The 114,553-nt window shown below is 38.0% G+C and overlaps 7 protein-coding genes across 14 annotated transcripts; 2 read left to right on the top strand and 5 right to left on the bottom strand.

The window, feature by feature from the left end:
- Nucleotides 1–544: 544 nt before the first annotated feature.
- LOC122401281 (ubiquitin carboxyl-terminal hydrolase Usp2-like) lies at nucleotides 545–19,915 on the bottom strand. Of its 4 annotated transcripts, none has more exons than XM_043403331.1 (8): nucleotides 19,732–19,915; nucleotides 13,727–14,074; nucleotides 12,460–12,543; nucleotides 8,203–9,568; nucleotides 3,236–3,331; nucleotides 2,690–3,036; nucleotides 2,117–2,442; nucleotides 545–2,047 (listed from the first exon to the last, which is right to left on the bottom strand). In XM_043403331.1, the coding sequence occupies exons 2-8, from the start codon at nucleotides 14,002–14,004 to the stop codon at nucleotides 1,731–1,733; spliced, it is 2,814 nt and encodes a 937-aa protein (XP_043259266.1). In that variant the 5' UTR covers nucleotides 14,005–14,074; nucleotides 19,732–19,915; the 3' UTR covers nucleotides 545–1,730. The 4 variants fall into 4 exon arrangements, with proteins under 4 accessions (XP_043259266.1, XP_043259265.1, XP_043259267.1 ...); XM_043403330.1 differs by having other exon boundaries at nucleotides 546–2,047; nucleotides 2,684–3,036; XM_043403334.1 differs by having other exon boundaries at nucleotides 549–2,047; nucleotides 2,684–3,036; nucleotides 8,737–9,568.
- A 333-nt stretch (nucleotides 19,916–20,248) lies between these two features.
- On the bottom strand, nucleotides 20,249–25,432 carry LOC122401279 (protein RRP5 homolog). 2 transcript variants are annotated; one of them, XM_043403329.1, is made up of 6 exons: nucleotides 25,311–25,432; nucleotides 25,086–25,145; nucleotides 24,452–25,010; nucleotides 21,226–24,384; nucleotides 20,982–21,147; nucleotides 20,249–20,900 (listed from the first exon to the last, which is right to left on the bottom strand). In XM_043403329.1, exons 2-6 carry the CDS (start codon nucleotides 25,143–25,145, stop codon nucleotides 20,732–20,734), a joined length of 4,113 nt encoding a protein of 1,370 aa, XP_043259264.1. In that variant the 5' UTR covers nucleotides 25,311–25,432; the 3' UTR covers nucleotides 20,249–20,731. The 2 variants fall into 2 exon arrangements, with proteins under 2 accessions (XP_043259264.1, XP_043259263.1); XM_043403328.1 differs by having other exon boundaries at nucleotides 25,379–25,422.
- A 6,535-nt stretch (nucleotides 25,433–31,967) lies between these two features.
- LOC122401249 (NADH dehydrogenase [ubiquinone] 1 alpha subcomplex assembly factor 3) lies at nucleotides 31,968–32,946 on the bottom strand. Its single transcript, XM_043403271.1, has 3 exons — nucleotides 32,822–32,946; nucleotides 32,632–32,746; nucleotides 31,968–32,557 (listed from the first exon to the last, which is right to left on the bottom strand). The coding sequence occupies exons 1-3, from the start codon at nucleotides 32,872–32,874 to the stop codon at nucleotides 32,189–32,191; spliced, it is 537 nt and encodes a 178-aa protein (XP_043259206.1). The 5' UTR covers nucleotides 32,875–32,946; the 3' UTR covers nucleotides 31,968–32,188.
- Nucleotides 32,947–33,405: 459 nt separating this feature from the next.
- On the bottom strand, nucleotides 33,406–83,054 carry LOC122401236 (midasin). The gene is made up of 22 exons (XM_043403236.1): nucleotides 82,935–83,054; nucleotides 82,449–82,675; nucleotides 81,648–81,887; nucleotides 77,825–81,558; nucleotides 77,167–77,608; nucleotides 76,719–77,082; nucleotides 76,262–76,579; nucleotides 75,790–76,089; nucleotides 75,466–75,690; nucleotides 74,585–74,713; nucleotides 45,715–45,862; nucleotides 45,301–45,530; nucleotides 44,777–44,988; nucleotides 43,813–44,280; nucleotides 43,179–43,588; nucleotides 41,907–43,033; nucleotides 37,367–41,667; nucleotides 35,851–37,109; nucleotides 35,263–35,616; nucleotides 34,102–34,894; nucleotides 33,690–33,927; nucleotides 33,406–33,588 (listed from the first exon to the last, which is right to left on the bottom strand). Exons 1-22 carry the CDS (start codon nucleotides 83,013–83,015, stop codon nucleotides 33,406–33,408), a joined length of 15,783 nt encoding a protein of 5,260 aa, XP_043259171.1. The 5' UTR covers nucleotides 83,016–83,054.
- LOC122401237 lies at nucleotides 59,652–68,499 on the top strand. Its single transcript, XM_043403237.1, has 7 exons — nucleotides 59,652–59,839; nucleotides 60,135–60,387; nucleotides 62,929–63,183; nucleotides 63,447–63,548; nucleotides 66,793–66,975; nucleotides 67,252–67,557; nucleotides 68,320–68,499. The coding sequence occupies exons 1-7, from the start codon at nucleotides 59,652–59,654 to the stop codon at nucleotides 68,497–68,499; spliced, it is 1,467 nt and encodes a 488-aa protein (XP_043259172.1).
- Nucleotides 83,055–88,287: 5,233 nt separating the features above from the next.
- LOC122401241 (5'-3' exoribonuclease 1) lies at nucleotides 88,288–96,599 on the top strand. Of its 2 annotated transcripts, XM_043403242.1 has the most exons (20): nucleotides 88,288–88,306; nucleotides 88,383–88,478; nucleotides 88,717–89,157; nucleotides 89,460–89,907; nucleotides 90,108–90,361; nucleotides 90,559–90,680; nucleotides 90,771–91,153; nucleotides 91,221–91,513; nucleotides 91,586–91,872; nucleotides 91,942–92,218; nucleotides 92,288–92,566; nucleotides 92,637–92,797; nucleotides 92,970–93,352; nucleotides 93,430–93,887; nucleotides 94,156–94,242; nucleotides 94,313–94,474; nucleotides 94,836–95,072; nucleotides 95,181–95,600; nucleotides 95,848–96,004; nucleotides 96,122–96,599. In XM_043403242.1, exons 2-20 carry the CDS (start codon nucleotides 88,404–88,406, stop codon nucleotides 96,172–96,174), a joined length of 4,977 nt encoding a protein of 1,658 aa, XP_043259177.1. In that variant the 5' UTR covers nucleotides 88,288–88,306; nucleotides 88,383–88,403; the 3' UTR covers nucleotides 96,175–96,599. The 2 variants fall into 2 exon arrangements, with proteins under 2 accessions (XP_043259177.1, XP_043259178.1); XM_043403243.1 differs by lacking the exons at nucleotides 88,288–88,306; nucleotides 88,383–88,478; nucleotides 88,717–89,157 and having other exon boundaries at nucleotides 89,581–89,634; nucleotides 89,739–89,907; nucleotides 96,122–96,585.
- A 140-nt stretch (nucleotides 96,600–96,739) lies between these two features.
- LOC122401242 (importin-13-like) lies at nucleotides 96,740–101,531 on the bottom strand. Of its 3 annotated transcripts, none has more exons than XM_043403246.1 (9): nucleotides 101,265–101,531; nucleotides 100,853–101,021; nucleotides 100,618–100,782; nucleotides 100,395–100,535; nucleotides 100,062–100,312; nucleotides 98,945–99,704; nucleotides 97,883–98,792; nucleotides 97,541–97,687; nucleotides 96,740–97,161 (listed from the first exon to the last, which is right to left on the bottom strand). In XM_043403246.1, exons 2-9 carry the CDS (start codon nucleotides 100,991–100,993, stop codon nucleotides 96,911–96,913), a joined length of 2,766 nt encoding a protein of 921 aa, XP_043259181.1. In that variant the 5' UTR covers nucleotides 100,994–101,021; nucleotides 101,265–101,531; the 3' UTR covers nucleotides 96,740–96,910. The 3 variants fall into 3 exon arrangements, with proteins under 3 accessions (XP_043259181.1, XP_043259180.1, XP_043259182.1); XM_043403245.1 differs by having other exon boundaries at nucleotides 96,741–97,161; nucleotides 100,853–101,193; XM_043403247.1 differs by lacking the exon at nucleotides 96,740–97,161 and having other exon boundaries at nucleotides 97,657–97,806; nucleotides 100,853–101,531.
- Between the last annotated feature and the right edge of the window lie 13,022 nt (nucleotides 101,532–114,553).

Below are 114,553 nucleotides of genomic sequence, written 5' to 3'. Positions count from 1 at the left end.
GTGACAGCCAATCAGCGGACTGCAGCAAGAGTGGGGATGTAAACACGCTGTGCCTTCTTTTCGTGGAAGGACGATATGTATCCCCTTAATATCACCTGAACCAGCCTTGAACTATCATATATTTGTAGTATTCGTGAACTTGCGTACGAAATAAATAATTATTACCATGCACTTTTTGCAAAATTTAACACATACCTTAACGTTGGTCTTTTGTTAGATGCTCGTTTTCCAATTCGTGAATAAGATTAGATTCGAAACCGTTTCAAAACTTGTATAGAACCTAAAAAATAATGATTGTAGGGTCTATATGACAGTTGATAACCTATATTATAACATTTTTGTGTGAGATATGTGTAATTATGAGATTTAAAGTTACCGATGCATTATGGAATCAATGGAACGGGAAGGATTAATGTATACAAGGTGTCCGGGCGTCAGATTGGCTCATTAGTGTTGCCTTTGGATTGTTGTAGCATCTGTTAATCCATGAACTAAATATATTTCCAATGTCCCAAGAAATTTTGTATTTTATAACACACGCTTCGTCAATACCAATAGGTCTATGGAATTTTTACAGACTTTTATTTAAAAGCAATGTTTAATTTTTAAAATAGGGGACACATTCAAACGATAATTTCACCGGATACGATACCGCGTTTAAAGCGTATACATAGTACGTTTGAATGGACGATAAAAAAAAAAAAGTACAATTTTTTATAAATGTTGCACCAATTCTTCTTTTCTTTCTCGTAATTATCCGATGCAATTAATTTATATCAACGATTAATATTTGTAGGCAAGGGAAAGAAGAGAAAGTAACGTAGGAATTTTGTTGAATTCATGAAAAATAAAGACATTTAGTTCGTTCGTTATTTTTCCCTTAATCTGTGTTACTTTTATTGGTATGTAATACGTATAATAATATATTTATATATTTATATATATTATATTCGTCAATATCGAATATATTAATATTTTATCAGTTTTCTCTTTCCATAAATTAAATAAATAACTCTTGACTGTGATATATTATTAAACAAAATATTTTACAAAAGTAAATAGCTGTAGATTGCCAGGTGAAGAGTGTGAGGATAGATGTTACTATATCGTCTATTCAAAAGTAACTAGACATCCGAAGCGCATTATGTCGTATGTGATCTTTGGCGAAGTCATGATTACTCTTCGTTTTTCTTCAAATACAGAAGTATCTGTATGTACGTATATATACTTTTGTCTGGCAAAACTCGTCCGTGAAACATACGACAGACACATATTCTATAAAAAAAAGAAACGATAAAAACAAATCGAAAAAAGAACGCACAATGATTACAATCCTTGTTAGCGATATTTCGGCCGAGAATGTAATTCGAAAGTATCGCCTCGCGTGAAAGCATCTCTTACGTATGCTGAAGGCTACTCGTATTCCATAGTTCCTTCAAAAATACATAAAAGCGTCCGGTCACTAAAGAAGCCGTAGGGAAGGGGATCTTTGGGGCCAATCGAAGATTCTGCGGCCCGAAGAAAAAAAGAAATCTACTCGAGAAGACATGATTATCGCCAATGTCACATCGTACACGCGCTCCGTATTTCTCGACTCGAAAACGACCCGGTTGGTCGTTCAGTGTTTAGTCGCTTTTCAATACCAAACGATAAAGTAGTATTTATTACACTATGCTGGACTGAGGTATCGAGAGGCAAGATGGTCGTTTAACTCTAAGCATGGCGTAAGGTTACAAGTGAGAGCTGTGAGGCTGCTGTTCGTAAAACAACACGTAGGCTTCGCTGGAAACGACCGATCGCGCTGAAACGACGGACACACGGCTATCGTTGTACTCGTGCCATTCCCCCGAGTACGGATGCTTGCAATACGCGGTGTAATGGCCGGAGTACGTGGTACCCGAATGATTCGCGACTCCGTACAAATTGTATGTACAGCCCGGAACTCTGGGGGCGGCAAAGGCACTGAGATCCAATCCCGTCAACGGAAAGTCCACCATTACGTTTAGCTTGCCGCGAAATCGTTCCATGGGGGAGAAACGTTTCAAGTCTGGAAACGATACGTTAAGGAAGATACGTCTCGCAGAGTCCGAGAAAACTGTCGTTTGAAAAAGGATACGAATAACGAGGATCTTCGGGAACTTTTGTATGCTGAAGCTTTTGGTACACTTTCTCCTCATCTGACACTTGGAACAGGTGGGCTTCTCGTCGCCATCGAGAACCTCTTCTCTGGTAAAATGTTCCAGACACTGACTCAACTTCACCGTGCCACTTCTCGTTGGTATCGGCAGACTCAAGTCCCAGAAAGGATCCAACGTTACGGACACATGGTCACAGGAGGTGCAGCGCAACGAGGAGCGTAATTGACCAACGAACACATCCACTATCATACTATCCTCGCTGCGGAGATAACGTTTCCAGCTCTCTACGGCCTTCTGGCTGTCCCTATTTCCAAAAAGATCATGCCTCGCTTTAGACAAAGTTTCTAACGACTCGTCGGTACGCGGTACCTGTTACTCGGTACCCCGGTTATAGAACAAGCGTACAAATATACTTCAAGTTCTTGTATTCGTTAGAATTGTCTTGTTTATACTTAAAAATCTGTACTTCTCTCGCAAATATTAAATATAAGCACATAATTAAAATTATACGTTGATATTCCAACGATCAAGGAAGAGTTTCTTACGTGTACATTTCAGGTATATCTGTGTGTATCGGCTGTGGCTTCACCGTGACCCTGTTCACGTCCTCGTGTAATCCCTCGAGCAAGTATCTGAGAAACTCTTGAGCATCTTGTTGGCTATACCCCATGAAACGCGGGGCGAATCTTTGTATCTGAGACTTGAGCGCCGTTGTGTTCACCACGTGATCACCACCAACCTCCCACAATTCGTGGATCACCTGGCTGAACGCTTTTATGAGGGCACCCTTCATACTGGACGTGGTGGTATTTATGTCCGCCAGATATTGCTCGTTTAATAGATACTCTAGCAATGGTCTCGTGTTACTCAAGCATTGAATCACGCTGTTCATGAAACACTGCAAAAAGAAAGAGGGAAAGATTTATAGGACTTGCTTACTCAACAAAAAAAATTAGAGAAGATTCGTTGCTCGATTCAGTGTCTAGGTTTTTTGTTGTTATATTTTTAGTTAAAATTTTGACGGTACGTTCGTCACTTAAAATACTGAAACGTATAAAATGACCGCAGAATGATTGTTGTACGACGCTGATACTCACTGTGTTCCCAATATTTCGCAACCCATTTAACCCGCATCGCTCGTCACGATGCGCTTGTAGCCGATTACGTGTCGATTTATTTGTCGGGCTTCCGTCCTGTAACGCAAAGCAACATCAATCTTCGTTCGATACGGCTCAGAATACGTTGTTTCTTTCGTGTTTAGGATTCTACGTCTCTACAGGGATTGGAAACTGTCAAAAACTGTCGCGTTTCTTTGTAGAAAGCATGGCAAGTTAATTCTTTAGTGGTTCTGCGGTCTAGCTTGCGCGACACTGCAACGACACTCCTTACGACAGAAATCTATAAACATTCAACGAACGTTGACAATAAGAGGTATATAATAGATAGGTCTGGGTTAATCGACGACAGGGATGAGCACATTCGAACAAAGTTCTAATTGAAATGTATCTGAACCAACGAATACAGCTCTCGAGTTACAGGGTCTCGAGTTGAACAAGTTTTGAATTCTCGTTTGAATACTGGTTTTACAAAGTTATTAATAGATTTTTATTTGTAAACTCTTAACGAATGCACAATTATGCATCGTCTTATAAAAAGAGCGTTATTATTATGAAGTTATTTATATACAATTTGAAGAGCAAACGACACAATTATACCATATACGCATAATTACATCACACGTTCGGCCATTTCGATGAAAATTTATTCGTGTCTCGCGTATTACCTAAGATCGAAACGCACTGAATACCGAACCGAATGAAGTGTTCTGCTAATATATTCGGCATTGACTGACCAGGCAATTATACCTGTGCACACATTCTGTATTCGACGACGAGGTGGAATAAAAATATTCCGTGCTCTTCTACAATCGAACCCGAATACAAATTACTAGCGTTATTGTCGTTCGAATTCTGTTCATCCCTGGTCGTCGGGGTTGCAAAGACGTTGTATTAGCGTCGATGGTAAAGACAAACCCTCACGCGGCAAAATCATTGCAAAATCACGATTTTTATACATTGCACAAAAAAAAAGCGGGGATCGAGAAACAGTTATATCGATTTCGGTTCCAGAAACAGTTAAATAGAACTTTTATTCCGAGTAACTGTTACGCGGAATCGATAAAAAAGAAAACACTTGGTTTTTCTTAGATTCCATCAACGCAGCAAAATCATTAGTTAGCCATGGTTAGGTCAGGATCGAAAGAAACTCCACACACGGTACGTACGTTTCTTGTTGCGTTCGACCTCGGCGTGTGGACAATTCCGAACAGAAAGCACGCCGTACATAATACATTGAGAAAAGGGAAGACGGTGTAAATGTAAAAGGCGATAGACAGTCGCGAAAAATAAGCGGTACATAATGGCAACGTCATTGCGCGCTCGCGACGCGGTCTCTCTTTCTCTCCTGTGACGCTCTCGTAAATAGCGATAGAACATACGAAGCACTTCGAAAATCTTTAATGCCTCGAGTCTCGAAGGTCTCGATAGATTTGGGAGCGTTACGAGTTTCCGGTAGTTGATCGAAACATAGAAAAGGCAGTAAAAGAGAGATATTCATCTAATTTCTGGTAAAGAGATTCTCTTTTTCTTTCTCTTTTCACCGATTCTATTATACAACTGCTATCGAAACTCTGAACGCTCCCATATATCTATCAAGAACACCGAGACTCAAGATATTCAAAACATTTGAGGCTCATCGAGAGTCGAAAGCTTCGAAACGATTCGAACGGTCCTCATTGCTACTGGTAAATCTCTCTTTGGAACACTCACCTTCGTGCGACTGGCTGGAGGCTGTTGAGGAGCGCGAGCGGATAATACGGATTTACCAAACTGTATGGAACAAACACCGGCGTGGACGCGATGTTTATCGGACGTCAGAGGCGCCGCGATACCCAGCAGGAACGCGTAAACGAACATTAAGGTGATCACCACCCACACGCACCACAACCCCCAGCCTATTATTTGGGTGTAAGCCAGTTTACGCGGCGTTAGTTTTCGGGAATCAGTTCCGGCGGCACCGTCGAATTGCACTCAACTTCCGTCGAACTTTCGTTTGTTCGACGACACGAACGAACGGAGGAAACAACAAGCATCGTTGGACGCATCGATGGGAAAGGAACGAACGACGATGTCCGCGCTCAGTGATGTTTCGTTCGTATGTTTGTTTCTCCCCAGCCCCCGTCACACACCCGTAACACAACACTATGCTAAACGGACAACGGTGTCCGGCTGTGGTCTCGACGGCGACGGTCCGCACGAGCGATCAATCTCAAGAGAGTTTCCGTCGCGAAAAAGATCGTCGATCGATGGACTAAAAACAGTCGCACGGACGCGTCCCCCACGGTCGCTTATGCGCACGGCGTATAAACGCGTACTCGACACACGAGTTGCCACGAGGTACCGTTATGTTATGAGAGATCCGTTGACCGCGCTTCTCTGCGCTCCCCCGGTGAGAGGAGCTCTGGTCTATTAATAAAAACCAGCAACGTGGACCCGACCGTCGACGAGACTCTTGGTCGAAGAAAACCTTCAAGGGGCCGACCGGGCTTGTTTCGTAACGGACGAATCCGCGATCGCGCGCGTTAAATGGAACACGTTTCCGACGTACGTCGCCCTCGTATCTCTGCCCTCATGACTTCGTACCGTGCCACTGAACTTTCCGTAGACCCGAGGGAGAAAAGGGCGGTCGGTCATAGCCGCGCGCGCACGTGGCCCACGAACGGGACAAAAATGCGAAAAACCTGGACAAATTTCCATTTTTTTGATAATGGAGTAATTTCTGATCGCTGTTAAAGAAGAAATATTTTAGAAAGTAGACAAGATTCTGCTCTACGAGGAAGAAGTGTCCGAACGAAGGTTTGAATTTCAACATTAATCGAACATTCTTTTAGCGTTTTTAAACGATTGGACAGTTTTTGTTTCGAGCTTTATTACTCGCGACCCTGCTTTCGTACTGCGTGCTTTTTTTGGTGCTGTACCGTGCTACGAAGCTGCTACATAATCGAGAACGCATAGCATTCGATCAACACGAATGATCAAATACGTTTATTAATAATTAAAGTATCGATATAGGGGCGTCCGTGTGAAGAACTAAACGAATTCAACGTTTTTAACCCTCTATAACTTCGTGACTCTCGAAGGCAGAGGTGCGTCGTTTATAACAGACTAAACTATTTATCCGCTACTCGATAAATAAAAAATACAAGTGTTGAACGGATAAGAATTTAACCGATCAAATAAATTTCGCAAATAGGTTCCTATACTCTGGTATCATCAGTTATCTGTTATTCGAATAAAATTGCGGATACAGTCGATACTATGAAACATTATAATATAAAATAAAGGAAGCAAAGTATAATAAAAAATACAAGTATGTTAATACGATGATACAATCCCAATATTTAGTTAACTCTCTATTACATAAATTTCATTTCATGGTTCGAAAAAGAAATTATTCTCTGATTATTTATACATTCATTTGCGAATAAATTAGGTTTAGAAACACAACCTCGGATGCATCTTGCCTCTTTGCAATCTTGATAGTTACCGATGAATATTTATCTTACGCGTATAATGCTGATCTCCGTGTACCAAAGATATGAAATGAAATTAATTCATTCATTTATGCTCGAGGTAAACAATCGGTGTGACTGAATCTGCGGAACTACTAAATGTTCTCATACAAACAAATATGAAATCTGTGGAAATTTTGCTAAATTTTCTCACGAAACTTTGCACATATTGCTTTTGTTAAGTTTTCGATAAGACACATTATGCAATAAAGAGTTAAGAATCGGAAAGGAGAAAGCGAAAGACTATTAGCGATAATGAAATGTGGGCGAATCTGTAACAGGAAAGTAGACACTGGTTAAGAAAAAAAACCAGAAAGTGCGAGTTTTGTGAATTAGAAGTAAAGCTTCTGCCAGAAAATATTGGAAAGATATTGATTAATTCAAATATTATACGACTCGCATGGAAAATGTTTTCTACGCACTACACTTTAAGTATTTTTATATTAATTAATATATATATCTACATTATCGAATAAATATTATTTCCAGGAAGACACCTTTTAAAATCGTAGTAGAAATAGTGTTAAAGCAACAGTATGACTATATTTGCATTGGATACAATTTCTCGCACAGGAATGAATTTAACCGAAAGGTTGCAAGTGTTAAACTTTGCTTCGTTTTGTATCTTATTATCATCGTTTATCTACCTTCCATTGAATAATTATTTTCAAAAGTTAAAAATAATCTGGGTTATAGAGGGTTAATTGAATGTGGCAACGTCGAAACGAATAACTTTACACCATTCACGTGGACCTACGAATCGCTATTAATAATCAACCAGATTTCCCAAAGCCATATTTTGCCAGACCCGTGCTACTTGTTTTAACAAACACTATAGAGGATAGGCAGCTAGAGAGAAAGATAAAGCGAGCGATATTTGCGCAGACGTTTCGCGAAACGGTCGACCAAAGGAAAACAACGACAACGTTGACACGATAAATATCTGGATGAAATAGTGGAAATAACGAAAGCCGATGCTCGTTTAAACATCCATTACCACCCCAATTACCACGCGAGAAGTTGCACACAATTACCTCGATACCGGGGCCTCATGGAGTACGTACGATCGTAGCGAGCAAAATTTCTAGTAATTATTTACCATGTTAACGACCGCGCCTATTTCGATAACGTACGTACTTCAAATACGTTAAAGACGTTCGTAGAGAGATTCGTGCAAGAAAAGTCTTATCGCGCATCTGATGGGAAGAGTTTATCACGAGTTGCTGAATCCTGGTCAGATTACCGATACAATAACGAGAAACTTATCAGTCTGCATAATCAGATGCATAGAAGAATAAAAACGCAAGTTTTGTGGATGATTGCATAAATCGTCGAGGTCGTTAGGATGGTAAAATAATGACTAGATACTCGTGATATCGCGGGAGGGACGGTCCACTGATACGTAAGAAATTCACATAATCGTTAGACACTCACAAACTGTTCGACGACCCCGCGATAGACACTCTGGTGTGCCGTGGACGATGCAGTGGGCGAGGAGGTCAAATTACTACCAGCAGCGTTCGTGCTTCCTGAGAAATGACTGTCCGGTCTTCTGGACGTGGATGGCACGGCCGAATCGTCCCCGTAGCTACCAGAGGGTCTTCCGGCTACGCCGTTTTGCAGAATAGGCGGCGTGGCGCCTCCGCCGAACCTTGTATGATCGATAACATACGAGGTGGACGCATTTCGTTGCTCCTCGGGGTCGCGACGTATATCCGGATCGTCCGCGTGACCGCCTTGAAGGAACGCGATTGTATCGTCGATGCCGCGCATTACCTCGCTGTTCTCCTCGATCTCGACGTCCTCGGGCCGCGTGACTTTGTCCTGGCCGTTATTGATCATCAGATCCATGTTACTCGTGTTAGTGTCAAGGTTAGTGAGCAGCTCGAGCTTAACACCGATAAAACCAGCACCGCCAACACCACCGGGAATGGGCGACAGTAGGTTATTATGCTTAGCGGGCGAGACCTCGTCGGTTCGATGAGCGGCGCGTTGTTGGTGGTGATGGCGGTTGTTCAGATTGTCGTCGTCTATGTCGTCGTCGTCGTCGTCGAGCGCGTCGTCGTTGTTGTTAACTCCGTAACCGCAAGCATCCTCAGCGCCGCTGTTATTCCCATTGCTGTTGTTGTTATGCTGATCGTCGTCGGTATTATCGTTCTCGTCGTTGTCGTCGTCGTCGTCGTCGTCGTCGTCGTCGTCGTCGTCGTCGTCATCGTCGACGTCGTTGTCGTCCTCGTCTAGGTCGCGGGCGGTGCCGCGCTCGTCGTTCGTTACCTCGCCAGGCGACGCGGCACTCTCCGCGCGTACATGCCCGCTGGTAAGCACCGTGCTGCTGGACAGTGGTCCTCCTCCTCTCTTCGACCTGGACCAGAGTGCACCGCCAGCAGCGGCGGAGGACGACGAGGAAGACGACGAGAGCGAGGACTCGGGACGGTCTCTGGTCCGTTCGACGTCGCGTTCGTCCCCGCCGAACAGCTCCGTCAACGAGGAACCCGTCGAATGGTGTTTCCAATGGTGCGATCCGCCGCTGGTGTTGCTCGTCTGGCGGATGTTTGGCACGTAACCGGACGGCGAGTACTTGCTGATTATGTCCGCAGCGCTGCTCACTGCTGTATCGTGCCTTGATGACGACGATTCTTGCGCTCCTCTGTCCCTCGACGATAGGGAGATGCTCGACGAGGACGACGACGTGGACAGGCCGTATCTACCACCGCTGCTGGTCCCGTTCGCTGTCACGTTCGTGGTGGACGTGCTGCCGCCCCCGGTGCCCGTATTGCTGTACGCCGACGACGAAACTGACCTGCAAAGTTCGTCCAATGTGAATATTGCGAACGTCGTTTCATTCGGCTGGGCCCGCGGCCAAGGGCTAACACTCCTTCTCTCTCGTATTTCGTGTTATGCAATCATCGCGAGCATACACGCAACCGCTTATAAACACACGCACACGCAAACTCTTGTGCACTCGAATAAGTATAAGCGGCTTGTGTTAGTAATGGCCCGTTTGCTCGAACCGCGAGAGCCGGAGACTTTTTAAACGCGACCAAGCAGACGCGAGACGAAGCAATTTTTGGCGGCTAAGAGAAACGGGATGCAAGCATTGGGGGATCGTGGATACGTCGATAAGGACTACGGATGCAAAATTACCAACACGCTACTCGTCGACAGTGATTGCGTTACGATCACGATCACGGTTGCGACTCAACTTCGTTCCCGGCCGTGATCATGATTCTTTCGTTCTGAGTCACAGCGTGCTCGAGTGAATTTTAAATATTAAAAATAAATCCAAAGGGCCCATATCCTGGCGTTCGTACATACATCGTACATCGATCGAAAATTCCCGCCTGTTCGGTGATTTTTCTGGCGGTTCGTTTATAATTAGAAGCGACGGCGCAGTTCGTCTGTCGCGTTCTGTTGTAACGCGAGATCTGCCAATTGTTTTCTTTTTTCGTGTCGAAAGGGTGTTTTGGACGCCGTTCGCGGAAACGGAACACGCGACGGGTGAACCGACCGATTAGCTAGAATTTTTAGACTAGTTAAAAAAAGACTCCCGATGGCCTTGGAGCTTAGGTGATTCCAGGACAAACAAAGCTTGACGGGTTAAAACTATTTCAGTTGAGAGAAACGAACGCTTCTGGCCCCGAGTTAACTGGGACGATCCGGACTCGTAAGGGATCAAACCGCGGAAAGAATTGAACTCTAGAGGCGTCACGACGAAAATAATCATCGGGACAACCACTTCACCGACCGTCGATCGGAAGAGGCGGAAAGCATCGTCGAGGAATTTCTTGCGCGGTCAAGTCGATGTCGCTGGCCTACATGCCGACCAGAACGATCCTCTTCGGGGTTTGGAGGTTACTAAATCAGACGCGTAACACCGTTTACGTACGGTGGATTTGTAAACGGTATCTGATACTTGAATGTACAAGTCGAGGAGGAAGATCTTTGGGGGATCTTCAGCGATCGTGACACGGTTCCAGGAGAAAGTAATTTCTCGCTGAGCAGAAGGGAATTCACCGAGGTCAAGGACTTCGATCCAATGATCTAAATCGATCGATCGTAGGCGTGGCTTCAAACTTCTCATAGTCGCGGATCATTTTTTGAAACAAAGAATAAAAATATTAGATTTTTTCCTAAAAAGAATTTTTGAACCAATGTCTAGGATAAAAGTTATTCCAGGAGCAAATCTAACATTTTTATTCGTTATTCGAGAATAACATTTGCCCGACGATTCGACGTTTAAATGGGACCCACCCGCACACCTCTAGTTACCATGCTCGGCGTGGCCCATTTTACCACTGTTCGCCTCGACCATTGTCATTAGGGTTGTCAGAGGCCACGGAAACAGAAACTTTCGCGTCCAAGAAATTGGATTATCGAGAAACGAACAGAAGCAATCGGCGCTTTGCCGAGGACATCGTTGGGCACAGGTACCTGTTGCCCACGGTGAATATTTATAACGCAGTATACCAGGGAATAGCGTGAAAGTGTCTCGTGCCCATTACGTAGTCATGTTGTTCTCTGGAGAGTGCTATTGGCACGAAAATAATTGGTGAAAGGGAAAGGAAATCGATGACAATTGTCCCGACTCGTGTCACGTGGATCACTCGCTAAATAAGCATTTTCTTTTTTTATCTCTAACCGTTTTAGGGATAGTTTTTTCACAGTACGTGGGGCACCCTGTATATCGACGATGGCGTGAAGAGAAAGAAAAAAAGGCAACAAAATTAGTACAGGATGCAAAAAATTATACACAAACGGTAGCATGTCTGGACCCATAATTTTGTTAGGGAGTGCATAAATACTCTAAGTAATATATTTACGAAAATATTGTTTCGTTGAAATAATTATTTCCTTTTTTGTTTCTGTTAATTAACACGTTCACTGCCATGGTGGTCGCTCGTCGTTTGTACAGTTTTCAATAATATCGTCATTGGGAATGCTATAAAGTAACAAACACGTAATAGAAATAACGAATATTTATAATTTTTCGCGCTGTAGGTTGAAAAAGTTTCGAGGACATTCTCGAACATGGAGAACCGGCAGTCAACGCGTTAATCGAGTACACTTTGAATCAATCCTCTTGAAAACGACGTTCTCGTGTGACAGACGGTAATGGAGCGATGGCGTTATAGAAATGCGATCTCGTTGTTAAGCGTAATCGCGAGTGGAAGTAATCGAAAAGAGGAAACAGTGCGACGAGAGCCAGTGATACTTATCAGGACGTCGCGCAGCGAGGTATTTGTCCTGGAAAGCCGGACAAAACTATTTTAATATTTGCTCGATCTTCGGACTACTATAACTTTGCTAAGATTCTTTTTTTAGAATGCATGAATCTTTCACTCGTCCGTTCATTCGTATACGCTGAACCTCTGCAACAAGAGATATTTTATATTTATATTTATATTTTAGAGAGATTGTATATTCTGATAAAAATTAATAAAAATATAGATTTTCCTATTAAAAAGGACATTCTCGTCGCAATTAAATAATATCTCCGTTATGTGGTATACGCGCAAATGTACTGCGTGTAACTTTTCATAATGAATATACTCTACGGAAATTTTTTAAATCGACCATCGTCTGGATTTTCAGGACAAATATCCCATTGTGCGTCGTGCGACAACGAAGACAGCGTTGATCTCGTAATCGGCGACCTCGTTACGTTAACACCCCTTGTCAGGGATTGCTCACCTTGCGGGTGAGCAGCGAGACCGGCTGTACTCCGGCACGTAGTTCTTGCGGATGCTCGTGCCCGTCGTCGTTAACGAGTAGAAACTGTAGGGCCGATCGAGTATGAGCAATTTTAATATACTAACGCATTTATCGCGTAGCCTGGGATCGGCAGCACGCTAAACGACCCACAGAGATACGAATACTGATTAGATCTGACAGAAATAAGAATTTTTTTCGTAGACCAACTTGAGAAATTCTATTATTCGTACTGTTAATAAAGTTTTTGTGAGGTCGATACACGTCTGTGGCGCGCTTTTGCTGGCGGAGGAAGTGAGAAAGATCGTAGGAAGGTAGAAAAGGAAGAAAGAGGGGAGTAGTATTTGGTCCCGGGTCTGCTAGTGGACCAGTAAGGTTTCCCAGTAGGCCCTGCCTTAGACGACGGGGCATTGGGTAGTTGGTCGAGGAGTGTATACATAGGAACGGAGAGGTCGGTCAAGCGCTTGCGAGAGAGCGACTCCTCTGGTGGCGAGTACGGGAGGTGACGCCACGCGTCTATACTATCCCGCGCTTGTATGCTATCTTTAAGTTCTGTTACTGTAGCTAACATGTCTCAGAGGTTCTCGATCGGATTCAGATTCGCGATAAGGGCGAACCACTGCATCGCATATATCGAAACATGCGGTCCTCGCAATCTATTTACTCCATTAATAGGATTAAAATATCTTCTAGGAGACCCATATTACGCATCCATTCTCGTTGGTATCCAAATATTTCGGGTGCTCTATCTGTGTAGCTAAAAGCAATCTAAATCGTGACGCTCTTCCACCACCAAAATTTCTACCGTTAGAAAGATCCTGGCTTCTTACTTAAATCGTGACAATAAAGCTTGAAACAGTTTTGGTCCATCGAGTTTAAACTTTTTCTCGTACCTCTGCTCATTCGCTCCGTGTTGTGATTTCTAGCGAGAGGCGAGTCTTGCTTCTTTACGCTGAGCCAATAATCGAAACGATTCAAAATTATGAACAAATTTCAATGGACCTATGGAAATTTCGGTGTTGTTGAAATAAATGCTAAAAAAAAAAAAGAAAATGTACAATGGCTTTCGATGCAACCTCCTAATAAATATTTCCTTGAACGCGAGGCATCTTCTTGACTTATGGCGAAAGTCAAGCATAAAGGAAACGAACACCGGCTACCGTAGGCGTTTCTGGCAGTCTGAGCGTAATTGCCGATCCCTGGAATCCAATAGAATCCCCCGTACGATGGGGAAGAAAGAGAAACTCACCTTCTTGACGGGCAGTAGGATCGCCTGTACTCGGACGTGTAGCTCGAACAAAAGCCCGAGCTGCTCGACGCAGTGTAGAAGTTCGTCGGTCGATCTAGGATCGACGAAGTGCCAGGAGATCGATAGGTATTCAGCTTGGAGGTGGAGGTGCCGATGGCGGAGCTGCTGGTGCCGCTGCTACCGCTGGAGCATCGTCTGCTGGGGGAATGTGGTGCCATTGGGCTGGTGCTGTATGACACTGCTACGGCGCCCGCCTGGCCACCACGGTGATATGACATTGCACCCGGGTCACCAGTCTCTCAATCTCACTCGCACTCTCTTGCGCTCTTGTTCTTCTTTAGAAACTTCCTGAATCCCAACAATACCGAAGAACTTGATGATTATATGGTTAGGGCTTCGACGTTTCGATTATTTTCTATCTCTAGGCACGGGGACGAGGAACGTTTTGGAATCGAAAGGCCACGCTTCACGGATTAATGACACTGCTGAAAAATGGAACTGTTACCCCCACAAATGTCATAAATAAATATATAAAACTACCATCAGCTGCACAACAGTTTCCCTATTATACTCGTACGTAGTTATGAATTGTATATGCAATGAATTGGTGGTTGCCATTGAATAAATAATTCGTATACATCTTTGTATTGGATACGGTAAAACTGGAATATTATAACGATAAATTTACATTTGTACTATACAGTGTGGTAACGTGTCAAGACACCCTCCCCCCGTAACTTTGGTAGACACTGCTCTTGGTGGTTGGTGCGAAGCTGAAGATCTTGAAAACCAGATTCCGAACTACTGGGGGAGACTAAATAGCAAGAATAAGATTCCGACAAAGCCAGATCGCATTACCGAGCGATTAAGCCACTCGACCATGTAATACCCTTATTATTTTGACTAGCTCATGTTACTCGTACGCTCGGTTAGTAACCGGTTAAATCAATATCTCTGCACGAAACGATTTTCTCGTAAGTTTAGGAGAATAACAAGAGAAAGCAACCGTGCCGCCAGTTAAAGCTCCATTCCAGCTTTAGTTCTGACCTGACGCTGACCTTGCAACTCGAGCGTGCTACTTCACCTTGTCCCCCTTTTTCCACTAACCAGCTGGCCACGGAAGACTCTAGCCACGCTGCGCCCGCGAAACTGGGGAAAAAGTGAATATCTCTGTCACGCTGAAGCTGGAACTGCATTGCGTTATGCGATCAACCGGATATCGATTCGTTTTCTCAACCGAATTAAGGCCAATTCGCCTATGAACAAAACCAGTCAAAAATGTATATTCGGACCAATTTTTTGAGAACAACGATCAAAAGATAAATAAATGTTTATCTGTTAATCGTTGAAACAAAACTACAAAATGTAATGTCACGCAACTAATCTCAATATTGCAGAGATTTTCTATTCGTTAGAAATTTTTATCCAAACCAAAATTTCGACAATTTCTGATCGACGATGACTCGAACGCTATATTACCTATAATGCTGATCAACTGTTGCGTTACCGATTGCTGCGTAAAGAGAACAATTCTTACGCTACCGTCGGACGCATCGGTTACTGTTTCACTACCGTCAACTTCTGTGCCCACCGAGAATATGTATAAAACGAAGAAACGCCAAAGGTCACCAGGTCGAGTTAAAAAAAGGACCGAGGTGACCTTGAGCCGAGAAAAATGTGGTTCGTCGGGAGCCACTCGTGCGGTGGTTAATACCCGACACGCGTGCTACGGGTTTTAACTGTGTCGTGTACAAAAGATTTTTAAATGTTCTGTCAGCGCGGGCTCTAACCGAGACAGAATGAAAGGACGATTCATTTATCAACCCTTTTCGTTCTCGAGTCACCCCTGACCGCGACTAGTAGGTACACTTTTCTCTAAAACCCCCAAGTCACGTGTGACTAGCAACGGACTGTTCAAATCTTAGCTTTGAAATTGATAAAAGTTAGCTATGAAATGCTCCAACGTGTCCGCAGAAAATACGGAATGCAACGAAACGGTTGCTAGAAACAAATCTTTTACTAGCGAAGCAAATCAACAAAAACGTTTGCAAATTGCAAACGAGTGCACCAAACGGATGACGTTGCTTAATAAAGTTTCTTATATTTAGGAAAGAATTAATAATGTTTTTTACTGGAAATTCCAATACTACCTTTTGGCCAACCTAATAATTCTGTTTTCAGAATAAACGACGACGTAAAAGAACTGTGTGACCGTGCATGCAACGTTGAACAGGAAAATGCACGATCTTGCCAAATACCTGGCGTCAAGAAAGATTTTTCCCCAGGTTTGGCAGACATCCCAGTTTTCACCGGAATCGGACGCGCAAAACCAATATGAAAACGTGACGTCTTGGATTTCACCAAAGATAGTATAAACAAGTAATGCTGTTTAATACCCATACAGACGTACTCGAGGGATTTTTTCAAGTTGCCAATAATAGCGCCAATAATATAATCACAACTGAAAGTTTTGCACCATTTATGGAAGCGACTTGGTTATACACTGACTTGTAATTATTTTTTCGGATATTTCTCTGGTTATATCTGGAAGATGAAACATGAAAACGTTAAGTATAATAAACGGTTGAGATTATGCGCTATGTATAGCAAAGCTTCGGGACTAATTACGACAAGACATTACGGGTCATCTCCTACGTTTCGCAGACGAAGTCGATAACGTGGTTATGTAATAACATAAAGAGCACAATTGAAATTATGTAACTAATTCTACAATACGAACCAACCGACTGAGAGTCGACTGTGCGCTTTGATCACATTTTCAACTGTTGCAACCAGCATTGTTACGATGACCACATCCGGTACACGGGGTTTAAGGAAATTATTATGTCACAACCGTTAAAACGGGATTCTACACCTTTGGATCGAACAAGGTCTGTTAAAAAATTGCCACAAAATTAGCCTTGACCTACAAAATTATATTAAAGTTGCAATAATTCTTAAATAAACTAAGTATTTATTTACATTTAGAGCGTTTTCACCGATTTCAATAATTTTTAATTTTATCATCCTGTCTCTGGGGATTTAATCATAAACAAAGTTTCCATACGCATTACACGCGATATTTTCAAGAAGTAAGTTTACAGGTGGAAATATAGCTTTACTCAAGCGGAGGATCGTACAGATTGCATCACGAGGATCTATACACATGGATTCCGAGGGAGTAGATTATTTGTTTACGCAACGAAAGCAAGAAATCTTTACTCTTTTCCATTTTCTTACTGTCACGAGCTTTATAACCTTTCTCAGCAATTCAAATGAACATCCGTAGTTGATCGATGGTGATACAACGCGTATCAGAAACGGTTATGCCAATGCCGTTTGTTTTTTCCTGCTACATTTTCTCCCACTCAAAAGAGCAATGTCATTTATCATCGAGTAGCTGCTACTTCTTGCAAAGCTAAGCCTATCCTATAAAACAATGGTTTACAAATTTTTACTCCCCCCCCCCTCGTAGCTAAAAACGATGAAAATTTCTGTATCCCAAATGTATTCGCAAAAAATTGTTATTTTAATTAACACGTGATTGTACATTAATCAGAATCTACAATCATCGATCAGATTACGTTTTGCCCAACTATCAGTTGATCAAATACCTTCTCATGTTAGTACTTATTTTTGTAACCTCATCTCAACTTGGGAATTAATTTTGTTAGTTCCATAGCGAAAAGTTCTATACATAGGTGACGTGGCAGTCAAAGTGTCGAACAACGTTTCCAAGACCCTCCAGTATGCTCAGCGACGCTCGTTGCACACGTTGCTTAACAAGTACACGTGTAAGTACGAGGAATAGTATTGAAGTTTTCAGTAGTAACGGGTTCCGTTTCACGTGCAACTGCACTCGTAACGCGATTAATAAAATCGATTCGAATTCACCTATAAGTATGCTAGTCACATTCGAAGTCACCTCTCGCGCGTGTGTTGTATTGCATAAGATAACGTCGCTCGTGTTGGCCAATTTTAAGGCGACGCTTCTTTCCTTCCTGGAAAGAAGTGATTCTCCAATGTACAAAAAACCGTAATTTGATCCGGCTACACGAGGCCAGATACACGATGGTCGAATATTTCATGTTTTCCAGCGGCAACTGTAACAATAACAAAACGACAGAAAAGAAAAAAAAGACATAATAAAATATCACGCGGTTTCTTCACTATTTACAAGCATAAACGCACTTAAGGGTTGATATTACAATAACGTGAAAATTCTTCTTAGCTTCATGATATACAAAGTCTGATACTTTTCACAAGAATGAAAAATAAATAATTATGATGAAACTGGAGTTTGGTGACTGTGCTCTATATGTTATTCATTTTATCTCTCTTCTCCAAAAGGCTATTTGCTATCTCGGTTTTAATAACTGTATTTTAACACGACCATCCCGCTGGTTTTCCATGACTGGAGTTATCTTTGTCATTTGATCAAATTATACTTCCTATTTTATAGCACTCTTTTTGTTATTCAATATTCTATGAATATTAGGATTCCTTTGTTGTGAACGGTTTTAAAAATCACTGTAAATCAACGTATTAATATCATATATGTATAATATCCAACATATGTATCTAATAATTACTTTATTCAATGTATAAATATTTTTTTTTAATTTCATGAATCGTTACATATCAACTAGACAATCAATTATCGTTGACATTTGTAGATGAGTAATTAACCGCAATTAAAATTATGTATGGTCGTTAATATCTCCACAAGCATTCGCAGTGTTAAAATATCTTATTGTTTCGACGATAAAACTTATTAAAGTTTAAATTAACTCTAAATCTTCAATTAACATTCGTATCGATGCGAAACTTTCGGTCACGTGATCGAAGTGCCTCGGTAAATCTTTCATCTCTACATATAGTAATTCCCATCTTTGTTTCTCTCAAGGTATGTGTACGTAATTCAACGTGTCAGAGCATCGATTCGCGGACGAGGGAACCGTGTCTAACTTTCAATAAAAAATAAATAAATTTCAGACACGAAAGAAACAATCACAAAGTATTATTTTCTGCAGACATTCGAACCAAAGAACAAGGAAAGAAAATATATTTCGTCGCAGTCTCAAACAAACCGCGAAATTACAAAGCTATCGTAATCACTCAACTATCGACTCGATCGAAGGAAGCGTACGGTATTTAAAAATCATTATTCCACGAAACAATTTTATTATCAAACATTTTGATAGTGTATCACTACAAGTTTTGTCGTTTTCTTTTCGATTCTCGGTCTACGTGCAATACCATTCCAATTGATGAATAACGCTTCGTTTCTAAAATAAAACTACGAACGCGACAAGCATTTCCCGATACTTTGAATATTTTTACCGAGCTGCTCCGATTCGTAACCTAACCCCGTGCTCACGAGGCCAGAAAGAAGATGGACACAGCCGAATGGTAGTGGGAGTAAAAGAGACAGAAAGACGCTTTGATTCGGACGGCCTTTGGCATTTCTCGCGTTCCAAAGTTAAAAACTTTCGAGAACCGGGTTCAGGGGAATCGTAACTCACTCACGCGCCGAGTCATTCACAGAAAATGTGTAAGGGAAATACTCACGGCCCGATGCTTCCAAAAGAGGAAGTAACTTGGTTTCACTCAATATATTATCGCAGGGGGGAGGGGAATCTGCTACCACGACGATTTCACGAAAACGTCGCTGTTACGAACTGGTTCGCAGCGTAACCATGGTCATGCCGTGTACGCGAGAAATTTACGGTGGTTCATTGCAGGAAGGAAAAAGGGAGGAGAGGCACGAGCCATCCCTCGGAACTGTCGGTGACGTCACCTTGACGAATACTCAGGACTTCCGACGTGCCTGAGGTGAGTAGATAGTCGCGCGATGCAGTACGAGAACATCGAGGGACACGATCGATTTACTGCACGTTTACGTCGATCACGTTATACCGCGTACGAAACTGAAAAAATGATCCGGTGCCACCGTGTGTATGATATGCTTCTCGAACTCGATACATTAAGGTCGAGTTATTTACCTTTCTCCGGACACTTCCTTTCTCTTCCGTGGCCTACACCGCGCAAACACTTGTAACACCACGATATTATCACCACTCTGACGACTTTGCTAACGCAACGTGCGTGCAAACAATATGGCGATTACAAGGTTGCCGATTTCCGCGTTGACAGTCATCGCTTCGGCGACTACCGTATTCTGCGCTAGCGCAGACGAAAATGCTATCTCGTTTGCCTAGGGTGGAACGACGGCCTACCAGTGCTGCCACCTTATCGTGACGTCCATTATTTCAACTACCAATGATGGCGTCAACACCGCGTTAATTTTTTCGATTTAAATTTCGTTCATCGATCTATCGAAGTAACCAACGTTCCATAACCTTTTGAACATCAAATACTTTATTCTTGAATTCAATTAATTACAATACGTAGAAATTTTAATTTCGGTCTTAACATTAGTTTTAAAACTGAAATTTACTACGTTTTATACTTACCATTTCACGAATTCTCATTTATCTCGAAGAAAAATGGTTACCGCATAGTGAATGAAAACATGTATGAAAAATAATTTAGTTTTAGTTTGTGTTACTTAAGCTTCTCAAGACTCCTTGTTATGTTGTTTTTTTACGTATTCAATAGCAACTTAATAAACACAAGCAACATACTTTTGAGTACCATACTGTTCTTCAAATCTAATGAACTGTTTAAATATACTCCATTTTTCTTGGTGTCCAACCAGTGCTGCCACTGCATCGTGACAACCAGTATTTAAACTACCAATGACCGCGCTAACACTAAGAAAATCTTTTCGACTTAAATTTCGTTAATCGATCTATCGAAATGTCTACTTTCGCAGAAATGTTAATGTTTCGTCTCAGCGTTCATTTTATAATCAAATTTTCCTACACTTTATGCTTATTATTTCATGAGTTCATCTATCCTGAGGAAAGTTAGCTATCGCATCGTAAATGTAAACGTGCATGAAAAAGGTAACTTATATTTAATTCGTGCTATTCAAGCTTCTCAAGATTCCTTGTTACATTGTTTTTCTACGTATTCAACAGCTATTTGCTGAACACGAGCGACATTTTCTCCAGTACCATGCTGCTCTTCAAAACTAATGAACTTTTTGAATATACTCTTCATTTTCCTTGGCGGCAACGTTTGAACAACTGCTCGTTCCAGTACTTTCCTGTAAATAAAATGCAGTCTTATATAAATATTGTAAATACTCTTATTACGTTAGAAGAAAAATCGTTGATAAAATATTAACCTCGCAATATCAATGTCGTTAGATTTGATTAACGAATCTACGTAGCACGACCATATATCCACGCGCTTAGGATACGAACATAAAATTTGCTCAAATAGGGTCTGCGCTCTTTCTTTATCTCCAATCTTGTTCTCCAAAATTGCAAACTTCGCCATCAAGTTTACATCTGCATAAAACAATTTATGTTAGTATTATCATATCTTTTTATTTTTTTTTAGTATATTTATCTTTAATGTATACGTACGCTCAGATGCTGGCAAAGATTGCAATGCTCTCTGCATAATATGTCTAGATTTATCTTTTAAACCCATTTTTAACAATGCTGTGCCACATTCGATCCATACTTCAGGATTCTGCTTGAACTTTCCCACCATAGTAGTAACTATTTTTTCTAATTTGATCTGTCTACCAGCCTCAATATGTACCGTTAACATGTGAATGTAAACTTTCAAAGAATCGTTGGTTCTTACTGCTTCTTGAAATACATCGTTCAAAGATTCGGGAGTTCCGAATTTCGATTCTAAATTCAACCATGCGTTCCACACGTTTAGCCTCTCGTTTTCTTCTCTGAAATTAATAGTTTTAGTGGCTCTTCTTGCAACTGCTCTTGCTTTGTCAATTTCCGTTGCCTGCAAATGATAAGCCATATACTGTAACCAAATTATGGAACTATCCGGGCTTGCCAAAACCAATCTATCGAATTGATCGACCGAATTCGGCAATTGATTGCTAGCCAATGCTTCTTCTCTTTGGCGAATTTCACGTTCCTTTTGCCTCTCTTGCTCCCGACGTTCAGCAGCACTTAATTTCTTTTTCTTCTGCTTTGGTTGTTCCATCTCATCCTCGCTATCACTAGACGACTCTTTATTTTGAAGCAGATCTAAATTGGGTTTGTCGTCCCAGAAAAATCCACACTCTGGTATTCTAGACTTTTCCTCTTTGATATTATCATCTATACTTTTCATATCGATTTCAGTCGACTGTATGTCCTCCTCTTGTTTAACCGTATCGATGTTCATTTCTTCTTCCCTTTTAGCACGTGTTTCGTTTAAAATTTCGTCGGAATTCTCAACGTTCTCTTTTTTTACCTTTTTAGTAGATATCTTTTCATACTCCTGAAGTGTCTTCTTTCTCTTTAATATGTTACTTGGTTTTATCACTGGGTTATACTTTGCTTCAAAAGCAGATTTCACCATACAGATAGGCATAATATCCGATTCATTAGAATTCAACATAATATAACACCGAATTTTCGAATGAACAACATACGGTGATAAATCCGGTTCTACATCGTTCATATGACGTCGAACGGGCATTGCTGCCAAACAACCTTTACCGTGGCCTTTCAAAACAATTAAAACAAACCAGTTGGTCGCCATTAAAATTTTTCCTCGTATTACTTTTCCTTCAGGAACCTTTAATTGCTTCTTCTGCTTCTTACTTATACTTTTCATTACCAAAGGTAACATGGTCATTTCGACGACTTCGTGTATATAATTTTTCCACATAATTGTTCCAATAATTGTATCCCCAACTTTTAAACTTCCAGAATAATGGTTCTTGTTCACTATACCCAACAAGTTATTTTGCAATTGAACTACAAGCCCATCGGATGTAATTTTCTCAATTTTCCCGGTAACATTTTGTCCTAATGTAACCGCCGAAATTGGCCTATTTTTGTAAAAGGAATTCCCCGCTAGTTCTGCTAATTTATTAAAGTACAAGCTCAGAGTGTCAATCGCTGCCGTCATCCTACTTTTAGCATCAGGCAGTCCATCGTAAATTTCCTTTAGTGCGAGCGTTAAACCTAGTTGCTTCTCTTTTTTGTTAACGGAGATAATTTTTGCAAATAAAATTTGATTTATATGCAACAGATTAAAATGACTGACGTTACTGTAGGAAATATATCCGAATGGCGTACAATCTGTAATGGGTATAATAACTCTCAAGCCGTTTGGTTCAATGTCTCTAACCGAACAAGGTATACAATTGCCTACTTTTAGTTGGCTGAAATTTCTATACTCTTCTTCGGGCAAAAACGTTCTGGTAAGAATCAAATTAGGTACTGTAGCAAACACCAAAGCAACGAGAGTATCTCCAGGTATGCATTTTGATGCTAGTAGAACAGCAGTTTCCATACAAAGCGACATGTGTCCAGCTGGTAGAAATCCTGTGCTAACGGCTTGCCCATCGTTCTTACTGATTCTCAAGTACACCCCTTGAGTAGAGGATTCTGTAATAGTTCCTTCTACACGCTCCCCGATGACAAATACATTTTCTTCTACTTTTATCTCCTTAGTACCTAAACTTAGTATTATTTTCCCTAATTGTTCATTAACTGATTCGATCCTTACCAAAACTGTTTGGCCGATGGAATAGTTCCAATTAACAGCCAATGAATCTTTATCTAACATAGTACGCGGAATCCAGCCTTTGACATCGCCAAAAAATTTTACCAATAACCCGTTCTTTTTTATTTGAATAACAGTACCATGATGTATCGATCCGCATTTTGCTTGACGTATGTCATTTAAAACAGGCAAATCGCTTGTCAGTAGTGACTGCTTTAAAGTAAAATATACTTTATTTCGTGTACCGTTAATATCTAAAACTTTTGCTTCAACTTCTTTATCAACTTTTAATTTTTTTAGAGCGCTTACACCCGCGTCGGAAACATGTTCTGCTGTAACATGTCCGGTAATCTTCCCAGCTCGTACATTTAAGAAACCATTTTCCGTGTTGATACTTGTAATTCTTACATTTACTTTATCACCCGGTTTGAAATCAGAAAGCGAGAAATATCTCTGTTCCATTAACGAACACTGCATTGTACAGATATAAGCAGCGTCCATCCAACAATACCGTAATACCCTACATTTATGTTTGGTACCGGGTACGAATTTTTCGATAATTTTATCAAAATTAACATCTGTTCTTTTTAAGGGAACAAACCCTCGTATTCCATTCTTAGTTAATTTCAACACAACTCCGCCAGATTCTCTAAATAAAGCAGTAGCTCCTTCTATAATATCTCCTGGTTCAACGGTATTATCTTTAGGCTTATCTATTATTAAACTGAAATATCCAAATTTCACTGTTGGTAAAATATACAGCAATGTACCAGTAACTACCATTCCCTTTGAATATTTGGTTAAAGGATCATTCAAGTAAAGTTGATTTATATAGCCTACATTGTTTTCGCCAAACGAAATGTTCAAACCATTGGAGAGAACTTTTTTTACAGACAGTTCAAATTTTGTTCCTGGCATTAAGTTGTCCAATGATTTGATTTCAGTACCATGTACTGTTTCAACTAATCTTTCTTTCATAGATAATTTAATAGTCCATGTATTCTCACTTGTCTTAATTTCCTTTACATGGCATAAGAGCTGCTTACCTGGAGCTAAATAATGTTTACGCATTAATAACCAATTTAAATCAATATTTACAAACTTCTAAACTTTACTTACCTAAGCACTTATTATTGTTGTTGTCTTTGGTGGATATGAATGCCCTTACATTTGCTAACCCTGTATCTACAACATAGCCATGATCCTCTACACTGTTAATAGTACACACTATTTTTGAGCCACTTTCCAAGAAACTAATGTTCAAATTTTGATTTATCAATCGAGGTTCAAGGGATAATACAATTTGCCACTTTTCTTGTGACTGTATGCTCTTTACATAACATACAACATAATCCCCACAAGAATAAAGTTCAGGCAATGATCTAAATTCATTTGACTGATCGTTTACAGATTCAATTAAATTTTGTAAAAGATTTGTGTATGATTCGCTAATATTTGTAACTTGAACGTGACCCATTACACCACCAGGTAAAGATATAAGCATATCATATTCTGTTACTTTGAAAACACATCCCAATACTACCAATCCTTCGCAAACGGTTGTGTATGACAATCGTTCTGCAGTGTTAGCAACAAAATTAGCTTCACTCTCATTGTTTGCTGTTGTCTTTTTCTTCTCACGGTTCTTCTTATTTACTTTCCCACGTTTTTTAAATAGCTGTTGGAACAAAAATGTCGCATCACTGAAATAATCAATGAATATGATAGTTATTTTAACAAATTATATATTTACCGTATCCAAAGATTTCTCTTCATGCTTTTTTCCACCCCTTGGGAAATTTTTCAACGTCATCTACAAAAATATGCATTATTAGCATAATGTAAGTTCGCCAAGTTTATTAAACGAAAAAATACAGTTATCAAAAATACCGGTCGTTTATCGCACACGACGTGGTATTATATTTTTTAGAAGAATTATAACATATTTAATCACGTTTTTAGTCTACACGAAATTTACCTTGAAGTCTTTTTAAAACGATTATCTATCCGTGGAAAACGTATCGCATTCACACATGGTCGTCTTACCATCAGCTTTGTTGTATTCAGGTTATGTTACACCAACGAGCAGTGTGGCCAGATCGGGCATAATTGAGTGCATCGAAATCGACAACAGTGACGACGAACTTCCTTAGCGTCTAACGGAATGGTGGGGATAGCAGGCATACCCTACCGCACGAGCCACGTGTACGTGAGCTCGGCACTTCGCACAACTTCGGCAAATCGATAAAGAACGCTAGTGTGAGCCTTTCCTTCTTGCTCTTGTAAAAGACAAAACAACTGAAATACGACCTCGCGATAAGTGGCATACGATTCCAAGTCTCGACTGCCCCAGCATTTTTACTTTCCGACCTACATGTAAGGTATAAGGAAATTTATAAAGTATCATAATGAAAAAAAATTTCGAAATTTTTTTTTAGCGGAAATACACGTTTTGGGGCCCCCTGATCATATTGTGACTATTGAAAAAACGATATTTTTTTTTGTTCCTATGCTATTAACATGAATGCATTAAACGACTAAGTGAATTTCAATAACGAAAAAAATATTTCGAAATTTTTTTTTAGCGGAAATACACGTTTTAGGACCCCCTCATCATATTGTGACTACTACAAAAAAACATATTTTTTTTTTGTTCCTATGCTATTGACATGATTGCGTCTAAACGGCTGAATGAATTTCAATGAAACTTAACATTTAAGTTTTATGTTCTTGTTTTAAGGTCTCATTATATTTTAAGCGTGATCAGTTCCCATATAATGATGATTATACGTTTTTAGTTTTATAATTATTTCGATACATATACATCATTTGTAACAAATTTTTAAAGCGATTTATATAAATCTTAAGAAGGATTAAGATCAAATATACTTTTCTCCTATCTTTCCTAGACAGGAAAAATTAAACGAAATCTTATGCCTTGCATACCTACCTAAACCACATAAAAAACGTATTCCACAAATATTTTAGAATAATGTTGTTCAAAGCAGTCTTACTCGTAAAGGGTTAATTAAGGGTTAATTAAAATGAAAAACCACTCTTAGCCAGTACCGTGCACGCTACAGAAATAGATTACTACTGACTTTTCCCACTATGTTTTTTAATAACCGTATCAAATTGTTACACACAATCAAATGTTATATATTTGACTTAACTTTACATAACAAAATAATTGTAACGATAGGTAAAACAATAACGTGCACGCTACCGTTCAATGGAAACCACGGGAAGGTGGTGGTCACTTCCATCAGGAAGGAAATGTAAAAAATTGTTATTTCTTTGTAACATTATCACATGCCGTATATTAAAATGTTTTTATTAATGTAATGAAATTACAATATAATGAAAAACTAACTCGTGAATGCATTAATTTTTATTAATATACACACGAGCCATAAAAATGGAAAAATGATATAATTGTTTACATTTCCAAAGGATGGGATGTCGGGATAGGACGTTTGCGATTAAGCTGGCACGTTATGTCGTGCATTGTTGCTCTTACGGTACCGTGACGTAAGTGTAACAAGGCGCGACATTCTACGTCATAGCCACACTATCTACAGCAAGCAATTTCACTAACTAAAAATATACGGCAAAATATAAGCAAATAAATGAAGAAAAAAAATGATAGTTAGAGCAAGCAGAATAGTATTTACAGCAAGCGAAATACGTAAAAAAAGTAACAACGCGAGACAAATTGAACGACTATTTACATATTAGCGATGTCCAAAAAAAAATATTTTGGACATCACTAACAAGACTGCGGTTGCAGTGTAAGCGCTTTCGCGTGACGTTATGGCACATACATGCATCACACCTTGTTGCGCCTACGTCGCGGTACCGTTGACGTAACAAGACCAGTCTACCGCGACGTCGCATGAAAACGTTTATACTGTCATTGCAGCCTAATAGTACGAATTTACTAAAGAGCTTTTCTCTGGAGAGAAAAATCTCTCTAGAGAAAAGCTCTGTAGTAAATCGGTACCTTAATTTTCGTCATATGACGTAGCGGGAAAATTCTCAAAGTTATTGTCATATGTTGCGTTTAATCTTAAATTACACTTTTGCTTCTTAGCAAATCTATGATATAAATTTTTGGAATACAATAGAGCTAGATGATCGTCATCTACCTCCATGGGTTGAGAGTTTTCCCTCTGCGCCTTTAACGAAGATTTCACAACGCAAATAGAGTTGACGCTGGCCGAAGAAAGTTTATTCCGTTTCTTTGTTTTTATGTCAGGTAACATGGAAAACAATCTTTCTGCATCGGCATTGGAATTTGGAAGTGATCTAATTGTATTTACTAATTTCATCAATTCAGGAAATTTAATTTTATAGTCCAAATTTCGCGTTAATAAAATTGTTTTCCAGAAACCATCGAATTTCATCTCGATAAGCGTCTGTCTACCTTTCGTTGTAAATTCCAAAGGCAATACTGACCATTCTGTTTGCAGTCCTTCTTCGTCGAAACCGCCGAATTTCTTAGCGATTAAGAGAACATTTCTGAAGGAAATGTCTCTATTTGTATCATTTAATATAAAAGTGGGTTCAAAAACATACAACTTGCTAAGAAATTCGTCATCGATTGGCAATCGATGACGAATTTCATTTGCAGCTGTAATATAAAACATTAAACAATTTTTCCTTACGGTTTCTACGATGTCGGACTTGCCTTCTGCATTCAGTTGATGCAGAAAATTAAGACACTCTGTTCCTAAATTTATACTATTAAATGGGAGTTGATTTTCGACTACAGAAAAATTCATCATTCTTACTAAATCCATGTGTTTCAAAAGCTGCGGTTTCAGAAAATTGCGTAATATATCGCATAAAAGTTCTGCCGCAGTCTTTTGAAGCAAATGAATTCTTGTCTCTTGAGTTTGAAAGAAAATGCTAAATTTATAAAAAAACTCAAGAGCGTAATTTAGAAAATAAAGATATGCTTTGGCCTCTGGATTTTGCATCGAGATTAACAGACGTTCCCCGGACTCTGATTTCTCGCTTATTGTCAATTCTTGCAAAAAAAGCAATACAGAGTCCCAATTCTCTAAAAGTGTAACTACGGATGTATAATGCGATAACCATCGCGTAGAACACAATTTTAAAATTTTTCTGTCGGTTGTTTGAAAACATTGCTGAAATTCGCGGAATATAGCCGAACGTTTGGGACTACTGTATATGAAAGTTGCTACTTTTCGTAACAACTCCTCGCATATGTCTGGAATGGTATTGCACGCTTCGCGCACTACCATTGCAGACAGATGACACGGACAGCGGACAGTCAAAAATTTGTCCCTGCATTTTGTTGCAAGCTTTGTCATAAAGGACGAGTGTCGCCCTGTCATGACAGCAGCAGCGTTGTCACATGACAACGCGACAATATTTTCGAACGGAATTTCTCTTTCTATCATGGCAATTTCAAATGTTTTAAATAAATTATCTGCGCCACAATTTCTGGCATCAAGATGTAATAATTCTACCAATTCCGTTCGAACATCCAAAGTCTCGGGTGCAACATAACGAACAAGAAACGTCATCCATTTCTCGTTGGTCGAGTCGGATGTTTCGTCAATATAAATAGAAAATTTAGTGTTTTGTAAAACACTAGAAATACGTTTTGTTTCTAAAGGATACAAAACGTTTGATATAATATTTGAACACTTTGTTCGACCGAACGACATATGTTTCAAGACATCAGGATCTTGCCCAATGTCTTTGAAAACTTCAAGAATCGTCTCTGCGGTTCGATACGGAATATTTTTTTCGGCTATTAATTTGGCAAATTTGATTTCCGCGGATTTTATCCTTTCATCCAACGACAGAGGCGATTCTTCGGATTGCGTCGTAAAATTATTATTCAAATTGTCTGCGTTATCGTTACTCTTTTTATAATTCTCAATGTGACACTGAGAATCTGCATGATTATAAATCGTCGATAATCGACATGAAAATTGTTTGTTGCAAACCGAACAGAACCATGAATAAGGGTCGCCGTCGACTTTATGCAACCATGGCTTGAAATAATCATTCTCAAGCCATTGAGGCATAAAAGTCCTTTTAGAAGTACTATTTTTTTTATGACACCCAGATTCTCCGTGTCTATACACGTTTGAGGAACCGCAAGAATAAGACTTATTGCATAAAGTACAATAAAAACGACTTCTATCATGGGGTACTGCACGTATCCATGATTTAAATCTATGATCATTTATCCATGAAGATAAAAAACCGCGCTTACACTTATTCTTCGATTTCACAACCGTTTCCATGATATAAAAGCAGAAAAGCGAAAGAACAGAAAATTACAGAATACCTACGCGAAAGCTTTTTTTCAATTTAAATGTCTCAGAATGACCTACGGCACGTACCGTTAAATTTCTCCTGATGTTCGTCCTCGTCGACCGAATTCAACTGACTCAAGAGAAACAGCAGTGGCTCGAGCACGTGGCGATAGTGTTTTGTTTATATTGCTCGCGCATCGATGGGCCGTTGAAATGCCAGGACGAAGAAAGGACGTAGATATATATAGCCCAGTTCCCATAGGTTTTTAAAAGGCAATAATTAGAAATAAAGTTCTATTGAATGAATAGCAGTATATAGACGTCAATTTAATATATTTCATTTTGCAGAAATGAATTTAGAGGGGAATCAAAAAAAAAGGAAAGAAGAATATAGACGTTCTAATATATGGCATGTGATAATGTTACAAAGAAATAACAATTTTTTACATTTCCCTTCCTGATGGAAGTGACCACCACCTTCCCGTGGTTTCCATTGAACGGTAGCGTGCACGTTATTGTTTTACCTATCGTTACAATTATTTTGTTATGTAAAGTTAAGTCAAATATATAACATTTGATTGTGTGTAACAATTTGATACGGTTATTAAAAAACATAGTGGGAAAAGTCAGTAGTAATCTATTTCTGTAGCGTGCACGGTACTGGCTAAGAGTGGTTTTTCATTTTAATTAACCCTTAATTAACCCTTTACGAGTAAGACTGCTTTGAACAACATTATTCTAAAATATTTGTGGAATACGTTTTTTATGTGGTTTAGGTAGGTATGCAAGGCATAAGATTTCGTTTAATTTTTCCTGTCTAGGAAAGATAGGAGAAAAGTATATTTGATCTTAATCCTTCTTAAGATTTATATAAATCGCTTTAAAAATTTGTTACAAATGATGTATATGTATCGAAATAATTATAAAACTACAGACGTATAATCATCATTATATGGGAACTGATCACGCTTAAAATATAATGAGACCTTAAAACGAGAACATAAAACTTAAATGTTAAGTTTCATTGAAATTCATTCAGCCGTTTAGACGCAATCATGTCAATAGCACAGGAACAAAAAAAAAATATGCTTTTTTGTAGTAGTCACAATATGATGAGGGGGTCCTAAAACGTGTATTTACGCTAAAAAAAAATTTCGAAATATTTTTTTCGTTATTGAAATTCACTTAGTCGTTTAATGCATTCGTGTTAATAGCATAGGAACAAAAAAAAATATCGTTTTTTTCAATAGTCACAATATGATCAGGGGGCCCCAAAACGTGTATTTCCGCTAAAAAAAAATTTCGAAATTTTTTTTCATTATGATACTTTATAAATTTCCTTATACCTTACATATAGGTCGGAAAGTAAAAATGCTGGGGCAGTCGAGACTTGGAATCGTATGCCACTTATCGCGAGGTCGTATTTCAGCTGTTTCTCTTTTACAAGAGCAAGAAGGAAAGGCTCACACTAGCGTTCTTTATCGATTTGCCGAAGTTGTGCAAAGTGCCGAGCTCACGTACACGTGGCTCGTGCGGTAGTGTATGCCTGCTATCCCCACCATTCCGTTAGACGCTAAGGAAGTTCGTCGTCACTGTTGTCGATTTCGATGCACTCAATTATGCCAGATCTGGCCACACTGTTCCCAATATCCCAGTCGTCTAAGGCAGGGCCTGCTAGAAAGCCTTACTGATGAGTCCACTGGCAGGCCCGGACGAAACGCGCCCCCTCCTTTCCTTTTCTGTCCTCCTACGAATTCTCACGAGATCCCCTACCCGCAGCGAAGCAGCGCCACAAAATTTTACAAAATTTTTTTTTCATTATGGGTACTTTGCTTATGTGCGCCTACATAGGTCGGAAAGTAAAAATGCCTGGGCAGTCGAGAATCTCGGCTCGAGAATCCAAATCGTATGCCGTTGACGGGAGGTCGGATTTCAGTTGTTTAGAGCGAGAAGGCAAATGTGAGCCTTTTTCTCTCGACTCCCACGAGGCGATCCGAAATTACTTCGGGCAGCTTCGGAGAATCGAGAAAGAGGGCATGCGTCAGTTTGCCTTTGTCGACTTTCCGAAACTCCACGAGCTCACGTACGTGTATCTGGCATGTGTGCGTGTGCACCCGGCGGTGCTTTTCTGGCATCTCTGCATATACACATACAACCATTTACAATTTACATTAATTCTTCAACTACTTTAAATCTCGACTCGTTATGATTTAATTTTTGGTAAATAATTAAACAGCACTTTCTTTTATAAAATTGCATTTTATTTTATATTCTACACTTCTATATACACAAATTTTGACAGTATTTCTATACTCTTGTGCATCAGTGTTGGGCAAAATTGAATTACAGTATGATTAACGATTTAAATTCAAATGAATAATTGTAAATCAGACTAATCTAATTTTTGATCAATAAAAAGAATCATTGATTGTCAATCGTCAATCGCTACAAACTAACAATTAAATTATTAATCATACGACAAATTAATCAATTAATGCTAAACTCTGTTACACATTAGAGTTTAGTTTCCATACTCTTAATATTATAACATTTACGTTTAATCAGAGACTTGAAGGCCTATTCGCATAAACTTTTCTGTTCCAAGGGGAGGTATCAAACCTGCTATTACATATCTGTCTTCGTTAGACAGAAGATTGTAAATACCACATGCTGTTCGTACAGGATGTATTTCAACTCTGATATCATGTTCAGTAAATATGCTCTTTATGTCTAAAATTTTACTATATTTGTATTGAGTTTCAAGCCCTATGACTATCACGTCTGGTTTTGGATCAAGAACAAGAAATAGTGACAATGTTTTCTTATTTATATTCTCTCCATTCTTGACATTCCAACACAGAATAGTTTTTGGAAAAAGTGCAACCGGACCTATTATCGCTTTTGCAATGTTAAACTTAAATCCAATCTACAAAAATAACTTAGTCAGTGGCATATGTTCCTGTTATAGTATTTACACAAGTTTAATAAAAAATAATATACCGGTGAGCATATGGTTACCAAATTATTAGGATGCCCTCGTAAGTCAAGACCGTCGGCTAATATTTTGTCTGGATCCTCAGATACTTGTTTACTTGAATAGGAGTAACGGAATTGCCTTAAAATAATTAAATACGTTATTCGTTTATTTGAAAACAATGAAAAACCAAAATATTCATTAAGCTTTCTCTACCTGACATTCTGTAGTAATTGCTTAGTAACAAATAAATTTCTATTTAGAACCATTGTTTCGCCAATTTGTTTTTGTCAGACACAAACAAAATTTTTTTAACTGTAAGCTAGTGCCACCACGGTCAACCTCACGAACCAATACATATGATTTCTAATCGCGAATGGTATGCAGGGAAATATCCAGATTTGCGCAAAATGTATACTTTTGTATAAACATTTTTAATACTTGGTACGAATATTATATATATAGTTATAATTATAGTTATAATTCTTTCGTTGCTTTTGTTTATGAAATACATCGCCCGTCGCCGACTTAGAATGGAATAAGATTACGATGTTTTAGGCGTCATAAATTGAAACTAAGTTTGCCAAGAGTTATTAATTTGAAAATAATCGGAATCTCGAATTATTATATTAGTCTAATCACTTTTAGTTTTATAATAATTAAATGTATGTACGTAGTTGGGTATAATATTGAAAAACAAATTACTTAAAGTATCTTTTTTATTTACACAAGTACAATGTAACAAAAGCATATATTAATCGATACAAAACATATAAGAACAAAAAATAAATACACTGGATTTATGTCTCAATTCTACCAACAATTTCGAACCATTGTTGTAACGCGTCGCTTAAGACGATAGGCAGGGTATCCAAATCTCGAAGAATAATGTAAAACGGGAATGGGAAATTGTCCATGTACGAACGAATCTCCAATAATTTTCCATTTTCAAAAACTGGCATCCTTATATCAAGTATTGAATCCTGAAAAAGAATGTAATCAGCAACTAAAAATGTTAACGAACGTAGGTTATATCTCCAAACATATGAAATGCTGTAAGCACAATATCCTATTAATATCCTACTTTGTTAAGGGGATTATCAACAATTACGAAAACGAGGAAAATGTTCAATAATTTGGCCCTTCTCACGACTGCATTCACTTTCTCTATTCCTTCAGAAAATATTCCTCTGCCATCTGATAAAATGGTCACTAATTTTGCATTATCAGAATTATTTTGAGTTGTGAACATTTCTATTATGAAATCAAGCAACTGGCCGATCATTGTTTTCTTCTGTTCAAATTTCATCTCTTGAATTAATCTGTAAGTTTAATGTTTTTAACTATTATTTACAATTAACCTTTCAAGAGCATTTGGAGAATTTCTTTAACTAAACTATTACTGTATTGTGATGACTTTTAAAACATAAAACATGTATTATCATTTCTCAACGTGAAACTTGTACGCTTTAATGAATACTTTCTGATATTCTCACCTCGCACCACATTCTTCTGTAAAGTTTTCATTGAAAGGATGAAGGATATTCACTCGTTCTCCAAAATTAAGAACGGCAAGTTGCCCAACTTCTAAATAAGTCATAGCCTTGCCAATTAGCGAAAGAGATTCAAAAGCTAATTCCTTTGAATGGCTATCAGCCATACTACTGGAATCATCAATCGCTAGAACGATTTGATAGTCTCTCTTCGATGGTTTCGTACGCCTCAACCAAATCTTATCTTTTCGAAACTCACTGGCAATGTACGGAATCACTTTCCTCATGTTTATACGTCTACCAGTTCTGTAGTCGCCTTTCAAACGGGACGTTAACGTTGGTTCTAATACTAACCGCAATTTTTCGGACAATTCTCTGGCAGCTGATTCTGTTAACGCACTTATCGAACTCCAAGCATTTGCTGCTTCAACTGACGTTGATTGATGAGACCATAGAGTAAGCAAATTTTCAATTTCAGATCTCTTTTCTACGATATTGTGTACCGATACGTCGTGAATCTCTGTCTCTGATAATTTTGTGTGAATAGTAGACTCGTTTCCACGTAAAATGCGAGTTGTTTCTACCGTTTCACCTTCAACTTCACCACCTACTTTAATCTTTTCAATATCAGTCGATCTTTCGCCTTTAGCATCTGTCGACTTCTCTTTCTTACTTTCTGGTACTTTTACAGAATGTTCTTTCTCCACTTCGCTCTTTTCTTCCTCTACTATTGGTTCATCATCCTGCATTTCTATGTCATTGTCCTCTGGTTCATCGTCCATTTGATCGTTTTCATCTAAATTCAATTCAATTAATTGGTTAATTAGTCCACAAGAAAATACTTACCGTAAAAATATAATTCTAGTTTCACAAATGCTTCTATAAAGAATCAACATTTTTCAGTATACTTTACGTTATTTTTTTCTACTTAAGTTTTCTGTCCACAAATTTAAAAAAGTTCTACAATGTGAGCCTCTGTAGCTGAAATATCTCAGATTTGTTCAAAATTAATCATAGAATGGAATATGAGAAATTGGGCAAGAACGTGATTTTCAATTTTTGCACACGACTGTCATCCAAGTTGCGACAGAGTTGAAAGTTGGCATAAAATAAGTTGTTTTGATAAGTTGTCGAATTGTTTTTCACAAATAAAATTTAATATACCTTGTAAATTCGAGGCTTGTTTCTTAACTTGTTCTTCGGTTGCACCATCAAACACAAAATCATCAAATTGCTCTGTGTTCTTAATATGCTCGTAAGTTTCAGTTTCGCCGCCACGATCAGTATTACTTTCTTCCTCGTTGTGATCGTCTAATTCCTGTTGCATTGAAATTGTTTTTAATTTTTTCGCAGACGGTTGAACTTCGTCGAGCAAACTACGATTTTCGTCACTTTGGCCTGGTTTTCTTCGTCTTTCCCTTTGTTTCGTAGAGTTTTCTTCGCCCGAAATAGGTACATTTTTTTCATTTTTAGATCCTGAATGCCCTTCGCGTTCTTCTGTTTGCGACTGGCCAGTGCCTTTAATGATATGTTAAAATATTACCTTTAAAAATTGACTGAACTACGATAAAGTGAAAAAAAAAATAATATTTCTTTTTTTTATTGAAATTGAATTAAATGATTTGAAATACTCTAATACAAACGTTATTCATGACTGAATAAATAAACTAAACGATTTACCAAAGTTAATTACATTCTTACGATTGTTTTATTTGTAATTTAAAAATAATAGAATCATTTAGATTTTTGTACCTTTATCTTTCTTCTCATCTGTGTTCATTTCTGTAGGATTAGTTTCTGAATTCTCTTCATGTGATTGACTTTCTACTGCATCTTGAGAACCATCTTTCCTAATTTCAATTTCTTGTGCAGCATCGACTTCTTTGCTACTTTTATCAAAGCTAGGTGACACTTTTTCTTCTTCCTTCTCTTTCTCCTCCTCCACATTCTGTTGTTCTGAATCACTCTGTTTGTCTTCCTCATTATCTGTATTTTTGTTCTCTTTTCTTTTGTCACTATCCTTTTTTAAACCTTCCTCTTCTTCTTCGTCTTCACTATCAGTTGAATCCTGTTGTTCCGTTTTCTCTTGAGTTTCTTCTTCTTTGGATTCCTCGGTTTCTGTTTCTTCTGGAATTTTTGACTCTTTCATTTGATCAATGTCAAAAGGATTTTCTTCGTCTCCGTTTTCCTTGTCATCTTGCATTTCATCGTCCAAATTAACATCTTCTGGAAGATCAAATGGTTCTGGTTCAATTTCTGGTTGATCTTTTCCATGATAAGGATTTATATGATTCTCATCTACTTCAGGTTCTTCGAATTCATTGATCTCTTTTTTCTCTTCTTCTTTTCTTCGACCTTCCTGTTCTGGCTCTTCATCTTTGGTTTCATTTTTATCCTCGTTGTCATATTTGATACTCAACTCTTCCTCACCAGTTTCTTGTCCACTTCCTCTCTTTTCTTTTTCATCTTCTTTGCCTTTATTGTCTGCCTCATCGTCTTCATTTTCTTCGTCATCTTTCCAAATCTCCTCGTCGAGCTCATCGGCATTTTCGTCAGTTTCGCCCATTTCTTTATCAAGATCCTTGTCTTTGTCGTTGTCTTTGTCTTCTTCGTTTTGCTCGAGGTCTTGTAAGTGGCTATCGAAATTCTCTGACATTTCAATACCACTTTCTTCTTCCTTTACGTCCTTCTCCTCGTTATTTTCTTTCTCCTCGTTTGGACATTTCGTTTCTTCCAGTTGGTCTTCTGATTCGATATTTTCGGAGACGTCTTTTTGACCCTCACCATCAGCTAATCCCACGCCTCCCTCAGATGTATCGCCCTGTTGATCGTTTTCAGAAGTATTTGTATTTTCTGGCTGACAAAAGCCATTCGTTGCTAAGTCGAGGAAGACACTTAATTGCAGGTATAAAAACTTGCAAGTTAGACGGAATGAAGCCACTTGTTCGTGTAAATAATATTGTAGGAAAAGAATGTATTGTTTCAGCAGAGGCAGATACTCTAGGAGCGACCTAAAAAAATAATACAAATTATTAAAACTATTACTTATTTAATCTATCAACTCCAGAAACTACGCAAATATTTTAAAGGGAGCCTACATTCTGTATTTTATTACTGGTTATTTTTATTTTTATTTGCCTCATTGTATTTTATAGGTAAAACTTCATTATAGGTACATATGTATACATATGTAGATACAATTACAAATAGGGTTCACTTATAGTGATCTTGAGTAATTTATTAATATAATATAATTGATAACATTTACCTGATGCAATAATTCGTAGATTTAATATCTAGTTGATAAATAGTTTGCAGTAGTTCTCCAAAGACCCGTGATATCCTGATCAGTCGTAAATCTGGAATGGTTTTTTTCAAGGATTCTATCAATCTTTCTGTCATGAGATTTTCCTCGAAATTTTCTTCAGCAGATTCTTCTTCAGGGTTAATTGTTTCTTCGTACGATTTCTGGCTGTCTTGAAGCTTCTTTTGAATGACAAGAAGAACTTGCGTGATCAAGGTGTCTAAATTTCTTCGATATCCTTCCAAGTTCCCAGATCTCTCTGATTCCTCGACCGATATATTCACTATTGCTTCGAAAGAACCGATGCTTTCATTAATCTTTTCTACCATGAAATTAAGGTTTTCAATGATGGGATGATTCACTGTAAATGTAAGACCAAGATCAATTAATTTCTGTTTCATTTCATTGATTTTCTGGTAACTTGTTCGAAGGAAGTCGACGTGTCTTTGATGAAAGATGAAAATTTGTCCTGATGTTTCAACTCTTTTTGAAATTATCATCCACGAGTTCAGCTCATCCGACAAATTTTGAATTATGTTCAGAGAGTCTTTCATCGAGGTAATCGAAGCTGCAACAACATTATCTTCATTTAAAATAGAAACTGCAGTTTCATTTAAATCGAGAAGCTTTTCTGCTTCGAGAGCCTCTGCTGGATAACTTTCCAAGAAGACAACAATTTGCTTCGTAGATATTTGTAATATTATTAACAATTCTTGGAAATTTTGCATGAGAACATGCAAATCTTTTTGTTTAGGAACGTTCAACCTCTCAAGTACTTTAGAAATGCTACATTCTGTCGTTTCTAACTTGTCACTTTCTTTTGAAACGTTTGAAGCATTCTTTGTCTTCATCGCGTCATCCATTATTAGAGTGAGATTTAACAGTTGAATTTTAAACGGAAGAAAATATTTAACGAAATTGGCGATTCTCTCCTTCTGCCGATGAGCCAGTAAAATAAGATGGGCTGAAAATCCACGGCAACGTTCAGCATTTTGGATCCCGAGGTCGCTTTTTCCAGAATTTAAGATACCATTTAAGAAATTCAATTTAATCAAAGATTCATAATAATACTTGTTACAATCAGACCATTGTTCGATCAATCCATGGTCAACTTTATCGCTAAAGCTTTTCCTAAATTCGAATCTCTGAATTTCCTGCAAATCTAACGGCGTCGATGCGAAGTTCGTGATCTCATATTCTCTATTTTTCCAAGTCAAGATTCCAATTCGGTACGAAAGTCCGAATTGACTTAATGTTTTGAAGTAATTAGCCAATGCCATTTTTTTCTGCTGGAGCATGCTCTTCAATTGCGCCTGTTGCTTGCCTTTTGTCAAAGTTTTATCGACTTCCAAATTCTTTAACCTTCCGCTCTCTTCAAGCGTGTCTTCTATAAAAATCTCGATCTCCTTTCGAATTTCAGAGTAATTGCTTTTATGAACAATGTTTTGACAAAACTCACGAGCTTTGCGAACTATCCTTTCAATTTTGTTTAACTTTCTAGATGGAAGGTCAACTAGAAAATCAGATGACACAAAATCTCTTTTATAGCTTGTCCCCAACTTTTCTGTTCTTGTTTTCAGAGTTAAATAAGCAGCAACATTTTCTTGCAATCCTTTTCGAAATTCTTTCACAAATTTGTGCAAAGTTCTACGTGCCTTCTCGGCGGTGTTCTTCACAGACCAATAGCTAATATCATTCCATCTTGTAATCTTGATCGTGTCCTTCAGTTTTCTAGCAATAGGCTCTTTCAAAGCTTTTATTTTATTTTTCACGTCGTTCAAGAATTGAGCGTAGTAGTGGTGAACGTTCCAGAATATGGCAGCCAATTCCTTTTGCTTTTTAGTCTCTCTAAAGTGACCAATATGTTGATAGAAAAGATAGATTAACTGAAGTCTTGGCTCGAATTCAATCAAAGACGATTCTGCTAAGAAGCGTTCCAAGCTTTCTGTAATTTTCCCCTTTGGAATATTATTGCTTTTATTCGAATTTCTCTGTATTTCTACGTCTCCTGTTTGTTCAGTTGCTCCTTCTTTCGAGAGTTCAGCGTTTTCCATTTCTTCAGAGTTTTCGTCAAGATGCTGATCAACCAAATCGAACAAAAAGAACCACCATCGTGAAGCCTCGGTTCTCAAATCGTCTTCAAGAATCTCCAACGAGTCCTTCCATCTTGAGATCTCGAGCTTCCTCCAATTCAGTATCTTTTTGCCAAAGAATTCAATGAACTCTGCAAGACTAACATCGTGCCGTGCATTTTCTTCCCATTGTTGAATCTTTGTCAAGAGCAATTCGACGCCCACTAAAAATTTTAACAACGACGTATCAACTTCAAAACTAAGCAGTCTATCTATAATCAATTTAATCGATTTCAAAATCGGGTTTTCCGACCATTCCATCAGAAAGCTGTCGATTCTTTCGGAAAGTCTTTCAACGAATGGTTGACATTCCTCGACTTCTACAATGTTTGGGTCTCTATAAAAATCATAAACGTCTCGTTTAACTGCCCTATTCTGAAAATTGGTTTTCTGTGCGATCAACACGTTCAAACTGCACACTAATTTCGATGACATGTTCTCTGGTAACGTTTCCATTGCGAACCCAAGCATTTCAAACCTCTGAGCCAATGGTTCGATGAAGTTAACTTCCTGGTAGATGTCAGAATTTTCCAAATTATTGTTAGAGTTTCGGCACCTATTTTTCGAACAGTCTGAAGCGCTTAAGTTCCACTGACCGCGGTCAGAATTCTTTAAAATATTCCAATGAATGTCTCGAATTTTTCTAGCATCTTTCAAAGATATTAATTCGACGAAGCGTTCCTTCTCGCTCGAAACGCTTTTTGGGACTTTTTGGAGTTCCAAAGACTTCTGCTGGAAGTTCGGAAGTATTTCTGCCAGATCTAGGAAATCCTGCTGGAAGTCTGGAAACGCTTCCTTGAAATTCGATTCGTCCTCTTCTTTTTCTGACTTAGTCCGAAAGAGACTTTGTTTTTCTTGCATTTCCTCTTCTCTCTCCACCTCTTGATCCCTCCAAAGAGCTCGAACCTTCAGGAAGATTTTGTTCAGTTCGTTCCAGAACGATTGCAAACTTGTTCCAGCGAAGGCGGTAAAATTTTCAAGCTCTTCCAGCGCTACTTTGGTCATTGCCAATACGTTCTCTCGAACGGGCATCGATTTAGACTGTGACCCCAGGAAGAAAATTATATTTTCGGAAGCACACAGTTTCACCAGGTTTAGATAATTCTCCTGGCATGAACCGATCGCTGGAAAACGCAGCAAGTTATAGCAAACGTCCGCGTTCGAACTCTGATACTGCATAGTTGATATTTGTTGCATTAAAATCGATACTCCGTGATGCAGATTCCAGATCGCGGAAATCATCGGGGTCACCAGATCAGGGAAACCGATCAGAAAGTTCTTCTCTAATTTTCCTGAAAACCTTTGCAACGATTTCTTCCAGATCGTCGCCTCGTGCAACTTTTCCCGGTTTAAATGCGGCGTTCCTGTTCTCTGCATTTCTTCGAGCACGTCGTTTAAGTGATTGGTATGTCGGAAGATTAATTCGGACGAGCCTATGTTGTCGGTGAAATTTTCAATTTCCTTTCTCAAATTCTGATAATTAGACGACGGTCTGACCGCTTGGAAATTTTCGAAATTTTTCGCTTCCGTCGACGATCTCCTCAGATGATCTTCGTTCGACAAAATTTGATTTTGAGACGCAGAAGCGTCGAGAATTCTAGTTTGCAAACTTTTAACGCGCATTAAACATTTTAATTCCGAAACGTTTTCGCCTATGTATTTTGATTTCAGAGCGACCTTTCGAACGGGATCGATAAACCCTATATCGTGGAACAGAAAGATTTGTAGGTAGCCGAGGATCAACCATCCTTTCCCCCTTTCCACAGCGTTGTCTTCGGTTTTTAATTTCTCTTCGATTTCTTGCAACGATTTCATCGGTTTCAAGAGACGGTTTTCCAAATCGTCTTGTTCCTTTTTGTTTAATTTTAACGCATAGGTGTCTACTGCTTTCGCGACAGTAGATGTGTAATAATTTATACAAAACTGCAGGAGAATCGAATCGTTTGTGGATAAATTGAATTCTTTTAAATTAAAAACCAAAGAATTTCTCCACAGTAAAGTTTGTACTGTTTTTAATAGTTTATTTTTATTTTTGTAATTACCAAAGTTTATTGTTTGTCTTTGGCTTCCAGATTTTGTTAAGAACAATTCGAAAATACGTTTACAGAGACTCGACTTATTAACAAAATTTATCTGAAAATTAAATAAACAAAAAATTAAAGAATTAGATGCCTTTCAGTTTTATAGACTTTCTTATAACTGTAAAGTTTATTTGTCTTTCTATTTATTTATTACAAATTTTTTCGCGATAAATTTGTTGGGAAACACTGGGTTAGAGTATGTGTTGTGTTTTCAGTGACTAAAGAGAACGAGTATACGGAGTGCGGAGCCAAATATCAATTAATATTTATACAATACAATCGTGTGCGTACCTCTGAATTATTAGAATCGCCTTCCATTTCATCGTCTTCGTGATATTTCACAGCAAGAGATCGGTTCGAGAATTCTTCTACCAAGGAAAGCAATTCGGGAAATAAGAGAATTCTTCTCTTGAGTGAAGTATCATCGGAGTTCAACGTCTTCATTAAACCTATTAAATGCACTGGAATGCTCGGAATCTTTTCAAATTTTTGGAAAACCCTTTCTTCGAAAATCTTCTCAAATTTCTTATTCATTGAGGAATCTTCAGGTAAGTTTTCATTGAAGTTCTCATCAATTTCTCGGAAAAAATCGTTAGAAAATTGCTCGCAAAGTTTTCTTTGGAAGCGGTACGTAAACAGTAAGAAGAAGAACTCGTAAATGGGCCATACTTCGATTTCAGATAAATTGTTATTAAATTTTACGTAACTCTCGTCCAATTCTTTGAACACTACGATCTTCGTAGATAAATCCTCCAGTTCCAGCAAATTGTCGGCCATGTTTGCATTTACACGACTATCTATAAAGTTTTGGGCACAGATGCCTATCAATTTTTCTCTTATTATTAAATTTTCCGCTAGTCCGAGCGAAACGATTTTCAATCTCGTCTTTGAACGTTCGGCCAAGTCCTCGTCGGTGATTTCACATTTTCTCAAAATCGATCTTAGTTTTTCGTGGAAAGTGATCGAATCCTCGGAGAAATGGGGCGACGGAATCGGCAAAAAATTTTTAACCTTCTTTCTAATCTTTCTGAATTTATCCGCGTTGATCGTTATGTTTAAATATTTCAGAGTAAAATATGCTAACTCGGAGTGCATTTTTACATTGCAGGAATTTATGTCCAAAAGCGCAAACAACGTCTTGAATAGCTTCACCAGCCATTTGTAGTGAACTTTCAAAGACGAAGAAATTTCTCGTATGTCGAAAAATGTCCCTCGTGACTTGTCGATCAATTCGATCGTTCCTAATTCGTAGAATCTTCGGAACCACTTTAATCCATCTCGTAACTCGACATACTCTTTGTCATTCATCGACAAATGTTCGCTGTGAAGTATATAGTCAATAGTCTTTGCAGACTGTTCGATTAATTCTACAAATTTGACTATTAGTGGTTCGTTTTTTAAGTTGCTGGAAAGTCTTCCTGAAACGAAGACTTTCGTTGTTACAAATCGTATACGTGCAAAAGATGGGGTGAAAAGTCGTGAACAGGGTATATCAAAATAACGAGAAATGTTTATACACATAACACCCTGTATAAACACGTATTCCATTACTTTGATTCTTACCTGAGCAAACAGCAGTCGAATAGTCTTTCAGACACATAACATTTTCGTTTTTCTTGATATCTTTCTGCAACTGACAATCGAGAATCACTGATTGAAAATATAAAGCAATCGCTAAATTATTGAATACTGTGGGGGGTTCAACGAAGCTGAGTGGAACATCTAAAGCAGAGCTGTTCTTAAATAAGTATTCTAAATTTCCAATTTCTTTACACAAAAATTCACCAAATTCCCTGAAATGGTCAAATCCATTCTTCGATAAAATATATGAACTCCAAGCTCGTCGAGTTTCGAGGTCGTCTATGGAAGATCGTTCGTAAAAATCAAGCAACAGAAGTTTTAAAAATTCCGTAGTATCTATTATGGGAGATTCCAAGAAAAAATCTTGCAGATCAATTTTCTCAGAATGGTTTCTGTAAATAACGATTAAAACGAATGTTCAAAAATCCACAATGGAACAAAATATCGGATTATCGTTCGTTTAACTCAAAGTCGAAATGCAGATAAACTAGATCGAGACTGCTTGAAATACTTTATGTGGATCAGTCTGTATAAATATAACACACTGAAGTTGTTCAAAGATATCGACAGTTTCATTTTAAGGCGACAATCTAGTAAATTTAGTCATTTTTCTCACCTCAACATTTCCACGGTAGTCTTCAGAAGAAATCCTTGTTGTTCGATCATTGCTAGTCGCGAATTTGTTCGTAAATCGGAACTTCTTAGAGTTATGGCGTCCAGATCGTAAGAAAACGTTTCTTTATTTTCAGAATTCTCCGATAAAATTTCATCCACCTTTCTCAACACCTCTTTTTTCGATCTCGCGTCGAACACACCACATATTTCGTGATAGGAATTTCGCAAGGACTTGTCGAAGGTAAATCCTTTCACTATTTGTTGACTGGTGAACGACGCGACTTGCAAGACTTCGCTCATTCTGGACTGATTATCGTACAAACTCTTATAAATTTTCAATAATAAATTCTGTTGATGGAGTTTCTTTATGCCGCATTTATTCAATAGCGACACCACGTCTAGAGTATTACAGTAAAGACCGTTCGGTGGTGTGGGAATACTGATTTCTACGCCTCTATTTCGCATAGCTCTGCAATCACCAACACAGGAAAATATCTACTAAAATTACTACTTACATAATCATATTCTATCATTCTAAATAAAACCCTTTTTTTAGGAAGGTAACGAACGACGAGTGGATCTCTTCCCTCAAGATCGTCTTAAGGACAATGCAGAGTATTATCAAAAAAACCTTCGTTCAAAATAAGATCTTTATGCCAATATAAATTAACAAATAAATAAATATTTTATCATTTGTAATCATTTTTGATCAGGAAATCCTCGGAAACCAGAAATCATGTCACTGAAAGCTGTTCTCCAAAAGTGCAGTTTTCAAGAGGACTTAAAGATGTTTCAAAGAATCGTCAACTTATGGCTCTCAAGGTAACGTATCTCTTGTTTAAATATTTTTTCAACAACAGCCATTTGTATCTTTACTTAATAAATCAGTATTTGTGTTGTCCGAGTTCACCCTTCATAAATCAAAACAGAATTCCGCGAAGTTCTGAAAACGTTTTTTACATTACCTGGAAATCTCCCCGTAACGAGGGTTCATGGTAAGAAATAGCCGGAAGTTCTTATGTGCTCTGATAGTGAATACGTTTCCCTCTTCGTCGACGCCTTTCTCACCTATCGTCAAAGCACCGTTCGGTTCTAACAGTCCATTCAATCTGTCCAATATTGCAGCACTGCAAAGATTTACTTGGTCCAATAGTAACCAAGTACCATTTTGTAGACACTGGAAAGAGATGTACAGGGTAGGTCAACATCAATTGTCGTCTGAAATAACTCGTAATTTATTGATTCGAGCTGTATCGCTAATGCTGATCGAAACCGACGATGAATCCGTTCAAGCAAACAATGAAACGTTGACGGTCGTTCATTTTCCTCGCACCCTGTGCTCCACCTTTAAATGTAGGTCTTCGAATCTAGGAGTGATCAAACTAATTTCGTTCGTTCAACGTCGCGAATAACAAATATCGTATAAATACGTCGTAAAAAATCGAGCGAATAGTCGCAGCGTCGTTAAGTGAAATAAAAAGACGTTTACCTTCACGAGAACACTGTCAACCCACTCGAACTTTCCACCAGCGTTCAAACATTTGTCTTTTTCCACAGCCATCGACAGGGCGGTCAGTTCTTTCTCGATTTCTTGCAATTCTGATTCGCAGGCACTCTCCAATGTTTTCATGGCCGACATCAATTGCGACAATTTCTCAGTTTTACGTAGAAACAGTTTCGTTTCCGTCACCATTGTCGTTTTCATTGATTTCTCGTTACCTGCATTCGAATGGAAAACCACGCGACTGACTATACAGATCCTCGAAGCTCAAACTTACATATTATCGCGTACAAAGACTTCACCGAACAATATTTCTTCAACGTTATTTTTTTACGCGGCATTATTAACGATTTACTTCGTGCAAATTTTTGGTGAATTTATTTAACTAACACTGGTTTGTACCTTTGGATAAATGTCGAACATTTTCTAGAAGACCGTGGAAATGAGCCACCTGATCTAAATTCTCTTTATTCAGTTTCTCCCTCAGGATTTTGATTAACAATGTTTCCGTGCGTTCCAGCAATTCTTCGAAATGACGATCGTAATCTGTCTGTAACACAAAGGCGGAGGAAACTTTCATTCGGCATTTCCTCTCGCAGAATAATTCAATTCGCGATCGAGAAATTTGTACTGCCGGTACTGAAAGTACATTTATTAAATTGTATTGTGTACGTTATAATATAAATCAAGCTTTCTTTTAAACTTTTGCCTTTATTCTACGTTGTATTATTACTATAGACAGAATCGTAGAAACCGTTTCTCCGCGGTATAGCTTTCTTTCGATATCATATTCCCCGACTAAAACTGTTTCGGAAATAACTACTACGCTGGAGAAATCGCAAAACAAAAACAAGAGGAAAAAGGCGACGAGTTCTTTTCCGAGGCGTCAGGATTATTCTTGGGAGGTCGAATCAAAGTGATTGATGTGTCTTCGTTGACCCTATCCTCCGAAGTATGGATTTTTCGGCGTCCATCTTTGCTATTGAGATTCCCTACTAGCCCACTAACATAACAGTCGTATTGCAACGATTTATGTATTAAATTAAATTCGGTTCCAAATCGTTTTCTTGCAATTTTGTAGCGCCATTAGCGCACAGCTAGCGATCGAACGAGCATGCGAAAGAAGTATCGTCGTATGGGAACTGGGTATAATTAGAATCCACGAGTCGTAAAACAGTACAAGCCCTAACTTAACCGTTCCCAAATAATCTCAAAACTATATCTAGTGAAAACTATCCCTGGCGAAACAGTTCAAACGGAACTTTTCTAAATAAAATACTGGGTATAAAAGTTCTGATGAGGACAGATAACTAAAAGTTCTTTGAAGTAAATGTTCCGAAGAGAACGGATAAATAGAAATTCTTCGAAATAATAGTTCCGATAATAACAGATAAATAGAAGTGTTAGTTCAAATAAAGTTTAGAAGATTTTCACAAATATTGATATTAGATTAAGAGCATGCGTACCTTCCACAATTTCAGTACAATTTTCGAGTATAAGAACACGTGCATGCCCCGCGGGCACATTTGTCGAGAGGGCGGTTAGATGTTAATATAATAGAAGTTTTGATTAACCAATGCAGCAAGTTTGGATATTACTCCCCTTGGAGCAATTTCAACCATATGCAAATTTCTATTAGACGTTATAATATACCGTTCGTAAGTATTAGAACACTTGACCAAAACGTTGTTAATAATATTTAGACTATCGTAACTTCCTGCAAAGAAGTTTCACAATGATCTTCCTGGGGCCATTTAAAAGGTTAAACCCTATACTTTTACATCCCTAAAGCGAACTTCCCCGAGGATATTTCTACACCGAGCAATGATTTTACTACTGTCTGGTGAATCACGGATGTTTGAGAATTACTGGCCTAGATCGTAGATTAATAATCTTTAGAGAATACGTATACTCTCGAAGGTACAATGAAAAAGCGACCAACTTATGGACATCCCGCGGCCAAGAAGAAATTGCATTCAGCTCGGTATTTCATTCTTTTTAATTTGTCTCTTCGCACCAGTAAAGTTGAAAGGCATTTTCTGTCCCCGTTCAATCTTGAAGGTCTTTTTGAATGCCGCGTCGGAAAAACGAAATAAAGAATTTGTCATTAAAAAAAAATTTAAAGGAACAGAGTTAATGTCGTTTCCATTCGAACGAACGAAAAGGTTCTCGTTAACGTTTTTACAGTTCGAATTTCATAACCATCGTGAGCGTTTCGTTTACGATTACATTCAACGTCATTAATGTTAATTTTAATTACGAAGGCATCAACATTCCCAAGGAACTAATAATAAAGTGACGATAAAATATGACTCAATTTTCAGTCTTTGAATGACTAGCGTTTAGTGATTGTCCTTCTTATTGTTATTGTTATTTTTCCTTCTTTTTGTTATCATTGCTACTATGGTATCTCGAGAAACTCTTTTAAGTAAAAATGCGTAAAACATGTCACGACGTCCACGGGCCATGAATTTATGCAACAAGAAAACATTCGTCCATTTTGGACCACGAGTTTGAAAAATATTTGACCCTTAAGGGGTTAAAACGTAACGGGTGGTCCTAAACACCTACGATTTATCAGAAACGGGGTATAAAATAGACCGAGCAAGCAATGCATTTTTCTGTCCGCGGTTTGCGGAATCCCAGGATCCCATTACCATTTTAGTGTCGCATCAATTTAAAACACAAAACCAGTGATTTACAAACACCCGTGTCAGAGCGATGATTTGAAGACCGTCTCTCGTGAACGTATTGCAAGATGGATTACGGTAACATGACAGGTCATTCGTGCTTAAATCTTGCTGTCGGTTCGAGTCTATTTAACGCAACACAGACATCAATCGATCGTAAATAAGATTATAAAAGGAATGCTTTAATGGTTTTTAAGAACACTTGTTGCTGAAACTCGCCCATTCGTCATACATGTATGCACATGCATTAGCGATGGCGTGCACGATTTAATAAAGGCACATAATATAATAATAACAACGTGTTCTATATTACCGAAAGAATTTTATTCTATACTCGAGCATAGAACGCACAAATATAAAATACGTATAATATAAAATTCCTTGGCCTCTCTACGAGAGATATTAAATTCGTATCGCTTCTATTTTGCAGAATACAAATTTTCATCGCGGAGTCAGTTTTGCACTGGTTTTCAATCAACTGTTGAGTGTTTGCAGACTCTTTGGTCGACGAGAGCCTTCGACTTCAATAACGATTCGAACGTGCACCGGACATTCGAGATACTAAATTTTTAATATTTTTACGTTCTACTACGTCACCGTTGCTGCAATTTATAACAATTTAGTAGACAAACGACGGAACGGTTTCGCATACGAGTGTACAAAATGCGGTAGATTACGTCTTTGTAGTGTTCATTTTATTTCAATTCGAGGTTCCATGACTCTTATTGGGAAACCCAATATTATTAGAGAGTCAGACCACTAAGGATAATCCGAGGCGTCAGAATTTATCCCGTAGGATGAGTCTGATGGTTCGAGCCCCTGAGTGCCACTAGACGGACCTTGCGAAACAACACCGAGAACACGCTCGAAATACGCGCGCGCGCGCCGATCCAGTTGAAGGGAGAGAGAATCCTTGGGTATCAGGGGCTCCATCCACTTGGAACTCAGTGCTCTCTCGTATCCCGTGCCGAGAGAATCGAAAAATCTTGAAATCGCGACCGTACCCCGCTTCTACCAGCCCTATCAATCCCCGTCCTCATCACTTTTCCGTTTTTCGTCCTTTGCTATCCCCTGCAACAGAGACGCCTTCGAGCGACAGAGAAACGTGGCGTCGGCTGCGTCGGCGGTGGCGGTGGACAGAGGGTGGTGACAGTTCTTATTGTAAATATGGTGAATTTTGACGGAGACACACCCCCGAGGAAGACGTGACACACGGGGATGAAAGGACGGCCAATTATTAGCTCGGCTGGATTTAAGTCCCGGAGGAAGGGACGCGCTTTCAGGGAGGACAGGGTGAGGACACCTTACGAGGTAGTTGATCTTCCAACGGAATATCTGGGTTAATGCTTTATTAGGTATTATTACGCCGCGGCGCCGTTTGATCAAGTGGAACAATCAAATTTTTCTATTTAGGATAACGCTGTATTCCGGAACAAGCGTTTCTTTAATTATCTTTATTAAATTAGAATTAGCGAAATGTGACGATGCTTAGGGATTACTTGAAAAATACCTCGAAAGATATTTCTAATATTTTCTCGATAGGGAATGTTTAATGAAGATAATTAAAACACATGCTCGCGTGAGACCGTTTTTCCAAATTGGATCTACTTCAAAAGCAGACATCTACAAAATAAAACTGTCCGGTATGAATGAAAGTTAGTGGCTTCGTTAACGATTTTTTATCGATAAAGCGTTTAGTGTCGGTCCCTTTTTACGGGACTTCGTTTGACGATTTGTAGGAGTATAGGAGTTCGTGTCTAAATGAATTGTACTCCAAAAATATGAAATATTTTGTCGAATGCGATTTATTTATAACAGATAGTTAATTTAACTTTAAACTATATTTGATTTCTGGCGAAAGAGGTAATGTCGGTAAATTTCATTTACATTGGTACGATTACGGCAACGACGACGGATAAAATTTTCCATTCGTTAATAGAATTATCGACATCTTCGTACTTTAGATCGGCGTTCTGAGTGACGCAGCACGTCGACGAAGTCTTCCCTATTTCTAATTTCGTTCGTACATCGCGTTCAACTTTAGAATTGTAATAAACAAAGACTTGTCGAAAAAAAACGAATCGAAGTGTAATTTTACATCAGACTAAAAAAGCTGAGGTCACAGTGGTAAAAACATTTTCAGAATTTTCGACACGCCCGAGTAAATTAGATGACTTTTAATTTCCGTTTTCACGTTGCATGGAAATCGTTATCGAGAGAAACTACCGTGAAAGAAAATGGGACATTCAATAGCAATTAATTAAAAGAAATCGTATTATACGGCCATTTTGAAATAGCCGCGGAATTAATTAATCGAAATTAGGAAACCCTGTTACACACAATTAAATTATTTCCTCGAAATTATCCATATAATTTTCAATTTCCTCTCTATGCAAAAGTGTGTCATGAACTCTACCATCAATTGAATCAACAGACCACTTCAGAGTAATTAACCTTTAAGTAGAACTTAAAAGACCACGTAAATCTCTGCCATAATTAACCTCCAATTAATAAGCATGTGCTTTCGAAGCTATCGCAACTTCGTTTCGATACTATTTTAACGATACCCCTTTCTTGCCCTCTTTTGGTCAGTCCCCGCGACTTTTACTCTTCCACTTAACGATAATCGTTATATCCAATTAATTAATTACTTTTAATTTTTTTTTAAAGCTACTACGTCCGCACTGTAACCAATCGGCCCCGAATTTCTGGTGCCTGAATAGTTTAGGACGATTACGACTCCCAGGATTTGCGCCGTCTACTTTGAAAAATATTTCTTCCGTCTAACTCCGCTCAACGTGTTCGTTTCCGATTTCGGATGGTTCGAACAGTCTCGCAATTTTAAACGTCTCGCAGTCACCGAACGTAAAACGCAATTTTGGTACAAACTCTGAGCCGTTGCTCTCAAAGCGAAACAGACTCTTTTGTCGCAAAACGCACAGAATCTGCGCGAAGCGCAACGAGAGGCAGGCATAGAACATAAAGGCGCGAAAGGGAAGCGCTTCTTTTTTTTTTCTCCCGCGAAGAATAATTTCAACTCGGAAGTGGAGCTTTCGTCGGCAACGATGCACCCAGTCGCAACGGAGGCTCTTCGCTCTGGCTTTTCCGGTTTCCGGCTGTACGGGGGACGGTTTACTATAGTCGTTTTCAACTATTTCGACCCGACTAAGGCACTCCTATTGTATCTACTCCTGTTAGGCCACAAGCACGGTGGAAGCAGGTTACCCGCTTTCCGGTAACCAGCGTCGACCCGATCGAGCCACGGTTAACGGCGCAAGAATAATCCTGCTTACCGGTAACCAACGCCAACCGGCGACGATAAGCTTCGTTTGTTTTCAAATGTACTACGAGCCAGCTGTGCTCTATAATATACGAGAGTTGATCGACAACTACAGCCTCCGATACCACAAAATATGCTTCAGATTAGAGGGATTAACCATCGACGTTTGACGTATACGTATTAGATGAAAAAATTAATTCTCGACCTTTCTATGATAATTTCGATCTATTTATTTGAAGCATCGAAATAATAACTAGCATCTATGGAAAGTTCATGCGAAAAACCGCGACCGTTTAAAGTCATTGTTTGCCGATCCCAACGAATCTGTCTTTCGAATCCAACTAATTTCGTTACGGCGAGCCGGCAGCAATTTGATCTCCGTTCCGGATTTCGCGGAGCGAAGATTGCCGCGACTGCGCGTTCACCGATACTGTTTCATAAGATTCGGATTTACTGGGATCCACCGGGACGTAAATTGCGCGCGAATAACGCGATAAATCACAGTCGTCGCGGAGGAGGGGGCGGAATCGCAACCGTTACACGGTAATTCTCGTTTTCAAACGACAATCTTAACGTTGTATCGAACCCACCGTGTTACTTTCCCCGCCAGCTTATGTTTATTCGTCGCGAAGCGGGCCCGATTACTGTAATTTCCCGCTTAAACCCTCTTGGAAAGCCGAAACATCGACTCCGCGGCCCTTGCCAAAAACACCTCGAGCCGATTATAATCCAGGCTATCCTTTATCAGTCTTAATCTAACGAAATAAAATTTTCTTTTTATATAGAACGCGTAAAAAGTGGAGATTTTTATTACGATGGCTCGCGAAACGAAATTTGTAGAGAAACTTGATTCATGGAAGGGTTAATTCGGGTTGCGAAACCCGGTGTTTCGCATCTCTCGTCGAAGACCGCAAACGCGGTAAGTGTATACAAGTATAATAACTTTTGATAAGACTATATAAGCTCCTTCGATTGCTTCTACTCCAATTCCCCCCTATTATCGTACATAGTTTGCGCTCTACTCTAATTCCCAAACAATTTAGAGCGTAACAATAACAGGTGTGACAATCGCCTCTAGATATGAATGTGTAATGCGCACGAAATTGCGCGGAATTACTATTTGCATCTGTTATCGGATTACAGTTGGGATTAATTCAAGCATTAATATAATTGCTCGTGGTAATTATGTCTTGAATATTCTCTGAGCCGCGCGATTGAAGCGAACAAGAGCGCCGTGATTCAAGGCTGGTCCAATATCCGTAACTATTAATCCCGTAAAAAATTATATCGACGCTGTTCCCGCCAAAGAATTATTCAACAGACACCTTTTGGTCGAAATAGTGTCGAAACGAGGACACTTGATTCTTAAACAAAATTCTTAATGACTGCTAGATTTCTACGGCTTGTACAAAGTTATAAATATTTGCAGATAAGGGGAAGCACGAGGAAGACTGTTAAATTAGACTAAGTTTCACTGCGCCGGAGGAATTAACCGTGGGTAAATTAAAACGAGCGTCGTCAGATTAAATGAGAAAAATGAAGTTCCAACCGCGTCGCATACAAAATGGACGAGACGAGTTTCAATCCGGGAACACCCCGATTTTCCACGGGTCGCGTATAAAACGATAAACCGTGAATCATTTCGCACGAAAGTATTTATTGGCGGAACGTTTGTAAAATTTATTTCAATCAACGACAGCTACGATCCGGAACGATGAAAAATTGCGTACGTTCGCGACACGTTGCTTAATTGTGCAATTTATTGGGCGGGCAGAGAAGGTTGCAGATGATATAATATTTAGGGAATCGGGGACACACTGTTTTTCCCAGGAGTGAAATAAAGAAAAACGACAACGAATGCACGATGAACGCTCGTTCCTCGTTCCCCCGGCTGTTACAACGGCGTTGTTAGTTAATAAAAGAACCGCAGTCACCGCCTTGCAGGAACTCAAAGCGCACGCGATATAAATATTTCTATTTGCGTTTTCACTCCCTCTCGTTGTTTAGCGGGAAAGTTAAATACCGCTTGGTTCCGCGTTAAATATTCCTTTACTAACGGAAGTAGCTTGTTTAACCTTCTGCGCTCCATGAACTTTTATTAATACAAATAACAAGCATTATAAATGCAATTCTGTTTCTTTTGTAAATTCAATTACGGTAAATTAATTTAGTTATAGTACGTGTTATGTCTTTCAAAAGCTTGCAAAAAATATGACGAATTTTTAGAATGTCAAGTTGTAATTGTATTTCGAGTACTTTCTATACAGAAATGCTTTGTAAATATGTACATTTTAATATAAACTCTGACGTCTAGGAAAATAAGTCTTTAATCTTCGGCTAATTGCGACATTGTTTCGGCAGAACTGCTTGTAAACGAAATGTTTTCCCGATAGAGGTTCAGCGACTACGAAAACATTCGCAAGAATAAACAAACGCCTGAGGGCACACCGGTGCATTTCGAAAAGTTACTTCTATCGGTGCGAGACCTAGAACCGCTATGTCTGTAGATTGGGAGGAGCAGGTCAGACGTTCTAAAAGCTTGTATTGAAGCCCGAGGCGGTCCGTTGCCACATTTTCTTTGAGGAACAGTTTCGCAAGGCTCTAAGTCTAGCTCAGTTTATGGCGAGAATTATGGAAATAGAGAAATTCCTTCATCCTCGAAACCAGATCGAATAGAAACAACGATTGTATAGCCTCTTGCCATTCTTTTGTGCCTTTGAAGTTGCGCTTACACGTTTCGATAAGCTTTGTGTATTAAAATATGGTCCCTTTACGGTCCTGCAAAGGTAAAACACACTCATACACTAATTTATAGTAAAAGTTTCCACAAAATTAAGTGTTAGGGGGAAGGTACGCTTGTTTCGCTGGCTGCCTCATTCTTTGACAGACTCTATTCTTGTGCCCTCGAAAGAGCAATTGCGGAAAGTGGAAGAAACTCGCGAAGACTAGTGTTTTTAGTGGAGTTACAAAATGATACCGACAAGTTCTCGTTTATCTTCCGTGGGAACGAACAGTTTCGAATTCTTGTTGAACCTCCCTTACTCTGCCTCAGTCATTCTCTTCTCACCCTCTCGCGTCTTGCCATAGGAATGATCTTTTCTGCTACAGGGTATGTATAAGCCGGACGGAAAACTTTTCGTTCCGCGAAAGTAAACTATGAATTTAAGAGCAAGTTAAAAATGGAAATGGAAAATAAATTTTCGTACGCTTCATTCATTTAAAGTTGGTGCAATTATATGTAAAGTAGTTTTGGCCTTTAAATTCCATATTTACGGACACAGAACACGTAAATTTTATTTCTTAGCAATTTATGTTGAATTTGATTAACGTAACTGTGAAATTATCTATAAACAATTCCGCCTAATTGAGAGCATAGAATGTCGTAGTAAAATTGTTTGGACGATTTGACTATGGCGTGTATTGCCACAATAACTCATAATTTCTATTACTACATAATTTCACGACCGACAGAATATATCAATCTTTGAAAGTTCCACGGTCCCTCGAGTCTTGATAGCTTTCAGAAATCGAATTTCGCTTCCGGTTTACTTTCGAGACAAGTATCCCCTGCCACCAAACTTTTCGTCGGGTCAGAATGTTCTATTACCATACAAAGCGACGATTGCAAAAAACATTTGTCGACGTCTGGAACATTTGCGTTCCCATCTCTCAATTTATGTATCGAGCAAAATATTGTTTAATCGTTTCACCAAGCGACAATTTTAGCTAATATAGTTCACGGGCGTTAAAAGAAATTAAAATTCAGTAGATAGGCGCCAATAATTAAATAATTCGGATACTATTGCAACTGAGAAAAGCACGGAAATTATAAAGTGTTATATGCAACGGAGTGAAAAGAACGAGAGAAAATCGATTATATTCTTTTGAAAGGCTTTGAAAGGACCTTAAAAGCAGGAAGATATCGGATCCCCTTGGAAAGCGCTAACAGAGGAATTCAAGACGGTCGCTTACAGACCAATTTTTTCTGTTCTTTGTGAAAAAAAGTCATGAACAAAGTGTTACTTGTCCTTTTCCCATCGCGGCGAGTTGTTCACGAAGAAGGAAAACACGAAATAGCGGTTCGCTGTGCGATACTGACTTTGGTTACGAGATAATTGCGAATAAAAAGGTACTTTATCCTCGATTCGAACTTTCAATTTTATATTTAGATTCCGATCGTTTCGATGACGAAGTACACGCATGATGAATTGGAATGTGGGGAAATATTTTCCCAAGAAATGTACCGACCCCTCCAAACGAACCGCGAGTAGCTCGAGAAAAAGAGTTACGGTTCCCCCGTAAATTAAACCGCCCGTAATTCGTAACTTTCGAAGTGTCCACTACTTTGTTACCGCATTTTTATCTTCCGTCAGTACATACGTACGCTCTAAATGTCAACATTTACGATATACGAATGAAAAAGAAAATTTTCGATAATCGTCGCTTATCGTATCGGAATAACGAGACTGCTGGATCGAGTGTTATTATTATTGTACGCGGAAAGATCACTCTCGGAATACGCGTATAAATAAATTAAGCATCATTAACTATTTCATCGGTTTCATCGACGCGTCAGCGTGTTATCATTTCAACCAAATTATTTACGGCGACACTGTTGTCCCGTTTCGATAAGCTCATCATTATCGACATCGTCAATCGATTAACGCTCGATTGGCTCCTCTTTAATTGAAAACCGTCGTTCTTTGTTCGGATACGTGTATACTTCTATTCAACATGAGCACTCTTGTTTCGTGCATGGTAAACATGTTCTCAATCTACATGTAGTATCGCTAAATAATTCATGAACCACGCCAATTTACTTTAATACAGTTTCCCTTGAAAAGGGAGTTCTGTTGACGCGTCAAGTTACAGCCAATTTTGATTCGATACCGTATAGAATCTGTAGTAGTAATAATAATACCAATATACAGTAGTATAGTTCGGGACAGAAAAAAATTTTAACAAACATACGGAACATACGAGCAGATGAAAATTGAAAAGGAAGCCTGTATTAACAAATCAGCATAAAAATATTCTCGTATCTACTTAATAGGGTGTCCAATCTTTTCATCTCTGAGCGTAGCTGTGTTTTAATTAATTTAGCGAGAAACTGAAAGGAAAGGCTACATCCGAATACACGGTTTCCTCGAAATTCTAAAGCGTGTATTTGATGACGTTGGCACAATTTGTATAATTAGCAGAGAATGTAGTTTTCCGCGCGGAGCAAGGTATTTTGCAGACACCCGATGAGGAAAGCGGTTTATGGATCCTTGGGGGAGGTGAGGAAGTTGTCCAATCTTGGTTTTGATGTTTTGTTTCCTGAGAGTTCCGCTGATGCGGTGGTCCGTAGTACCTTCGATGCAGAGAAAAACAAGGGGTTTTCTACCCTCGGCCGTGTTTCTGTCCTTCCGTTCAAATTTTTTCGCAAATAAAACTTTCCTCGATTACTCTAGAAACGTGCAGTTTTCCTTGCAAAGATTGCGTCTAATATGTATTAAATTATTTTTAACTTTTTACTCTTTTTTTCCCCAGACAAATTTCTAAATGCTCGTCAAATTTGTTCGTTTCTTTCGTCGATTAAGTTTCTCTTTTAAATATTGAATCTATTCGGGATAGACGTTATGTTAAATTCTTGATCGTCGAAACGCGAACGGTTTGCTGTGCAACGAGCGCACAGGAGATGATTGAAATCTTCCTCCGTTTGTTCTTCCTATTCGATGCAAATCCGACTGTACCATCGAACACGATGCTTTGCCCGCCTGTAGTTAATTCTTCAATAGTTTGATTTAATCTTCGTTCTTTAAGTTATCCGCGTTGAGTCCAACGGGCTATCCGCTTCATCCGGCAATAAAAGAATAAAATCTCTTTTCCTACGGTTCTTAAGCCCCCTCCAGAGTGGATACTTGTGTTTACGTCTTCGACCATTGCTTTCATACAATTTCTCCTACTTAGCCTCGTTGAAGCGTTGTTTATAAGTCGCTGGGAACATTGATACCTTCCTTTCGTGTTCCTTTTATCCGATTCGGCCACTCTAAAAATTTATTTCCATCGTTTTCGATGGAATAATATATACGTTCGCGATGCGATGAAGAAATTCGTGTCGGGTTAAAGGAACTCACGATTAAATTATAAACAATTACGCGGCTTGGTGCCTTCTGAACTTAAATGCCGAGCGACCGTTAAAAGGAGGGCGTGGCGAGTTGAGGAAAGTTCATTGTCTATTTCGGTGTGCTAATTCGCGGGGCTTGAGCCGTTTTTAAAATTTTAAAGAGTGCCCGAATTTCGCCGGACAAGTACCATTTTAAACCTTCGCTTCGCTCGCCGCGGAGTTCCTTCTTCCTTTCCGCCCCTATCTCATAATTTTCACGATAAAAACCACCCATTGAATTTCTTCTCCGCGGCACACTCGAAACGACCGCGATGGGGGGAAAAGCTTTCTCGTTTTTGCAACTCGATTGCCTGGGTTTCTTGTTTCAAGTAATTTCGTACGCCCGCGATTTAGGCGTGCAACGCTTTAACTAATCGACGTTACCTTTGTTAAAAGAATCCGGATTATCCATCGATCGATTTTGTCCAAAATCTAATTAGATTCTTAGGGGACGTACCCAGGTACGAACGTGAAAAGAAAATACCTCTTTATTAGCGAAAATGTGACGAGGTCGAAGCACGAGTATAAAAAGGAAATTCTCGACATGTTTGGAATTTCCGCGAGCATACATCGTCATTTAGTAGCTATGCAAAAGTGACCTGGTATGCGACAGTGTATAAAAACAACTACTATGAGACCGCTAGGTATACATTTCGACGAGAATTCTGTTGGATGACCTGGTTAGTGTCGCCCCTAAACCGCTCTTTAAAAAACTTTTCGCTTTTCAAAGTTTCTTCTGAAATTGCAAGACAGCTGTGGAGCACGTGTTGCCCGGATAGAAGCAAAGCTAGCAACGAAAACGAGGTTTCGCCCTCTTCATAATCAGCACGCGTCTCCGACACTCCGGTTTTATAAAGCCACCCTGACGTTAACGAACGAAAACTATAACAGAACCACACTGCGATCAGCAATCATCGTTTTCTTAAAACACGGAATAGAGTGGATTTAGTCGTATATAAATGCCCGAAGCGTGATCGCGTTTTTAACTCTTTCCCGTAATAGTTTTAGGCATGGCTATGCCATTGATCGGAATTATTTTAGTTCGCACATCGGATGACGCACGCTCGATGAATTATTGCTCGGAAAATCCATAAATTCTTGCTTAAACGTGTTTATTTCGTCCACGTAGTTTATCCTGTATTTTTTATGGCGCCCGTGTCTCTTATTTCCTCTTGGATATTTTTCGAAACAGTTCCCGATATAAAGTTCTGATTCTCGGGAATCAAACATCCTGTGTCTCGCCTTTCATCTGTTTTTCTACTAGAACACACACCGGGGCGCACTTTACTTTGCACAGACACGAGGTAAAATTCTCCGGGCAAAAAGGTAAAAGATAAACCGTTTAATCGTGGCTCGTTAGAGAAAACGACAAACTTCAATTACGGAATGAAGTGTTTCGCAACAGATAAAACTGTAGCCGATCGAACGAACGTCAGTAAAGAATCGTTTCGCGTTCGATATTATTGATTATCTATTATTCGAATAAAATTTTGTCCGTCTCTGATCGGGGCGGGAATATCCCGGTAAAGCGAGCGTAACGGCGAAAGTGGCTTGCCGGGAATATCCCCGGATTTGGACGGGGCAGAATTAAAGTGTGTTAGCGGAGTGTTAAAAATGAAAAATCTTAACGAGTTCGCCATGGGCGTCGTACGTACATTGCCGGCAAAAAATTTGTAATCGATCGTTTCTACCAATATTCGACGACTATAAAAATTAATATTTTTAAACCGTACTTCAATATCCTCACCAATGTTTACGCCAAATAAACAGACTCGATACGCTTTTATTCCGCTAAAAGCAACGTTTCTCTGCACCGCTATCTATCTCTCGAAGGAAAAAAAAGGAACCGGATCGCTGTTATCCGCGTAAGACACGCGGAAGCGCAGTCCGGGAGGACCTAGGGAATTTTCGCGTCTTCGCCTGGGTTGTAAAAGATGTAGCCGGTGCATCGGAAAATAGGCCCGTAGAGGAAGGATCGAAGGTGGAAAATTCGCGATAGGTATGTACAGTCTGTGTACGAGAGGCGTTTCTTTTATGCATGAGCGCGCGAGCGTTCCAAAGCTCCTTCGGCCCGAATGTACTTGCGAATGAATAAAAAAAGTTGATGAGATTGTTCTTCCTGCACGTGATCGAACTCGATGTTTCCGCGTCGAAGAATTTCACGTCGTTTCCAGTTAAGGAATGCGCGAATATAATTGTTGAAACAGGTGAATCGGCGGCGATGATAGGTGCCAACCTGAGGTTCGGGATCGGCGCTTCGGGTAACGTGTCGTCGAACGCAACGAAGGTTTTTCAGTGTCACCCGGGTGGTGCCACCGAAGCCACGCTCATATTCAGCCTTGGAGCCCTCGGTATGGGGGCGAACTTTATGCTTATGGCTCTCATCCTGGCTAAACGACAGTTGCGCAGGTAATTCCATCAAGACTGACCTACTCCGTTATCATCGAACGTCAACGTGTAGCGACGATTGCAAGACCGTGTAAACTCTTTCGTTTTGATACTCAAACGCGTATACAGTAACGAGTCTTAAAATGAAACGCTTATATTTCCCTCGAGGGGATCCTCCTTGGAGCCAGTGAATTTAAAAAAACTGCTGGTGTAGAAGTTCATCTTACTTGAATGCTTAATAAAAAAAATTGATTTTTTGGAAGATGTAGAATAGCTCCTTAATAATGCAATTCGATAGTAAATCGTGTGTGTTCAGATGGTCGCAGGGATTACTGTTCCACCAAGCAATGGTGGATTGCGCGAGGGCTGCGATTTTATTGCCCCTCGGATCGAGCATACTAAACTGTCAGCCGATGACCAAGTGTTCCCTGGTCGAGACAGCGTTTCTCCTGTTGGTGACAGTTTCCACGGTGAATATGTTGACGACAGTACTAAACGACAGCCCGATTTTTCCAGAAACTGACGAGGAAGCCGATCTCACAGCACCCCTGCTCATGGACTCACCGCAGGCAAGTGTTTTATCTTCTCTTTATTTACGGTTTGTTTTCTTGCCGCATCGATTTCACTTAACCTATTTATTCTCAACGATCTACATGCGATGAACGCACACAGGGGCTGGGCAATGTAAAGCGTAATCAATTATTAGCACAGAAACTAAAGCAAGGATAACGACGCCATTATTTTTCCGTATTTCAGTGTTTGCTGGCATCCCGTCTATAATATATCGATAAAGTGACCAGAACTTACGACTTCGAAGGCTTTACGTTTGATTTAATATAGTTCGAATAGCGTATTAAATGTAAACGCGCGAAGAAATATGACGTTGCTTAAAGGGGCTTTCTCCTTCGGGTGATCGATGTAAAAAGGTTCCTTGACTATTCTTTTTTCGAGAAAAAGAACGCCCATCGACTCGAATCTTCTAACGATACGCGGACAAAAATTATAAAAGAATGTAGATACCTGTTCGGTTATTCCAGGAACATGTAATAAACTCTTAGCTACTTGGAAAAAGTCACGGTAAGCGATTCTTGCCTCTTTTGAAGCGTTCGAGGGCCTCCGATCTTTATACCGAGAGAAATTTGTTGCTTCTGACCCAATAATAACTCGTGATATTCCGCGAGAACTTTCAGAATTGGGCAAAAACTTTGGCAGAAACTTAAAAGATTACAATAAATCTAAAGATATCTCGTACAACTTTAATTTGATTTTCTTCCTTCGTTAACGTTCGATCTAATTTCCCAGTGAAACGGTACAACGATTGCAAAGGAATTCTGATAAAATGGAGTACGAAAACTCCAACGACGAAGCAATTTATTTAACAATAAAATTTTACCTCGGGACACTCCGTATAGAAATTTCGAAGACTAAGGAACTTTGATAATAGGAAAACTTTCGACGCAAAAGAGGGAATAATTTCTCAGCGAGTAAAATGCACAATGAAACGATTACCCGTAGTAATCGAACGACAATTTTCATTTGATCGAGAACTGTATCGACAGACAAGTCCTACTGTGGACTTCGAAATTATCGTTTAATATAAATTTTCACGTATTTGCGTGCCCGTTCGTTGTACTATAAAGTACAAATCGCGGAAACGGGGCCTGTATAATATTACAAGAACCGCGAAATGGATTTATAAATTTACATACACGAGCACGCGAAACACGAAATCCGTTAAGCCGATCGCCAAGTAAATATCGTTATTAAATTTAAATCGAACGAATAAATTTATTAAGTCGACACGGCGCGTATAAATCGATAAAGGCACGGGAACGTGTATCGGACGTTTGAGTAATTGAAAGTTTGATTGCTAAGTGTTTGGTTAATCGACGCGACGCCATAGGCGAGTATTGGTAACAGGGAGCATCAAATAAACGGTATGTCACAATTAATTTCGTTGTGAAAGCACGGGTATTCCACTGCGGACAGTTTACACCGCAATCGGTCGCCATGGACTTCGTTCTAACAATGCACGTGACGCTTCCATTATATTCTCTCGTTCCCTTCCTGCACTCCTCCCTGTTAAACCTCTTCCTATTTTCACTTCCGCTTCAGACAGAGAGAAACAGAGAAATCCCTGTATCAAATTCAGAGAGTACACGAGCCAATTTATACGTTTCCGCGACTGGGTTAATGTTCAAATTTCAAAAAATACGCAATATCAGACTTACATAGTATGTAGCAAAAGTAAATTAATAAATTCTATTTTTCTTAAATTTTATTCGACGCTGATACAAAATGGAACAACTAATTTTGTAGACTAAATCCACGGAATTTTCTATTTTGTTAATTGGAGGAAACGTCGATTGTTCAATTGAACATTGTAACAAAGTTCCGGATGTTGATCGGTCGTTTCGAGTTGTTCAAGCTTTTCCCGTACCGCGTACGTTTCTGTCATTTTACCGCATCATCCTCTGTAACGTATCATAAACCCAAATGTTCTACGGCCCTCCGCATCGTCGACCTGCGCGTCGCATGCGGTGAGGTGGGCGAAAGTCATAACGCGGAAAAGCTGCTGAATGGTGGACATTTCGGTCACTGATTTGACACTCGTGTCACCACCTCCGTACGACAATTTTACATCGAGTGTTCCGACAGTTTTCCGCCGAACAAAGGAACGAAAAGGTTTCTTTGTTTCCTGAAACTATCGGGCTAGAAAAAAAAACTGACAACACTCTGTGATCGAACGATCGAACGATCCTGTACTAATGAAAATTGTACACTAGTTTTCAGCGACAGTCTGCTAAAATGTAAAATTCGTCGAAGACGACCTTCTTCTAGATATCGCGAGATTTTAGTTTGCGTTTCGGGTATAGCCAATATTTTCACTTTCATTTTCGTAATTAGAGTCGAGGCAGGAACTAGAGAATCGATTGCTTAGACAAAGAACAAATATTTGCTGTTGACCGAGTTATCGCGCCTTCCTTCGCCTCAACTGTCGCGTTTCCCGCCGTGATACTCGGATCATCTGGAAAAACGACACTTCGCGGGCATCGATTTCGCATAATCTGTAATAACTAAAGCAACTAAGGCGGCATAATTGTTTTCAGTGCGTTTTATTTGGGACGTTCATGATATGGTTCGCGAGCATCACGATAAATCTGGGCCCAACGTTTCTAAGCGGTGCTCTGGCAGCGAATACGGAAACGGGACACAACGCTCCGAGTTGTCCACTGGTACACGGTCCGTTTCGTCATTACATACTGAACGTTCTTTGGATCGCTATCAACATGATTTGTGTTACCCTTACCCTCATACATCTTAGGAAACTGCACAAAGATCTCACTAAGGCCAACGACGAAGCGGTACGTACGCGTTTCGATACCCAGTTCATTATTAACGAACACTCCAGTTCGACGCATGCATTACTCTCTACCACGTGAAACTACTGCACAGTAAAATATTTTTATAAAATATTCGATATCGAGGACCGTAGGGCAAATGAAAAAAAAAGAGAAACGCGATCCCTAGTAATTATTGAGGACGTAGTCCGTTACGTTTCGCGTGGCCCATCCTCGCACTAATTTTAATTATGATCTATTCAATCGTAATCGAAATTTTTTATTAGGTAAAAGTAGCACTGCTAACAATTCTCGTGAACACAACGGGTAACCAGCAAACAAACGCGGTTCCTGAAAATTCTGCTGCATCTACGAATGGCACGCCCAAGGTAATGATAAAAAAACACAAAAGCACTTTATTCCAATAATCATGCACTCCTTTTTCGACGTCGACCTTGGCACAATTTTTAGAATCTTTCAGGTGAAACGTCAAACGGATATTGAGCATTTCGATAGATGGGAAACCGGTATCGATTAAAGTATCAATTAAGGGGCAATTCTACCTTGTAGGCACGAAAAATACATGTTTCTTTGTGATTTTTTTTGCGGACTATTAAAGGGCGATTAATTCCGGGATTTGTAGATACATGTATTATATATTTAGCTGTATTTACGAATTTTTGCAACGCATAATATCTATTGATTACGCTGTTTTTGTTGATCAACAAACAACAGTTTTTACGAACGCCGCCCGACTGCGTATGTGATATTTTGCGAACAAGTTATCCGAAATCCAAAAACCAACGATATTCTTAATATAAATGAGTGTAGTTATAGCATGAACTAGAATCTTTTCAAAAAAACAAGAAATGGCAAAATGGCAGCTATTTTACGAAAAAATACTGACTATTTTCATAGTTTCGGTTGCTTTTTTATTAATAACAGAAAAAGTATTGCATATATCGCAATTATCCTAGTTCATGCTATAGGGAGACCAGTTTTAAAGATACTGTATAAATTTCATGTTGATATCTTGAATAGTTTTTTGTTATTACATACGCAGTGTCGAAAAATGCAGTTTCGAGAAAAACAACTTTAAAGTTTCACGTCCAGTTGTTATACCTGCGCACGATACATTCAGCAGGCTATAACTTCGTTAGTTTTTCAAATTTCAATTTAATATTTGGTAGATATATTTTCGAGACTATATACTAAAAGAAAATGCAAAAAAAATTCGATTTTTTAAATCCCACAAAGTAGAAAGTCCCCTTAAGATAACAGTTACAGAGATCTATCGCGAAGTTATCGGCGTGCGTTGTATTGGTCTAAGAAGGGACCATCCCGAGATGTAAATCTCCAATCTTGATGAAACTTTGCAATTTTGTAGTTCTCATGAATCTATTAGACACGTATTTTTTGTAGCTGCTAATATTCACTTTAAGGGGTTGAAATTAGCCCTCAAAGTTCGGGTTCAAAACATACTTTGTTGAATATCTCGGAAACTATTAGAGATAGGGGTGTGCTTCAAATGGATGAAATTTATGTTTTTAAACGGCGAATTTGATGGTGTAAAGAGATTTGCAAAACTTTTATTTGTTTAAACAATATGTTAAAAAATAGCACATTTTTTTATTTTTCTCGTTGGATACTCCATTTGTAATAGAGAAACTACACATCCATGTACAAAATACGGATAAATTGGAATTTTGATTTTTTCAAAATAAAGAAAGATTTTATATTTGCAATTTTTTTCGTATTTCGTGTTGTACGAAGTACCAGATCGCATATAATACGACAAATGTTATTGTCTAATGACTTTTGTTTAATTATATTATAGTATGCTTTGCTGGCTGATCTCAAAATGGTAAAAATTTCGGTCTAATGACAGGTATTACGTTTACCTGCGCTGCGCTGCGTACTAAAGGGCAGCGTGTAAGCGTAAGTAAGGTTTCGGTTTAACGATTACAGGACCTGTTTATGAGTGTGATACTTTTATTAAGGAGTCTTTACTGAACAAGGGTCGTTTTAAATATTAGTTGGTTGTATCTTATGTTCTGATTTTTTAACGTCAGGTAGCTCTGAAAAGAACTGTTTCATTTTCGACCTTTGCTGATTTCCAAGTGATCGTAATTTGGTTGCAGTTGCTACATTCGTCGTTATAAATACTACTCTTATGTCATTATCATGGATTGCTGTGTTTCGATTACGTGTTCCTATGAATTTCCTCAAAGTTTCCTTTGCAATAATTTCCAATTTATTAACGCGGGTACCGCCTTTATTTACCTGTTTCTCCCATCTATATAAATGCCCTACAGACTTCACCTTTCTGTATCTATTTCTTACTGTTTGAAATGATAAACGTTTCCGTTTCCTACTTTTCCAAAAATTCACAACTTCTTCTTTATATTGGATATCTATGTCTTGCTCACCTTCGATTCCTCTTCATTGTCAGGCGAAGTTCCTGACTCTTGATCAGTTAATTCCGATGTTGAAGGAGTAATAGTTTCCTCTTCATCTTCTTGCGTCAAATTTTCAAACACTAACTCCTGCTCTGTTTCAATGAGTGCATGTTCCGACAATTTCTATTTATCTATTAATTCTATGATGATTTTAGATAACTCAACCTCTTTAACATTTGCAGGAGTTTTGTTCCTATCACTAGAATATTATAACGACGAATGTAACAACTGCAACCGAATTACGATCACTTGGAAATCAGCAAAGGTCGAAAATGAAACAGTTCTTTTCAGAGCTACCTGACGTTAAAAAATCAGAACATATGATACAACCAACTAATATTTAAAACGACCCTTGTTCAGTAAAGACTCCTTAATAAAAGTATCACACTCATAAACAGGTCCTGTAATCGTTAAACCGAAACCTTACTTACGCTTACACGCTGCCCTTTAGTACGCAGCGCAGCGCAGGTAAACGTAATACCTGTCATTAGACCGAAATTTTTACCATTTTGAGATCAGCCAGCAAAGCATACTATAATATAATTAAACAAAAGTCATTAGACAATAACATTTGTCGTATTATATGCGATCTGGTACTTCGTACAACACGAAATACGAAAAAAATTGCAAATATAAAATCTTTCTTTATTTTGAAAAAATCAAAATTCCAATTTATCCGTATTTTGTACATGGATGTGTAGTTTCTCTATTACAAATGGAGTATCCAACGAGAAAAATAAAAAAATGTGCTATTTTTTAACATATTGTTTAAACAAATAAAAGTTTTGCAAATCTCTTTACACCATCAAATTCGCCGTTTAAAAACATAAATTTCATCCATTTGAAGCACACCCCTATCTCTAATAGTTTCCGAGATATTCAACAAAGTATGTTTTGAACCCGAACTTTGAGGGCTAATTTCAACCCCTTAAAGTGAATATTAGCAGCTACAAAAAATACGTGTCTAATAGATTCATGAGAACTACAAAATTGCAAAGTTTCATCAAGATTGGAGATTTACATCTCGGGATGGTCCCTTGTAAGTGGCAGAGACGCGTGAAATTCGTTAAGAATTCGCGGCGACGGAACGATACACCGCGCAAGAGAAATATATTGAGACACCCTGAAACAAGGCGTCGTATCGTTCTACTATAAAGAACATGTGTCGCTTCAGAGGGGCGGAGCGGCAGAAGAACACCGTAAATTAAGGAACTACTTAAAGCGGATGGACAGCGAAGGCGTGCAGAGGGTGAAAATGTTTCTAATAATCACGGCCGCGTACGGTATCTTTTGGGGACCATTGTTCTTTGTCACCTTGGTGGATCATCCCAGCATAGGGAATCCCACCGGCTACGAGGTAACTAGACAGATCGTTTTCGAAAAACCACAGTCATTTTAGTCATTTTTAAGTATCGTTCGTTTAGTTTCCCTATAATGTTTCGATTCTGCAAGATCGTTAGGTTGATTTCAGTATGAGAGATTGCAAGTATTATAGATGCAACAACGACGAAAAAAGTAGTATCGTTTTTTGGTCTCTGTTTAAAAAGAAAGAAAAGAACCGGTTTGCATAATATTCGGCTTAAAAGGATGGGACGCAAGCCCGTATTTCACGTTTCCATTAATTGACTTGCAGGTGACATTACATATCGCATACATTCACGCATTCGTGAACCCGGCACTGTTTTTGAGCCTCCATCGAGGATTGCGACAAGGATTGTCAGAGTTTTTCTGTGGGTGCTGCGAAAGCATCGCGAGTTGGATTCTGGGTCCAAGCATTCCTGTAGAAAGCGTCCAACCCCCACGATACCAGGAACCTATTGAAGCTGTGGCTGTGCCCTCACCCCCGGAACCGCCAATGGCACCACCCAACACGTGTCCGGATCTCACTGACATCGCCCTCCTCAAACCACCGCTGCCACCGACAGGAAAACATTTACTGGTATTGAAAATATTTTTGCATAAGTTCGAGAAACTTTCCCCCGCCTCGCCATGGAACGAGCACGGACTGCTTTATAATCTTTTCGCTTTGAATGCCTGACCCAGTTGTTTAACGCGAAATGATTTAAGGCTTTTACAGCACGTGCTTCGATTAATTTACTACCGGGAAGATTAAACGCGACCGATACTTCGTTTAACGATGTTCGAAAACATAACGAATCTTCTATCAGAGCGTTCCAAACGAAATTACGTACAGCCGCTGTTGCTTCGCGTTGGTTTATCCGATTAACCCAAATAAATATTTTCTTTTCTTTTTTTTTTACCAAGTATCGAGTTAAGTAACGAATTCTCGAGCTTTTTATCGGAGGACTCGTAAAGATCACCGCAATGCTTTACGCGGTCTGTGTACTTTTCGCCATTTTATGTAATCGCACAAGCAACCCCTACAACACGACCCTAAACGTAGAATAGAAATTTGTTAGTTTTTATCTTTCTCAGCGAACTGTGATTCCAAACTATGAATTAAATAGAGTTTCTTTCAGAATGCTTGTAGCTTTCGCTTCGATTCTTTTATTGTCAGCGCGATGGGAAGGAACATAGTGCACCTTGATTGTTATTCAGAAAAGTTTGCCAGCGTAAATTGCATGGTAAATAATCTCAGCAAGTTACTCGATATTGTGTGTCACAAATAAAAGTGTTGGTTTCTACGGTTTCTGTTTAAGATTAACTAAAGTCGTAATTAATCGCGGAATTAAACGTGCAGGACGACTCTATGATCATACCGCCGGATCCATGGGCCCTGGTTTCGAGGTCGAAAAGCACACCGACCACTTACGAAGCAGACACTAGTAGAAGATCGAGCATTTTGTTACCTCCGCTACCGATCTTAAACGATTTGGTCGTAAATGTTACTCCAACCAGCAGCGATTCTCCTAGCGAATAAGTTATCGGTTCTAATTGTAAGGTAAGGAAATTCTGAAAGAAAAAACTATTCGTAAAATTATTCGAGAAAATTTTTTATGTTTCTGAAGGGGCATTGATTTCCCTCCGAAATAATGAAAAGCAGAGGAGAAGTCCTAATTATAATTTCCAAATTGTATACCTTGTAAAACACTGGTACAAACATTTTTTAGAAATTAAAAAATTATTTACGGAAAAACGTTTTCAAAGTTCGTCACGGAAATTCCGCTATTAAAATGCTTCCATAAATCTGCTACGCTCGAAAGTTTGAAAACCGTGGCAAACATTCCTCTAAAAACAATAGGCGGCGAACAGAAAAAAATTCTTTAAAAACGGATTATCGAAAAGAGGCAGAAATATTTCCGAAAGTTGCCAAAGTATACGTAAAAAGGGTTACATAGGTCCATCATTCGCCAACTTTATGCACGTTTTCATGCAAAACTTCGCTTTTAGATGATTATATTTAGGTAACGGCAATAAATGTGAAACAGAGAGCCTAGCGAAACAGTAGAAAACCAGAAAGTCATCGGCAACGATAGTTCCTTAATGTGAATCGAAACAATATTAGACGCACCAATTAGGTATTAACTCATTAATTAGGGGATACGTTAGCTAGTTTGCACCTTTAAATGAGCTTTCCACTCAACTGGGGACTCAAGTGATCGAGAGCTTTTGTCTCGATTATTAGTATATTGTATTATTTACTACTGTCATTATTATATACTTATTATACAAATATATACATAAATACCGACACATATGTACATACACGGGGCGTCCAATAAACTATAATAAGCGTATGTAAGTCCTTTATCAATGATCTTATACTGTGATCTAACACTGTCGAACCTCGATAATTGCAGAGAGGAAGGAGACTAAAAATTCCTGGAATTATTGAGATTCATGCAATTATCGGGGCAACCTTTCCAGTTCGAACAAAACCCACTTACACGGATCAGAATTAGCCGGATATAAGAAACAGATTAAGGTATGCGTTAGTTTTTATACATATATTCGAGAACGGAAGCGTTTCTGTCTCGGTTTTTATCGCTCGCTGGATGGGTCCATCAGCTAATGGAAATTTTAACTTGCACAGTTTTCATTGTACCTTTATGAAAGTATCGCTAATGGATTGGAGAGGTTTATCTGATGAAAATAAGCTCAAACACGACCTCGTTCAAACTATTTTTGATCGTGCGTTCCTCGAAATTTTTCGAACGATTTAAACGACGTGTGAGTAATGCCGTGTTTGAACTCGTTTAATGAGAAATATCTGGCCAATCCGATTATTATACTTTCACGAAGATATAAATTGTAATTTTCGATAACGAATGAAATTCGATCCGGCGCGCAATTAGGGTTGTTTGGTCACGCAAATCGGAGGATCTAATTAACGCTAGATTTATTTCAAATTACAGAACACATAACTATTATTTCTCAACAATTCACGTTGTATCTCAATCTTAAAAAAATTAAAAGATGCAAACAATATCTGCAAATCTAGTATTAAAGGTCAATCATGGTCGTGATTCCGTTTCGTATATCCGGGCAATACTCTGCACCTCCGCTATCTACGGTCGCAACTACCTATCGCTTCCACCACTAACTACACTCGTTGCAAACTGACCCCACCCTCCTTCCCCCATCTACTTGTCAACACAATGCAGCTAACGAGATTCTCGTGTAAACATCGAGGTTGCATTCTATCGATATTCCATTGTACTTTTGAATTACACAATATTCCCCACCGCGCTTAGAAAGTATTTCTTACTATGTACCATCGAGAAAGTGAAGGGACTCGAGGGCGAGAAAATTTGTATCGGTTTTTTGTAAACGTCTCACCAGTGTTTTATATTTTTGTAAGGCCACATTCTTGTGCAAAAGTAACCACAAGACCGAATTATTTTCGTTGCATGTACCAGTTTTACGATTCTTCGAATAAATGTTACTTTTTACGTAGATTTATGATTACGGAATTCGATTTGAACGATTACTAGAAAAGAATCCAGTAATTGGAAAACGACGAGACATATTATATTATAGTTACTTTATTCGACGGAGATAAAAAAAAAAAAACAAACTAAACAGCTTTACGAATTAATGCATTAAGAGCATTTTGAATTTAAATGTGGATCTCTATCTTTTAGTGTTATTACTTATGTATAAACTTGATGTAACGATCATACGATGTTACGTTATAAATCATGTTATTTATTATGTATTTCACGGTGTTTTGTAATAGGAGGTGAACTGAAAATTTGACAGGAAGAATCGGTGAAATTTACGGACAATTTAAAGACTGTGACGTATTTTATGGTTTGCGGAATGTTCTGTCACGTCAATTAAGTATTACGCAAAGTATCATTTGTAAAAACATTGCACGTAAACGTTTCCCACACACATTTAATGTCAAAATAGGATACATTAAGACTTGAGAAACTACCGCGTGTATGTGTATATGCACGTGAATATATGTTTACATACATACGTGCATATATATAAGTACACATATATTTTCTATGCAAAACTTTAGGGATTTCCGGACGTAAGATCTCTATTATACTTATTCTCATATTGGAATACGAGTTTCGATGAACGAATCACACGTTCGAAGTCTGAAACTATATTTGGGCGTAAAATAGAACTAACTTGGGAGACCGCCCGTCACTCTTGCTCTGTTTGGAGAATGATAACGTTGGGCATTATTTATTGAAAGTATCAATAACAATAACTATTTAAATAAAACGCTACTTTTTACTTTGGCTATATTTTAAGTTTGTTTAGATGATCACTTTCCTGTACTTATTTTGTAATAATTCCCGTTATTTAGAATTACAAGCTCGAGCGTGCATGTTACTGATCAATTACCCCAGTAGGGAAGTAAATCAAGTTTCATTCGGTACATCTCACTGTTTCACACTCTCTTTTGTAATATAAACACACGCCGAGTAAGCCTCGCTCAAAGAGGAGATACGAGCGATCGAATTTCAATTTCTTTAGTCTCTAAAGCCAGCTTCGCATACTGGATTATTAGCCAAACATCTGATGGCGCATCAATGAATATCGAATATTAGGATAGAATGCTCGATTCGCACCATAATTTCAGTACATTCACACGAATAGGTCTTCGATCTACAAGCTTGTGAATACGAATAGTATGTCACGTTATTTAAAAAATGATTTTCTATAGTCACAGTAACAAAGTAAAAAAGCCTTTTATTTTCGACTCATTTTGATAATAATATATAATCACTCCCTAAGAAGAATTGCCCGAAAGTAGTCAAACGCTCTATACAGAATGTTCGGTCACCCCCGGGAAAAATTTTAATGGGAAATTCTAGAGGCCAAAATAAGACGAAAATCAAGAATATCAATTTGTTGATTGAGGCTTCGTTAAAAAGTTATTAAAAAATTAAATTAAAAAATTTCAAATCATTCACGGAAAAATTATTTTTGGTTGCGAGAGTCAATTACAATCAGTTTTGGTGAATAGACATACCCCCAAAATCCTACGCGCTTTCGAGAAAAAAATTCGAGGAGGTGTGAAATTTTTCGACAAAATTAAAAAATTTCATATCGTTCTAAAAAAATTATTTTTGGTTGCAGGGATCAATTACAATCATTTTTAGTCAATACACATACCGTCGAAAACCTACGCACTTTCGTGAAAAAAATTCTTTACCAAAAATATAATTTCTCTGGCCAGAAATGCTTCCTCGAAATTTCATGCAAATGTTTAAAGTATCATAACTTTTGAACGGATTGGAGGATTTTAATGTTTCGAAGGGGAAATAACGTGTATTTTGGCGAAGAATGTGTAGAAATTCCAAAAATATTCGTAAGGTTCTTCCTTGACCTCGTAAAATGAGAAAAACACCTTAAAAATGGTCCAATTTTCAAACGGCCATAACTCCTACAATAGTGCATATATTTCATTGAAATTTTTTTCTGAAGTAGTGCTCATGGGCACCTACAAAAAGGTATTAGACAACATTTCCGTACAGCGGCAAACAAATTTGTCAAAAATAAAAAACGAATTTTTAAGAAAAATCGGCAGGTGCCTTTCGGCGAAAAAATTTTTTTTCAAATCGTTCTGAAAAAATTATTTTCGGTTCCTGGTGTCAATTACAATAATTTTTGGGGAATAGACATACACCCGAAATATTACCCACATCCGAGAAAAAAATCGATAAGGTGTGAAATTTTTCGACAAAATTAAAAAATGTCAAATCGTTCTAAAAAAATTATTTTTGGTTGCAGGGATCAATTACAATCATTTTTGGCCAATACACATACCCTAGAATTCCTACGCACTTTCGAGAAAAAAATTCTTTACCGAAAATATACTGTGTGGCCGGAAATGTTTCTATAACTTTTTAGCGAAGCCTCAATCAACAAATTAGTATCCTTGATTTTCGTCTTATTTTAGCCTTTAGAATCTCCCATTAAAATTTTTCCCAAGGATGGCCGAACACCCTGTATATGTATAGTATTTTATAAACGAAATAAAAAAAAGTAGAATGATGAACGATTTTAATTGCGAGCCACTGTGCATCGAAAGTTAGATTTCCACGATTTGTACTTGAAGGTTTTCGGGTATAAATTGTATTCTATCAGAGGAGTGGTCCAGCATTGCAGGGGCTGAGCACACTGACACCGATAATACCCTGACGCTGGCACTGATAACAATCCTGGCAAAATATCAGAACACGGTTCCAAAAAGTTACGGCTTCCAACCGGAAGTTTCGAACAGCATGACTTGCAAGAACTCAGTCCGTAAAAGATGCAACTCCCGGTAACTTGAAAACGTAATTACTATTTCCGTTATCGTAACAGTATACCGGGAGGAATAAGAGAAAAGAATTATAGGGATCCATAGAGAAAACAATAAAGTATGTTGGCAACCGAATACTGTCTTTCCTTTGATAAAATAAAATTGTAAAAATTGCTACTCACCTTCGCTTTGCGACCAATGTTGCTACAATAATTTTAAAGGACAAGTATTAAATTGAAATAAAATTTTCATATTCCCTCACCCCTCAAAAGGGTACTTTTAAAAAAGCATCGATGTTTCAGTAAAATATATAAAAGAAGCGCGAAAAGTTATTAAATGTGAACAAATGTAGCCTCAAGCGAGACTTTATTATAGGATTTAAGTTTTTTCTTTGCCACTTTGTCCCATCTTCAACGAAACAGGAAGTATGAAGAATTTTAGTTGTGTGGTTCATTTTGTACTGTATCGAATAATATTAGTTGGAAAAATAAATATTCTATTTTAAATCCTCTTTTTCAATGAATTTTCAATAATCTAAATATACTTTCAGTCTGTAGCATAAAACTATCAGCTAGTATAAAATAAAATTAAGTCCGGAATCCCTGAAACAATGTCAATTTCTCTTGAAAGACTTTCATTAAGAAACGCGGAGATAAGAAATGTTACGAGTAAGTTTAATTATTAATTATTAATTAAAAATGAATGTTAGCCAAACGATGATAGATTTAAGAATATTAATTTAAGTTCATTAATAACCGGTGCTTGGCAGATTTAATAGACGCATAACGGAGAACGTCGGTCAAATTGATTGCAATATTTATATCGCTAATTATACAAGCACTATTTGCGTTTATAAAACTAATCGATGTCATTAAATGTGTAAATAAAAATAGATTACCTTTGACAGCAGCAACTGTCTAGCCTCCCTATCCTATCATTTACTTCAAATAATTTCGCAAATAATGGATACAATTAATTATAATAATGCAAAATGTTAATACCGGTAGAAGTAAGGGCGCAGAGTAAATCCTCCTCTGCACCTCGTTTTTAGCGAACGAATAACTATACTAAAAGTGATGGAAAAGAACACGGCGTGAGCTACCTCACCAGTGAATAGATCTGTTGCATCTCACTGTAGGTAAATTATTATCTATGCCGTCAACTTCAGCGGTCAATAAGTAAAAACTTTGATAAACAGTAAGTTCAAGAAAATAACAAACGTAATATTATCTTGCAGGAATTACTTATTAAATGGTCTATACCTCTATACATATATCGTTACAAAAAGGCTTACCTGTTCAAAGCCGCCCAAAATTTCCGTAGTGTCTATTGCAGAATTTATGACGATTGATTTCAGCTTTTGTCCAGCCAAATTCGCAAGAAGACGAACGAGACTGCTCTTCCCGCTTCCAGATTCTCCGATCTGTTGCAGAATTAATATAACAAAGTAAAACTAAGTATAATAGCACTCTATACAGGGTGTTCGGCCACTCCTGGGAAAAATTTTAATGGGGGATTCTAGAGGCCAAAATAAGACGAAAATCAAGAATACCAATATGTTAATGGAGGCTTTGTTAAAAAGTTATTAACGTTTAAAGTTCCGCCCGTACTGAATTTTTTTCTCGAAAATGCGCAGGATTTCAGGGGTATGTCTATTCACCAAAAATTATTGTAATTGACCCCCGCAACCGAAAATAATTTTTCCAGAACGATTTCAAATTTTTTTTTTCCGTCAAAAAATTTCACACCTCGAATTTTTTTCTAGAAAGTGAATAGGATTTCGGAGGTATGTGTATTTACCAAAAATTATTTTAATTGACCAATGCAACCGAAAATAATTTTTCCAGAACGATCTGAAATTTTTGAATTCAATTGTTAATAACTTTTTAACGAAGCCTCCATCAATAAGTTGGTATTCTTGATTTTCGTCTTATTTTGGCCTCTAGAATCCCCCATTAAAATTTTCCCAGGGGTGGTCGAACACCCTGTATATTATTTTTATTTAGTACTTAAAGAATATTTGATTTTTTAAAATGGACAAAAAGATTATCCTTTTCGAAAATATATCGGATAGAATAAATACGGAATAATATGTACGTCATAAAGTAATTAGAATCTATACATTAAGTAACTTTTTCGTAACTATAATAGTTGAGTATTTCAAACAGTACTTACGAGAATGGACATCCAGTTCATGTTGATACACTGTACGAGACCTTTGAGGGTAGTTTTCTGTTCCCTGAGAAGCAGCAAATCGTCGTCCCCGTACACCGCGGAATCACTACGATCCAACGTTTCATCCCCTAAGAAAACCTTTTCTTTCGTCAAATGGATCGGAAATTTTCGATCTGGCAGAGGATAATCGTCCAACGAGAATATACTATTGTATACCTCGATCACCTATAATTTTAATGTTTTTCGATATGACAGGCCAATTCACGTAGCGATACCTCCATTACAATATACTGAAAATATTAATGATTATTATAAACATCTTACCTTGCTTTTGTCTTCATTTATCCTCATTCTGTCAACATAAAGTAATTGAGCGCCTTTTCCAGGATTAAAGGTCTTCATTGAACTCCGTTTGAAAGCTGCCATGGTTATTTCGCACCATCTGGTAACATCTCGAAGATTCATCTCCCAAGGCGATCCCGCGTGTGCCCATGTAATTCCCACTTCAGAACTCAACTTTTCGTTAAACATAATCATTTTATTCAATAAATCTTCTGGCAACTCCGAAAATTGAGCTTTTAAAATAAATTTCAGATCACCCTGCTCAAGCACATTCACAAAAACCTGAAAAAAGAAAGTCGTAGCTTCGATTAATCTCTGTAATAAAATGAAATCATAAGAAATGGCGTAGCTAATCGTGTTAAACAATTATCTTGCCTACATTGGGAAACTTCGTAATTTTTTAGCGTCTATACGTATGAAGTATTAACTGAAACGAATAAACGAATTTACTCACCTGAGTAAAACGATTCAAAAATGACTTTGGAAGCCCCCTTCTAGCTCCACCTTGACGGAGAGGATTCTGACAACCAAATAACCGAGTGCCTGGTTTCACGGCAAAAGTCATTCCTAACTCTGGAATGTAAATTTCGCCGCGATGATCGAGACAAGCATTTAGTCCTTCAAGGACAGACTGTGATGCAAGATTTAATTCGTCAAGAAGTATCCAATCCCCATTTTTAAGGGCCCTTAGAAAAGGTCCATCTCTCCAAGAAAATTCACCAGGCTTTCCCCCCTCAATTGGTAAATCAGCTCCAAACAGATCCGAAATATCCTATATAATATTTCAAATATTTGCAGCAGAAATAAAATTATTTATAAAATAGAACTGAATTTATTGAACAAGTATAATTAATTAAATATATGTATAAGTAAATTAATAAATCATTCTTTTTAACATTAAAAATATTTACCGTTTGATCACTAAGGTTCAGTCGAAGGAGACGGTGTCCGGAAGCTCTCGCAAGTGCAGAAACCAAGCTAGTTTTCCCAACTCCGGGACTACCTTCCAACAAAATTGGCTTCGCCAATTGTAGGGCACGCAATATTTTCAAAGTATTTATTTTGGTCATTGGGCTCGTAAAAGTAAATCCTGTGTCACGTGGAATTTGTTCATCGCCCTTTTTTATATAAAATGGAGGGATTCCAAATTTATCCCCATGATCTTCAACATCAGACTCCCCACAGTCCAGTAGTAGCTTAGACTTTAATGTATTTTGTACTTGATATTCAATGAACTTCAATGCTGAACCCTTAAAATCCTTAAATTTCTTTGAACTAAAAAGTATATAGTATTACTTGTTATAAAACAAATTAAATGAATTTATTATGAAAATTAATTTTTTTTTAAACAAAACTTACTTTTCTGTGGCAGTCAAACCGGCTCCGAGTCCATCGATATAACTTAACGCTGCACCATGGAAGAAAGCATCGCCCATTTCCAACCCTTCGCAACAATTAACAAAATTCACCCATGTAAGCACATCTCTGACACTCACAATAAGTTTCTTTCCTATTTCTGTTGTTTGTAGCCAATTAAGAAATTCTATTATTGCTGTAGAAACGCTTTCCTTGAATTTCTGATTTAGATTGTGTACCATAATGCGTCTAAGATCATCTAACGAGGCACAACCTTCACACCAAATTTCGGTAAATCTATTTCTAAGGGCTGGCGAAAGCTCCTTTTTACCATAATCGCCCCCAGGATTCATCGTACCGACAAAGATAAAATCTTCATTTGCAGTGACTGTTGCATTTTTTTCGGTCGACGGTTTTTCGGCAATCAAAAGTTTACGTTCAGGTTCTAAAAATAGAAACAAATTAATCGAATTAAAAAGAAAGAAATAATAAATTTTATACGATACATGAATTCAATATTCGTCAAATAGATACGAGCTTCTCTTTTTATCGTATAAAATATTTTCACAAAGAAATATTTGTTTCCTTCGAATCCATTTCGGTTCTCAAAGTTTTATACTGATATTATTTAAATTGTAAAATTAATTCAAGAAATACTTACCTAAAAGAGAGTTTAGTCGCTCAAGAACACTATCATCTGCTAAAGAGATTTCATCTACTAAAAAGAAATCGCCATTTTTCATGGCTTCCACCAAAAGGCCATCTACCCATTCGAACAGTTTCTGACTTTCTTTATGGTCTCTAACAGGACGGAGACTTCCAAGGAAATCTGAAGCTTCTGTGTGCATATGACAATTAACGATACTAATTTTTTGTTGTCTAATTACTGACAGAAGTTGACAAACTGTAGTTTTGCCACCTCCTGTTTCGCCGATCAAGAGAACTGGCTCTTTAAAATCGCAGGCCTTTGTAAGAAGCACCGCCATTTTACGCATTTGGAATGTCCAAACTAAGTGCTCAAATCCTGGTATCTTCTTCGACAGAAGAAATTCCAAAATTGGTTTGGTTACAGGAGAAGTCTTCTCAGAAAGTGAAAATAGAGAATCTGGATCGACATCTCTTTTCAAATGTTTTTTCAAGACCTGTATAATTTCCGAACATTCTTCTGGATGACGGACCTTCGAAGACAATACCAAATACCCTTCATCGGCTAGATGTTGACTCCAATCATACAAAGTGCCTTTAGTATCAGGTGCAAGATGATATCTTTCAGCCCAACGGAATAAGTCTCTAAGCGTTATAAACCCTTTTTTTCCAGCAAAGGTCGCGGTGCTCTTTCTTCGAACTTGAAGTTCCGTCATCACATTAATTACTTGTTTGCAGTATGTTTCCGGCATCTTACATCTTTTGTGTAATATTACTTGAAGCTCTTTCGGCGGAATTTCATCGAAATGTAGTTCAACGAATCTATTTCTAAACGCCCGTGAAAGTACCTTTCTTCCGCCATATAATCCGGGAGGATTCTGAGTAGCAAAAAGCATGAAACTATCATGTGCTTTAACCAATTGTTGGGTTTCTGGAATATATAGTTCTCTATTGTCATCGAGAACTCTATTTAAGGCCTCTAAAACATCACTGGGTGCTAAATTCAATTCGTCCAAAATAATCCAGTATCCTTTACGCATAGCATCCACTAAAACACCCTCCTTAAAAACTAATTTTCCAGTAGAATCAGCTACATAAGTACCGACATACTCCTGCAAATCAGTATGTTCATGATTGTTGATTCTGACACAGACATGCCCAGAGGTTTTGGCTAAATATGTTATTAAACTAGTCTTTCCTACAGAAGTATCACCTTGTAACAATACAGGCATTTTTCCAATGGATACTACTCTCACTAAATCTTTTAAATTTTGTCTCACTGTTTCTGTGAGTATGTAGTTTTCAGGTATCTGTGGCTGAAGATCACCTTTAGGAATCCAATATCCTTCAAAACATATAAAATGTTCTGCAGATACACTACGTGGTCTTGAAATTGGAGTTCCAAGAATCGCAGCTGCAGCTTTATTAGTTAAAATAGCCTTTACAATCATTCTTTGTACTAGAGGATAAGAGTGACTATCCAATTGCGTTAGAAAACTTAAACAAAATGCTTCGTATAAAGATCTCAATACGTTTCCACAAGGATTTTGTGCAGACACGCTGAGTGCCCGACAAAGCGTTCGTAAACTGTAGTGCGGTTTATGCCCAGTTCCATCAAGAAGATTAGTTTCGGCTTCTTTTCTAACATTCAAATAAAATTTGACGATACTTTCGATTTTCTCTGGTGGAAGATTTAAATCTTTTAAATAAGAACTTGCTAAAAGTTGCAAATCTGATTTTTCCACAAGCTCATCGATGAAAAATTCTGTAAATCTATTTCTGAGTCCTACAGGAAGATCTTTCTTTCCAACATCTGTAGCGGGATTCATACATGCAAAAATTGCAAAATTTTCATGTCTTTTAATTGGTTCTTTGTCTCCGCGCTCTATTAAAGACAATGATCCACACGATCCTTCCAGTAGTCCAGACAGACACTCCAATGTTTCTGCAGTAGCCAAATTGATCTCATCCAATAAAACCCAATCTCCGTTTTTTAATGCTTTCACTAAGCTGCCTTCCACAAAAGAAAATGCCAAGGAGTACTGACTTTGCACTTGAGACAAAAGTTTCTCCAATTTTTGTGCCATTTTTTCCCATTTTTGTAAACGTTCTACTACATCCTGATTTCTTGGACTTGCGCTTAATCTTTTCAATGCTGCGCCAGCACTATGAACCATCAAACTAGTCAGTGTCTTCCACTTTCTTTCTTCGAAACAATGTCCAATGTGACTCAAAAATTTTTGATTTGGTTCAATTGCAAAATAGGATCGAAATAAAATTTCAAACTCTTCACGAATTGGAAAGATTAAAAGTTTGAAATCTACTGGTTTATATCCACCAAGTAAATCTGTACTTTCGCTTTGTTGGTTCATATTTATTACTATCAATTTATGGCCTGTTATCTGTGCAAGATATTGAACACAACTTGTTTTCCCTGTTCCTGTTTCTCCGACAAGAAGGACAGATTCTTTTTGCATAACACAACTAGCTATTCGTTCTAGAAGACATACAGATGGTCTTGTATAAGAGAAGTTTGAATTTTTTAATTCCATTTTTACACGGTCGGGTTTTTGTACCTTTAATTTTACTCTACCAATAGTAAGACTTTTCTTATAAAGATTCAATGATGGTTTATGCATTTCACAAAAGTATTCTGCTTTTGTTTTAACAATACCCAATTTATGCGCTACTGATGTTGCCAAATTTAATCGTTGTACACAATTAGGCACAGAGCAGCAAAATATATCCAAAGCATCTTGAAAAATATTCAATGCAGATGCTGGTGAAGATACATCAAAATCAACAACAGCCCTAGAACACCACTTAATCAAATCTCTTGTAGAAATTTGTCTAGCATTTCTCACAGTATTTACAATATCATTGTCGTGATTGCCAACAGAAAACAGTAGAAATACGTCGATAATTCTCGTCGCCACTGTATGTAATACAGGAAATAACGTTTGAACAACGGTTATAAGTTCTTCTTTTGACAAAGGTTCTACATTAATGCTAAACCAATGTTTCTGAAATGGCACAGACACATTCATTGGCTTTTGTGTTCCACTGGATGCTAATCTCATAGTAACAAATAACTGAAATCCGCTTTTTACATGTACACAGTCTCTATAGCCAGGAACTGACAATGTTTTGCTTTCCAAAAGATGTCCAATAACACTGACAACATCTGTTGGAGCGCAATCAATGTCTTCTAGAAGCAACCATTTACCAGATAACACAGCTTCTGTCAAAATTCCAGGTTGCCACAGAAATTCTCCAGGAATATCTGTACATCTGTACATTCCCAATAATATTTTAGAGTCTGTTTGATCACCTAACTGTACCTTCGCAAAATTTTGTACATCATGGCCTGTTGCATGTGCTAAAAATTCTATTAGAGCAGTCTTTCCAGAGCCAACTGCACCTTGTAAACATACACATTTATTAGAAGATACCGCAAAAGCTAAATTCTGTAAATTTCTTTGTGCAGATGGAACTGGAATTAAATTCAATTTTTTTTTTGGTTTCAAATTTTTAAAAACTGGAAGCAGAATTCCTCCAATAGATTCTACAGATGGTAGATCATTAAACAATCGATCGATTTCTCCAGTTTCTGCAGACGTTATATTATTCTGACAAATTTCTTTGTGTTTAATAGAAAATTGTAGACTCTTTGAAAGAAAATCATTCGTGTGAGACAAATAGCAAGATTCTGACATTCCTAACACAATAGCGATACATTTCATTGCAACCCTGAAAAAATTAGAAATTAATATTCTTTTTATATAGCCTTTATTATACGTTATATTACTTTTTATGTAAAAATAAGTAATATATATTACCATCTAACACATTCATCATCGACTGTTAAATATTTGTAAAACTTAGACCAATTCCATGTATATATAAAGTGCATTGGCGAACTACATAGAATATCATAGCAAGCAGTGACTAGATGATAATTAGAAACTTCAGTAACGATTGCTGTATTTCTTCTGTTATGCCTCTTTGAAGAAGGACTATAATCATCTTCGATGGATTCAAATGGTGCTGGATTTGCATCAAAATAATGCAAAACAAATCTATAATTAAATATTACTTCATAAAATTATTTATTTATTAATGCATCTGTTCGTCTATTTTTCTTATTTTTTAAACGCATTTTACAATCGTTTATGTGCTTTGATTTATTTGTTTATACATGTAATTATATAGTTATAAAAAAAAATCATGCATCTGTACTATACAGAAAATATTATAATTAAATAAACAACAGTGAATTTTATACTGCAATCAAATTTAATTACTTTCAACCATACTATACAATTGTTATATATTATAAAAATTAATAATTTTATTCTTATATGGTAAGAAAATTGTGATGTAATATAAGGTATCAAAGATTGATTCTGCACATTCCTATATAAATTATCCCAGGCTGTAACTCTCAATCGGAAATGTTGTTGAGCATGAAAGAATTACAAAATACAATTTATAACTACGAAGAATTATTAGCAGTTCATGATGATATTTTTAATCACAAAATATTAGTAAGAATATATTAGGGTGAATAAAGACAAGGTATATGAAAAGAACTAATAAAAAATCAATGCAGTATCTTAAATAAATATAAAAATACATACGTTAATAAATCATAATTTTTGTGAACAAGTTTTCCAAGGATAACGGAGTTTAACTTATGAAGAGCATCCCCATCATTGAAAGAGATATTGTCTATAGAAATGCTTGAAGAAATTAATGCAGGCAATAATTGTGGAAAACATTCTGCAACATCCACTGTACATTCTGGATCCATTAAAAACTCACATAGAATATCTAAAATGTTGTCACGGTCATTCTTGTTAAGCTCCTATAACAAAATTACGTACAATTCAAAAATTGTAATTGTAACATGACAAAAGATTAAATCATATAATTAAATACAGTGACAGAAAAACATCATTTTCTATTAATTCGACTAATAAATTATGATTTTAAATATATAAAGCAGATACTAAAAGCCATTCATATGAAATAACAATACTAGCAGAAATAAAAGGAAAACTGAACACTATGTTTAGTAATTAAAAGAAAATTGTTATAGATGTATTGAAAGAAAATTAATTTACCTTATCATTTGTATAGGATGCGAGCTTATACGCATAATTTTTCTTTCTTTCAATAAAGATCGTCAAACTTTGTAGAAGCATCTTTAAAAAAATAAAAATTAAATCACACGTGGGACTTTGTGCAAATGTCGAAATCGATGCACAAACAACATGCTCCTTTGGCGGTTTCGCTCGACTCGAACCTCGAACTAGTTTTTAACATACGCAGTTTGTCCTTTTATTACAAAACAAATCCCTATAATTTTTTAATTTGTGTAGTTAGAAATAGTGGATTTCAAGTCAAAAGAGCGCGAACCCCATTATCAACCGTGATTGGTATATATTTTAAAATTGCATAATTATTTGCAGTGTAGTAACGAGTCGTTCGCTACGATTACACATTTCATATAAAGTTAAACGGAAAACCTAACAATTTTTTCTCGATTTTAGTTCTACACCGAGCCAATTTTTATAATAATTTTTAATATTTTTAATATTTTGTGCTGATCAAAAATTACCGCCAGTAACATAAGTAGTGTAACTAAGCTGAGAAATTATCCTAGCATGCCACCATGTTAGTTAATTTCCTAACCGTAAAAGACACCAGTCATAGAGCGTCGCAGAGATGCCAGAAAAGCACCGCCGGGCAGTGTGGCCAGATCTGGCATAATTGAGTGCATCGAAATCGACAACAGTGACGACGAACTTCCTTAGCGTCTAACGGAATGGTGGGGATAGCAGGCATACCCTACCGCACGAGCCACGTGTACGTGAGCTCGGCACTTCGCACAACTTCGGCAAATCGATAAAGAACGCTAGTGTGAGCCTTTCCTTCTTGCTCTTGTAAAAGACAAAACAACTGAAATACGACCTCGCGATATGTGGCATACGATTCCAAGTCTCGACTGCCCCAGCATTTTTACTTTCCGACCTATATGTAAGGTATAAGGAAATTTATAAAGTATTATAATGAAAAAAAATTTTGAAGTTTTTTTTTAGCGGAAATACACGTTTTAGGACCCCCTGATCATATTGTGACTATTGAAAAAAACGATATTTTTTTTGTTCCTATGCTATTAACATGAATGCATTAAACGACTAAGTGAATTTCAATAACGAAAAAAATATTTCAAAATTTTTTTTAGCGGAAATACACGTTTTAGGACCCCCTCATCATATTGTGACTACTACAAAAAAACATATTTTTTTTTTGTTCCTATGCTATTGACATAATTGCGTCTAAACGGCTGAATGAATTTCAATGAAACTTAACATTTAAGTTTTATGTTCTCGTTTTAAGGTCTCATTATATTTTAAGCGTGATCAGCTCCCATATAATGATGATTATACGTTTTTAGTTTTATAATTATTTCGATACATACACATCATTTGTAACAAATTTTTAAAGCGATTTATATAAATCTTAAGAAGGATTAAGATCAAATATATTTTTCTCCTATCTTTCCTAGACAGGAAAAATTGAACGAAATCTTATGCCATGCATACCTACCTAAACCACATAAAAAACGTATTCCACAAATATTTTAGAATAATGTTGTTCAAAGCAGTCTTACTCGTAAAGGGTTAATTAAGGGTTAATTAAAATGAAAAACCACTCTTAGCCAGTACCGTGCACGCTACAGAAATAGATTACTACTGACTTTTCCCACTATGTTTTTTAATAAACGTATCAAATTGTTACACACAATCAAATGTTATATATTTGACTTAACTTTACATAACAAAATAATTGTAACGATAGGTAAAAGAATAACGTGCACGCTACCGTTCAATGGAAACCACGGGAAGGTGGTGGTCACTTCCATCAGGAGGGAAATGTAAAAAATTGTTATTTCTTTGTAACATTATCACATGCCGTATATTAAAATGTATTTATTAATGTAATGAAATTACAATATAATGAAAAACTAACTCGTGAATGCACTAATTTTTATTAATATACACACAAGCCATAAAAATGGAAAAATGATATAATTGTTTACATTTCCAAAGGATGGGATGTCGGGATAGGACGTTTGCGATTAAACTGGCACGTTATGTCGTGCATTGTTGCTCTTACGGTACCGTGACGTAAGTGTAACAAGGCGCGACATTCTACGTCATAGCCACACTATCTACAGCAAGCAATTTCACTAACTAAAAATATACGGCAAAATATAAGCAAATAAATGAAGAAAAAAAATGATAGTTAGAGCAAGCAGAATAGTATTTACAGCAAGCGAAATACGTAAAAAAAGTAACAACGCGAGACAAATAGAACGACTATTTACATATTAGCGATGTCCAAAAAAAAATATTTTGGACATCACTAACAAGACTGCGGTTGCAGTGTAAGCGCTTTCGCGTGACGTTATGGCACATACATGCGTCACACCTTGTTGCGCCTACGTCGCGGTACCGTTGACGTAACAAGACCAGTCTACCGCGACGTCGCATGAAAACGTTTATACTATCATGAAAACGTTTATACTATCATTGCAGCCTAATAGTACGAATTTACTAAAGAGCTTTTCTCTGGAGAGAAAAATCTCTCTAGAGAAAAGCTTTGTAGTAAATCGGTACCTTAATTTTCGTCATATGACGTAGCGGGAAAATTCTCAAAGTTATTGTCATATGTTGCGTTTAATCTTAAATTACACTTTTGCTTCTTAGCAAATCTATGATATAAATTTTTGGAATACAATAGAGCTAGATGATCGTCATCTACCTCCATGGGTTGAGAGTTTTCCCTCTGCGCCTTTAACGAAGATTTCACAACGCAAATAGAGTTGACGCTGGCCGAAGAAAGTTTATTCCGTTTCTTTGTTTTTATGTCAGGTAACATGGAAAACAATCTTTCTGCATCGGCATTGGAATTTGGAAGTGATCTAATTGTATTTACTAATTCAGGAAATTTAATTTTATAGTCCAAATTTCGCGTTAATAAAATTGTTTTCCAGAAACCATCGAATTTCATCTCGATAAGCGTCTGTCTACCTTTCGTTGTAAATTCCAAAGGCAATACTGACCATTCTGTTTGCAGTCCTTCTTCGTCGAAACCGCCGAATTTCTTAGCGATTAAGAGAACATTTCTGAAGGAAATGTCTCTATTTGTATCATTTAATATAAAAGTTGGTTCAAAAACATACAACTTGCTAAGAAATTCGTCATCGATTGCCAATCGATGACAAATTTCATTTGCAGCTGTAATATAAAACATTAAACAATTTTTCCTTACGGTTTCTACGATGTCGGACTTGCCTTCTGCATTCAGTTGATGCAGAAAATTAAGACACTCTGTTCTTAAATTTATACTATTAAATGAGAGTTGATTTTCGACTACAGAAAAATTCATCATTCTTACTAAATCCATGTGTTTCAAAAGCTGCGGTTTCAGAAAATTGCGTAATATATCGCATAAAAGTTCTGCCGCAGTCTTTTGAAGCAAATGAATTCTTGTCTCTTGAGTTTGAAAGAAAATGCTAAATTTATAAAAAAACTCAAGAGCGTAATTTAGAAAATAAAGATATGCTTTGGCCTCTGGATTTTGCATCGAGATTAACAGACGTTCCCCGGACTCTGATTTCTCGCTTATTGTCAATTCTTGCAAAAAAAGCAATACAGAGTCCCAATTCTCTAAAAGTGTAACTACGGATGTATAATGCGATAACCATCGCGTAGATATAGCCCAGTTCCCATAGGTTTTTAAAAGGCAATAATTAGAAATAAAGTTCTATTGAATGAATAGCAGTATATAGACGTCAATTTAATATATTTCATTTTGCAGAAATGAATTTAGAGGGGAATCAAAAAAAAAGGAAAGAAGAATATAGACGTTCTAATATATGGCATGTGATAATGTTACAAAGAAATAACAATTTTTTACATTTCCCTCCTGATGGAAGTGACCACCACCTTCCCGTGGTTTCCATTGAACAGTAGCGTGCACGTTATTGTTTTACCTATCGTTACAATTATTTTGTTATGTAAAGTTAAGTCAAATATATAACATTTGATTGTGTGTAATAATTTGATACGGTTATTAAAAAACATAGTGGGAAAAGTCAGTAGTAATCTATTTCTGTAGCGTGCACGGTACTGGCTAAGAGTGGTTTTTCATTTTAAATAACCCTTAATTAACCCTTTACGAGTAAGGCTGCTTTGAACAACATTATTCTAAAATATTTGTGGAATACGTTTCTTATGTGGTTTAGGTAGGTATGCAAGGCATAAGATTTCGTTTAATTTTTCCTGTGTAGGAAAGATAGGAGAAAAGTATATTTGATCTTAATCCTTCTTAAGAGTTATATAAATCGCTTTAAAAATTTGTTACAAATGATGTATATGTATCGAAATAATTATAAAACTACAGACGTATAATCATCATTATATGGGAACTGATCACGCTTAAAATATAATGAGACCTTAAAACGAGAACATAAAACTTAAATGTTAAGTTTCATTGAAATTCATTCAGCTGTTTAGACGCAATCATGACAATAGCATAGGAACAAAAAAAAATATCGTTTTTTTCAATAGTCACAATATAATCAGGGAGTCCCAAAACGTGTATTTCCGCTAAAAAAAAATTTCGAAATTTTTTTTTCGTTATTGCAATTCACTTATTGTTAGTCATTGAGGAACAAACAAAATGTCTTTTTTTTCAATAGTCACAATATGATCAGGGGGTCCTAAAACGTGTATTTCCGCTAAAAAAAAATTTCAAAATTTTTTTTCATTATGATACTTTATAAATTTCCTTATACCTTACATATAGGTCGGAAAGTAAAAATGCTGGGGCAGTCGAGACTTGGAATCGGATGCCGATTATCGCGAGGTCGTATTTCAGTTGTTTTGTCTTTTACAAGAGCAAGAAGGAAAGGCTCACACTAGCGTTCTTTATCGATTTGCCGAAGTTGTGCGAAGTGCCGAGCTCACGTACACGTGGCTCGTGCGGTAGGGTATGCCTGCTATCCCCACCATTCCGTTAGACGCTAAGGAAGTTCGTCGTCACTGTTGTCGATTTCGATGCACTCAATTATGCCAGATCTGGCCACACTGCTCTGGAGCGTCGAAGCATTCGGACGTAAATTTATATAATAATCGACGTTCAACAAAGATGTTATAATTTCCCTAGTTGCATTATTCCCACACCATATCACATTGTGATATAAACTTACACGACAGTAAATGTCATGACTTTAGTTGCTATGTAAAAACGAATCTTTAGTATTGAAACAGAATTCAAGGTTCCTTCCCTTTTATTTAGTTTAGTGTTGCAACACTCGTGGCGCTACACAAAGGCTTACTAAATCTCAGGGACTCGGGGGATACCTATCTTCGGTAGTTACTATTTATCCACGAAGTTGACGAAGCAAACTTACAATCAATTCGTAATTTCCATAAAAAAGTATTTTGACAAGCAATAGTGTTTATAACGTGAATTACATGAAATTTTCGGTTTATTAGGAAATAAACTTCTCAATTAAAATGGGTATACCAAAGTTCTTTAGGTATATAAGTGAGAGGTATCCTTGCGTTAGTGAATCGTTAAAGGACTATCAGGTAATTGAAATAAAAATAAACAGTAATATTTGCTTTATTCTTTTTCAATAGTTCTCCGATTAACTCTCGTTTATGCTTCTTTCTGCATTATTGTACGTCCTGTATCTGTTCTTAAACATTAACATTTTTGTTGTAGAAATACATAATAGCATTATCATAAACAGATGTTTTTTTGCATCTATATAATTATTCCAATTGCCAAAAAGAATAATAATAATGATTACATCATTGTTTGCAGATACCAGAGTTTGATAACGTATATTTAGACATGAATGGTATCATACATGGATGTTCGCATCCTAATGACAGTGATGTTACATTTCGTATCACAGAAGAAACTATATTTAAAAATATATTTCGGTATATTGAAATATTATTTAATATGATCCGACCTCAGAAGTTGTTTTTTATGGCAATCGATGGTGTAGCACCACGTGCAAAAATTAATCAACAGAGGAGTAGACGTTTCAGAGCTGCAAAGAATATGGAGTCCCAAGAGGCTAATGCAAAAGTAAAAGGTATCAATGTGCCGAATGAGAAACGATTTGATTCTAATTGTATAACTCCAGGAACACTTTTTATGTATAAACTGGATAAACAATTAAAATATTTTATTACATACAAAATTTCAAATGACAAACTTTGGCAAAAATGCAAAGTTATATTCAGTGGATCTCAGGTATTAAATTTTGGCATACTGTTACTTAAGGGGGAATATCATCTTTGGGTAAAAAAAACAAAATTTGGAAATATTTTGTGACAAAATAAAATGTTTAACATAAATGTTTTATGCATATATTAAAAGTACCTACTTTGAACACTATTCCTGCCAGTTTTCATAAAAAAAATGTGTTAATATTAAATTTTGATAAAATATACAATATATTGTTATTTTGAAACCACAAAGGCAGCATTTCCCATTAAGTAGATAGTCGATATTGTAAATTTAAAAAACTTAGGAAGCTGTAAAAATTGTTCTAGGTCGCGGGTGAAGGAGAACATAAAATAATGGATTATATTCGTTACATGAAGTCCCAACCAGATTATGATCCACATACTAGACATTGTTTGTATGGTCTAGATGCAGATTTAATAATGTTAGGTTTATGCACTCACGAGTTGTATTTTACATTACTGAGGGAAGAAGTGAAGTTTGGTAAACCGCAAACGAAAATTATAACTCCCGAAGAAACAAAGTTTTGTCTCTTCCATTTATCCCTGTTAAGGGAATATATAACTCATGAATTTTCTTCATTAAAGGAGAAGTTACCTTTTCCTTTTGACATTGAAAAGCTCATTGACGATTGGATTTTAATGGGATTTCTTATAGGAAATGATTTCATTCCACATTTGGCAAATTTACACATTTCAAATGGTACATTGCCTGTGTTGTACCAAGTCTATATAGATGTATTACCAACATTAGATGGTATGTCTGATCTGTAATGAGAAATAATATTTAAAATACAGTAGTGCCCACTTTAAGCAGGCATGGTTATTTATCAGAATTCAACGGAGATAAGGAAAAAGGATAAGCGCGGACACTTAAGTGGGCAAAAGTGCGGTTACTTAAGTGGGCACTACTGTAATATGTTCCAAGAATTATTTAAATCATGCAGTTTATTTTAGGGTATATAAATGAATCGGGAACTTTAAAGTTGGACAGATTTGAGAAATTTATGGAAAGGCTTAGTCGGTTTGATTTATTAACATTTTCCGATCATTGGGCAAATTTGAAATATTTTGAGAGTAAAACGGGAAGGCGTTTTACTGAATCCGACAGAACCGGTTGTAAAAAATTAGAAGATAACAAAGAAATTCTATTTTCAAAGAGTGCAGAAGATAAAGAATTTGATGCTTTACTTAGATCTGCGGCTGACATGGTACTTATTTATGTATATACTTGTAACTTGAAAGGAATGCCGTCACGTAAACATCGCGGTAATATCGTTGTTGCTTCATCGATCAGTCAATTATCGCTGCGATGTTTAGGTTGCAATATTCTTTTCGAATCTAATGGCGGGAGAATTACCCTGTATAATTGCATTTGGAATATCTTGATTAACGCTTTTTAATATAGTCGCCGGATTCTGATGAAAATGAAGAAGATGATGAATCGGAACGTGAAACTTATAATATGGAATTTGTCCGACATAAAAAAGATTATTATATAAATAAATTAGAACATGAAAATATAGATGAGTTAGTATGCCAAAAAAAAATAATATAATCTAATAGTTTTCTAATGTTTTTTTGTTTATCAATTATATGTCTTGTTATAAAATATTTCAGAGATTTTCTACGTGCTCTATGTGAAGGCTATGTCAAAGCAATTCAGTGGAATTTAAATTATTATTATAATGGATGTTGTAGTTGGTCGTGGTATTACCCACATCATTATGCACCTTACATTTCGGACATAAAAGGTTTTAAAGATTTAAAATTGGAATTTGATTTAGGAGAGCCATTTTTACCGTTTCAACAACTATTAGCCGTATTACCGCCATACAGTAAAGATTTATTACCAAAAGCATTCCAAACATTATTAACTGAGGAAGATTCACCTATAATCAATTATTATCCAGCGGATTTTAAGACAGATTTGAACGGTAAACGACAAGAATGGGAGGGTGTTGTACTTATTCCGTTTATAGATGAAAAAGATTTACTAGATGGTATGTGAAAATGGTTGTACAAATTTCGAACTGTCGTGAGTAAAACTAACTCAATTAAATTTTATAGCTATGGAACCTTGTTATTCGCAATTAAATCCCAAAGAATTGAAAAGAAACAGGCATGGGCCAATGTGTTTGTTTTCTTACACAGAAGAAAATATGGGTATCTGTAAAGAATCTAAATATTTTCCTGGCGTTGTCAGTCATGTAAACGTACAGTTCTTAAATCGCGAGGATATTATTGTACCTCGGGAAAAATTAGTGAGAGGATTATCTCCTGGTGCAAAAGTGGACGAGTACTGTCCTGGCTTTCCTATGTTACGGTTCATAGAACATACAGCAAAGTTGGAGAAGACCAAGGTAAGTTTATCAATTTTATAATTAATTAATATTGTCAGTATATTTATTTTATTTATTGCGTTCGTGACACAGGTAAAAGTGTTTGATCGAGGCTCGATCAATAGTAGTATGATTTTATATATAAAACCTCCTCCTAAAACGGACTTGACGTCCGTAGCATCCGAACTATTAGGTAAATTAGTGTTTGTAAATTGGCCGCGCTTGACGGAGGCTCAAGTAGTGGGCGTTTCAAATTGTGATAAAAAATTAAGCTTAATTCACCCGCAAATGAATTATTGTAACGAAAATATAAACGAAGAAGAACTGAAGGGTTTGCTTGGCCAGGAGTGGAATATGCAAAGGAAACATATCATTGAAACGTAAGTTAGGTTGTGTTTTTACACATACAATAGAGTCACGTGCTATAGTACATATCGTCGTATTTGTAGATACAAAGTTTCTCGTGGAATAGAAGTCGGAGAAACAAATATTTTAATTCATGCACGACCAATAGTAGGCAGTAAATATATCTGTAACAATCGCGGGGAAGTACGTTTCGAAAAACAGTGGTCGGAGTCGCAGATAGCTTATGCTTACCAAGTGATAGTGAAGAATATTCCAGTCTTCAGTCATCATTCATTATCATATAAGAATGTCGATGATATTTTTGTCCCGGAATCAATTTGTTTTATGTTAGGACATCCTCATTATGGTGGAATGGGGAAAGTATGTTACACAAATTTGTTTCCTCGTATCAACGAAACGGCAGTATTTTATGAAAGAATATTTTAATAGGTAGTTGAGTCTGCGATTTGTAAAAAGTCAGCCAGAATAAAAATATCAGTGGCTGTGACTCCAGAACCATCATTAGAAGTGATAAAACAGCTTCAGCAACAACATAAAATTCAATATATGCGAGGAAGTATAGCTGCGCAACGATTAGGCATAAGTGCTCACCTTTTGAGTAGAATCACAGGTTCAATTTATGTGAAGCAAACCTCGGATGAATTTTATCTAGAAGAGGCGAAGTACAATATTGGGTTGAATTTAAAGTTCAACAAAAAAAACGAGGAAGTAAGCCCAATATCAATCATCGAGTCTTTGTATAGATACTAGATCTCTATCATTGTGTACACCTTTACAGGTACCCGGTTATACTCGGAAAGAAAATGGACAGTGGCTATATAGTTCGAAAGCCGTTGATTTGATCCGTAGTTATATGGTGAAATGCCCGGAATTATTCGAACGATTAACACAGATTGTGTCCAATGATGTTTTTATGGAAGATAATTTATTCGATAAAGGGTAAGCGAATTGTTAGGTCAGATCTGCTTATAAATTTTAATATTTATTTTCCAATCATCTTTAACTTTGCAAGTAGAAACGTTTACAAGAAAATAAACTATGCTTACTGAAGTAACGTATTTTATTCTTTTGTGTTATTTTTGTTTTTTTTGTCTTTCTTTTAAACGTATAGTTCGGGAACATTAAACGACATTGTAGCGTGGTTGAAGGAGGAACTTCAAGGATTAAAAAGTTGTCCCTGTGACACAGAAGCTCTTGAACCCAACTTAATGAAGAAACTAGAGGAAGAATTGGATGAGTTTCTCAGTGCGCAGAGCAATAATGTCAAGCATATACCAATGCTAGTAAAGCCTCATTTGCTTTTCAAACCCGGTCTGAATTTGCGTAACACTTCGCCGGATCCACAAACACAAACTTACTTTTTGGATAGAGTATGTTGCATCAGAGACAATTTCATGGTTCCTCTGGGTTTCAAGGGTACCGTCATAGGCATACACAAGGCTGAAAACCCACTGGACACAATGTACGATATTCTGTTCGATAAACAATTCCCAGGTAAACCAACAATGCAACTTTTGGGCATAATTTTGAGGGAAGAAAGAGTATCGATGTTACGAATTGATTGTTTCAAGGTGGGCTCAGCATAAACGGATGCACAGACTTACGTGCGTATCGTCTGTCGCCGATTGATTTAATAAATATTAGTCACGGCGAGAGGATAGAGCATGCTATGGAGGCCTGGAAGCACGCCTCCAATCAGGAAGCTCAATCGTGCGCAGCAAACGCAAGCGCTTTCGCGTCATACAAGAAAAAGAATCATTCGTCGGCGGAGCCACTGACGTCGCCGAAACTGCGCATTATTCAGAGGAATAATGAAGAGTCGAATCAGAGCTGTCGGTTGGCGCCGCCGCCGAATGCTTATAGATGGAAGCAGTGCAACATGCAGAACACCATCGCGAACGTGCGAGAAACGCACAAACCGACCAAGAGTGCCCAGAACGCGCCTCTGGAGAATACACCGGAAAAACCATCAACATCGAAGCCGTCATTTGAGTTCCAAGCTTTGTGGAACGAATTGCATAAATCGCAGGTCAGTTTAATGGTATACAGGGTGATTCTAGAAACTAGGGCAAGTCTTGGTAGCTTTTTTGAAGCAAAAATAAAGAAACAATTTATGTCGGAACAGTTCGATTTTGCAATGAAGACTATTTTTAGGCTATGTAATTTTGTTGTTTTCAATTTTTTTATGTACAATGTTTTATATCTATGTTTGGAGATATATTCCAGTTTTTAAAATTACCCTGCATATTCGTCTCGTGGTTTTATAAAAAATCTTATAGATCGTTCTGACTTATTAGAAGCCGAATGGGTCGCCGAAGACTGCAGTACAAGTATCGACAGGTCCACAGGTAAAGCAGATCAATAAAGGCTTTCCTGAAAGTTCCGTGAGTATCTTTTACTCTCTATTATTTTGTTATCGTTAAATCGGCTAATTTGTCGATCGCTGTAATTTAGCCGCAAGATCCTAGTGCGTTTCTGAAGGCCGTACTAAAAATTTCGAATGAAAACATAGAACAAAGCACACAGTCAACAACGCCAAAAACGCCTTCCAATAATACAACCCCAAAAGAAGATGAAACATTGGATACACCTCCGTTGGTGCAACAATTATTTGATGTATGTATTAAACGAAATATCGATTAAAAAAAATACGAAACATATATTAAATAATTAATGGTGATAATGATATCGAACTGATATTATTAGCATTTCGAAAAATCTGACACTTAACTAATCTCTTAAATACCTTGGTATCGAATTGCTTGGGTATTTATTAATATGTATCAGTGTCGGCCCCATCGCTAATCATAATATTACAATTTCAGCTTAGGTATTAATAACATGTATCATTGCCGGCTCCATGACTAATCATAATAATAAAATTTCAAAGAGTTTATTTTTTTTATCAGGCTCCATTGCTAATCATAATAATAAAATTTCAAAGAGTTTATTTTTATACAACGTATATCCCTTTCAGCATGCTAGACAAAACGAAAAAGTAAAGGACGAAAAGAAATTGGTCTGGTACTGTTCACAGTTAATGTATTACTATAAACTTAGTGGAGTCGGAGTGCCTCGATTTAGCTATTTCACAGATGAAAAAACTAATTTAATTCGTGCTCACATACTCCTACCAGATAAGAGGGTATTTGTGGGAGATCCCAGTTCGAATCATAGTCGAGCAGCAGGTAGTGCTGCCGAGAAAGTTTACACGGTAATTAAAGTTGAAAGCTTTAACGTGTTTTATCATATTTCAATTTCTTAACGACGTATCATCTTTTTCTTTTTTTCTCCGTTTTTTTTCTTTTTTTTTTTAAATTAGGAATTAAATTTGGCCAATGTACTACCAAATATGAAAACACTTTTGCTACCTCCGGTGCATTGGTATTCTGGCCGACAAAATAATTCTTGGCCGCCGAATGTACGACCTCCAGGAGTACTGTTTCAATCTGCAAAACCTCAACCACATCAACACTACCATCATTACACACCCGTAAAAGTGCAACATAATCCAGGGTATCAGCAAGTGCACAATCAGAATAATCAGTACAAGCTGCATTCTTCACAAAACGTATCGAAGTCTGAAATAAAAAACAGTACATCTTTCGTTCCACTGCAAGCACAAAAAAATAGTAGAAACATCACTGCCAAGCAGGATGGAACCAAGGGGACGAATCAATCTAAGAAAGACTATCTTCAGCCAGTAGCACAACAGAAGAAGAAAAATGAATTGCCTACCAAGGTTTGAGAAAATCATTTATGGATACACGTGCAATAGAGATGGGCAGTATTTTACTCAGATAAGCTTTTATTGGATTAACATGGATCATAATACGATTACACAATTGGAATTGTATCTTTTATAAAAAAAAAACAACAAATCAAAAACTGATTATCTTTTATTCGTTATTTGAATTTTGTTGTTTACTTTCGCCCATCTCTGATTCGCAGTTGCAACGAAATTTTGAAATATAAATCTTTTCTTGTAGAAACAAGAAACCGTCGCCACGACTACCGAGAAACAAAAATCTACACAATGCAGTTCACGCCAAACATCAAATACACAGGATGTAATCGCAAAGCCTAAGAAATCGCGGGTTGCTGCGAAATTTAATATACCGTCTCAAGTTGAGGAAACAAATCACAGTAAGAAATCTGATTAAAGAAGTTCAACATGACAAAACACATGAAAATAATACAAAATATTGAGACATATTTATCTCCATCTTTTGAATACCTCTTTTTTATATTTTGTAATAAAAGATTCCAAAAGACGACAACATTGGTCCTGCGTGTACAAGAGTGCACGCAACTGATGCAAAACTTGGAAGAGATTGAAGTCTCGTGTACATAATATTCGGTTTGTAAGTAGCATTACTTTAGATTTCTTTTATAAGTACATATATTGGCTCATTATACTGTACAAAAGGACGTTAAAAGATACGTTAATTATAAATTGATTTTTATACGTACGATTGGGGTCTGTATGGAGGAACACTATTAAGTATTATAGAATACACGAAATTATGTTTGATGTACTTTAGCACACTGACTATTTTTAGCCGCGAAATATGATCATTTAATTTACATTAAACAAAAGCGGGGAAAAAAGTATTTCAATTTTAGTCGACTACGAGATATAACCCGTTATTTTTGTGGGGTGTATATTTTGCTAATCACTCAATTATTCTTACTCAGAATTGGCAGAGTTTTGATTTTTGACATAACGATGAATCATGTAAAAACTAAAATTGCATTACAAAAAAAAAACAATAAATGCATTGTATGTGTAAATTTGTAAAACGCACTGATCAATGAAAATGAATAAAAATGATGTGTTATGTAATATAAACATGTTTATCCTACATATTTACCATCGTCTCGGTCTTTATTTAAAATTACTCGTTACATAAAAGATAAACGTTTATCCTGATTAAGTCTGTTCGCGAAAAAGATATCATTCAATACGCAAACAGTATCGAGTATACTCATTGATACAATGAGTTCCTTTTTGTTACATTTTTTATTTTATCGCTGATATGGCATTATAGTTCAATTTTTAGGCGAAGCTAAATTTTGAAGATTGAAATCCTTTAGAATCTTGCACATTCGCCCTGCATAATACCGTTCTCGTATGACAATACGTATAAAAGATACTTTTTGTACTTCTGAGACTGAGAATAGTTCCGAGTGTTTTTCGAATGCGACACGAAGCCATTGTGCCATCCATTCCACGCACGTTTTGTTCAGTGCTAATAAAACTTCTGCATGAGGTTCTAAATTGTTCCGTGGTACCACTCCACCTAATTACAGTGGCACGTTACAATTTTAGAATTATTATATCAAAGAATGTACCCACAAACAGGGATAGGCAAAATGTATTTCAAAAAGCTCCATCCTACATAAATAGAAAACTCCCGTCATGGAGGTTTGCATGTATTCGAAGTCTACTATGGATACTGAATACAAAAGAGTGTTCGTTGGTATGAATGACTACAAAATACCAGCAAATGTCGACGTAAGATCATCGCATCATATATCCCGCTTAACTTGAGCATTTTAAATATACCAAGTTAAGTGGGAGACGCTGTATATTCAGTATTTTTCATGTATTTCGATTACAAAATCAATTAAATGTGCCCATCCCTGTACATAAATATCAAGAGAAGATCATCTACGTACCCACACATTGTAAAATCACAGAAACGAGTTCTTGGCCGATTGGTTGAATGAACGTTTGCAAGTGTGGACTCTGTCTGATGGCATGAGTGAGGAAATACCCAGCTGCTTTGACTGCTCCAGTTTCCGGTAGCGTTAAGCAATTGATTCCTGTAAGAGACATTGTGCGTACCGTGCCAGTGAAATATACCTCAACGAGGAAAAATTAAGGCTTATAGAAGTACACGCGAAGAAAAAAGAAAATATGTATTAGAACATCTGAAGGGAACCTGTAAAGGGTCGAAACGTTATGTTTCAATTTCTAACAATAATGAAAAATGGTGGACAAAAAAAGCTGAGGCTTACCACATTGTAACATCTCCGGAATTTGATCTGGGATTTGCAGCAACATCCTAGTATTTTTCTTGCAAATTTGGCCCAACAGTCCAAGATATGCCTCCATCAGTTCCGCCCAATCAGACAAATTACCATTAACGGATCTACAGGCTCTAACACCGCTTAACGTTACCGAACTCAATTCTCCGAAAATGGGTCCTATGACATTATCGGGATCTCGTCCGAACAGTGGTACAAGTTGTCGAAGAAGATCCAACGCGGCAGGGTGGGGCCACGTTTTGTATGAACCAGCCAAGATCGGAAGAAGAGGTCGGGCATCAACTTCGGGATGCAACAACGATGACAGAGAATTTTGTGCGCAAACGTACATCTCTTCTAGTGTAGCATTGTCCTGCCCCCACTCAGGATGCCCAACAATTTGATTGAATATTGGGAGTAGTCCGTGTAGTACAGTCTTTCCGATAGATTCTTCCAGCGTAGAAAAAAACATACTAACCATTTTTAATTGTTTTGTTACAGCAACGCGGGCCATGAACAATGGTTGCTTCAACAATTCTCGTATTTTTATTATGCAAAAACCCAACGTGGCATCGAGGTGGGCTAGTCGCTCTTCGACGGTGGATAAACTGGTTAATAATTTGCCGGCGGCGTACATCAATCGCAAACCTTCCATGCCGCCGGGTGTAACGTTTGGAAGTGTTTGCTCAATTGTATTTAAAATAGATGGCGCAAAAGGTGCCATGTGTCGTCCACATTCTCTTGCTAGGTCCTTCAAAGCCATACTAGCAAGGGGTGCTGTCACGGAACCACTGACTAAACCTAAAGTCACGATTTGCAATACTCTTTCTAGCCAGGGATCCGGATGTTTCCCTATCCACTCGGCGTACGATCCTATTGTTGAACACGCGCATGCTAAAAGCTGTAAATGTTTAATAAATTTTCAAATATCTATAATATTGTAATTATTTTCTAGAAAATATTTGGCAAATTTCAACGTACAGTGTCCCCTCTAAACTGTTACAGACTACTCCATAATTCGATTATGCACGATTTTAGTAAAAGAGAACTTACCTCTCTCGGATAGTGATCATAAGGGATATGAGTGAGAATCAAATCCATCAGAGCAGGAATGTAATGCGACTCTTCTACGCCAACACTAACCGCTATAGCTTCGAAAGCGTGTAACGTTGATTCCACGTCGGTCCACTTTTCCGTATCGTTCAGTGTTTGACTTAATCTTTGTCCGAGAAGTATCAATAAATCTTCTCTCAGTACCCTATAACAGTAATCGAAGGTGTCCGCAATATCCTGTCTGTAACATCTAAAGAGTTCCCGTTCTTCCGCGTCCCCTGCTTCACTCGGAGATGAAGGAAGCGTTGATTTTCGCAATAATGCTTGAGCCAATCTTGCATAAATGGGTTTTACAGCCTCTAAAGCATAACTCTCGTAAGGTTCGTCGAGCGTAGCAGTATCATCTTGTAACAAGGACCAAAATTCAAATGGTATACAACTCCGAGTTTCATCCGTCGGATACCGTCCTTTTTGTTCCGAACATTCTAATAGTAACTCGATCAAGTTTTCAGAAGTCCATTTTTGTGTATCATTTCCTTGCACTAAAGCAATTAAAAATTCTCTGCTATGAGTTTCGCCAATAGCAGTTAAGATTTCACAGAAGTACTGTCCGCTGTATTGCCTAGCTATGATTACCAAATTTCGCGCCCAATTCCATAACGTTTGCGGTCTATTTCTAAGTTCATAATGGGTTACTATTATAGTTAAACATTCTTGAACAATTTCCCAACCTCTGGCATTTTCCTCGTCCGAACCTTCTCTTTAATTCAATACAAAATATATATATGTATATATATATATATATATATCATGCTGCTGATAAGTTTGAAATACAGTAGTGCCCACTTAAATGTCCGCGGTTATTCCCACCAATTCTCGGAAACCAAGCGGCTTTGAACATTGAGCGTAACTTGACACTGGTTGTTATCAATACATTGTATATATGGTTCCGGATGCCAGCTATTGTATTTTACTCGCACATATCCTCTTTCCTTATCTCCGTTGAATTCTGAGAAATAACCATGACCACTTAAACGACCACGACCGCGACCGCGACCGGTCCCGAGCGCGGATATTTAAGTGGGCACTACTGTAAGTATAAATTGAATGCCTGTACCTGCTTGGCGCATAATACGCTGCAGCAATTAGTAAATGAGGATATATTTGTCCAGTTGCATCTAAAGGAAGTTGATAGACCTTGAGCCACGATAATGCACACTCCATTGCTAACAGGTGCAATGCATTATCGCTATTTTGGGAATTTGGATTGCACATTGAGAAAATTTGTTGTAGAAGCCATGTGGTTCTGTACCAACCATTACACAAAGTTTTGGGTAACTTAAGTTTTTCTTCAAATCTTTTCTCAGACTAATTGAGGTATTGAAAGCAGATATTAGTTTGAAAAGCACTAAATATTAACATGGTGTATTTATATGTATTTTACTTTTACCGGTAACACAGAAAGCGTGCGTAGTAACAATTCCAACATAGGAAGCGAATCATAGGGCAATATCCTCATGAGTTCGTCTACAATATTTTTATCTTTTTCCTCATTTTCAGTAGCACTGACATTCATCACAAATCCAGCCAACTAAAACCACAAAGTTTATTAATACACCATGACAATATTAAAGTAACCTGAATAGATTTGTAACTAATATAAAAAATATTACCGTTTGGCAGAGTTTAGAGAGGACAAATTTGGGCATATTTGGTTGTTTCATAATACTGAGCAAACGCTCTTGCAGAACAGGGTATTCATTTTTAGGCACTTCATCCCATTGTTTAGAAATTTTGGTGTGCAATGTAGTAGCTGCAAAAAATTGTAATTCCCACGACTGCAACAAGAATTAAGATTTGTAATTGTAACAGGTCAAATGACAAGAGATTAACAAATAATTTGCATACTTTAGAAGGGTCTAGAAGTTCCCAGACAAATGTCCAAGCCTCCGGGGAGGCCTGAACCCGTAAAAGCCAAGAATGCACGTCATTATTTCCTTCCATGTATAACTGTCTCACTGCATGTTCAACTACAGTTACATAATCCATCACAAATTACTTGTTTATCCTGTAAGATCTGTGCCAGAGTTACAGTATTGTTTATTTATATTCTACAAAAGTCTCATTGTCAGCAGAGAACTGTTTTTGCCACTCAATTCTACCAGGGCTTTGAATTTAGTTCATTTCACAGGTCATATCGCGGAGAATTTTTCTATCGTCTTTTTGAAAAGTCTTTTAAACCACAGCACCTGAGAATTTTCGCGTCAATCTTGTTAATTCTTATTTACACGATCTTTTCTAGTCGCTTTAAAAATCTTACGAGTTGCTAAACACCCGCCTGTGCTCGCCCATTCTCTCTTTCACCATCTGTGAGAGCCCTATTTTCATCATAGCTTTTAAAATATATAAACGGTTATAATTTAGTCAGCAAATATCGACGATGAGAAAAGCTGAACTGCGAAAATAATGCAATACTATACAGGAGTAGATATATATTCGTCCTGTTCGATTCTATTCTTAAATTGTCAAATACCATGTTTCACTCATCCTCTGTTTAATTAAAGATAGAATCCACGTAAACAAAAACCATGTGACTTAGACAGGAATGTGAATTAGTATTGCAACCCTACTTTTTATAGGCCGACACATTAGTGCACGAATATATAACATATAATTTTCAATCCACCAATTGTATGGATGATTTTGACATACACAGTGCCTCTTTATATATTTACTATGTGTGTACGTGTGCCTAAAATCATTAATGATTGCTAAATTCAATTATATTAGGTTGTTGCAAATGAAATGGTGTTTTTTTCACAATTTAGATTCCCCTCCATTGTAACTCTACTTTTATTTTGCAGATAGCGTTGCATTCGCAGTAGTGTGGGGTCGAGACTTATGGTCTCGTCCGCACAAGAATATAGGGGAGCAGTTCCCGTTAAATGCGAATCCGCCGTAAGGCTGCGCGCGCAGCGCAGCAGGGCGAAAGCGCGTCCTCCCCAAAATGCAAGGACGCAGTGTGGCCAGATCTGGCATAATTGAGTGCATCGAAATCGACAACAGTAACGACGAACTTCCTTAGCGTCTAACGGAATGGTGGGGATAGCAGGCATACACTACCGCACGAGCCACGTGTACGTGAGCTCGGCACTTCGCACAACTTCGGCAAATCGATAAAGAACGCTAGTGTGAGCCTTTCCTTCTTGCTCTTGCAAAAGAGAAACAGCTGAAATACGACCTCGCGATAATCGGCATACGATTCCAAGTCTCGACTGCCCCAGCATTTTTACTTTCTGACCTATATGTAAGGTATAAGGAAATTTATAAAGTATCATAATGAAAAAAAATTTCGAAATTTTTTTTTAGCGGAAATACACGTTTTGGGACCCCCTGATCATATTGTGACTATTGAAAAAAACGATATTTTTTTTTGTTCCTTTGCTATTGACATGATTGCGTCTAAACGGCTGAATGAATTTCAATGAAATTTAACATTTAAGTTTTATGTTCTCGTTTTAAGGTCTCATTATATTTTAAGCGTGATCAGTTCCCATATAATGATGATTATACATCTGTAGTTTTATAATTATTTCGATACATATACATCATTTGTAACAAATTTTTAAAGCGATTTATATAAATCTTAAGAAGGATTAAGATCAAATATACTTTTCTCCTATCTTTCCTAGACAGGAAAAATTAAACGAAATCTTATGCCTTGCATACCTACCTAAACCACATAAAAAACGTATTCCACAAATATTTTAGAATAATGTTGTTCAAAGCAGTCTTACTCGTAAAGGGTTAATTAAGGGTTAATTAAAATGAAAAACCACTCTTAGCCAGTACCGTGCACGCTACAGAAATAGATTACTACTGACTTTTCCCACTATGTTTTTTAATAACCGTATCAAATTGTTACACACAATCAAATGTTATATATTTGACTTAACTTTACATAACAAAATAATTGTAACGATAGGTAAAAGAATAACGTGCACGCTACCGTTCAATGGAAACCACGGGAAGGTGGTGGTCACTTCCATCAGGAGGGAAATGTAAAAAATTGTTATTTCTTTGTAACATTATCACATGCCATATATTAGAACGTCTATATTCTTCTTTCCTTTTTTTTTGATTCCCCTCTAAATTCATTTCTGCAAAATGAAATATATTAAATTGTCGTCTATATACTGCTATTCATTCAATAGAACTTTATTTCGTACGTGCCGTAGGTCATTCTGAGACATTTAAATTGAAAAAAAGCTTTCGCGTAGGTATTCTGTAATTTTCTGTTCTTTCGCTTTTCTGCTTTTATATCATGGAAACGGTTGTGAAATCGAAGAATAAGTGTAAGCGCGGTTTTTTATCTTCATGGATAAATGATCATAGATTTAAATCATGGATACGTGCAGTACCCCATGATAGAAGTCGTTTTTATTGTACGTTATGCAATAAGTCTTATTCTTGCGGTTCCTCAAACGTGTATAGACACGGAGAATCTGGGTGTCATAAAAAAAATAGTACTTCTAAAAGGACTTTTATGCCTCAATGGCTTGAGAATGATTATTTCAAGCCATGGTTGCATAAAGTCGATGGCGACCCTTATTCGTGGTTCTGTTCGGTTTGCAACAATCAATTTTCATGTCGATTATCGACGATTTATAATCATGCAGATTCTCAGTGTCACATTGAGAATTATAAAAAGAGTAACGATAACGCAGACAATTTGAATAATAATTTTACGACGCAATCCGAAGAATCGCCTCTGTCGTTGGATGAAAGGATAAAATCCGCGGAAATCAAATTTGCCAAATTAATAGCCGAAAAAAATATTCCGTATCGAACCGCAGAGACGATTCTTGAAGTTTTCAAAGACATTGGGCAAGATCCTGATGTCTTGAAACATATGTCGTTCGGTCGAACAAAGTGTTCAAATATTATATCAAACGTTTTGTATCCTTTAGAAACAAAACGTATTTCTAGTGTTTTACAAAACACTAAATTTTCTATTTATATTGACGAAACATCCGACTCGACCAACGAGAAATGGATGACGTTTCTTGTTCGTTATGTTGCACCCGAGACTTTGGATGTTCGAACGGAATTGGTAGAATTATTACATCTTGATGCCAGAAATTGTGACGCAGATAATTTATATAAAACATTTGAAATTGCCATGATAGAAAGAGAAATTCCGTTCGAAAATATTGTCGCGTTGTCATGTGACAACGCTGCTGTCATGACAGGGCGACACTCGTCCTTTATGACAAAGCTTGCAACAAAATGCAGGGACAAATTTTTGACTGTCCGCTGTCCATGTCATCTGTCTGCAATGGTAGTGCGCGAAGCGTGCAATACCATTCCAGACATATGCGAGGAGTTGTTACGAAAAGTAGCAACTTTCATATACAGTAGTCCCAAACGTTCGGCTATATTCCGCGAATTTCAGCAATGTTTTCAAACAACCGACAGAAAAATTTTAAAATTGTGTTCTACGCGATGGTTATCGCATTATACATCCGTAGTTACACTTTTAGAGAATTGGGACTCTGTATTGCTTTTTTTGCAAGAATTGACAATAAGCGAGAAATCAGAGTCCGGGGAACGTCTGTTAATCTCGATGCAAAATCCAGAGGCCAAAGCATATCTTTATTATCTAAATTACGCTCTTGAGTTTTTTTTATAAATTTAGCATTTTCTTTCAAACTCAAGAGACAGGAATTCATTTGCTTCAAAAGACTGCGGCAGAACTTTTATGCGATATATTACGCAATTTTCTGAAACCGCAGCTTTTGAAACACATAGATCTAGTAAGAATGATGAATTTTTCTGTAGTCGAAAATCAACTTCCATTTAATAGTATAAATTTAGGAACAGAGTGTCTTAATTTTCTGCATCAACTGAATGCAGAAGGCAAGTCCGACATCGTAGAAACCGTAAGGAAAAATTGTTTAATGTTTTATATTACAGCTGCAAACGAGCATGTCTTCGTCGAGCAATTCTTAGCATGTTGTATGTTTTTGAACCACCTTTTATATTAAATGATACAAATAGAGACATTTCCTTCAGAAATGTTCTCTTAATCGCTAAGAAATTCGGCGGTTTCGACGAAGAAGGACTGCAAACAGAATGGTCAGTATTGCCTTTGGAATTTACAACGAAAGGTAGACAGACGCTTATCGAGATGAAATTCGATGGTTTCTGGAAAACAATTTTATTAACGCGAAATTTGGACTATAAAATTAAATTTCCTGAATTGATGAAATTAGTAAATACAATTAGATCACTTCCAAATTCCAATGCCGATGCAGAAAGATTGTTTTCCATGTTACCTGACATAAAAACAAAGAAACGGAATAAACTTTCTTCGGCCAGCGTCAACTCTATTTGCGTTGTGAAATCTTCGTTAAAGGCGCAGAGGGAAAACTCTCAACCCATGGAGGTAGATGACGATCATCTAGCTCTATTGTATTCCAAAAATTTATATCATAGATTTGCTAAGAAGCAAAAGTGTAATTTAAGATTAAACGCAACATATGACAATAACTTTGAGAATTTTCCCGCTACGTCATATGACGAAAATTAAGGTACCGATTTACTACAGAGCTTTTCTCTAGAGAGATTTTTCTCTCCAGAGAAAGGCTCTATAGTAAATTCGTACTATTAGGCTGCAATGACAGTATAAACGTTTTCATGCGAGTGCTGACGTACGGTACGCGACGTAGGCAACAAGGTGTGATGCATGTACCATAACGTCACGCGAAAGCGCTTACACTGCAACCGCAGTCTTGTTAGTGATGTCCAAAATATTTTTTTTTGGACATCGCTAATATGTAAATAGTCGTTCAATTTGTCTCGCGTTGTTACTTTTTTTACGTATTTCGCTTGCTGTAAATACTATTCTGCTTGCTCTAACTATCATTTTTTTTCTTCATTTATTTGCTTATATTTTGCCGTATATTTTTAGTTAGTGAAATTGCTTGCTGTAGATAGTGTGGCTATGACGTAGAATGTCGCGCCTTGTTACACTTACGTCACGGTACCGTAAGAGCAACAATGCACGACATAACGTGCCAGCTTAATCGCAAACGTCCTATCCCGACATCCCATCCTTTGGAAATGTAAACAATTATATCATTTTTCCATTTTTATGGCTCGTGTGTATATTAATAAAAATTAATGCATTCACGAGTTAGTTTTTCATTATATTGTAATTTCATTACATTAATAAAAACATTTTAATATACGGCATGTGATAATGTTACAAAGAAATAACAATTTTTTACATTTCCCTCCTGATGGAAGTGACCACCACCTTCCCGTGGTTTCCATTGAACGGTAGCGTGCACGTTATTCTTTTACCTATCGTTACAATTATTTTGTTATGTAAAGTTAAGTCAAATATATAACATTTGATTGTGTGTAACAATTTGATACGGTTATTAAAAAACATAGTGGGAAAAGTCAGTAGTAATCTATTTCTGTAGCGTGCACGGTACTGGCTAAGAGTGGTTTTTCATTTTAATTAACCCTTAATTAACCCTTTACGAGTAAGACTGCTTTGAACAACATTATTCTAAAATATTTGTGGAATACGTTTTTTATGTGGTTTAGGTAGGTATGCAAGGCATAAGATTTCGTTTAATTTTTCCTGTCTAGGAAAGATAGGAGAAAAGTATATTTGATCTTAATCCTTCTTAAGATTTATATAAATCGCTTTAAAAATTTGTTACAAATGATGTATACGTATCGAAATAATTATAAAACTACAGACGTATAATCATCATTATATGGGAACTGATCACGCTTAAAATATAATGAGACCTTAAAACGAGAACATAAAACTTAAATGTTAAGTTTCATTGAAATTCATTCAGCCGTTTAGACGCAATCATGTCAATAGCATAGGAACAAAAAAAAAAATGTTTTTTTGTAGTAGTCACAATATGATGAGGGGGTCCTAAAACGTGTATTTCCGCTAAAAAAAAATTTCAACATTTTTTTTTCAATATGATACTTTATAAATTTCCTTATACCTTACATATAGGTCGGAAAGTAAAAATGCTGGGGCAGTCGAGACTTGGAATCGTATGCCGATTATCGCGAGGTCGTATTTCAGCTGTTTCTCTTTTACAAGAGCAAGAAGGAAAGGCTCACACTAGCGTTCTTTATCGATTTGCCGAAGTTGTGCGAAGTGCCGAGCTCACGTACACGTGGCTCGTGCGGTAGTGTATGCCTGCTATCCCCACCATTCCGTTAGACGCTAAGGAAGTTCGTCGTCACTGTTGTCGATTTCGATGCACTCAATTATGCCCGATCTGGCCACACTGCCGTCGGGTGCACACTCACACATGCCAGATACGCGTACGTGAACTCGTGGAGTTTCGGAAAGTCGACAAAGGCAAACTGACGCATGCTCTCTTTCTCGATTCACCGAAGCTGCCCGAAGTAATTTCGGACCGCTTCGTGGGAGTCGCGAGAGAAAGGCTCACATTTGCCTTCTCGCTCTTAACAACTGAAATCCGAAATCGTGTCAACGGCATACGATTTGGATTCTCGAGCCGAGATTCTCGACTGCCCAGGCATTTTTACTTTCCGACCTATGTAGGCGCACATAAGCAAAGTACCCATAATGAAAAAAAATTTTGTAAAATTTATTTTACGGAAATACACGTTTTAAGACCTCCTGATCATATTTTAATTATTGAAAAAAAAGAAATTTTTTTTATTCCCATGTATGAGCACACATATGTATATTATTAATACGATTGAGTATAAATAGCTGAATGAATTTAAATGAAACTTTACATTTAAGTTTTATGTTCTCATTTCAAAGTCCGGTTAGACTTTGACTATAATCAGTCCATGGATAATAATGATTTGTAAGGATTGTCGAGGATGGTCAGAGAGGCGTGTGGACGGATTCAAATACGTGAACAATAAACGTAACGATATAATTATATTATTTAATATTTACTAACTATTTAACATAAAGAACATAAAAGAAAGACATAAAACGTAAACGTAAAAGATCATAAACGTAAAACTGTGACTGCTCTCGACTAACGTTCGATACAGAGTGACGTTCCTGCAGTCAAAGTCGACCCTTCCTTATTCCTATCTTATAATAATGATCTAAACAAAACGCACGTTCGAGACGCAGTCTCTAAAACGTATTTCAGCTTAAACCTAAACACCTCACTCGATACCTACTCTAGCTTAGACTAAACACTCCTATCGACGCCAACGATAACGGTTCTCCTAGCCACACACATACACTCCGTACAGATTATACCTCTTGTTTCATAGTTGTTCCGATATATAGGCATAATGTATAAAAAATCTTTTAAATGTTTCATATAAATCTTAGGACGAATTAAATTTTATATAAAAAAAATTATATAAACTTTTTCTCTATCTTCTCTAGAAAAGAAAATATTAAATGAAATCTTATACATTACATGCTTACTTAAATCGCATTGAAAACGAATACCACAAATGTTTTAGAATAATGTGCAAAATGTGATTGCGATTTTCGCTAAGACAAATTGAAAACTCGTTTCTAACAAGGAAAAGTTGGAATGGTACCAGGTTTTGGGTTAGGTTTTACTTTGAGATATTATTAAAGTTATTACAGGTACTTATTTTCAGAAATAGAACTATGTTCACCAGTAATCAGCGTGGCGTGAGTTGAGGTCTTTTCCTGCAAGTTCCGAACTTCTCCTGCTCTGCAGGTTCGAACCCTGCTTGAACTTTTTTTTTTTATTTTTTCAATCATACTTTAATCGTACACTAAATATGACATCATATTTTTGTCTGACCTTCGAATATTTTTTTTTAAAGTTAAATTTAACCGATTACATTTAACATATGTTATTTTCAATGTACGAAGTACATGAATCTGGATGGTACTTTTCACAAAAACAGTCAAAACATAAAAATTTCAAGCACCACGTACATTTACTGAAAGTTTTGTTTTCACAGAAATTACAAAATTTTGTATTTAACTCTGATGGAAAGGCCGCTTCATTTACATTGATAAAATGTGAACGATTTTCGGATAGTCGTACCTTGTAGCTCGTACTTTTTACCTTATACTTCAGGTATTTGTACCTTATACTTCAGGTACTTTCAGGTTACTGTTCTAAAATGAAACGCTATGTTTTGTACCTTTAAAAATATTCGACAATGTCCTTTTAAAATTTAAAATCCAACCCATACTTTGTATTGAACGGGCAAACGGGATCACTTTTCCTTTGTTTCTAGTTAGTTCTATTTAGTTCGTCATAACCAATTGATACGGTTATTTCAAAACAATCGAGGAAAATCATTAATAATTAATTTCTGCAATTATTAATTCTACTGTTTTGTTTATGTTATAAAAGTAAGTACTCTTCTTATTGAAAAATACCACAGCGTGCACAATACTGGTAAAGAGGGGAATCTCATTTTAATTTATTAATTTTCAATCTTAAAGTATTTTGATTTTCAAAAATCGTATTAATAATATACATATGTCTGCTCATACATGGGAATAAAAAAAAATGTCTTTTTTTTCAATAATTAAAATATGATCAGGAGGTCTTAAAACGTGTATTTCCGTAAAATAAATTTTACAAAATTTTTTTTTCATTATGGGTACTTTGCTTATGTGCGCCTACATAGGTCGGAAAGTAAAAATGCCTGGGCAGTCGAGAATCTCGGCTCGAGAATCCAAATCGTATGCCGTTGACGGGAGGTCGGATTTCAGTTGTTTAGAGCGAGAAGGCAAATGTGAGCCTTTCTCTCTCGACTCCCACGAGGCGATCCGAAATTACTTCGGGCAGCTTCGGAGAATCGAGAAAGAGGGCATGCGTCAGTTTGCCTTTGTCGACTTTCCGAAACTCCACGAGCTCACGTACGCGTATCTGTCATGTGTGCGTGTGCACCCGGCGGTGCTTTTTTGGCATCTCTGAACTGCACCAAGAAGCACCTCCAAAAGATCCAGAGTAAAAACTCCTGTTGTTAAACCAAGACTTGTACGCCTAGCGTGAATAAAGAATACTTGTTATTGTTGTTGTTGTTATATACACGCGTTCAGTCATTTCAAATATTAATATCCGTGGTCGTAGGGGTGGGCCTACGAACGCACGCGCATCATACGTGGAAACGAACCACGTGCATCAAGGCAGCATAATCCCACAACTGGTGACCCCGACGAGTCTTTACCGTCAAACTGTCGAAGAACTGAACGAGTCAGATCAAGGATCCAGAGGATCCAGAGCAGGAGGGTGCAACTGACGCCATTGGACGCACGTGTTGCTGGATCAGCGTTCCACATCGTGGGGACACCTCGGCGTGCAGCGCAGAGGACAACGTCGACCAGGACACGGGGAACGAGTTCCGGCCAAGCGGCAAAAGGAAGCAGAGGGCTGCGTGGAGCGTCAGGAGAAGCGAAGCAAGGTGAGATAAGGGCAGCAAGATGGCGGTGAACAACGCCACAAGCGACGGCCATCTTGGAAGCGTCGATTCGTACCGCGTCCCCAAGATTCCGAAATTTTTTCGCGAAGATCCGATGCTGTGGTTTTTGCAAGTCGAGGCTACGTTTAATACCGCGCGGATAACAGATGCGAGAACGCGGGTAGATTACCTCGTCGCGGCGTTAGATCTGGAGGTCGTATCCTCTATTAGGGATTTATTAACGGGACCACGAGCGGACGATATATACGATCTCGTGAAAACGCGTATCATGTCCGCGTACGCGGCATCAGCGGAAAGCCGACTCCGGCAGTTATTAAAAGGGCAGGTTACCACAGAAGGGAAACCGTCGCAAATACTGTACCGGTTGCGTGCCCTGGACGACGGTCGATGCGACGACGAGGTGATGCGCTCGATTTTTCTAGAGCAGATGCCAGAAATGGTGAAAACCATATTAGTCACGGCAAAAGTGCCGAAATTGCAAGACCTCGCGGAACTGGCGGATAGAATATGCGAGTCTACTTCGCAAAGCAGCCACGTCGTCGCATCGGTCAATGTGAGGAATCGGTCAAACCGCGATTCAATGGAGGCGAAGCTCGACAGACTGACCGACGCGGTGTTAAAGATGTCGGCCAGCTTCGAGCGCCTCGAAAAAGCAATGTCGCGGTCGCGGTCAAAATCACGGCAACGCGGGTTTGCCGGTCGTTCGGGCGAGCGAAATCGAGCGGCTCCGACGCTAACTCCCGCCGTGTGCTGGGCCCATAGCAAATTCGGGGCCAAAGCATACGCGTGCAAGGACCCCGAAAATTGTACGTGGCCGAAACCGTCACCGCGGACGGAAAACTAGAAATACCTTCCCCCGCGGGGACAGGGTGTGAGGGTAGTAATATATTAAACTCAAAACGTCTCCACGTCCAGGACAAAATTTCGGGACAGATATTCCTGATAGACACGGGTTCAGACATATCCCTTTTGCCTGTAGCCAGAAATTGCAAGCCCGTGGCCAGCGGTCTGCGGCTCTATGCCGCGAACAATACGCGTGTCGACACGTATGGCGAGTCGACGCGCACCATTGAAATCGGTCTACGACGACCGATCACGTGGAACTTTTGCGTGGCAGACGTGCCATACCCGATCGTAGGTGCTGATTTGTTGACGCACTACGGCATCACCGTGGATTTGAGAGGGCGGAGAATAATAGATTCGCTCACTAAATTGCAAATTCGGTGCACGACAAAGAACGTGAACCACGTCTCGACGCACACCGTCGATCGCTCATCGGGAATCGCGGGCATATTACTTGAATTTCCGGAAGTGACGGGAATATCCCAAGCAGTTCCGCTACAGGAACGTGGGGTATTCCACTATTTAGAGACAAAAGGGCATCCGGTTGCCTCGCGCGCTAGGCGCCTCGCACCAGACAAACTCAAAGCAGCTAAGCTGGAGTTTCGACGTCTGATGGAGGCTGGGGTGTGTAGGCCATCAAGCAGCCCGTGGGCCAGCCCCATCCACATGGTCCCCAAAAAAGACGGGGAATGGAGAGTGTGCGGAGATTATCGCGCATTGAACAATATTACAGTTCCGGATAGGCATCCCTTACCGCATATTCACGATTTCTCGATAAACTTACATCAAAAAACAATATTTTCTTGCTTGGACATACATCAAGCCTACCAGCAGATCCCGGTAGCGCCGGAGGACGTTCCTAAGACCGCCGTGATTACACCGTTCGGCTTGTTCGAATATTTGGCAATGCCGTTCGGGTTACGTAACGCCGGTCAAACGTTCCAACGGTACATGAATCGCGCCCTCGGCGACTTGGAATTTGCATTCGTATATGTAGACGACATACTGATTGCTTCCGCGTCGAGGGAAGAACATATCGCGCACACGCGGACAGTCCTTGAGAGACTTAAGAAGTTTCATTTAAAAATTAACGTAGAAAAGTGTCAATTCGGGGTACCAGAACTAACGTTTTTAGGCCATTTGATTAATAGAGAAGGTTACAAACCGACACCCGGAAAAATTGACGCGATTCAAAACTTTGAGAAACCCAAGACAATCGTCGAGTTGCGTCGATTTCTTGGGATAATAAATTTTTACAGACGAAGTATACCTCACGCTGCCACTCTCCAAGCACCCTTAAACGCGTACCTTACGCAGTCGCGGCGAAAGGACAAGACAAAAATTAATTGGTCGGTAGAGGCCGAAGAGTCCTTTCGGAAAGTCAAGGAAAGCCTTGCAAACGCGACCTTGATAGCGCATCCCTCGGGGGACGCCGAGACGCGGGTGGTCACAGACGCATCCGAATTTGCAATGGGGGCGGTGTTAGAGCAAAAGCTAGAGGATTCGTGGAAACCTCTAGCATTCTATTCAAAAAAATTCAACCCCGCTCAACAGAGGTACAGTACCTACGATCGGGAGTTGACAGCAGCTTATTCTGCTGTCAAACAATTCAAGCATTTCCTGGAAGGACGCGAGTTCAAAATCGTGACGGATCATAAACCGCTTATATACGCATTTATGCAGCGCGCTGATAAGGCCGATCCGCGTCAGGTGCGCATGCTGTCGTATATAAGTCAGTTTACGACCCAGATCGAATTCCTTCCAGGGGTCGACAACATCGTGGCCGATTCAATGTCGCGCATAGAGTCCATAAGACTGCCCACGGACATTGAGTTGTGCGAACTGGCGCAGGCACAAGAGAGTGACGACGAGTTAGAGAGAATCCGAGACGATGTCAACCATCCTCTCAAACTCGTGCGCCTTATGTGGGGTCCGGCCCACACGCGATTATATTGCGAACAGTCCGGCGAAACGGTGCGCCCTTACATTCCCAGTGCCCTAAGGAAAAAAGTTTTCCATTTGTTTCATGCGCTAGCACATCCGAGCGCGAAGGTAACGGATAGGATAATTCGGCAGAGATACGTATGGCCGAATATGTGTCGCGACGTAACGAGCTGGTGTAAAAATTGTATTCCGTGCCAAACCTCGAAGGTCACGCGGCACGTACGGAACAATCCGGCACCGTTCGTGGCACCCGATGGTCGAAACGACCAAATCCACGTGGACATAGTAGGGCCATTGCGGGAATCGGACGGATATCGGTACATATTGACGATGATCGACCGGTTCTCCCGATGGCCTGAAGCCGTGCCGTTACGCGAAATAGGGGCGCCAACGGTGGCAAGAGCATTCTTCGATACCTGGGTGTCTCGTTACGGAGCACCCAAGATAGTCACAACGGACCAGGGAAAACAGTTCGAATCCCAATTTTTCGCGTCGTTACTGTCGCTCATCGGGTGCCAACGAACTAGAACAACCGCATATCACCCAGCATCCAACGGGATGATCGAGCGGTGGCACCGGGACCTAAAAGCGGCGTTCATGTGCCACGCGTGTGAAACAAATTGGTCGCGGAAACTTCCGACGGTATTGCTAGGGTTGCGTTCGCGGGTACGGTTAGACACCAACGCGTCGCCCGCGGAATACATGTTCGGCGCGACTATGCGCATTCCAGGGGAATTCGTTCTAGAGGGCGATTCCACCCCAAACCCGGACATGTTCCTCCTGGAATTCAGGCAGTACATGCGAGCCGTAAGACCAGTACCAGTGGTACATAAGAATAGAAAACGTGTATTTAGATTTAAGGAACTTCGTTACTGTACACACGTATTTTTACGCATGGACGCGGTAAAACGGCCGCTAGAACGACCGTATACCGGGCCACATAGAGTACTCGAAAGGATATCGGACCAAGTGTACCGAATAGAGATAAACGAAAAGGCGCAGAACATATCTGTAGAGCGTTTAAAACCCGCGTTTTTCACGCCCGAAAACATAGAAGAACAACCGCCTACAGTAACCGAAAGGTTACAGGTAGAGTCCGCGCCTTCCACGAGTACGCCAAAAATACTTAGAACATATATAAATAAAAAACGCGTGCAATTTAATAAATAAGTAGATCTAAGTAGATATAAGTTAATTGTAAACCAAAAATAAAGAAACCAAAGAGCGCTGTTACTCGGGGGGGAGTACTGTGGGGTCGAGACTTATGGTCTCGTCCGCACAAGAATATAGGGGAGCAGTTCCCGTTAAATGCGAATCCGCCGTAAGGCTGCGCGCGCAGCGCAGCAGGGCGAAAGC

Source organism: Colletes gigas, unplaced genomic scaffold, assembly GCF_013123115.1.
Source record: "Colletes gigas isolate AHSC1104 unplaced genomic scaffold, ASM1312311v1 Colletes_gigas_Sc00023, whole genome shotgun sequence".
Taxonomy (NCBI): Eukaryota; Metazoa; Arthropoda; class Insecta; order Hymenoptera; family Colletidae; genus Colletes; species Colletes gigas.
The sequence above is the reverse complement of the archived record's forward strand: the minus strand, read 5'-3'. Positions and strand labels throughout refer to the sequence as shown.

What these genes read in the sequence shown, in the direction of transcription:
- LOC122401281 (XM_043403330.1), bottom strand. Translation starts at nt 14,004, where the DNA reads ATGTCATATCACCGTGGTGGCCAGGCGGGCGCCGTAGCAGTGTCATAC. An exon ending in TCCTACTGCCCGTCAAGAAG is followed by an intron (nt 12,544 to 13,726) that starts GTGAGTTTCTCT and finishes TCGGCCCTACAG; the next exon opens with TTTCTACTCGTTAACGACGA. An exon ending in TGCGAAATATTGGGAACACA is followed by an intron (nt 3,037 to 3,235) that starts GTGAGTATCAGC and finishes TTCTTTTTGCAG; the next exon opens with TGTTTCATGAACAGCGTGAT.
- LOC122401249 (XM_043403271.1), bottom strand. Translation starts at nt 32,874, where the DNA reads ATGGTTCTAAATAGAAATTTATTTGTTACTAAGCAATTACTACAGAAT. An exon ending in CAATTACTACAGAATGTCAG is followed by an intron (nt 32,747 to 32,821) that starts GTAGAGAAAGCT and finishes AATTATTTTAAG; the next exon opens with GCAATTCCGTTACTCCTATT. An exon ending in TGGTAACCATATGCTCACCG is followed by an intron (nt 32,558 to 32,631) that starts GTATATTATTTT and finishes TTATTTTTGTAG; the next exon opens with ATTGGATTTAAGTTTAACAT.
- LOC122401241 (XM_043403242.1), top strand. Translation starts at nt 88,404, where the DNA reads ATGGGTATACCAAAGTTCTTTAGGTATATAAGTGAGAGGTATCCTTGC. An exon ending in GATAATTTATTCGATAAAGG is followed by an intron (nt 92,798 to 92,969) that starts GTAAGCGAATTG and finishes TTAAACGTATAG; the next exon opens with TTCGGGAACATTAAACGACA. An exon ending in AAGGCTTTCCTGAAAGTTCC is followed by an intron (nt 94,243 to 94,312) that starts GTGAGTATCTTT and finishes GCTGTAATTTAG; the next exon opens with CCGCAAGATCCTAGTGCGTT.
- LOC122401236 (XM_043403236.1), bottom strand. Translation starts at nt 83,015, where the DNA reads ATGCTTCTACAAAGTTTGACGATCTTTATTGAAAGAAAGAAAAATTAT. An exon ending in AAAAATTATGATTTATTAAC is followed by an intron (nt 81,888 to 82,448) that starts GTATGTATTTTT and finishes ATTTAATTATAG; the next exon opens with ATTTGTTTTGCATTATTTTG. An exon ending in TTGACAGTGTTCTCGTGAAG is followed by an intron (nt 44,989 to 45,300) that starts GTAAACGTCTTT and finishes ATCTCTTTCCAG; the next exon opens with TGTCTACAAAATGGTACTTG.
- LOC122401237 (XM_043403237.1), top strand. Translation starts at nt 59,652, where the DNA reads ATGATAGGTGCCAACCTGAGGTTCGGGATCGGCGCTTCGGGTAACGTG. An exon ending in GCTAAACGACAGTTGCGCAG is followed by an intron (nt 59,840 to 60,134) that starts GTAATTCCATCA and finishes GTGTGTGTTCAG; the next exon opens with ATGGTCGCAGGGATTACTGT. An exon ending in CTACGAATGGCACGCCCAAG is followed by an intron (nt 63,549 to 66,792) that starts GTAATGATAAAA and finishes GTGTCGCTTCAG; the next exon opens with AGGGGCGGAGCGGCAGAAGA.
- LOC122401279 (XM_043403328.1), bottom strand. An exon ending in AAGAGAAATCTTTGGATACG is followed by an intron (nt 25,011 to 25,085) that starts GTAAATATATAA and finishes TTGTTCCAACAG; the next exon opens with CTATTTAAAAAACGTGGGAA. An exon ending in AACGACATTGATATTGCGAG is followed by an intron (nt 20,901 to 20,981) that starts GTTAATATTTTA and finishes TTTTATTTACAG; the next exon opens with GAAAGTACTGGAACGAGCAG.
- LOC122401242 (XM_043403246.1), bottom strand. Translation starts at nt 100,993, where the DNA reads ATGGATTATGTAACTGTAGTTGAACATGCAGTGAGACAGTTATACATG. An exon ending in GCACGCTTTCTGTGTTACCG is followed by an intron (nt 100,313 to 100,394) that starts GTAAAAGTAAAA and finishes TACCTCAATTAG; the next exon opens with TCTGAGAAAAGATTTGAAGA. An exon ending in GCGTATTATGCGCCAAGCAG is followed by an intron (nt 99,705 to 100,061) that starts GTACAGGCATTC and finishes ATTGAATTAAAG; the next exon opens with AGAAGGTTCGGACGAGGAAA.